Below are 121,896 nucleotides of genomic sequence, written 5' to 3'. Positions count from 1 at the left end.
GGCCTTTGAAACGCGCAGGATCGGGGAAGTGAAGTCTGGCAGCGTGGCGCCCAGCTCGGGCTCCAGTGGGCAGGGCTGCCCCGCGGGCGCGGGCCCCGCGGCGCCCAGCAGCCGCGGGGTCCGCCGGCCGGCAGGGGGCGCGCGCGCCCCGGACCCCGTGCCTCCCGCCCCGCCGCGCGCTCGCTTGCCGCCCGGCAGCACATGTGTTTCTGTTTTGTGTTGTAGCATTTGTTCTGGAAGCCCGTATTTACATTTTAAGTGTATCTGGTGAGTGGGCTGGAGCCCTAGTCTGGGCCGGGGAAAAAAAAAAAAAAGCCCTCCGGTTCGTCTTTTAGTTGCTCCTCTTCCTTTTTCTCTCGGGATTCTCATCACTTCAACCAGGTAGGGGCTGAAAATCAAAATCGACATTGATCAGTTTGCGGGATCTGGGAAAGTTTTTTTTTTTTTCTTCTCTTTTTTTTAAAAGGAGAAAAGGTGAAAAAAAAAAAAACCCTAAGGAAGGGGGGGTTGGGGAACTGAATGAATAAAAAGGGGGAGGAAGGCGGATCCACGTGGTTTAATCGGAGACAGACAGAGATCCCATTGTTCAAAATCAATAAAAAAAAAAAAAAAAAAAAGCAGACAGGACGAAAGCGCAGGGACGCTGGGGGAAAGTAGCCGCGGAGCGGAGCACTTTGTAGCTGGGATCGGAGGGATCGGGCCGGCCGCACGTTCGGGGAGGAACCTGGAGAGTTGGGCACCATTAAAGTTTTTATTTTTCGTGCCTGTGCGAGCAGGTGTTTGGGGCTGGGGGCCGGCTTTATTCGCCCCCCCTCGTCGGGGGCAGCCCACCCAGAGGGATTCGGCTAATTAGAACCTGAGGTCGGAACCCCTAGGCGGGGGCGGAATTGGGGGCTCGGGCAGGGGGGCCAGAGAATTACATTTAATTGGGCGGGCTGGGGAGGGGGGGCCCGGAGACAAAAGCAGCAGGTGGGGCGGCGGGGTAGGGGGGGCTTTCAGTACCGGAGGTGCCAAAGGAAGATTTTAGAAGTGTCCCGAAGCCTTCTCTAATTAGAACCTAGGGGATCAGCGGCTCCTTTTTCTTTCCCTTTACTTTTTTGGGGAACCAGGCTGCAATTGTGATGCGATGTAGACAAACCTAACTTGAGGATGGGCCAGGGTCTGCATTTCTTTCCTTTCCCTAAATGGATTGCAGTCGGGGACCTGGGCTCCCTTGTGGGATTCCCCGGAGGAGGCGCGCCAGGGCCCGGGAGGGGCGCGATTTCCTCCCGGCTCACCCCCTCTCCGCCCACCCCGCGGCCGCCACTTTGGGGAGGGCAGGGGAGGAAGTGGAGGCCGGTGGCTCGGCTGCGCTCCCCTCCCCCCGCGCAGTTTATAACCCGTCCATTGTGCGCCGCTGCCCCGTGTCTCCTCCAGCGCGACCATGCCCAGGAAGAAGGCGGCGGCGGCGGCCTGGGAGGAGCCGAGCTCGGGCAACGGCACGGCCCGCGCCGGGCCCAGGAAGCGCGGCGGCCTGGCCGGCAGGAAGCGCGAGCGGCCCGAGCGCTGCAGCAGCAGTAGCGGCGGCGGCAGCAGCGGCGACGAGGACGGCCTTGAGCTCGACGGGGCCCCCGGCGGGGGCAAGCGCGCGGCGCGGCCGGCGGCGACCAAGGCAGGCGGTGCGGCGGTGGTCATCACCGAGCCCGAGCACACCAAGGAGCGCGTCGTGAGTGCAGGGCCGGGGGGAGAGGGCCGCGGCACGCCACTGCGCGCATCCTGGCCGGGGGCGGCGGGGCCAGCGAAGGCCTCGGGCTGAATCATCGCCGCCACCGCCACACAACAAAAGGGCGCGGGTCGGAGGCGGGCGCGGGCGGCAGCATATCCGACCCTGTGCCGCCCGGCCTCGCGGCCGTTGGGGCGCGCGAGCCCCGGGTCCCCTGGCGGGGGAGGGGCGGCCGGAGTCCTCGCCCGCCCGCGCGAGGGGGTCATGGCCCCGCCCCCGGCGCCGCTCGAGCCGCCAGCCTCCGCCTCCCCTCCCCCTCCCGCCCCGGGATGGGAGACTTCTGCAAGTTGTTTCGGGCCGGAACAGGGGATGCGCACACGGGGCGCAACGCTCCGTGCCCTCGGCCGTCCCCGGCCTCCTGCGACCGCTGGTCGGGCCGGACGCCGCGGGGTAGGGGTCCCCAGCGCGCTGCGGGGAGCGGCGGTTTGTGCCGGGTCTTTGAGGTTCCCGCCGCCTCGGCTCCGGCGCTCCGGGGGGGCGGAGCCTGGTGGCCGCCGCGCATGCCTCTTACTGCCCTGCGCTGTCTCGCGCCGCCGGGGAGGCGGGGGCGGCCGGCGCCGGGGCGGGGTGCGAGGGCGCATGCTCTGGAGAGCCCTCCCCCCTGGAAGTCGGGACACCTCTCCCTCCGGCTCTGAGAGGTGTTTCGGCTTTGTTCACTGCTTGGGGGGTCCGAAGGCGCGGGTGCTGGGTGAGGGCTCTATGTAGGTCCCCCCAAACCTCCGGGCAAGAAGCATCTCCCGTGGTCTCTGGGCTTGAATTTGCCCATTAGAGTTGGAGAGTTGGACCTTCAAATCTTAAACTGAAATCATGACTATCTCAACTTACGTACCTGCAAAACCCTGCAGAGCCAGAGATCTTATTAACCTGGGTCTGTGGTACTCAAAGCCAACAAGTTTAGTGTAGGACGAGGGTTTAGGAGAGGGTCAAAGCTTTCACCAGGTTCTTAGATAACCCCAAAAGAGTAGGAAGAACTTACGCCTAAGGTCTAGAGTCTGATATCTTGGAGAGGTCCTTTGCTCTCTTAAAACAATGTGTAAGGGTTTACAGCACCGGAGTGCCAGAGGTGTGCTGGCAATGTTTAAATGGTTAAGAATAATGCATTTCTACATCCACTTTATAGATGAAGAAACTGGGGCACAGAGTTTAAGGGCCTAGCCCCAGATCACATGGGGCTGGGTTTCCACATGGGCCCAGGTGTTTTACACCCCTGCAGTTGTTTCTGTGAAAATGCTTGATATAACTGCCCTCCCAGAGAAACGTTCAACATGTTAGATGATGGCGGAGTGAGGGGGGGAGCCCATGTCACTGAAATATCTAGGGACAGGGACTAGGCCAGTGCCAGGGAAATGGCCACAGTCTTGAGAAACTGGAGCTCAGGAGGAACTAGTTTCCTCTGACCACTCTAATCCTCTGTGAGGCTCCAGACATTTGCTCTCCTGTTACCGTGTGTTAGAGAACAGAAAAGAAAGGGCAAGTGGGCTCTGCGGCTGCTGTGTTCTCTCTCCAGTGAGTTGACAATTGACCCGTTAAAGCAATGAGTTTTGTTGTCAGGAAGTAAGAGATTCTTCCCCAGTGCTGGGCTTCACCCAAGAAGGTAGTCACGGAGAGTGTGTGCAAAGGGACCCCAGGCTCCCCACCAGCATGCTCACAGCCGCTTGTCTGATGGGATTGGCATGGTTCTTAGTGTTAGTGAGAGGCACAGGCGTCCTTTGCAGTTTACGGTTGTTTTACGTCTCACATGTCTTTCAAATTCCTGAGACATACATGCACGTGTATATATTCACATCTACATCCCCTCTCCACCACCTTGAAAAACAGAGGGCTTGGGACAGCAGTTTCCTTTGCACTGGCCAGCATACCATCCTAGGCTCAGGAGACTGAGGGTTCAACAAGTGAGGTTCTTTTGTGCCTCATGGAAAGTGCACGCCCCAAGTTGTAAGTTTTTATTAGCATCCATTGACAGGTCCAGGGTTGAGACCTGGCAGGGGCTGCCTCAGACCTGTGGGAAGGCAATGGGGCAGCACGTTACGGGAGCCAGCCTCCTGCCCGGTGTCCCTGGCCCCAGGTTCCTGGACTCGAAACACCAGGTCTTTGCCTGTTAGGCAGTCCTGGGGATCCTGTCTGCTGCCACAGGCCAGCAGCAGTCCCTAGCTTGTTTCAGAAAGAGTCTGTTAATGAGAATTTTGCAAGCCTCTCCACTGTTCAGGGCTGCTTGAAGGTTTGTGAGAGCAGCTGCCAGGAGTTTGTCTGAAACCATGTTGCCTTTAGTTACCTCAAAGCTGCAGACCTTGGGCTTGTGAAAGAGGAAGACCCAGATACATGTATGGTTGAGGGCAGAGCTGCCTCAAGTAAAAGGTGTTTACACATCTTATTTCATATCATTTTTATAAAACATACTTAGGATTTCAGTCTTGGAAAATGCTCTCTTCGAGGACCTTGGGTTTATATCTAGTTATGTCAGATGAGCATGTTATGATGGTCTAGGCTTGATGCAGCCTGAGTTCCCCATGAACTTCATAACCCTGTAGGTAAAGCCAGCAGCTGGGCACACTCCTAGAAAATAGGTGAGTGTCACAGGCTGTCCACGTCTTTGTAGTTTTTCCAGTGTTGTGTTACTGAGGTTTTATAGACCCTGAGACAAATCTGTCCCATCTGAAAGGACCAAATAAATACAACTGGAAACCGAGCTTGAAGTCTGTTTGCGTTGAAAGCCCATTAGGGAATTTGTTGTTGCTGGCATTTCTCTGAACAGTTCCCTCCACCGAGAGCAGCAGTCTTCTAAATGGATGTATGTTAAAGGTTGACTTTCGGCCTCATAAACGTGCTCCTTCACTTGGGCAATAATTCAGAACTCTCTTTGGACCAGTAACCCCATTTTGTTGATTGAAGAAGCTCAGTGCATTTTTCTGCTGTGGCTGTTCATCTCATCATAGCTTAGAGGAGCTGGTTGGGGGGGGGGAGCCGGGGGGGGGGGGGCAAGGTGAAGTGAAATTCATTCATTCTGTTAGAGAGACTGTTTGTCCAGTGTCTCTGGCCTTTAGACACACGCAGTATCACAGACACCCAAGTTCATTAAAAAAACACACAAAAAAACCCCAGCAATCTCTTGGTCCATCAGTGAAGGCTGGATTCCACCTGGGAGGGTCTCAGCCCTGACAGCCATTACTGGAGGGGCACCCGGCGTCTCTCCCACTTGGACGAAGAGGGCGTGGGCTGTGATTTAAGCGTTGTTAGGAGTTCCACTTATTTTGATTTTTTTATTTCATAGAAGATAGAGGGAAGAATTAAATTAAAGAGAAATAAAGGTAAGTGGCTTACAGCAAACAATTGTATAGATAACAGCACTGAAATAGTCAACCACCTCCATCTGAGGTGTGAGGAACTAAGCTCCATGACATTAAAATCCTGATAAGATAACAAACACTTAACACCCTTCATAGGAATCAGGCCACTGTCAAGGCAGTAGACACAGTTTAGCAAGGTGTTCTACAAACACCTGGTGTCAGAAACGTTGGATTTTTGTATAAATGCTTAGCAGGCTTGGTGGGCCAGTGTCCATAAGCCCTTGACCACCGTAGATGCTGGCATCTCCAGGTCACAGAGGAGACCCCTGCTTCTGCCCAGGGCTCTGGCATTCTTACGGAGATGCAGGTCCTGCAGTGGCCCACCATGCGGTGAACTTGCTGTAGTGACTACATCTCAGTGTTGAGGGGTTAACAGTGCAGCACATGGCACCTTGGAGTCCTTTGCCTGCCCGGAGGGGGACTGCTGGGCCTGAGCTGGCGTCATTTCAGAGCCCTTTTCCCACCATTCTGTGGCCTGGCAGCTCATCCCACGGTGCCTTATTTCCTTCCCCTGTCTGCTGCCCACTCCATGTGGACCTGAGGAATAGTGGAGAGCAAGTCAGTGACATGGCAGAGACCCAGGGCTGCTCGTTCCACGGGGATGTTGACAGAGCCCACTGGCTGCCATTCATTCGTCTCCTGCAGTAGACCTTTACAATGTTCTGGCCAGGCCCGCCAGTTAAAGAAGGGGAGATAACCAGGGGAAACTAGGCTCCCAATCAAGTAATCCGAGTCTGGGTGCTGCAGGGATGGCCTACCCTTCGATTAAGGTCGTTCTCTAAATAATTTAAACGCAACCAAGTCATTCTCCATTCCTGGCTGTTCATTTCCCCTCCGCACACTGAGGTATCCTGTAGACAGACCAGCTTCCTCCAGCCACATAAACATGGCCAAGCTGGTGAGTATGATAGGACCTGTACTATGGGGTGTCTGTTTGGGTCACGCAGAGATCCCTAAGAGATGGAATCATTCATCGTGAAGATGTGTTCATCTTACAAGTGACACGCTGTGTTGCCAAGCATCCCTGCCAGGCCAGTCACCATGTAGAGGTTAGAATGACTGGATCTGGAGCAGTTTGGCCTTTTTTTCTTTAAGCTTTCCAAGAACAATCCTGTAAACAGAAGGAAACCTCTTCTACTGTCCTGGGAGGAAGATGTACAGGATGAGAACAGAGGGAGGTCACTGCTTCCCTTGCACAGTGGAACTGAGTGGATAGTTCAGAAGTGAATCTTTGACCATCTGTTTTAAAAACTGTGTTTGGGCATTTCAGAAATAAAGTGCTGAGATATTTAATGAGTGCCACCCAGAATTGGATAGTGGCCTGAAAAGTGGGATATATTCTATTCTCACTGATAGCCTCAGAGCGTGTAGCCCTAATGACAGTCTATGTTGTGAGGATGGGAACCACAGCCTCCCTCCACGCAGCCCGGCCCCAGGTGGTCCCTTGTTCCAGTTAGCACTGATTTCCGACTCATGGGCCAACAGTGAGGATGAGCCCATCCAAGGCCACTGGCATCAGATCTGCCCAGCCCACCCATGCTGTCCGGTATCTTCATCCAGTGGAGAAGTTGAGCACGGTGCTGAGACGTCTTCTCCACGGAGAGGCTCCTGGCACGGTGGGCAGCACGCGGAGGAACAATGGGAAAGTACTGGCGTAATTACTGTGCAGAGATGACGGGCTTCTAAGGCTGAAGGTCGTGTGGAGTACCACGCATGTGGGGAGCTGTAGCCGTGACCGTAGGACATCCGCTTTTAATCCTCCCCAGTGAGACAGCAAGCCTCTTGAAAATACCTGTAGAGGGCAGTTTGCAGAGGACGGGGTAGGAATGTCATTTGGCTTTTTAAAAAAATTTTTTCTAAGTGTTTTGCAAAAGATACCTTAAAGAGAAATCAAAGGATAAAAATGAGCCCCGAGTGAGCAGCGGGGCAGGGTTGGGATTAGCAGACTAAAGTGGGCCCACAAGGTGGTGAGTACCTCGGGCCTCGTCCTCTGGTCAATAGTGAATTATTTTTGTTTTCTGTTGTCGTTGAACAGACTTAGAAAGCTACAAGCAGTGTTGCAAACTAATTATTTTTCCTTCTCTCTCTCTGTAGAAACTTGAAGGGTCTAAGTGCAAAGGGCAGCTTTTGATTTTTGGGGCAACCAACTGGGACTTGATTGGTCGAAAAGAAGTGCCTAAACAACAAGGTATGAGAAACAGTTTCTGAAAATATCAGAAGTTACTCTTTATTGAGGGCTTCCTATGTACTAGGTGTCCAGTGTAATTCTGGTGACCATCCGCCAGGTAGGTATTCTTTTCATGTACAAAAATGTTCAGAGAAGCCAAGTAACTTGCTTAAGGCCACACAGCCACTCTAGTAATGGAGCTGGATTTGAACTCGGGTCTTGTGCAATTCTCTCACTTCACAATTCTTTTAAAAAACTAATTCCATTAAAATTAAACAGAAATAGTAGCTTCCAGTAAATATTGACACCTTTCCCCATCTTCCTTCTCATGTCACTTACTTTCATTTAAATGAAGAGGCTGGTCCTGTGGGATGTCAAAGTGCCCTAGACATTTGTCACATGTCAGATGTCAAACTTTTAGACATTTCAGAAGAGTCCACATTTTTAGGCTGCCAAATTGTTGCAGGAGCTGGTTTGACAGAGCAAGTAACAGTCTGGAGTGGGGGAGCAGAGAAGTCATAAGAAGTAACTTTAGTCCCCAAATGCTTTTAGAAAATTGGTATCTTTCCTCCAGAGAGTACTGGCCCATCCCAGAACAGGGAGGCTGGCACCGCGCCATATTTTATGGCTTCTTGATTTCATTTGGAAGGATTCCCAAAGTACTTTCCAACATTGCCCAGTGAGCAAATATTTGCGCCTTGACACTCCCTGGGGCCTCGACGGCTGCTGGAAAGCATCTTATTCCATGAAAAGCACAGGAATTGCAGCAGCGCTCGCTCGGGGTGCAGCTGAGTTAGAAGTGGGCCCGACCCATTTCCTTCCGCTGTGTCAAGTGCCCAGACTTAGGGTTTGAGTCCTGCTGGCAGCTGGTGTCACCAGGAAAACCCCTCCTGGTGCGCGATGGTAAGTCTGCCAGCCCGGGGTACATGTGGCATCTTTTCTCAAAGGTGTTCTTCACATGAGTGGCCCACTCAGTTACACTTGGGCCCCAAGAGGGAAGTAAATTCCAGTGGGAAGCAGCCGCAAAGCCTGGGTTACCTCCTGCAGGTGTAGGATGAGGCTCAGAAGGTAGGAAAGCTGCCTTGTGAGTTAAATATGGCTCCCACGCTCTAGTTGAAGGAATTTTGCCCTCATTGGGCTCATTTTAAGAGTACTGTTTTGTCTTACTCATGCCCACCTTTGCTTCCCTGATTTTTCTTCCTCTGAACTTTTATATAATTAAAAAAAAATTTTTTTAAAGTATTTTTAAGTGTCTTTCAGCCCTCTGTGACATTAAGGGACAGGAGGCAGGATTTGTTTTCCCAGTGGTGCCAAACGTGATGGGAAGGACGATTTCCCCTCCCATCCGAGCCTTTCCCAGTTTCTGGTCATCCTTGGAGTGTGCCTTCCCTCAGCGAGGCTGGGAGCAGCCTTGGCTGCACGTCGCCATGGAGCTTGTAAAATTGGCAGCACGAAGCCTTGCTCGTTTACACGATAGCACAGATCCATGGGACCAGGCCACAGGAATTCATGACCACCCGCCTGGCCGAGGGGCCAGGGACTGCGGCCGGCCATTTAATTTGACTGGGATCACTTTGCCAGGGTTCCTCAGGAGGTCATGAGAAAGCCTGCCTCCCCGGGCTGATGACATCTTGAGAGTTGGTAATCGTGGTGCCGCTAGAGGCAAGATACTTTGGCACATCAGCATCTACCCACCTGTGAGATGTGTCTACTTAGCCAGGCTGGGTCAACGGGGGGACCGTTACCTCTGCGGTGTCCATGTTCCTCACACATGGCACATGGCAATCATGCTGGCATTCGTTTTGCCTTCATGATATACAAGTTTCTTTTAAAGAAGTTTAATATAACCTAGGAGGGCTGTCATTTTTGGTTTGCCCTTTCCCCAGGAAGTTGTTGGTTTCTCTGTCCACCTTCTGGTAGCAGACGAGTGTCTTCAGCTGGAGAAGCTCAGGGCTGTCACGGTGTGACATTGTGACTTACAGTCCCTAGTTCAGGCTGTCCTCCTTTGCTCCACCAACCCCTGGTCACTAAATGAGAGAACACAGTTGGCACCCTCTGCTGGTGGGGTGCAGGTGGGTGGGGATTGACACGGAACAATTTTACAGATACTTTTCCATGGACCCAGGAAATTGATGCAGAAATCAGCCTTTCAGTCAGTTGCCATCTCTTGATCAACCTGACACAGTTGACTTGGCAGTGGCTAGCATTTCATAATAGTTACCAGAGGCCTGGAAATGTGCTCATGTTTCTGTCCTCGAGCCACAAATTGAAAATACTAAACAAAAAACTGGCCACGCCCCATCCACTAATAGGATGAAGTGGGGATTTTGAAGCAGGCAGCTATTTATTCCCTCCCATGCTCCTGTTAACATTACTGAATGCTTGCTGTGCGCCACACATGGTGAGGCCGTGGATGGCCAGTGCAGAGTGGGAAGGCACATGAGTTCAGTAGGGTAAGTGCAGTGGCAGGATTCACGGGGCACTGGGGGACGGGGAGCGACGAGTTAAGAGGGATATGGCAGGAAGGGCTTCCCAGAGGAGTGGGTGTGTCACCTAAGGTTTTGAAGAACAAGCAGGGGGCAGGGACGGGCATTCTGTGGGAGTGAATACATGGGCCAAGGCAAGGGGTCATGACCTGGCCAACACAACGGGACCCCTGAGAAAAGAGCAGACTAAATGGCTGCAGGTTGATTTTGGGGGCAGCGGTGTCAGCTGGGCCCTCCTGCCAAGGGCCTGATAGCCTTGCAGGGAGGGAGGTTCTGTGGAGGAGGGGGCACTCTGCACCAAAAGCCTTCTGACTGCAGGACAGCTGATGGATGGGAAGGTGAGGGTGAGGGAGATGCTGGATTCACTGCCAGCTTCCCAGGTTGGCCCCCCGCTGCAACAGGGCTGCAGGAGGGATAGCACCCAGCCTTTCGCCCCTTGCAGGTGGGCATGCTCAGTAGCAGTTGCATGTGGGTCTGAGGTCCATGTGGGTTGGGGCCAGAGGAGGTGGGACATGAGTGTCTACATGGCCACTGACTAGGTCCGCACCAGCTGGAGGTAGTTTGTTGGAGGGGAACCATAGGAGAGTGGACCCTTTGTGGCTAGTGACTTTTTGGGGTGCTCTTCACCCACCTGTCACTGTGGCTGTTTGATTTGCGTTGTTCTCTTTGCAGCTGCCTACCGCAATCTTGGTCAGAATTTGTGGGGGCCCCACAGATATGGGTGCCTGTCGGGGGTCCGGGTGCGGACAGTGGTTTCGGGCTCATGCGCTGCCCACAGCCTCCTCATCACCACGGAAGGGAAGCTGTGGAGCTGGGGTAAGTACCGAGCTCAGGCTGCGTTCTGGGGTGATTCATGGAGCCGGTCCCCCACGGGCCCGACTTTCTCCTTCTGTGCCTTCCGTCTAAGGCAGTGCTCCCTTATTTGCAGCCCACGTTTCCTCTTTCTGATTCCCAAGTAGTCTCATCTCTACCCTACAAATGCATCACCTTCCTCCACTTTTCTGCCTTTTTTTTTGGTTTTTTTTTTGGTAGCCCCCTGATTCTTTGAATGTTCTCTTTAAGCAACTTTTTCCTGAACATCCTGATTGAATCTGGATCTTTCTGATATCGAGGTGCCTAGAACTGACACCATTTTAGGCCTGCTGTCCCCCCAATAGACATGCCCCCCCCCCCCCGTCCCTGTTTTTGTTTTGCAGCAGTGTGCTGTGAGCCCTTTCTCTGCTCTTCCCCTTTTAAATGCCTCTGGTTTTTCTAAGGGCCACATTGTGACATCAGCCCCTGTGTCTCTGCAGTCCTGTTCCTGTTCCTATTCCTGGGAATCACACAGGTCTGCAGGTTTTGTAGCTCATTGCCTGTTTCGTCCGTTTCTTATATTTCCCCAGATAGTTTACTTTTTCTGAGTTGGCTTTCCCTGCTGCTGGATTGCCTCACCTGGGTACCTGGGAGGTAGATCCCGTCCTTGCCGTTAGCTCCCTTCCGTTTCAGTGGCCCCGGCAGAGGCTTCCATGCACTGCTGTCCATTTCCTCCTCCAGGTCAGTAATCCAGGTACTGACAGAGGCTCAATGTATCTCCACGCCCTTCTGGGAACTCCTGGACTTTTTCTCCAGCAGGGTGTGTTGGCATTTGTCCCGCCCTTTGTTTCTGGTCCTTTGGTTAGCTTTTCTCCACACGACTGCATTTTTATTTCGGTCTGTTTGAACCGTTTTTTTGCAATTGCATGAGCTGCTGTACCAAAGTCCAAATACATTAACATCTGTTGTCTTCCCTGCACTCTGCTAATTTTGTAATTCAGTTGGAAAAAAGCTAACAAGTGTGTCTGGCCCAAATTTATACCGTGGAGTCTCTAGATGACATGCTGACATTGCCTTGATTTTCATTTTCTCCCAGTTGGCATAGGGGTGTGTCCCTCCCCCACAGCACCCCTCTCGCTTACTGTTCCAGCACTGAAGCCAGCAGTCTGTCAGAGTGTCGAACTTTAAATATCTTATTTTTGATCTCTTTACTGAATTTCACTTACGTGGTGCTTCTAAAAATGGCGCCTGTGCTGACCCTGTGGGCAGGGGATGATTCTGAAGGCTCTGGGACAAAGCTGTGTCCCCATGAGCAGACAGCGCTGCAGGGGTCACATGCCAGTGGGGATGTCACCGGTCCACTGTTGGTCACTAAAAGGTGAGGGGCCTTGTCCAGTGTCCGGAAGCATTAGTGCTGCAGCACTCAACGAAGATGTGTACCTGCCAGCCACTTAGGTGCCGAAAAACCACACCCAGCACTTGTTCTGTGTTTAAAGTGCCTTTCATAGTGAACTTGGGTGGCTGGTGTCTGCCTCTCCAGAGGCCTGAAGTCAAAGTACATGTCCGGGCATGGTTTTCCTCCGGTAATCAGAGGCCGTTCAGTCCCCAAGCCCTCTCCAGGATGACGGTGCTCGTCTTGGTGGCCCTGCTCTTCATGGTGCCATGACCTAAAGATCAGAAGTTCATTGTTGGGGAAGGGTGCGGCCCCTCCTCCCCCATTGCCCCCCCTTTTGCCCTGTAAAACCTCCCCAAATCTCCCAAAATGTTCCATAGCAAGTGGGTTTTTCTCCTAGCCAGAGGGACCTGCGAGTCGCCCCCTGAGTTGTTTCATTTTGGAACTGTTGTAGCCAGTGTTGAAAACTAAGGGAAGTTTGGGGGCATCAGGCTCCTTCCGGCCCACCCAACGCCATGTCTGCTTTGGAGCTGAAGGGCTTTGCCAAAGTGCCTGTGCATTATGCAGGGGACTTGGCAGCCAGGGTCGCCTCCTTGTGCCTCCCTGCCACCTGACCTCACAGCCAGCGCCGCTCCAGAGGCAGAGTTTGAGTTCAGAGCGTGTCTGACCTTTGTCCATCATTGGGATTCACGTGGCCAGGGGTCCTGGGAAAGGTCGTCTGTAGGAGGTGGGATTGGCACTGTTCGGTGAGCTTCGTTTATAGGGCAGATAAAAGGAAGAAAAATGATAGGCAGAAACCAAATGGTCCACAGTAGGTGCCCAGAGCACTGAGGTGATTAATAATTAAGTACTTGTGAGGCAGGTGATGAGCTGGTTCTTGTCTTTAAATACGTCTCGTGGTGCAGAGAATGAGGGAATCGTCTGGCAGCTACCATGAGAAGGGAAAACTGGGTTTCCGTGAGCTCTTCTGCTCATGTGTGATGTCCAGGCCAAACTGAGCATTTCTCCCATTCCCCTTGGTTGTGCAGAGCTGTGGCAAGTACTCACAGTGGGTCCCAGCTGCTGCCCCAGGGAAGAGGGTTGGAGAAGTTGACATAGGTGGCCACCGGTGGGGATGGCCTGGTCATCTTAACCCTGGTCACCTGATCCTATCAGGCAGGCCTCGGAAGGCTGGCCCTGAGAAGCTGGAGCTGTCACGTTGGGAGGGCACCTTCTAGGAGACCCAGATTTGTCTCTGTTTGCGAGGGTTCCTGCTTGCCCTGCAAGCTGCTCTCGCCGCTGTCTCCCTTTCCCTCTTCATCTGGCTCTTGATCTGCAGGTCGAAATGAGAAGGGGCAGCTGGGACATGGCGACACCAAGAGAGTTGAAGCCCCCAGACTCATTGAGGGTCTCAGCCATGAAGTGATTGTGTCAGCAGCTTGTGGGCGGAACCACACCTTGGCCCTGACAGGTAAGGAATGGCAGATTTCTTCTTAATGTGGCAAGAGGCTAGTTGGTTCACTTTGGGTAGTGGGGTAGAGTGGCCCGTGTGACTCTTGGTTACAATCAGAAAGATGCCCCAGAGAGCAAGGGTGGGTGCTTCTGGAAGGCTGTGAGATGAGAGCCTCACCCTCAGGCGGGGGAGGCCACAAGTGGGTGGAGGCCAGAACCATGCGTTGGGCGTTTCTGCTGTGAAGTGGTTTTGCTCTGAGCCATCCACCCCACCACCTTTTGGAATACCATCTCACTTGCATTCTTCCTGGCAAAAGGAGCTGTTTATATTATTTTGGAGCCTTTGATTCCAAATCTGGTTCAGAACCCTCAGCGTTATTTTCCCTTTTGTGGTATCATTCTTTCCTTCCAGAAACGGGCTCTGTGTTTGCATTTGGAGAGAACAAGATGGGGCAGCTGGGCCTCGGCAACCAGACAGACGCGGTCCCGAGCCCGGCACAGGTACCACGCCCCCTCCTCGGCCTTGACGGCCTTCTGTTTCTCTTCTGTGTTTGATTTTTCTGGCTTGAGATTGTCTGTTTCTCTTGATCCCTTGTAAAAAATAGGGTCTAGATGCTTTGAGTGGAATTCACAAGCTATAGTCTTTAAAACAGGTTTAGTAAATGTTCGCAGTTGAAAAATATCCTGAAAACAGTTTTTCTTTCTGAATTAAATAATGTTACAGAGGCCTTGCTTTAAGCCCGTTCTATCCCAAAGAAAGTGAGAAATGTTATATGTATGTGATTTGTCTTTATCTGCCAATACTGTGAGATTTGACCCTGTATGAAGTTGCCTGCCAGGTGTTCGGAACACAGTTAGGTGGTCTCTTAGTCCTAAGAAGTTACGATTAAGTTTAAGGGGTGAGATTTATACCCCCCAAAAATGAACTACTAATATAAGGCAGCAGAATGCTAATAATTGTCTGATGAATGCTTCAGTGATGGAGGGACTCAGATTTCTTGGTGTTAAAGAGAGACAGTGGCCAAGTAGATCTGCGGTTGAAAGATTTTTGAAGTGTTCCCATGTTGTCAGCCATTTGCTCTACAGCAGAAAGTAAGGTTTTAGAGAAGCGAGGACCAGTGGACAGGGCCGGACTCTCCATCCCACCTCCAGTTCCATCGCTCACTTTGCGCAGTGCTGTTGCTTTGTACCCTCCACTTGTCTGGGGCTTTCCCAATGGCGTACTATGCAATAAATAGCAAATTTTCTAAGTACCATATTTTGCTGTGTATAATGCGTACCCACATTTTTGGCCCAAACTTTCGGGGGGAAAATCTTTCATTTTAATGTTTTAATTCAAATTTTTATTTGTTTATATTTAGGGACTTGTTTTTTGTATTATAAAAGAATTTTAGCATTTTCTAACATACTATGGTACAAGAAATTTCATGTAACAAATAATTACACAACATAAGAACAGATACAAGGTACAAGAAATTTTTTGTACCGGTAACAAATTTACGATATTTACGCATCAGAGAAGGCCAAGAACTCTTCGTCGTTGCAAGTTCGTCGTAAGTTCAACAAAACCGATTATCATATTCCAGAGTATTATTTTGCATATGGATATCGTTATTGATTTCTAGAGTTACACTTTTAACTCATAAGTACATATAAATAAAAGAATTAGAAACATTTATATAGATACAGAATTAGTACTACCCATGTGTAATGCACATCCTTATTTTTCCCTCACAAAAATTTAGACAAAAATAGTGTGCATTATATACATGGCCAAATACGGTACTTAGATTTGTTTCCAGATCCCATGTTGAGTTACTCAGGGCTTTTGCTGTCTTCTAACTTCCTCATTTTGAACCATTTTATTTCTTGTTTATACTTTCAGTTAACACCATTGGTCAAGTATCTCTACAGAGGTAAAGGAGAAAGTACAGCAGTTCATTTTACTGGGTGGCAATAACACTTGTAAAGGCTTTTCTTTTAAAAGTTGGGGCTGAACTAGTGACTAAAGTGAGATTTGAGAGTTAAGTAATCAGTTTCTGTTTTCTTTAACCCTCATGCCCACACTGGTCTGTTTAATTCAGCGTTCATTGGGCACCAGGACATGTGAGGCACACGGTGTTGGGCGTTTTGAGTTATAAAGACCTGGGACACAATTTACCTTTGAACCTGACTCTTGGGAAGGTGGGGGTCACCGGGGTGTTTGTTTACATATATTCTAAGCTTTTGCCTGTAGAATTGTTGAGTCCATAAAATTTCTTTTGTACCCTAGTAATTGTTTCAACACCAACCTACAGCGAGGTAGAGAGTTTTTAATCTTTTAAAAAAAATGTCTGAAAGTCTGTATTTTCTTTTCAGATAATGTACAACGGCCAGCCAATTACCAAAATGGCCTGTGGGGCTGAATTCAGTATGATAATGGACTGCAAAGGAAACCTCTATTCCTTTGGGTGCCCTGAATATGGCCAGCTGGGTATGGAAGTATATTTTTTAAAAGCTCTGTAGTCTAACTGTATATTTAGAACCAGAAGTCAGTGTGGGGCTGTACACGTGTTAGAAATGTAGGTAATCGATCTCAGATAATAGCCTTGGTCCATTAAGTGTGGATCTCACTTTTGGTGGACCAGCGTGTCACGCATCACTCACAGGGTCGTGGAGTGTTACAATGACTTGCCGTAAAGGGTTCCAGTCTGACAAAAGATTCTTTTTCTTCTGATTTGGGAGTTCGTTTATATGTAAAGGGATTCAAAGTGGGGAAAAAAATCAAATCACCTTCATGCCATTTCATATTTAAAGATTTGCCTTTATTGAAAGTGATGAAATTACACAAGATGAAGGTTGTTCTGTAAACCCTGACCTGGTGGTTATTTCCAGTACATACCTGAGGAACTCCATGTTTTTTAAAAAAAACAACAACAAACAAAACCATGTAAAAGTGACTCGGATCTCTTTCTGTTTTCATTCCTAAACAGAATTAACTTATATCTCATTGAGTCGTAGAAAAGAAAAACTCAGAAAGCAGTTCTCAGCAAATGGAAAATGTTTCTCGATCATGATTTTTACAAGGTCTCCATTTTCTTTTCCCATCTGACACCAGTGTTTTTTTCCCTTCCTGGCGTCTTCCCACCACCCTAGTCCCTTCTGAGTGGGAGGTGAGGCGTGGGCGCCCTCTGCTGGCTCCTTGCTGCATGCCACTCCGGATCCGTGTCAGCCCCCGGATCTGGGTTGCTGGGGCTCCACGTCATTAAAAGCAGGCAGATGGAATACTGTATAAATAGAACGAGGAGCATCTCGCCGGCCTTAGTTAGACTTTAGGGAACAGTGACTTTGTGAAACTAAATATACCTCATGTCAGAAGTGAATAAGGAAGAAGAGCTCCTTACGCACATTCAGTGCTGGTTGCCAGGGAGTTGCCAGAGACTGTTGGAGAAACTGTTTCCATAGTCACAGGCTCTCATGCTGTCCCCAGCCCCTGTGCAAAACATGGAAAGTACAAAACACGGGAAGTGCGTTTCTGGTCTCCTTCCGGAAACGTGTGTGGCTCCCCTGCTATCTGTGGCTCCAGATCTGCAAACAAGCAGCGTCATAGCAAGTTGATTTTTCTTCAGGGAAAATCAAATGGTCTTGGTGATAATGATGGCTAACCCTTAATGAGCAGTTACTGAGCACCAGTCACCATTAAGCACTTTATGCAGAATCTCATCTGCTTCGTTTATACTCATTGAAAGGTATTGAGAAATTGGCTTGGTTTATACCTATAGAATCAGTTAGTCTTCACTTGCCAGCTTACTTGCAAGCCTCGTTTCAATCTCATTTCATATTTAAAGATTTGCCTTTATTTGCATTGTCCAAACCTAAGGAGACCCCCTTCAGAATTGGAACATAAGTGTGGCCTCGGACAAGGGTATCACCAGCACACACACCCGGACCCGCTCTCACAGTGCATTTACTGGGTCAGGCAAAGCGAAGGGAGAGTGTGCCACTGAACTCTTAGGTTACCAACCATAATAATACATTTAGGTTACTGGTAATGCATAAAGATGCAAGTCTGGGGTTGTGTGTTGAACTTTTCCATCCATTCTTGGCCCCTCTAGGGGTTTCTTGAGGCCCCCAAGTGGGGCACAGACCATTTCTTTTGACCAGTAGTTTCCAGCTTTTCTTGTCTGCAGCCCACAGTAAAAAGTACATTCTACATTGTAACCCAGTCTGAACGTCGAAATACAAAGAATTCTCACAAAATAGTGTCCTTATTATAAACAGTTGTCCTGTGGTGTAAAAATACTGGTTTCAACCCACAAAATAGATTTCATGACCCACTAATTGGATTGTGCCTCAGATTGGAGAAGGCGGCCTTGGTTGACAAAGGTGTCCTGCTGAGGTCCCTCTGGCCAGGTTGGGGCAGGCGCTCAGCCTGTCGCCGCAGCGAATGGTGCTGTGCCGCGGCGGCTGCTGACCGCTGGCCCTGTGGTCCCTGCAGGGCACAACTCGGACGGGAAGTTCATCGCCCGGGCACAGCGGATAGAGTACGACTGCGAGCTGGTGCCTCGGCGAGTGGCCATCTTCATCGAGAAGACGAAAGACGGGCAGATTTTGCCAGTTCCGAACGTGGTTGTACGAGACGTGGCTTGTGGCGCTAACCACACAGTAAGGCTTGAGTGTTTGCCTTTTTCTCGCTTCCTCAGGGTCCCCTCCATGGAGAGGGTGTGAGTGGTCCAGTGTCCCGGCACTTGGCTTTGGCCCAGAAACCACCCCAGGTGCCCTTGACATCCCGCCCTCCCCCTTCCTCCCGGGGCTTCACACCATTCGTGTGGCCACACTGCAGATATTCTTATGTTAATGTCTTCCTTCGTGACTTCTACAGATGCAGCTAAACGCACGGACATTGTGGGTTGGGATCATACAGTAAGCATTTTCCGGCTTTTGGCTTTTCTTGACATCACGGGGGTCCTCTAGGTGGATAGACAGTATCCCATATTAGAAACATTGAATAGTTTTTTAATCCTTAAGGTGGTTTCCTTAAAGGTCACTTTAGGTAAAGGGCAGTAAACCTGGTATGTAAGTATCTCTCTTAGTTGCCTCCTCACTGTTCTTTTGCTGAGAATGCCTGAGTCAAACATGGTTCTCTTCTCTGTTGAAAGAGCGCAGTCCTGGGAGTCAGACCAGGCTGGTTTCCTGGTGGCAGCCGAATGGCTGACCTCGGGGCACGGCTCCTCCCTTGTCTGGTGTACAGTGACTCAGACAGGGAGATTTCAGCCGCTTCAAGTCGAAAAACTGATTTGCTTTTGTACAGTCTAGCCGGGGGAGGTGAAGGCAGGTCTTGCTTAGGTCTCTTCCTTCCAGTTGTTTTAATAGGTTATACTTTCACATGATTCAAACATGAAACATCAAAGATACTGTGAAGACAAGGAGATAGGTTTTAAATTGTTGAAATGTCGGTATGTTCACTGCACCAGGGACCAGAGGACGGTCACCTGTGTGTTCGTGGGTGGGGACTCTAAAGGAAAACAAGGCAGGCAGACGCATAGCCTGCTCTGCAGACATAACTTCTGATGAGGGCAGGGAAAGACTTGGGACTTAAAATAATAATTGGGAACAGAAAGTAGTGTCTCGGGCAGAGAAAACGGCATGCGTTGTTGCTGTACCTGCTCCTGTCACCTCGCCCTGTTGGAGGCAGGGACAGATTGTCTACAGTGTTTGCCACTAGCCCCTTTGCCTTGAGCCACTGCACCAGGTCCCCTCCTGTTGCCAGGCCTGTCCCCACCCTGTGTTTTCTCCCGCAGCTGGTCCTGGACTCCCAGAAGCGCGTCTTCTCCTGGGGCTTCGGTGGCTACGGCCGGCTGGGCCACGCTGAGCAGAAGGACGAAATGGTCCCCCGCCTGGTGAAGCTGTTTGACTTCCCCGGGCGCGGGGCGTCCCAGATCTACGCTGGCTACACCTGCTCCTTTGCCGTCAGTGAAGTGGGTTAGTGACTTCCCTGTCTGGGTCTTCGGAGGAGGGTGTCCAGAGCCATTTGTGGTTTTCCCTTCCTGGCAGAGGAGTGTTCTGACAGGTGCCACGTAACCATCGTCCTGTTCCAAGATGGGGAGCCTTCATTTCATTGGCTTCTTCCCAGTGTTCTTTTAACAGAACATTCTTTCGTTGTCACGGAGCTGAGTGTCTTGCTTGGTGGTTGCGGTCCTCTTGCCTTTTCGTTGATACTACTGACGATGAAAGTTCAGCTCTTCATATAGCGGCTCACAGAGGGATCTTGTTTGTCTTTCTCCAGGTGGTCTGTTTTTCTGGGGGGCCACCAACACGTCCCGTGAATCTACCATGTACCCAAAGGCCGTGCAGGACCTCTGTGGCTGGAGAATCCGGAGCCTGGCTTGTGGGTATGTGGCAGTGTGTCCCAGGGAGCCGGGAGGTCTGTCCCCTTCCTGGGGTGTGGGACACACCTGGGGAGGTACCTTTTTGCTGGAGGGTTCTGCTGTCCCTATCAGGGCATCGGACGCACTGAATCCCAGAGTCCAGGGGGGTAGAGATTGTTTGTCAAGGGGATTGGCAGGTCCTAGAATAGATGAGTCACTCCACTGCCTTCAGAGAAAGAAAGTCATTTTGAAGGGTTTTTTTCTTCAAAGTTTGTTGTGCTTAATGCTCATGTTAGAGGTTCAAAATTATAGTTAGTTGGAAATATAGTGGGATTTTAGTTACTCTGACACACAGGGAAGAAAAATTCTTGTGTTTTTTTTTTTTTTTTTTTTTTTTTTTTATTAGTTTCAGGTGTACAAAACAATGTAATAGACATTTATCATTTATGTCCCTCGCACAGTGATAACTCCCCTCCCCCCGGAAAAATTCTTTTTTAAGTCAGTGATTTTTCAGTTTATTTTGAGGAGACCTGTTGAGCTGTCTAGCTCCTCTGGGTGAGGAATTTAATTATGCTAAATCAATGGCCAGGTTTTGGGGAGGGGTAGTAGTTTTAATCTGCCGAAGTCTTTAGCCCTGCCCAGGTCATTGTCAAGTTCCACCCTCTTTAGAATAAATTCCGATTTCATTCTGATTCAGTCTCCTTTTCCCAGTGTGTTTTTTCACCCAAAAATGACCCTCCGCCCAAGAGCCCTAGAACCCCGAGCAGTGGTGAGGCAGGAAGGTCGGGTCCCTGTGGCTCCTGGTGCTACTGTCTGAAGCTCTTCAGCTCGGGCCTGTTGGCCCTGTACTGTGTTATTAGGAAGACAGAGCATCGTGGAGTTTTAATGGAACTTGCTGATTGTAAAGCTAGTAAGTCGTACACCACGTCCTTGAGCAGGTAGCCCACAGGAAGCACCGTGGTGGCTGGGCTCGGGCTGCTGGACATGGTGGTGACCGCCTCTGCCTGTTTTCAGGAAAAGCAGCATCATTGTGGCTGCGGATGAGAGCACGATCAGCTGGGGCCCGTCACCGACCTTTGGGGAACTGGTAAGCTGGTGCCTGTGACAAGAGGCGGAACCCAGTCTGTGCTACTGAAACTGATTCCTAAAAATGCGTAGAATGTAGAAAATGCCTTTTCCCCCCTTAATGCGTTAAGGTCAGTAATAGTCCCTAAATGTTGGGTACATCCGCTTTCACAGATGATTCTGCGCCCATCAAATACAGTTGACCCTTGAACAATACAGGCTTGAACTTGTGGGTCCACTTAACACACAGGTTTACAACTGACTGCAGATCAGCTGACCCGCACAGTTCAAACCTTTATTCAGGGGTTAACCCCACAGTTGGGAATCATACGAGTCAGCCCTGTATGCAGAGGGCTGACTAGTTCTACACAGATTTTCAGCTGCGGGGTGGATCGCTGCCCCTGCATTGTTCAAGCATCAGCCCTATTTGTGAAAGATGTTTCTGTCCACAGTGTTATATGGAAATCGGGAAGTTTCAGATCCCATTTCCCCTTGCGTTTTGTAAACTGGTTGTGGAACAAGGGTGATAGGAAAGGGGATGGTTGCTCTTCTTCCCTCCAGGAGGGTTTAAATCAGCAGGAACAGCGTGTCGATTTCAGCCCTGTGGTGGTGGTTTCAGCGAGTGGTGGTGGTGAGCCTGCATCCAACCTGTTTTTCCCCGGGTCCTCAACCTTTTTAGCTCCGTAAGCAGCCTTCGCTGCCCCACAGAGCAGTGTGCCATCAGGCGAGCCTCATAGATCATTTGGGGATATTCTTCCCTTATTTTCCTAAATAAAGTTAAATCTGTGTTCCCAGCTTTTTATGTCAGTTGTTGAGGGATTAGAACTGATGGCTCTCGAGATTTCACACGTACGCCTCTGATTCTCAGGTTCTGGGGCTGGGTGAGTCCTCAGCTTTTTATTTTCTCACGAAGAGCAGCTGGGCCGTGGCGCCCGTCCTGAGATCTGCTTGTTCTGGTTGTGATTTGATCCTCAGCTTGGCTCTTGGGGTTCCTACTGGGAATGCAGTCCGTCTCCCTCCCCTCTTGCCTCCTGTCGTGGGCAGGAGCTGTTGGGGTGCTGGAGGGGAGGGAAGGAAGGGCTTGATCCCTTGAGCCGTCTCCAGGACTGCTGGGCTGAATGTGCCTTTTCCTGGGTGCTCTGCACCCGCCTTCAGTCTCGCCTTCAGTCTCGCAGCTTCCAAGGGGGCTCCACATGCAGCAACTTGAGGGTGGCCCCTTCAGAGGCAGGCCCCATGTGGAACCTTGAAAGACCTGAGAACCTGGTCCAGTTTCAATGGACTGTTCCTAGAGAAGGATGGATTTTTTTAGGGCCTTTCAGAAATAGACTGAATATCAACATTAACACTTAGAGGGGGATGAGGGGGACTTTTGGGGCAGCCTCTCGGGGGTAGGAAGATGGCCTGGCCCTTGGAGGAACAGCTCACTGTAGGCGAAGGTGTGAGGTGTGGGACCTGGTGGCAGATGGACCTGGGGAGGGAGTTGCTTCCTCACCCACCCTGTAGGCCCCTCCGTTTGAACTGAGGGATTGGCTGGCCTTGAAATCACCCATCCCCACGCCTTTGCACGTGACTGCCCCCTAAGCAGTGCTTGACCAGTCCCTTTTGTCTCTGGTAGGGTAACTCTAGTGTCATTAATAATGATGGTGGTTATTCGGTCTCCAGACCGCAAGGTAGGCAGCTAGATAACTGGTGTCCTTTGTGACCTTGTAGCCCTGAAAGGCTGCAGTTGGCATTTCTTCTGGGCTCATGATGGTGTCGTCTTACCAGTGCCCGTCCCCAGAAGGTACCTGTTATCACATAAGTCCCCACACGTTATAATTGAGCATCTTGGTCTTTCTCAAGTTACAAACTGGCCACTTGTGGGCGGCAGTTCCGTGGGTAAATATTGCTGACTCCGCCTTGCCCTCGTGTCTGAGCAGTGGGGCTCGGTCATGGAGGGGCCGGCAGCCTCAGCTGTGGCTCTAGTAAGCGGGTTGCCTTTGTTTCCTGTTGTGGACTGTGCCACATTGAGCCCAGTTCTAGGAGCGTCCCCTCTGCTTGCTTCTCCAGGGCTATGGGGACCACAAGCCCAAATCTTCCACTGCAGCCCAGGAGGTGAAGACGCTGGATGGCATTTTCACAGAGCAGGTGAGCGAGGACCGGTGCCAGGGAGTGGCAGAAGGCGCGGGTAGCAGAAAGTGTGCCGAGTCACACCTCACTTGGCCTGTTTCTGGTCTTAGCGTGCCGCCTGTGCTGGAGCTTTCTGATGGGTAACGGCCATACTGGCCAGCCTCCGGGACTGTTCTCACCCTGAGTGACACTGGCCTCAGTCCAGCCTCACAGCAGACTTTCTCCAGAGCGAGTGCATCTCACATCCACCTTATACCTGCTCTCAACTCTCCATACTCTGTGGGGGAAGGGGCATTGGGGTCGAGGCCCTTCTCTGCTGTTACATCCACTAGGTTGCCAGCCCTTGTCTGCCAAGGCACAGATGGGGCATGTGTCCTCATACAAGATGGGATCATGGTCCAGAGAGGCGGATGGAGCGGGGAGCATGACCCACGTGTCCCCGCCAGTCCCTGCTAACGGTGTGGAAGCCCTGCTCAGTGGGCCTTCTTCCATCTCCAGCCTGGAAGGCTCTGGTTGGCAGGGTGTTGGTGACGGGTCACATTGAGGCTAGTGGTCTCTAGTAAAGGGTTTTTATGTGCTTTCCAGGAGTCCTCCATTTTTCTCCATGTGGACCCAGTTTGCCAGCTCAGCTGATTGGTGTCCTGTTTTGTGCCTTGGGCTTGTCTGTCTCACACTCAGTGACACACGCGCCTGTGCAACCTTGCACACCAACGCTGATTTGTTCCCCCAGGTTGCCATGGGCTACTCGCACTCCTTGGTGATAGCGAGAGATGAAAGTGAGACCGAGAAAGAGAAGATCAAGAAACTGCCAGAGTATAACCCCCGCACCCTCTGATGGTCCCGGAGTCTCCAACTCCACACCTCGCGGCAGCTGTCATTTCCATGTGCACTGGGACGGGAAGTCAAAACGAGAAATTTAAGCAAAGTTGACCGAAGGTGCATTTTTGTTAGACTCCCTGAGGTTCCGTTTTATAAGTGATTCAACGTCAACTACCTTTTCTGTATGCTTTCCAAAGTGTTTTTCTCTCTCAATGTTTAATTAAAATATTTGCTCATAGTTGACTTAACCATTCCTATAAAGAGGCAGAAACTTTGAGCAATCTAGGTTTTTTTAAGTTGTTTTTTTCTTTTATCCCCTCCCCCCCAAATATACTTCTCGAAACTCCCCTGTCCAGCTGTAATTAGCATTGTGATCCGAGTGAGTGCTACCTGGGAGAGGAGTCACTATTTACTCAGAAAAACAATGTCCCCTATGGGAACCGGCAGCAGCTAGGTAAAGAGGCTCCCTGGTAGTTGATCTCCATCCAAAATCATGCCCGCGTGCTGTGGGACATCTGGGTCATTCCTTCCCGCTTTCCCTGTAGACCAGCCGAGGCCGGCCTTTGTTCTGTTCTCCCCTTGGCTGCTTGTAAGCCCTACTGCCTTTTGGCTGTGACATTAATAGAATCTGCCGTTTCCCCCCTGGTGGGGGCGCTGGGGTCTGTGTTTAGCCATTTATATCTATTTTAGCTGTAAAAGAAGTCCAAGTGAAAATCAGGTGATCGTGGAACCAGTGGGGGCTTGGGGGGTGGGCAGTCGTGGGGACAATGTATCTGGTTCAAGAACTGGCTTTAAGGCTCCTGAGGAGCTGGGGTCAGCTCACCAGCCAGCACTCGCCATTAGAGATTGATCAGCCAGCAGTAAACAATGCATTCTGGTGTCCTTGCGCAGAAGGACCAGTCCTTATGTACCAGCCTTCCTCGCTTTTGTGCTTCTGTCCTTATCCCCCCGCCACCCGAGCTGGATCCTGCTGGAACGGCCCGGTCTGTTTCTGAGGCGCGGGTTTCAGTTCTGCTAACCCAGCTCTCTAGTCACGTTTGCCTGGCCGTGGTACCAAATAGTTGGGATTATGAAGCAGTCCCCCTTCCCCACGTGTCAGCGCAGATGCTGTGACTGCCACCCGACTCCCCGCCAAGTGCCCCCTGCCCGAGCTCGGCCCCAGCGTTGCGCTGCTCTGCATGAGTTACGAGGTGCCTTTCCCGGAACCCTCCTCTCACTTGGACCCAAGAGAGGCGACAGCTCTGGCTGGGGCTCTTGGTTTCGAGAGGGTCTGGACTGGTTTGGGTGCTTTAAAATAGATTTTTTAGTTCAGTGGTGCTTATGGGGGAGATGGGGATAGAACGTCAGTGTGAGACTTGGGTGGATGGGAAAGTTAAATATTGGTCTTTTTATTTTTTTGCTTTGCTATTGTTACCACTTGTCATTGTCTTGATGTTAAAATGCCAAAAATGATCTAGTTGTTGCTTTTTTCCCCTACTTATCCCCCGTTCCTCCTCACAGTGGCTTCTGCCTTTGCAGGGCATGTAACAGTCTGTCCTGGCCAGTCCCAAGGCCTTGTGTGAGGAGACCGGCCTGCATCCTTGTAAGGTTCAGTCTGATTTCATGCTCATCTTTGCTGTCCTGTGTTCAGTCAGTAGTCCAGCAGAGAAGCCTCTGCCACTTCAGAGCTTCTGCTATACTAACCTAATTTGTCCAAATCACCCCAAACCACCATTTCTCACTCAGGCTTCCATTACGTGGAGCCCATCGGTTTCCCTGCACAAGTCTCTTTCCTGGAATGGGGTTAGGCACACGTGCCCCTTGGACCCCTGAACAGCAGTCAGACCAGGGTGGAGGGAGCAGTAGCCCGGGTCCTGGCCTTTGCAGGAGCTGCCCGTGGCTAAGCAGGGCTTCGCTCTGCCACTGGACTAATCTGACACCCACCGCCAGCCTCTTCTAGCCCCCTTGCCAGGGACTGGAGCAGGAAAGGGATGTACCTTCTAAGTGAAGACTGCCCTCTTGCCTCCCACAATCACTCCTTTTGGCTTAGAGATAAAAGGAACTTTCTAATGGGGAAAATCCTTTCGAACAGGACTTGGGGGTGGTGGTCCTACACTCCAAGAGAAAGGGACAGAGTGACCCGAGCTGAGTGTGCGCTTTGCGTTGACTCCTGGGGCATCTGCCATGTCTTCCAGCTCAGGAAGGAGAATTTGGAAGAAGAGGCTTAGAGTGAAGGGGAATCCAAGAAGAGGTTGTGATTTGGTCGAAGGTGCCTGGTTTAGTGCTGTAATTGTCTTATTTTTTTTATATATATATTTCTTGGAGTAAACATTTTAAATAAACGACATCATTGTTTACTCTGTTTTGGCTTTGGCGCTTTTTTTGCAGAATGGACGTAAGAATACGTTTTTCTCAACTCCCTGCACTTATGGCTCCCGCCTGCTGCCCTAGCCTGGGCTCCCACGGAGGGGCTGTGGCGGGGATGAGTGAGCCCTGGGGAGGGGGTCCTTTCAGCTTCTAGGCTTAAACCACATTGGGGTTGGAGGGTGAATGGAGCTCCCAACTCTGCCCTTGAAATGTGTTGTGACCCTTGTGGGGAGGGAGGGTCCATGCGTCACTCGCCCAACTCAGAAGTGGAGATTTTTGTAGACATCGCACTGGGGCTTTGAGGATGAGCTCAGGCATGGAAAACCCCAGACCAGTGGTAACGCTTTGTCTTCCCCAAAACATCTATTGTCATTCCCCACCTTCCCCTATCAACTCTTCCCGAAAGGGAGTCCTATTGTCACCAGAACTTGGTCACAAAAGTGCCCCTCAGCCAGCACTGGCCTATTATGGGCAGTGCGGCGAGCTGCCCACCAGGTGGCACCAAGAGGCCAGTTGTGTGTTCCAGAGAGGCCCCAGGTATTGTCTGCCCAGGTTGACAGGCTGCTCCTCTAGGCCAACTTGGTTGAGCTCTACTGCACAGGCCACCAGCCACCAACATTTCAACACTGGTCACTGTTTGTGGAGTCTCAGATACTGGCTGCTTTATGCCATCAGACCCGCCCTTCCCAGGAGGCATGTGCCTCATTGTAAGCACCTTGACTGCTTGGAACTTCCCATCAGCAGGAGGAAGGGCAGGGTGGGAGCAGCTTCTGGAAATCACTTGCTCTCATACCATCCTTGTACCATTAACACGGCTGGGCAGACAGATGGAAATATGTAGCTCTGGGTCCTGAGTGGGCATTTACTCTCTTGGACACCATGTTTGACGTGACCACCTGGGCCTGCCCCTGCTGTGCCTTGTTCCTCAGAGGCTACACCTGCAGGCCCCAAGGAGACCAGAGCCTCTACCTGCCAAAGCCAGCTGCTCACGCACCATCCCACCCCTCCTTGGCCAGGCCTGCAGTTCCAGCAGGCCCAAGGGGAGCCTTCTCCCTTTCCCCAGCCTGGACTTGGTCACCTTCAGCTCAAGCTCCAGACCCCATTTGTCGCCGATGGCCTTAATGAGAGGATTCGAATAATCCAAGTTCATCCACTTCCCACTACAGACAAGATGGTAAGGACGAGGGAGAGACAGCAACTCAACATTAGCCTACGCCCGACCCCCCACAAGTGAGAGCCTGGTGGCAGGTGTCCCAGCAGCTCTGCTCTCCATTCTTCGTTGTCACCCCTTTCCCCAAACAAGGTGGCCACTGCAAAAATGCATTCAGAACCACTAGACTTTTAATGATTAGTTAGTAACCACTTCTCAGCTGAAGATAATTTCTACTTTTTTCCAAGGGTTTCAAGCTGGTAGCCTTGGCTACCCCCCTGGATACTGAGGGATGGAGGAACAGTAAGGAAGGGATGTAGTGTCTTGATTCTCCAGCCCCCCAAACAGGGCAAGGAATCGAAACACTGTTGCACGGTGACAACGGGCCATTCATGCTGGGGCAAGGCTGGCAGTGCTAAGCTTGGGTCTAAGGTACCATCCTCCACCATTTGAAGGGGAAGGGCACCCGGCGGATGTTGGCACAGGCACAGAAGTCTCCAACTTCAGTCAAGTAGCAGTCAAAGTCATTAATGAAGGTGCATTTGAAGCCCAGGGGCTCCAGCAACTGGCAGATCTTTTCTTCCAGACAGCAGGTACCCTTGATCTGGGGCCCAAAAGGCTTGGGGATTCCCAGGTTCTTGCCCATCACAATCACCTGCAGCTGTCAGAGAGATGGGATGGGCAAGGCCTGGACCGGCTGGAGCCAAGAAGAAAGCCCCTGTCCCTCTAGGTAAGGGAAAACCCAGCTGTCTGGTTGGACAAGACCAGAATAGCAAGCACACATACCAGCCCCCTTCTCCAGCCCTGTGCTCATGCAGACATCACTAGTCAACCTCGTCAAATCCAACTCCTGCTTAAGCCTCCAGTGAACCCCATGCGATTTGCAATAGCAAAACCAAAGTCCTGCCTGGCCAAGGGCTGGCTTTGCCGCTTCCTTCTACTGCATTTCTCTTTCTAGCCTTTAGTCTTATTTGTGCCATAGTCTTGTTTCTCTCTCTACAGGAATGCTCTCCCATTCCTAGCTTTGTCAGTTGGCCTGTCCGTTTTTCTGAACGCTAGCATCTTTTCCTCAAAGGAGTTTCTCCCACTTACTCCCAGGGCCTCGTACAGTCTCCCGTTTCATGCCAGAGGGCCCCACTGGTCTTGTAAGGTTAAAAGATACCGGCGTGTAGTGGACTGACACAGGGTCTGTGTCCGTGGGGCTCAGAAAAGAGGTCTGCAAGTAGTAGCTAAGGAATCGAGCTCAAACCAGAATTCGTTGTAAGCCTACATGGTAAGTCACAGTTGTGAGAAAGGTCAGGTGAGGCCAGAGTTGAAATAGGCTTGGCATAGCAGGGGTCTCTTACACAACCTGCCTCCCCCCCGTTTCTCACCTGTTCTGCATAGGAATAGTGTTGCTATGAGTGAGAACATACATGTTCCTGATGCTGCTGTCCTGGACACGGAATACGGGGACAGGAAGACCCCGTGTCAGCCATCAGATGGCTTGGCCCTCTCAACTCTGGTGGTAGCACAGCCTCCCCGTCAAAGGTGGGCCATGCAGTGACTACCCCCAAGGTTAGGGAGTAGCCCAGGGCCCAGCTTGTGGACACTGCTTGGCAAGTCCCCCAACCTGAGCCCTGCTCCCTGCAGAGGGTCCTCCCTCCGCCTCACTTCCTCTCAGGCACCATTGCCTGCTGTACCCCCACTTCTAGTCCAGCACCACATATGTCAAGGGATAAGCGAGAGTTGACTGAACAGCCTCTCGCTCCCGCACCCAGGGGACACCCAGGCCACCGCGGTGCCCCTCACCAGGTTGGGGAAGTACGGCCTCGCGTAGAGTTTCTCGGTCTGCTGGCTGGAGGGGACATTCGTCAGCTGCTCCAAGCAGAAGAGCTGTGGGACATCAATGATGTCCTTCTCTACCAGGCCCAGCTCCGTCTTCAGGATGTCACGGTTCAGGTTAATGCATTTCTACAGGGTGGGCAGCAGAGAACGGAGTCCATTGGGCATGGAGAGGAATGGCCTGAAGCAGCCCCCATCTTTCCATCGCTCACCGCGTGCCGGAGCCCTGTGTGCATGCCCGCCCTCTGATCAAGTGGACGCAGTTCCCTTTTTCTGAGAGGAAGTGGGGGCTTAGAGCAAAGGCATGTTCTTGAGGCGCCGAGACCTCACAGCTAGTGAGCGCTGGGGCAGCTAAGAGTTCTAACTCGACTGTCGCATGTGGCTCCTTTAGCTGCCAATCCTTGCCCGAGTCAGGGACCTGGGCAACGTCTGAATAAGCCCTCAGACCGAGGCACTCTGCTTCCTTCCTTAGGAAGGGATAGAAGCAGTGGTCCCCACTCAGGACGCTTCCCTTCTCATACCAGCTAATGCCCAGCACACAAGCATTTCCCTGCTCTGACACAGGGCTCACCACCACCACACCCAGGATGCCACTGGGACTGTTTTGACCCCATACCTGGTCCAGTCCCACCCTGTGGTACCAGGAGGCCTTCCCTGTTTTCACCAAGGTCAGGACACCGGTGCACTGTGGCACTGAACACACCTTGTCCACAAGCCATGCGGACCCAGTGGGCAAGGCAGCTTTGAGCTGACCGTGTGACCCTGGGCGAGTCACTGCCCTTTTCCAGGCCTTGGCTTCCCCGCTAAAAGTTAGGTAATCTCTTCCAGAAACTCTTGTGCTTCTCACAGCCTGTGGTCCCCATTTTCAGAGATCTGAGGTGCTGGGCGGTTCTGAACACCAAGCTGATGGGTCTGAGCATTGAGAAGACCCTGGTCTGTCTCTAAGTCTCTGGTACTCAGAGCTTCTTAGGGGGCGGGGTCCCTCTGCCAGGAGATGCTGAGCTACAGCACTGTTTTCTGGTCAGACGCAAGTCACCTTGAGCAGCGCAGTGAGTAAAGCATGAACGTGAGAGTCCCACGGGTTCAAACCCAATTCCCCAACTCATGGGTTTAGGCTTGTGACTTACTCTGAGCCGCACTATCATGGGTTTTCCATCACAGGGTTACGTCAAGGATTAGAGTAAGGCATCTCGCATGATGCTGGGGCCATACTAGTTGTTCAGTTAGGAACTCGTTTCGATTGTCAGTGCCTCCCTCCACGTTCTGGAGAAGATCCCCCACATCTTTGGCAGCCCCCCTACCTCCACATAGGCGTTCTGCTTTCTCATGTTTTCATCGGCCAGAAGTTGATTGATGGTATTGGCCTCCCTCCCTGCAGGAAGGAGAGGACAGGCAGGCCTGTAGGCTAGGGAGCAGGCAACATTGGCCAGGGCCGGGCAGACTCGAGCCCTGGGCACAGCCAACGGGGTGTGTTTTTGGCCCAGTGACTATGGTGGGTGGCCTGGCTCATCTCCAGGGACCCAGCTAGGTCACATGTCATATTGGGATGTCACAGGGTCCATGAAAGTCCAGGCAGGACTTTTACTGCCACCGGCCATTGCCTACGGTAGGAGGGGGAGCCCCTGCTTTCAGGGAGGCAGCCTTGAACAGGTTAACAGGTGACTTCAGCCCCACTCATCTTTCACCTGGGCTCTTCCATGCACTCTGATGTGTACAACCCGTCTACCTCCTACCTGTAATTGTGACCAGGTCATTTAACTTTGTTCCTCAGTTGCCTCATCTTTAGAACGGGCATGCCCAAGTCCGCTGAGGTAACCAAGTTTAGCATGTGGTACGTGACCATGTGGTTCCTGCTCGGTAAGTGTCGCTTTCCGTAAGTTCTTCTAGGGCTGCGAGATTTCCAGGCCCCACCCCAAAGCTTGATTTAGGAGGTCTAAAGTGGGGCCGAAATTCTGCATTTCTAACAAGCTCCCAGGTGGTGCCAAAGCTGCTGGCCCCCAGACCACACTGAGTAGCCAAGGTCTAGAGAACTTGCCAACACCCGCTCCCTTCCTGGGTCCCCACACGTTTAGAACAGAACTGCTGTGGCACGAACTACACAAACTCTGCTGGTCCGCTTATGTTTTCCTTAAGGGTGACCAGACGACCCCCGAAGTCCCAATGCCCAGGTACTTAACCTACCATTCCCTGAGTGCTTCCAGACACTAGTGTTAGCATCTGCGTTTCCCCCCACATGGAGTCATGTAGGTGCTGAGTCCCTCTCACGTACATTCTAGCAGCTTCTCAGCCATCCCAGAACTTCTGGCTGACCTACCTGTGCTGTTGTAACACCACCAGAATAGCCCTAAACTAGAACAAGGTGTTCTAATACAGTACATGGCATGCTTTTATGCTTTCCTCAGATGCTTTCCACCAGGAAGAACAAAGTAAAAATGACTTTCTAGAAAGGATATCTGGGGAAAAAGGGATGGGTCTCCGCCCTGGGGGGTGGAGTGGGGAGAGGTGGTGTGTGTGTGTGTGTCGGGGGGGGGGGGTCCCTTACCGTTAGAAAGGAGCTGATCCTCTCTCACTTCTTCAAACAGAGGCATGTCCCCATAGCCTTCCTTCTGTTTCTCCTGGAAGAGTTTGTAGCAGGCGCTGGGGCTGGCCAGGAGCAGCCGGAAGCCCTGAGAGACAGAACTCGGCTCAGACACTCACTTCCTCTCCAGGAGCTTCCAAGGGTCTCCAAAAGAAGGTAGGAGACTCCCTGTCCAGTTCCCAACACAGACCTTTTTGCCTTCACTCTTGTCGTGCGTCGGAATGAAGCACATGAACTCGTCCGCGTGGCCGGTCATCAGCCAGTCTGAGAAGAGTTCCACTGGGGCCTGCACTTGCTGGGCGTAGAGGAAGTCCCGGAGAGCCTTACTCATGGCCCGGCCCTCCTTGCTGAAGGGAAGATGAGAGGAACGGCCTCTGAGCCAGCATGGCTCGGGCTGGCCGCCAACTACTGAGTGTCATGCTACTTTAGGTAACCGGCTGCTCTAACTGCTGGGCTCAAGCGGCTGGTCCACGGGGGAGGGGGTGGTTATTAAGAATCCCTTACTCTGGCCCAACTCAGGACTGAGCCAAGTGATTCCAGAGACAGGCTGAACCCTGGGACCCAGGTATTTCCTCCCCTTAGATCGATGGCCACCACGAAGTCCAGCCACACGTCTTGTGGAAGGGACGTCCTGCTGGGTCACTAGGCTAGCCACATTTAGCATGCGGTCATTGAAAAGCTGGAATCACCACTCAAAGCATGAATCGTTTGTCTGCTTCTTCTCCCTTTCGTCTTCTCCACGAATCAAAGACTCAAACAACCTTACTTGAGAGTTGAAGGAATGGTCCAGATCAGGTGACCTGCTGAGTCACATGGCAGTTGGGGAGCCAGGTGAACTACTAGGGTCCCTTCCTTTAGTTTTAAGGCATCTGGTCACCCTTGGCCTCTTGCCTCACCTGGGATAAAAGCTGCTGCCAATGAGGATCCTGCCTAGAGGATATTCTTTCCCTTCGACCTTGACAGGTGGGGACACCATCAGGTTCCCAATGGAATCCATGCTGGCCACCCGATGGTCCTTGGTGCATTGGGTCACGTAGCCAACCCCTGGGCTCTGGAAAGAGACCCAGCCGCGGTGGGGGTGTTAGGAGGGATGGGGTTTAAACCCCAGTGTTACCCCTAATCCACGTTCCCAGGTAGGCTCCCCCACCCCCTTCCCCGAGAGGCCACCCGGGCCTTCTCTCTTGGCACCCCATCACTTCTGGGCAGGCACCAGGCCTGAAAGGTTGGAAGGAGTTCAGATCAGCCAAACCGAGCCCCACACCAGTGAGTATTTCATGGGGAAATCTTCGAGCTTGAGGACCCGAGGGGTGTCGAGGACCAAAGAAATAGTCTTGTGGGGAGCCTGGGTGTAGCAGAAGGCCATCTCATCCTGGAGGAGACAGGAAAACAAGTTGTGAAGTCCCGCTCCATCAGCTGCTTTCCTGTCTGTGTCCAGCTTGCCAGCCACAATGCTCCCTCTACCTGGGCCACCTCCAGAGAGGAGGCAGACAGAACCCCCTCCTTCCTACCAATTCAGCTCAGGCGTAACCCCTTCTTGGGGGCTTGTCCTGACCCATTATCCTGTTTGTCGAGTTAAAAAGGTACATCACCTAGATTCTTCCTTACCTCGTCTCTTGTACCCAATTCACATACAAACCTTGGTGGCTTTATCTCTAAAACACATTCTGAGGAGACTCATCGCTAGTGACATTTGGAGAAAGCCACCGTGATTGCTTCCCCATGCCCTCCAGCCAATTTCTCCTTTATTCTGGCCCCTTCCTAAAACCTGTTCTACTCTTTCTCAGCTAGAGGGCTCCTTTTAAACCTAAATCAGAACATTCACACCAGATTCGGACCATCCAATGTCACCCCTTCTTGCTCTGGGTTTGGCTCTATTCCTTACCCTGGTTTAAGAGGTCCCTACTGTCTGATCCAGCCCTGACCTACCTCTGACCTCTTCACTGGGATCTAGCCGTACCCGCCCTCTGTTCCTCAAATCCTCCAAGAGCACCCCACATTATGATCATCAGTGTTTCCTCTGCCCACAGGGCTCCTAGTTCTAATCTGCCCCCAACCCCAATCTTTGCACAGCCAGCTCCTTGTTTCCTGACTTTGAAGATTTTCCTGACCGTCCAAACCGCCTAGTTTGGTCTAGAAATTCACTACATCTTCTTGTTCCCTGGCTTTCCTGGCACTTCAAGTTCTGTCCATCAGGTGTAGGGCAATATCGGTACCATTCTCTTATTTCTAGTACTTAGAATGGTGCCCAGCATGTAGTAATCACCCAGTTATTTGTGGAGAATAGAGCACTGGACAGCAAGGCCAGGGTCAGGGTGGACGCTGGAGCAGAGCCTGGGCTCTGACAGCCAACAACTGAAGGTGCCAGACCCTTCAGATGCTTAGGGGTCAAGGTCAAGTGTTCTGTGGTCTTGAACACGTGCTTTCTGGAATGGGAGGAAGTTGGACTCTAAGCTCTATTCCTTAGTGGCTATGACTTAGGTAAGTCGGGTCATCTGTGCCTCCACCGAAGTCCTAAAAACCAAGATTCCTCTAGTTAGGCTTAGATTTGCTGAGAAGGTTGAATGGAAGCCTATGCAGATCATTGTTTGGACTATGTGGGCTCTCCCCTGCCCCTCCCCCACAGGTGGGATGTTACCTGGAGCCACCTGCCCAGGCGGCTGGGGTCCTCGTAGACAGACGCCACCTGGCTGTTACTCTTCTCACTGAGTTCCATCACTGTGCTCACGAAACCTTGAACCTGCAGCTCTCTGCCACGGAAGGTAAGTCAGCTCTGGGAAGGCCTTTGAGACTCTCCCATTGGTCATGACCTCACTGTCCCAGTGGAGGGGGCACCTCCTTCTGGTCAGGAGAGAGTATGCCCCCACCCACGAGGTGAGCAGAGTGGCTGTGCCCCCCAGCCCACAGAGCACAAGCTGACAGCTCAGAGCTGGTCTTGCCCAGCATCACTTGGTTTAGCTCATGGCAGCGTCAGGTCAAGAACTGTTAGTATCAGTCCCCACTCTGGTGGCCTAGCACCCTGCTCTGTCCTTACTCTGCAGTCACATTCCACATGCACCTTCTACCTCCTGACCCAGGCAGTTTGGGAGCCATGCCAGGCTCTCCTACCTCAGTCTACCCAGAGGGCTGACTCTGCTCTCCCCAAGGGGGCTATATTTTTCCCCTGAGAAGCCAAGAAGCTGGGTGTCCCCTTGAGATGGTCAATAAGGTTGTCATCTGTACAGGTGGCAGGGGTTGGGTCTTGAACCCTAAGATCTTAGCGTCATCATGCACAGAACCCTGGGATCTTAACACCATCACACAGTATACAATGTACCTGCGCTCGTTGGAGGTCAACAGTGAGGTTAGATGCTGTTTAAAAAGATCACCCATTTTATAAAAAGATTCTCATGAGTTGAATGTCAGCAGGGTCATACTATTGGGAGGTATCCACATCAGGATTCTAATCCTGCTCTAGACTTGCATTGATATTCTATGTTACTATTTCAAAGAACCAATTTCTCAGGTCTGCACAGACAAGGCTATAGGAAGCTGATCAGCCTGACAAGGTCTAGAACAGTCTGAGGATGTGTGCTGGGGGAAGGGTATGTAGTCTCAGTGTCATGGGTCATCGGTGGCTATGCTGGGTCAAGCCTGAACACCACACCTATAGGAGGCTCCTAGAGGACCAGGGTTTCAGCAGATGGTGCCTGTGAGTGAACAAATGTCTTCAGATACAAAAGACAAGGTAGAAAGATCCGGTGTCTGGGTATCTCTTACCAGCAAAATCCCTCAAGCTCTTCCCTTTACCGTCTCATTCTGAAACTTGGCATTCCTCTGAAGACCCTAGTCCCCAGCAGCCCTCCCAGGGAAGAGCGATTTTTCTTCTATACCTCAATGGGCCCGGAGGAGGGATGGAGGTCCTCCCTGCCACGTGTTGCTGCTTTCAGGCCACCATGGCCTCTTTCGATCCATAACTTGACAGATCTTAGTTGCTCCCCTGCCTCAGCCTCCTATCCCAGTGGTCACGCCACCTCTGAGATCTTGATCTAACATTTGGTTCCATCACCTCCATCTCCTGCTTGCCCCACCTGAGCCAGCAGTTTGACCTCACTGGGACCTCTGGCTCTTAACGGCTTGCATTCCCATCACCCTGTTTCTTCACCTGTGAGTCTATCATGTATCATAATTATACCCTTGTCCATCATTTACCTGGGTTTATTTGCCTGGCAAACCCCCAACCCTAGTTAGACCCAGTTCTGCCTTTATTCCCTAGAATTCAAGTTCCTGGAAATAGTTGGAGAACAGCCCATGGTGACTGGTCTAAGTAGCATCCTAAGCGGGTCCTTAACACTGAACCGCCATCCTGACATTCCCCTAGTCCATTCTCTCCGCTGTCACTCCTGGTGAGCTGTCCTTGTACCTATTAAGGCCAACTGGACTTGTATACCCATCCACCCGGCTTGGAGCCCCAGCTGCCTTTTCCGTATCATTTTTCCTTCTCTGCTGGATCATTCAGTAGCATTATTCTTTACTTCCTACCTTAAAAAACAAAAAACAAAAAAACAAAAACACCCTTCCCTCAGCTCCATATCCCCTTATAGCTTCTTTCCTTCAGACCATTTCTTTGGAGTTTTGCAAAGTACTCCCTTTCCATTCTTCCTTCAGTGCAGCCCCATTTGTGCTTTCACACCCACCATTCAGGGATTTTCTGCAGTGACTTTCGTCTTGCCAAGCCCAGGGGCATCTTTTTCTCAGAGTTTCCACACAGTTGGCTCCTTCCCTGGCATCACCCTCTCAACCTTGGGGTCTCCACGCTCCTGGGTTTCATCTGAACTTCCTTTCTTCTCAGATTCCTTTGCTAGATTCTGGTCTAGAGTCAAATGCTAGGTAACTCCTTCCTGCTCAGGCATCTTCCCCGTGCGTCCTCACTCCTCCGATGAGATCGGCTAGGCCTGTGGCTTTGAACACCCTCCATGTGCCAGGGGCACCCAGACTTGTCTCAAGCTTCCAAACTTTCCCTTCAGCTCCAGACACTTAGAAACCCAACCAGTGCCTCCAGCTTTAAGTCACTAGAACCTAAGTACTGATTCTATCTTACCTCAGGCAGTGGCACCACCATTCACCCCATTGCAGACGCCAAACCTAGGGGTCACTCTGGTTTCTTTGCACCCCATGCATCAGCTAATTTGGGGGGAGGGGAGATCTACCTTGCAAGCAATCCTGCGTCTACCCGCTGTGCTTCCCCCTGGCCTGAGCCACTGCCATGTCTGGCCCACCCTTGTAATAGCTGAACTGGCCTCCTTCCTCTTGTTTGTACCCCTGATTTTCCATATGGCTGGATTGTGCCAGGGCCCTTTCTGCCCTTCTCAGGTACACAGCCACCCAGCTAGACACTGTTTCCCGTCTCCCTTCAGCTGCACGTGGCTCCATGCCTCTTCAGGCTGTTGTCACATGAGCAGAGCTGTTCAGGAAACTTCCAGATGCCAGCAGTGACAAACGGGCAGCTCTGCCCGGACACTGTCTCTTCCCCTTTCCCATGGGCTGGGGCTCAGAAGGGCCTGTGCCCAACCTTCATCACAGAGATAACATTGCCACCAGGGAAAAGCATCATGAGACCAAGGAACCAGGGCCCCTAAGTGACAGTGGGAGGACAGGCATTTAGGTGGGAGGAAGGTAACTTTAAACCACTGTATTTGGGGCCTGTTACAGCCCCAGCAGCTATGCCCTGGCACACAGAGCCCATGAGGCCCTGCTGGCGTCGCCCCGTCCTCGTCGTCTCCTCTCCATCCTCCCTCCCCTCCTCCTCTCCCCTGCGTTCTTCTGCCTCCTTGCTGCCCCCAGAACACACGCTTGTCCTGGCCTCTCCTTTTTATACAACTTTATGCACTTGATACCTGAAGTCATGCTGTTTGCTTGTTGGTCTCCCACAAGACCAGGGGAGGGACCTCGCATTTACTGCTCCATCCCTCGCATTGTTAGGTGTTCAAACTCACACGGATGACTGTCCTGGGGACCAGGCAGCTCAGGTGGAAGGATTTCACTTTCCTGGTGAGACGTCTACTCCTCTTCACCTGGCCGCCCGCAGACAGGTGGAAGGGGATACTAGGTACGGCAGCCTGAAGGATTCTTACCTGCACAGGTAGATCTCTAGAGGCATCTGGGTGCTAGGGGTAAAGATGCAAGGAGCCACCCGAAATACTACTGTGTCCTTGTGTACCAGGGTCTCTGGAATTGACTGCAATGGAAAACATGGTCCCATCCATGACCGGGTCCCACACTGACCGTCTCCTCTGCCCCCCAAGGCCTCCAGATGCTTAGTCCAGCCCGCCTCCAGATGTGCTCACCTGTCCTCAGCAGCCCTTTCTCCTGAAAGTGGCACGAAACTCTGGCTCTACCCACCAAGTCTTGTCCTCCCCTCTCCTCCTCCCAGTACAGAGAGATGTCCCTTCCCAAGGGCAGCGTCTCCTCACGGACTTACCGGGTCTTGAGACTCTTCTACCAGGGAGACAGAGTAGGAAATCAGGCCAAAGAAGTCGGCGGACGGGAACTCTAAAGCTTCAACGTAGAAGGTCTCCTTCAAATGGCTTTCGAGGGGAGCAAAGGTGTAGGTGTGCCGGCCAGGCCCCAGCACCAACTCAAAGGTGCTGGAGCCGTCTTCTAGGAGGGAGAGAAGGGACAGACGGGCTGTCACCACCCCCGAGGGCCCAGGGTACTAGCTGCTTCCTCATATCAGAAGCCAGGCGGGAGCTCCAGGAGGGCGGGAGCCCAGCTGGCTGTTCAGCCCCTACATTTCTAGTGTTTAGGGACCGGAAATGTCCCTAAACATCCTTCAGACGCCTATCACATGCCAGGAGTTGGGACTCCTGCCTTCAGGGCCCTCAGTCTAGGGCCAAGACTCACAGGAGGCCACTCCATGTGTTTACACGAGATGGTGAGCTTGGCAGCCTTAGCTGAAAAGTCCCACACTGGCTGCCTAAGCACCGGGAAGCGTCAGTGAGAACTGCGTACTGGGTGGACCAGGCTTCCAGTGAGGGTTTCTGAAGGGGAGAGAAGTTCCTATCTAGATACGTGGAGCCGTTCCTTCTAGCCTCGTAGATCATGAAATACCACACCCAGGAGAGCAGAAGGAAGCTGACCATCCTAGCTGTCTCTGGTTAATTCAATCCCATATCAGCCCATTCTCCATGTCCAGAGATCACCCCGACCCAGGGCCACCAAGCTTCCCCGCCCGGACCACTTCTCCCTACCTGGCCTTCCTGCCACAGTCCCGTTCTCCTGATGACTGCTCCTCCTCACCGCCTCTGGGTGGATTCCGACGTTAGGAAACCCCAAGTCTAGGTTTACCTTGGCCCCCGAGATCCTGAAGGATCTGGGCACCTTGTCCCCCTCAGACCTCCTACGTAGCAGGTGCTGACTGCCTTAGTCTCCAGTTCCAACATGCCAGCTCATGGCTGCTGTGGCCACGGCCACCCCCAGGGCATAGGCACAGTTCTGGTTCATTGGCCTCTTGCTCTGGTTTGCAGCACAGCAGTGGCCTAAGTGGGGCTATGGCCCTCCAGAAGGATTCTAGCTACTGGCAGTTCTGCAGAAAAACCTCCTTACAGGTACCGGAGGTGCTGGCTGTGGGCTTAGCCTCAGTCCTCTTGCTTCTGCAGGCCACGTATGGGCTGGGCCAGCTGGGAATGCTCCTGGGGCCTCCTGCTTCTAGTCTGCGTGGAGGCTTCTCTGCTGGCCCTGAGCCTGGCCTTGAGAAAGTCAGACTAAACAAGGTGGCATCTTCCACCAGGACGCCCACAGCTCCCAGTGCAGAGGCACAGCCCGTTCGACACACTGCAGAGGGTCCAGCTGGCCTGCTTGGTGCACTGTGGGTTCCCAACTATACAGACTGGCCTGGGGCTGGCCACCACTTGGCCCCGCCCAGAGCTGCTGCAGGCTCAGCACCTCGAACTGTGCCAGGGCCCTGGGCTCCCCATGGCTGCTTCACCTCAAGCTGATTCACCACGGAGTGGTAGGGGTGAGAAGGTTCCAAGTTTGCCTGCTACAAGCCCCTTACCAGCCATCTTAGTTCTTCTGCGGTTGACCCCCTGGAGGGCCCTCTCTGTCTAGTGGCTTGTTATTAAGCATAGCTAACGTTTCATCATGGACTTACTATGCCAGGAACTGGAGGAGGCTCACAGACTCGTTTGCCTCCTCACCCTATGAGACACGTGCTGTGATATCATCCCCGTTATATAGATAAGGAGACAGAAAAAGTAGTGAGAAGCCTTAGCACGACATGGTCACCTTTAGCCAGAAGGCCCTTCCTGCCCTCGGCCTCACAGGGCTGGCCTTACTCCCCCTGAACTTTCCCCACCCCCAGCCCTAGCTTGGTCCTTGGCTGTTTGTCCATCTGTCCATCTGAGAGCCAAAGCCTCGGGACACAGACAAAACACTGATTTGAGCTGCACTCCCCTTTTCTACCTTCTAGGTACCACCCTGCCTAGAGGCGGGGCAGGAGCCCTGTTCTTCATTTGGCATATCTAGACCACTTCTTCATTCCTCAAGAACCCTAGTCCCCTTTGAAGGAAATCCCACAGACAATGCCACCGCCCCCTTCCTCGCTGCACCTGACTACCCTCCTACCCTCCTCTGCAGATTATTCTAGCACTGGCCTGTCTCCACCATTACTGTTCTTTACACCACAGACCAGGCTGTCCATGCAGTCTTCCCTATTCTTTGACCCTGTTTCAATGGACTGGAGTTCTACACCATCTGAGAAGCCAATTTCAATGCTCATGGCCCAGACATCACCTTTGAAACAGACGTGACATCTTCTTCCCATCGTTTTAGCTCATCAATACTCCTGTCTCAGTGATTCTTCGACCCCAGCCCCAAATCTCTCTAGTGCCAATCCCCCACCCCCACCAGCCCCCTCCCCTTTTCATCTTCCTCACATTCCAAGGTCCAGCACTACACCCACCCCCTGGCACACCTGTCAGCTCCTACACCTAGACCCAACTTTGGTCAAACCAAGTACGACTTTCTTGCACCTGAGCAGCTGGAGAAACCACCTTATTGAGGACCATATTTAAGATATGACCAAACTGCAGAGCCAGCACTCAGTACCATCCAGAAGCACTTATTTCATTCGTGTCCTGTAACTCCCGCGTCCTGTACCCTCTTCTGAGTATGATGTCCTCATTCCTACAATTTCCTCCTAGATCTTTCCCCACCTCCACTGGGTTAGTCCCATCTGCAGCCAGATGTGCTGTGTTCTACTATCTTCAGACATTGCTCCTCATAGACGCCCCCCAGATATTACCTTCCCCCCCGTTTCCCTTTATGGAAAGTCCCTTCCAGGGTCTATATTCATGTGGCTGCCTGCCTGAGTCTGATAAGAACAGTGGGGATAAAAGCCAAACTCACTAATGACTGTTATTTTGAAAACCAAGATTTTACCAGCAACCTGATTAGCCCATCGACAGCGTCTGCCACGGTTGATCACTGCCTTTGTGAAGGCTTTTCCTTTGTTTCTAGAATGTTATGCTCTGGCTTTCTATTTCTCTGGAGGCATCTTCTCAACCTCCTTTGCTATATCTTGTAGATTAGTGGTTCTCAAACTTTGAGCTCATTCAGATTCACTTGGAGGGCTTGTTAAAACACGGTGGGCTATGTATCCTTGACCTAAATTCTTGAGTAATTTTTTTAAGTTAAAAAAAGACAAAAAAAATAACAGGTGGGTAGCTGAATATACACGTGATGAAGGTGGGCACGTTTAGTAGGCGATGTGACTCGCCGACGTCCTGAGCAGGCTCCAAGGACTGCCCTGCCCAGCTCAGCCTGGCCAGCACAAGTCCAAGTTGTCTGTACTTGGAGGGCCTCACAGGGTCACAGCAGCCCTCGTGGCTTGAACCAGGCCTGGCTGCATAGGTGTCTAAGCCTCACTCCTAACCCACAAGCAGAAGGACCACACACAACCTGGGCTGCCCTTTCTGGCTAGTCCCAGGTCACTTCCAAGTCCAGCTGTGACCTATGGTCTGCAGAAGACACAGAGTGGAAGATTGAGCTAAGGCCCTCTGCCCATAACTGAGAAAGTAGCTGAGGCAGAGGTGGTCTGTTATAAACAACAGGGTTTGCCAGTTGCCCAGCTGAAGCTAAACATGTTTTCCAAAACAGGGTAGCGTACTAGAGAATGCCTCCAGAAGCAAAGAGTTAAATCTCAACTTAAGGAATTTAGAGGCACTGAATACTAACCCTGTTTAGGGAAGTCGAAAGACTTGTTCAAGGGTATGTTGCTGGAGTCAAACAGGTTCACTTTCTAAACCAACAGCCTTTAAAGCTTTTCTAGAACAGGGACATGCCACCTGCCTGCCAGGTTGATGAGGGCTGAAGGTAGCAGTGTGTGGTGTGGTTCCTGGGATGGATGTGCTAGCATGGCTGCCACTGGCTACTTGCTCTGAATTCTGGAAACTTAATATAGTAGGGTCATGGTTAAGAAACGAAGATGGATTCATCTGGCAGGAGTAATTGGGAGAAGACGTTATCTAATCTGTTTAAGGCAATAGCTATCATTTTAGGTCTTCTACATTTCTCTTCTTCCAGATATGAAAAATCGTGAAGGAGAGGCACTCTCACTGGCTCCAATGGGGAAACTGGCCTGGAGGTGCAATGACTCACGTGGCTAGACAGTCCTTGGTGACAATGACAGCCAGACAATCCTCAGGATACACATCTGGCCACAATAGACCCTGACCTGCACCTCTAGATCCCCAGCAGGCTTCTGAGGGGGACACTGTTGGGTGGGGGGGTGGCCACAGCTCACCCTGCAGATCTCACCTGGAGGTGAGCAAGTAGACAAAGCTGCAGTTGGTGCAAGAACACTCACCTTGAGGCCGGTAGACTCTTGTCTTCTCCGACTCTTCCTCGGAAGTGTAGAGAACCAGCTGGTGGTTCTTTAAAATGCAGCTGGGTCCTTGAACATTCAGTATCATCTGAGATAGACTCTTGATTTCTGAGCAAGAGACAAGGCAAAGGTTCAGGGCGTCCGGAGGCCAGAGCTCCAGGGATTGGGAGCTTATATATTGAAGCTCTGCCTCCCTCTCTGGCCCAGGCCTGCATCACATCTTGCTCCCTACATGGCTATAGGCAACTTGCAATTCTCAGGGCCCACTTTATTTTGAGTGAGGATGGCATTTACCCCTTTCGGTAGTAAGTAGATGGTCCCGACAAACACCTAGAACAGGGCCTGGGGTGGTCAGTTCAGCAAGGGTTCCCCTCCATCCTTGGTGTGAATCAGGACACCTGTTCTACTGCAAAGACTAGAACCTAGCTCCCAACCACCAGTCAGGACAAAATCCAAGGTTGCTTTTGCCTGAGACAGTCAGGGTTCCTGCTCTAGGCTACGAGAGGGTTTTTAGGAAGAGTCTCCATACCCCATTGTGTCTTCATTTAGTCTTCTCAACAACTTTGTGAGGCTGACTGTGATATGCCTATTTTACAGATGGCAAAACCAAGGCCAGGGAAGTTAACATGCTCAAGTTCACAGCCAGGAAGTAATATTTTGTTATCTGACATTAGATCCCATCCTCTTCTCGTGGGATCATGTGGCCTCTTTCTTCCCACTTATAAGCTTCAAGCCGTTGACAAGGGACTTGATCGGCCCAGACTGGGGATATCGGCCTAGAATCTGTGTTTGCTGAGGGGTAGAGAAGTGAAGCCCCAGGGTAGGGCCAAGCCCAGGAGGAAAGGTAGCGACAGTGGCCAGTTCTTTCTTACCCTCTGAAAAGAACACCTTTGAGGTCTTTCTGTCTATGAGCTGGCCCATGTCAGTGGGGCTGCAGTTCACAAGCAGGATGGCACCCCAACCTTTGGGGCCCCAGACCCAGTTTTTCTGCAAAGACAGGAACATTGGTTTAGGAAGATGTCAGGTAAATCCTGCTTTGCAGAAGCCTACCCCCCTCGGGGGAAGAGTCAAGTCTTTTATCCAGGGTGACAGGGACCTCTAGATCAGTCCTACGTCAGAATTTGTCACCTCAAGCGCCTTATAGGAACAGGAAGGTAACATTGGGTAAGTGGGCCAAGAGGAAGTGGGAAGAAAATCTAGAGATGGGTTGCCCGTTTTCTACCATGTGTCGGTGTCAGGGGAAGTAGGGACTGAGGCCAAATAGAAGAGACATGTCCCATCTGAAAGGGGCCTGTAGCCCTGTTCCAGTGGGCTATACGGCTAGGATAGGAACCTATTGTCGCCAGACATTCTCGTTTTTTGAAAAAGCTAAGAATCTGGCTCAGGGGCCCCAGGCCTGCACCCCTCCCCTGGCAGCCTCACCTTAGCCTGTTTGTCACTTGCCATCTCGACTTGCCCACTGCGGTAGATATCCACATCCAGGGAGACGGCTGCAACAGGAAGGAAAGTTCTCAGCCCCCTGGACCTGCTGGATGGAGCCTTGGAGCTGCAGCCCTTCTCCCAGGGCTGCCCAAGGCTTGCAGCAGGGCCACCCAGCCTTTCAGCCATGCTGCTGACGTAGCAGAAGACAGTTCCTCAGAGGCAGATGACTATCTCTTGTGAGCAAGACCAGAGAGGCCCAAGTGTCTCCCCAAACTCCTTAGGAACTCAAAACAAATCCACTGTGATCATGATGCCATTTTGTGACTGTTGGCGTCCACCCAGCTGATTCCTACCTGGAAAGACCCACTTCCCTAGCCTTCTGGAAAGCTCTTGGCACTCTAAGACATAGAAGGGCTCGATATGTGGCAATCACAAGCCCCTTTAGACCTCAAGGATCCAGGCTCTGCCCAAGTGTCACCATAGAGGCTCATCTCACTGTCTTAGGCTCCACCTTCTACCCCTCCCCTCACCACACAACTGACCACTGTATGGCTGTTTGTTCCGACTCTTGTCATCTGACATGCTATTTCTCAACTGGAATGTCAGCGCCATGGGAACGGACCTTGGTTGTTGCTGTATACTTAGCACCTGGCACGATGCGCAGGACGAGATAGATGCCTGCTACAAACCAGGTACTGTTCTAGGTCCTAGGGATACAGCAGCGAGTAAGACAAGCCCTGTCTTCTTCAAATGTAAACGTGCGTGTGTGTGCACACACACACGCACACGGAGGGCAAGGGAGGAAGAAATAAGTAAAACACACATGTCCGATGGTCAAACTGACATGGAAAACCAGGAAGTGAAAGGGGGTTGTTTCAGTGTTAGATGCTCAGAGAAGTTTCCTCAGCTGAAATGGGAACAGAGAGCTGAAGGAGGCCAGAAGTGAACTGTGTTAATATCTGGGATAAAAGCAGATAGAATACCTAGGAAGTACAAGGTGGCAAGTTCAAGGATCAAAGACGCCAGTGTGCATAGAGCACAACGAGCAAGGGGAAGAGAGAGGCCACAGGTTAGAGGTGGTGTGGGCTGGCTCAGGGCAGCTTTCTGAGTGACAGTGACACTGGCTTTAATCCAAGGACATGGAAGCAGTGGGAGGCTTTGATCTGAGGAGACATAATCTGCTATCCGTTTACAGAGCTGCTCTGAGGGCCGAATCAAGACTGGATCTTTAAAGGGGCAAGGATGGAGCAGGGAACCCCACTGGGGAACAGGACACAGGCAAGAGATGACAGTGGCTTGGACCAGGCAGAGATTGGAAGTGGTGAGTAGCTGGGTTCCAACTAAACTTAAGGTAGCACTGTCCAGGTTCACAGAACGACACAGGCTGAAAGAAGAGTTAAGGGTGACGCCAGGGTTTTTGGCCTGACCAGCTAGAAGGATAAACTATTTACTATGATGAGGAAAATAATTAAAAATAGGTGTTTGGGGTAGAGAGAATCAGCTCAACTTGGGATATATTGATATGTTGGTTAGACACTCAAGAAGTTATGGTGGTCTTGTGCACCTGAAACTAATAAAATTATATTTAAAAACACACAAAACAAAACAAAAAAACAAACAGAAAAAAGAAGTTATGGTGGGTCAGCAGATATCTAAGCCAAGTTTACGGGAGGTTCCAGGCTAGAGTGTTTGGGGAGTTTTCAGCCTATAGAGCCACAGCACTGGCTGCCTGAGCCCTGAAACACTTCACTTACAGGCTGAGCGGCGACGAAGGATCCAGCAAAGGGATCTGGGAAGGAACGGCCAGCTACGTAGGTAGGCGGGAACCAAGTGCAGGGTCCCTGAGGTGTTTCAAGTGAAACGCATCGAGAAAGGATAACCAGTTGTATTAAACACTGACACAGGTCAAGGGAGAGGAAGACAGGGTTGGCTGTTGGACTTAGGGAATTAGAAGTTGTTAGGGTCCTCGATAAGGGTTCTCAATAATGCAGTGCTGATTTGGGGCATCTGATCTGAGTAGGCTCGAGATTCAAGGGAAAGGGAGAAACTGAGATGCAGCGGCATCTCCAAAAGGGGGAGAGAGGTGGGGAGAGAGTTTGAAGATAACATAGCATCAGGTTTAAGGGAGAAAGGTACAGCTTATTGCTTAATAGGTGTGACAGTGAGTATAGCCTGTTCTGGAAAGATCCAGAAGAGAAGGGGGAGGGGGAGCAGCTTCCTAGATCGTAACAATTACTAAAGGAATGTCCATGAATGAGTGAGAGGGGACAGGATCTAGTGTGGTAGAATTAACTTTGGCACCAGACACGGGTAGAGGATGGGAGCATGTAGAGTTTCCAACTGTCTGTTCTCAGGAGAACTAGGTCAGCAGTGAGGGTGGGAGAGAGATGGCCGAGCTTTGAGGAGGGAGTGGGTATATTGAGAGAATCCATCAAGGAAGGACCCATGGAAGGCATCTCCTTACAGGGCGAGCCCTTCTCCTTCCTCTGGCTTCAGCTAAGCCCACCCCTCCTCTCTAAGGGTGGGAATAGTACTCACCAACGCCAGTAAGGTAGAGCTCAGCTGTGGCCACGGGGACCTCTTCATCAGGCTGATAGTATGAGACCAAAACCTGCGGAGACAGCACCCAGCACCCATGGGGACGTTGGAGGACGGGGGCAGGAGCAGGACCTGGGCCTTGACCTTGGTCTCACATTACAGCTTCTGAGCTCCCGATGTCTTGCTGTGAGCGCGGTACAAGGCCACTGTGCTGTAACTGGGACTAGCTGAGAACAACCATTTAACATGCCATTCATCCAGAAAGGGGTGGCACAGGATCACGATCCAGGCTGTCTGGCTCGAGAGGTCAAGCTTTAAACTATGTTCTATACCCTCCCCACTACACCTGCCCTCCTGGGATTCTACCTGTCACCCGTGCGGTGGGCAGTGGGGAAGCAGAGCCACCAGTAGGTTAAACTGCTTATCCAAAGAAAGTGGGACACACGTGGGGCGGGAAATGGACTTGGAACTCCGTCTTTCCTATGTCCGGGGCCAGCCTCTGCTTCCAGAGGGTTCTTTATGCTTTAGACAGACTTGCTCTTCAGTCATTGGCCTTAACCACAAGGCCTTCCTCACGAACCAGACAACCAACCATTAGCTGAGGTCATGCTTACATGCATGTGACCACTTGTTCCTAAATGGAAGCTTCTGTCCTCCGAGGTCAAGTATTTCACTCCGCAGTGACTGGGCTGGAGGCTGAGCCCGGGGCAGATGCTTCTCAGGTTGTCTGAGCTCAGCTGGGACACATCGCAGCCTCAATTCTCACCCGGCAGATGCGCAGTTCTCATGTAAGTGTACTACCTGCCCCTTAGGGAGCTGCCTGCCCTTGGTGCGCCATGGAGAATAAATGTGTACTACCCGTCTGCTACCCCAGGTGAACCGTCTGCAAACTCCCGCAGACCACTTTGGCAGGTTTTGCCAACAGGTTGCCTAGTCCTGAATGTGCTTCCTTTGTAACTGTCGAGTTACAGTGGAGTCACCTGGAGAGCTGTGAACTACAGGTGCCAGAACCCCACGCTAGGATGATTTAATCGGTAGGGACTGGCTCAGGGATTGAGTGTTAAAGAGCATCTAGTGGTTCTAGTTTCTCTGCACGAGTAATGTTTTCAACACAGAACCACCACCAATGCCTAACCCACGATGAGCCTGACGGCCTGTCCTACAGGTCAAAGTCAACCCCCACCTGCCACACATGCCCCATTAGGGAGACAGCTTACCCAAGAGAAAGGGTAGAGACTTGGGCTGAATTCGTGGATCTGCCCCTACTCTGCTTACACTATTTGGTTTAGACAGGTCACTCTGTGCCTCAGTTTCCTCGTGTGCAAAATGGGGTAAAGCCAACCTCTTGAAATGCGACAAGGTACCTAGCAGAGAGCATGCATTTAATGCACAGTAGCTCTTAAGTTTCATTAGGATCTCCACATCCAGAAGACCAGCCTTAGCCAAAAAGCCCATTTGAGCTCTGCTGCCGAAACCTTTTAAGCCTGCCTTTTAAAGCAGCTACTGTGGAAGCTAACCCAGCGCTGTGGTCAGAAGCACACACAGAGGAGATAGACATGCTTGAACTTGAATTCTGGTTCTGATTACTGGCTTGGGCAGGGCACTGCCTCTCAGGGCCTCAGTTTCCACATCTGTAAAATGGGGTCACGGAGTGCCTGCCCACCTCACAGGCTTGTTACAAGCATTAAAAAGATCAAATGTTCAAAAACACCTAGCACCGAATTTGTCATAGACTCAGGGCCCAAGGAACGCCAGCTGTCAGGAGGGAGACCATGGGAGTTGGGTTAGCACCGCCCACTCCAGGCCTACCTTTTCCTCGTCAATGACTGTGCTGGGGGATGTCATCTTTACCAGCACATCCATGGGATCAGACAGGGACCACCGGTTTGCGGCAGCCTCCTCGGTGTTTATTACTGGGCCTGTGTTGTGGATATTGACCAAGACCCCTGGAGAGCCACTGATGGTGAAGGACTTGCACTTCTGTGGGGCACACCTGGTTTTCCCAAAGAAGAGACAGACGTTAGGGCACCAGAGTCTCATCTTCTCAGCCTCGGGTGCAGGTGGCACGGTGGGAGATGGCTCCCCATTCTCTCCTGAGGGTGCTGAGGCATCCTAACTTATGGTCAGGGTGGTTTTGGGTCCCAATGCAACTTCAGCCTTACTCTTAATATCTCCCACTCCAAGAACCCCCATGTCCTCCCTTCCACAAGCTCCAACCCAGTTGCTACTGTCCCACCAACACTCTAGAAGTTACTAAAGCTACATTTATAAACTCCCAATGAGAAAGGAGCCACAAGCGATCCCTGTAGGGGAAGAAACATGGCTGGGACTCGGGTCGTCTGTGCTGTGGCCCCAGGGAAGAGCTGGCCTCTTGTAAGTGCATCACCCCCCCGCACCACTGAAGTTCCAACTGACAAGAGTCTCGCTCGAGAGCCAGCCAGCCAGCCTCCCCCACTTCCCATTTCACAGGTAAGGGGACAGAGAGAGGGCAGGGCACTTGCTTCGAAGGCCCCACAGCCTGAGGGGCAGAGGCAGAATCTAGATCAGAATCCTACAGAGTCAGTACTGGGAGGCCATTAGAGACCCAAACTAGGCTCCTTGAGCTAAGGCGGAGCGAAGAGGTAACATGCAGAGAAAGGAGGTAACCCCAGACCCCCACATAATCCAGGGGCAGCCCCAAGAACGGAGCCAGGCGCCAGCCTCCCTGCTCAGACCCATCCCGCAGGCAGCCCAGGCAGAGCCCTCAGCTCCTCACCCACTGAGATCCAAGCAGACTTCTGTGCCCACAACACAATGGGCATGCTCAGGGTTGTCCAGGGACAGATGGATAAGGCTCTGGAAGGACATGGCACGGCCCTCTAAGCTGACCACCCTCACCCAATACAACAGCCTCAAATGAGCCCGGGCCCCACCCTGCCGTCCCCTCTTATGGGCTCAGGGCCTGTCCAGCCCACCCCCTTGTTAAGGAGGCCTCGGCAGCTGTCCAGGTGTGACTGATTTTCCCTCTTGAGGCTGCAGAGGACCAGGTGGGGTCAGAGCCTCTTCATTACTCATTTATCAGGCAGCCCTGTGTCGGCAGCCGAGGCCCACCTGAGGCTGGCTGCATAGGTCTCTGCCCTGCAGCTGGGAGCGAGAGCAGCTCTATAATTGGTCAACCCCGGCACTGTGCTAGAGAACTGACTCAGCTGGAAGCTGTCAGGAGCACGTATGTGCAGGGGGTGTGGGGTGGTGGGCAGGGTGGCGGCTAGTGGCCGCAGCGCCAGGCTCTGAGGCCTTACTTCTAAAGGGTATATTTCCTGGAAATTGATGGGGCGAATCCTGCAAAGTGCTGAACCAGGGGTTCTCAACACTCTGGTGGTTGCAAAAATGATTGGGGGACTTGTTAAAGTTGCAGATCCTGGGCCTGGCAGGTCTGGAGTGTGATCCACGAACATGGGACCATCCCCAGGTGATTAGGAAGAGCTCCTCGGCTACCTGTGTGTCACCAGCTCCCAGTGGGGGCTCGCCAAGTGTTGAGGGGGAAGAAATGAATGGAGGAGCCCGTGCTGAGCTGAGCTCACCAGCTTCTCCTCATCTCTGAGAAAAGAGCCCTGTCGGTGAGGTTTTGGGGCCACCTCTTACAAGCTCCCTCTCATTCAAGGAGCCCTTTTGGTCCACAAGAAATACTGTACATCTTTTGTCCCACCAAATCCATGGTGCGGGGAGCAGCTGATTCTCTCCAGAGAAACGCGTTTTCACCAGGTTTATGGGTCCCTTTCTCCTTAGTGTGAGGGCAGAGGTTTTGCATGTCCATCTTTCCCGCACTCATAGCTCTCCACGCACGACCCACGTGAAAACAGTATCTCCAGGTGTTTCCTGAGCATCTCGGGCTCTGAGGGGCCGAGATCTGGCCTCCATTGTAAAGATCTTGAGTCATCACGTTTAATTTTCTACAGAGGAATTTTAGTCCCTCTGTCAGGACCATAAAAGAAAACATACAAAAAGGACATGGAGGAGACTAATACCTTTGTTCCACAAAACCCCATGGCTCCTACTATGCGCCACACCCCGATAGATAGCCTGTGGCACAGCCGCAAATAGGGGCAAGAGCTGCTTTATGGGGCTTTCAAGCTGGTGGACTGGAAAGTACAAATGGGGGACAAGGAACATTCACTGATGTCTGGGGGTACTGAGACACGGTCAAATCCTTATGTCCCCCTTGGGCTCTTGCATCACTCCTCTGCTGCTTTTTTCTCAAAGGACAACATAAACGACGATACCATTCTTAGGCACTCTCAGGGACATTGGCCTTCGACATATCCTGGTAGCACCTTCACATTTATAATATTCAATTCAACCATGATGATGAGTGAATGAATGAATGAATGAATGAATGATAGCTTGACCTCATGTACAAAGTGATTATAAAACTTTATTGCAGCTGCTCATAGCACAGCTGAGTCTGCAATGCCAGGACCATCTTGGGATCTTTAGCAGGGACACAGAGGAAGGAAGCAAGCCACTGCTGGGAGGGTGGCCACCCCCTGGGGAGCCAAAATATCCCCAAGAACTTTTGCTTTGCCACACTGCAGGGGACCAGAGCCTCTGGCCAGGAGCTTCCCAAGGGAGAGGATGCTGGGGAAGGGGGGAGGGTGTTGGGCTCAGGGCACCATGTGCCACCACTTGAAGGAGAAGGGCTCCCGGCGCACGTTGGTGCCACAGTGTACCTCCCCATGCTGAAGGTGGTATGAAGTGAAGTCGTCGATGAAGGTGCAGTGGAGGCCCAGCGGCTCCAGCAGGGACCGCACCTTCTCCTCCAGGCAGCAGCGGCCATTGATGATGGGCCCGAAGGGCTTGGGGATGCCCAGGTGCTTCCCCAGCACCAGCATGTTCACCTGCAACGAGGTCAGATCCCAGGTGAGGGGTGGCAGCATGCAGCCTGCATCACTACCCAAGTGCCCCCTTCTTCTGACCTTTGGAAATAACAGCCCCACTTCACAGATGAGGAAACTGAGGCCCACACAGGTAAAGTGGGCTCCGTAAGGCCACCAAGCTCATCTAGGACTTACACCCAAGTCTGTCAGACTCCAGGTCCATCCCCACCAGCCACCTCCTTGCAAACTCTATTACTTAATTGAGCTCAACTCAAATGCAACACTCCCTGTGTGAATCCTCAAACTCTAGCAATTAGTCACTCCTGTATGTTCCCATAGCTCCCAGTACAGTGCCTGACACATCGTAGACTCTTAATAAATATCTGCTGAATGGATGAATAAGTGACGACCACTTCTGTAGTATTTTCCATATATTATGACTTATGCAAATGACTGTTTCCTCCATTATTTTGGGAGATGGCCTGGTGAGATGCAAGGACCAGGATTTTGGCTCCAGGCCAATGTGGGTTTGAATCCCAGCTCTGCTCTTCAATAGCTGTGTGAACTTAGGCAAGCCACTTCACCCCTCTGAGCCTCTTCAGCACAATGAGCCCAACTCATTTCCATTGCTATGACAATTAGATAAGAACACATATGTCAGGAGTCATTGAAGGGCCATGTCGTCTGTCACCACACAGACACAGCCCACGCTGAGTGCCCTGCACTCTTGATTTCTCTGCCTGTTCCATGCCCACATCTCCACCCCCACCTCCCACGGTGGGCTCCCGGGAGAGTCATGCCTGTGTGCAGGCTCTGTCCAGGGGCTTTGAACAGTGAAGACAGTGTTAGCCCTGAGTGAAGGTGATGGCTGCATTTGAGACGCTTCATCTCCCTGCCATGGGCATCAGCTTTCTCTCCTGAGCTGGGAAACCTCGCTGGGTTAAATGGGAAAGCAACAAATGTTTGGGGCCAAGAATTTTATTCAGGGGGCGAGTGGACACTGCCCCCTCCTGCCTTGTTTTGGCTAAGAAATGCTTTATTCTAAAGAAAATTTTTTCCAGAACTTCAGTGTGTAAAACATAAAAATCCGATCCACTGAATTTGAGGCACTGCCTGGGAACCCCAGGGCCCCAGGGAACACAATTTGAAGACCACCGAGCTCTTCGCTGAACTATAACCCCCAGCTCCAGCAGGAGGGGGTGGCCGAGAGGCCACAGTAAAACTGGGTGAAGTTTCTGCCTAGCCCTTGGGTATTCTTTGAAGAGACAGAGGACCAGGGCAGAGGAATGATATTAATAACAACGCAAGCAACAACTTAAAATGGTGCTTGGGGTCACAGTTAAACGTTCTCGACAAAGTGGGGTCCCCCTCAAGTCCACCATTCATACAGGTGAATCTCACTCAGCCCCCCAGGGCCAGCCTCACCTCCTCAGAGAGGCCTTCCTGGACCATCCAATCTGAAAAGGTGCCCCACCTTTATTCCCTTCACGGTGCTTAACTCAATCGGAGAGCGCCTTGTGCGGTGCTTGTTCCCCCCACTCCACTACTACCTCATCCCCTACTGGGAAGCCTACAGCAGGCAGTGCAGCCTATGGGTTAGAGCATGCGCTTTGCAGATGATCCCCTGGCTCTGAAGCCCACCTCTTGCCAGCTGTGTGTTCTTGTGACAGAGACTTCCCCTCTCTGTCCCTCCTCTGTCAATTGGGGGTGGTGATCATCTCTGACTCCCAGGCTGCCTGTGAGATGCCCACAGCGGTTCTGTAAGCCCGGTGGGGCTGTGCAAACCCCAAGTGGATGAGGAGGAGACAACCAAGCTTTCTGGACCTGCACCCAGAGCCCAGCTGGCCTCTCTGATTCAGGCCACTGGCAAAGGTGGGCCAACCTCCAAAGGCCACTTCCTCACCATGTTTGGGAAAAAGGCTTCAGCCTTGAGAGTCCCTGGGAAGTCCCAATGGAGCCTGAAGAGCTGGGGGATATCCACGATGTCCCTCTCTGTCAGGCCCAGCTCCCGCTTCAGCAGCTCCCGGTTCCAGTCGATGCAGCTCTGGGGGACGGGCAAGGGAAGGGCTTGACCAGGCAGCCAACACAGGCGGGGTGGGGACTGCCAGGGGGAGGAGCCGGGGCAGGGTCAGGAAGGAGTGATGGACACCTCCTTTTCTTCCCACCTCCTCCCATTCTGTCCCTCTTTCCAGTCACTCTGTATCACTCCAGTGTGTGGCCTCTCTCCTGCCTCTGCCCCCGTTTCTGCGCGTTTCGCCTCTTTCCCTGACTCCAGCTTTCCCGTGGATCACCGTGTGTGTATTTCCGTAGTGGTGACTGAGCTCTCCACCCTTCTCACATCACACACATTTACCCAAATCCCAGGGCTGTTCACCACGGAGCCGGCAGAGCCCCAGGAGGCCTCTGCCTTGTGCCTCTAACCTCAGGGAAGGGGGTGGGGGGTGGAGGGTGGGTGTGTCAGCTCCTCCAGGGCTGGTACCTCCACATATGAGTTATGTTCTCGCAATTTCTTGTTTGACAGAATGTCCTTTATTTTCAGCTGTTTTTTGTCTGTCATGAAGAAAAAGAAAAAAAATGCAGATGAATTCAGAGGTCTGTTTCCCTCTTCCCAGAAGGTACAGTGGGGACTCCGTTTTCCCATCTATAAAATGGGGGCAGCAATGATTCCTAACCCACAAGTTTGTTACGAACATCTGAGAGGCCAATGTCTCAAATATAATATTTTATCAGGGGAAGTTCTCATTAAAAGTGTTGCTCTCACTCCTTTAAAGTCTCTTATCTCCAAAGGAATCTCATTTTATTGGGGTAAACAGAGGCCAGACGACTGCCCAGTGCCACACGATATACTGCAGATATTAGGTGAAAACTCTCAGCCATGGAGACTTCTCAACCTCTGATCCTGGCCGCTGTCTGAGCACTTTACTGAAAAAAAATAATGTTTCATTCTGTGCTCCAGCTAGACTGAACTTTTTTCCAGGTCCTTAAACACACCTTGCTTCTTCCTGCCTCTGAGCCTTTGCATTCACTGTTCCCTCTGGAATATCTCTTTTCCTCTCCTCACATTGCCCACTTGCCTGGCCAACTCCTGTTCGTCTCTCATGCTCCTGTTTGGTCTTTGCCTTCCTTGATCTCCTCCCAAACTCCCCCACCTCCATTTCAAACCCTCCCACCCCCCAGATTCCCTGTGTTGTAGTTGTGTTCTTGACTCACTTCCCCTGGACTGTGAGGCTTGAGGGCAGGGAGCTATTCGGCCCAATTCATGCAGCATCCCCAGAACCACAGTAAGTGCTCAAAAGATATCTGTTGCCTGAATGATTCCATGTGGCAATAGAAGACCACATGAAGGCAGAGAGGAAGGTGACCAGATGGAAGAACAAGGCATGGTCAACTTACTCTTGACCCCTTTGAAAAGCAGAGCCTCCCCGTGGCCCTCTTTCAGCTTCTCCTGGAACAGTTTGTAGCAGGACCTGGGGCTGGCCAGCAGCAGCCGGAAGCCCTGGAGGCAGAAACACGGGAGTCAGAGGACAGCTTTGCCCATGGGGCTCCCAAGGAGGAGGGCTCTCGGGGAGTATGGGCTTGGACCCAGGCTGGCATGCCCCCTCCCTCCATGCGCCCCCCTCCTGGTGGGGAGGGAAAAATAGTGTCGGGCGTGTATGCCCCGTCAGTCCTCCCAGGCAGAGGGCAGAGCTGTGCTTAGGAACACAAGAAAGAGGCGTGTGGCTTCCTCCAGGCAGCTCCCCAGACTGTACCTTCTTATGCACCGGAACGAAGCTCAGGAACTCATCCACGTGGCCCACAGACAGCCAGTCGGAGTAGAGTTTCACAGGGGCCTGCACCTGCTGTGCGGTGAGGAAGTCCTGCAAGGCCTGGTGCATCTCTTGGCTCTTAGCGCTGCCCACACAGGATGAAAGGAGTGTTATGGGAGGGGGTGGGGGGGTCAACAAAGAGGTCTCTGTGGCACTGGAGTCTTGGCAAAGTGGTTAGGGATCTCCTTTAGAAAGGGAATCAGGAGCCTGGGTTGCTTTATTATATCCCATAACATTTGAGGAACTTAAGAATTGTCATCCCAGTTCTATTGGGGAAACTGAGCCATGGAATCAGTAAGGTAAGTAGGACAAGAGCTTAGCCTCAGATTTTGGATGCTGTTAATATTCTGTTTCTTGATCTGAGAGCTGGTTACTCAGATGTCCTCAATTTATGAAATGTATTTACATACATAAAAGTGTACACATTATATGTATAACATAAGATTAAAAATAAATTTATTAAACAAATTTAAAAAAAAAAAGAGCTTAGCCTCAGAAAGCACTGCCTGTTGACTCAGCCTAGACGCTGGTGTTGTGAGTAAAGACGGGGTTTGGAGTTGGTCCTACCTGAGGCTGTGCTCTCTTGTTAGCTGATGTTTCTTCACCTTTCTGAGTTTCAGTTTCCTCCAAGGTCCTTTGCGATCTAGCCTTTGCTCTTCCTCTTGCTCAATCTGCTTAAGTCACTCTGGCCTTCTTGAACCCAACTAAGCTCATTCCTGCCTCAGGGCCTTTGCACATGCTCTTTCATCTGCCAGGAACCCTCTACCCCAGGTCTCCACACAGCCATGGCCTTTTTGTCATCAGGCGTCAGCTCACAAGCCCCCTCCCCAGGGAGGCTTTCCCTGGTCACCCCGTCTAACATAGTTCCCCCTCCTCCTCTGCCTCTCTCGTTTGTTTTCCTCACTATTTGAAATAATCTTATTTGTTCACTTTTCTAGGATGTGTCTCCCCCATGAGGATAGCGGCAGGGACTTAACTTTCGTGTTCATGGCTGCATTCCTTCCCTCCTGCTCCCATAGTGCCTGCTACATAGTGAGTGCTCAGCAAATATTCACTGACCCAAAGAGTGTAAGTGGCACAGCTGGAAGTTGATCTTGGGTCTGTTGGGATCCGAAGCCCGTATTCCTTGCCCTGTACTTTGATTCCTCTCACATGCCCTGAAGTTTGTTGAGGCCTCGTAGGTTGGGAGCAAGTAGGGAAGGCTTCCGCTCTGCCCTCTGCTTTTCCATAGCTTCGGGGTCCAGTACATCTCTCTCTCTGCCCCTCCCATCCTCACCTGGGGAAACAGCTGTTCCCAATGAGAATCCTGCCCAGCGGGTATTTCTTCTTCCCGACTGTGACTGGGGGGCTCACTTCCAGGTTTCCAAAGGAGTCAAGGCTGGTAATGTTCCCTTTTTGGGGCCCTCGAGTCACGTAGCCAAAATCTGGACCCTGAGATGGGAGAAGCACATGTCAACAGTTGGAGAACTTAGGCTCTGAGTGAAGAGAGGGTGGGGTCCAAGTTTAAAGATTAATTTGGCCACAGGGAGGAATTCGGCAACCGTCAGCAGCTGGTACATAGCAGGTACCGTTATTATTTGCAGAATGTTGAAGGCATGCTGAACCAGGTGGCAAGAAAAGGCACTAGCATTTGTTGAGTCCCTAATGCATGCTAGCTGCTTTATAAACCTTAATTTGGGCAATACTAACAAATCCACAAATAACACTTGTATATTCATTTTGCAGAGAAATCACTAAGCTCAGTGTGGTATATGGCTTCATCAGGTCCCACAGCAAGTTTGTGGAAGGACTAAGATTTGAATGATCTCTACAGCGACCTTTCTTGGTCCACACCCTGACCTGGGGCTGGAATGAGCTTTGCCCAATGGTTGTGGCTGTGACTGTGACATCTCCCCATGAATCTTGGTGAGAAGACCGGGTAGGTGAGACATTTCTCTCAGCCTCTGGATGAGTTCCCTACTGATGCTGTACCAATTCTAGTGGCTTAAAACAACCACATTTATTTTCTCACAGTTTTGGAGGTCAGGAGTCTGAAATCAACTTCCCTGGGCTAAAATCAAGGTGTGGCCGGGCTGGTTCCTTCTGGAGGCTCTGAGGGGGAGAATCCATTTCCTGGCCTTTTTCAGCTTCTTGTGGCCACCTGGGCTGGTGGCTTCTTCCTCCATCTTCAAAGTGCTTCACTCCAGCCTCTGTTTCCATCATCACGTCTTCTCCTACCCTGACCCTCGTTCCTCCCTCTTATAAGGAGCGTTATGATTACACAGGACCCACCCAGATAATCCAAAACAATCTCCCCATCTCAAGAGCCCTAATTTAATCACATCTGCAAAGTCCCTTCAGCATCAGCTTCTGGGATTAGGATGTGGGCAGATTTGAGGGGCCATCATTCAGTCTACTGCAGCAGCTCTTGCTTTCTACAAATCAATGGTCTATACCCCGGGGCTTCATGGGGGCCATGGACCCCCTGAAAGCGGATTCCAAATTGTGAGCTTCGGTGCGTTTTTTCTGAGAAGGTAAGTCTCAAGGTGGTCTGTGACTCCGCTAATTTAAAAACCATCATTTCCAAGTCCTGTCCTCCCTTTCTAAGGCCCCTCCCAACCTGACTTCCACTCTCACCGTGCCATTGAGGTTGCTCTCATCTTCCTGATGACACACTAAACCCAATGGACAACATCCAGGCCTCCTCTTCCCCTCCCGCCCCCATTCTTCCCACAGTCCTTCCCATGTCATGGGATGGTGCCTGCCTCTCACAAAGGTCACAGCCTGATGTCACCTTTGCCCTCTCTCTCTGTCTCTCGCAGCGGTCAGGAAATCCTGTTGGCTCTGCCCTCAAAATAGACCCGGAATCTGGCACTGCTCACCCCTCCCCCACTCTGCATCTGGGGTTACTGTACCAGCCTCCTCTCCACACTCCCTGCTCCTGCCCTTGGCCCCTGCTGTCCGTTGTCAACACGCAGCCAGAGGTTCCCTTTGACAACATCAATCAGATCGTAACCTCCCTTGGCTCAAGCCCCTGCGATGATCGCCCACTGTCTCAGATGCTAGACCCATGGCCAACAAGCCCACACCATCTGCCCCTCACCACACCCCCTCCCCACCACCTCTGACTGCCTCTCCTGCTTGCTCGCTCTGCTCCACTCTTTCTGGCCTCCTTGCTGTTCCCTGAAGACCGTTCCTGCCTAGAGTGTCAGCTCCGTGAGGTGGGGTGGGGGTCTTGGTGTTGCTCACTGATGCATTCCAAGTGCCTACAACAGGGCCAGGCACAGAGTATGTGCTCAGAGTGTTTGATGAATGAACGACAGATTCATCCAAATCTCTGCCCTGCCTGTTGCCACCAGAGGGATCAGTTCCCTAGGCTGCAGGCTTGGGTTTCTGCAGGCAAATGAAGGGGTGTCCATTGTCTGCAGAAGTGCCCCCCCTCCCCAAGAGTGGGGCATGCAGGATGCTCCCAGGGGCTCCTTGCTACAGCTTCCGGCACAGACTTAGGTGTTGCCGTTTTGGTTCTCCTCCACTCTTTCTGGTTTGTCAAACATTAAAGTCCCAGAGTGGAGCAAATCCCTCCTTAACACCTGCTAACCTCCCATTTAACAACCGAGACCAAAACCGTGGCTCAGGGGTTTTGCTGTCATTTGTTTCAAGCTGATATTCTTTAGTTTTCATTCTGTATAACTTCACGGTTGCCTCCTATTTACGGTAAGTGGTACTGGCTTTCCATTTACAGCTGTGGTATTCAATTCACTGAGATTGTCTTACAGGAAGGACACCCAGTGTGTGTCACTCTGCGTGCTCAGTGCCCGCTATACAGGGATGGGCACCACGACCTTGGGCCCCACCTTCCTGGTACTTACAGTCTGCAGAGAGGCAGACCATGAAAAGTAAATGACAAGTCGGTGATTTATAACACAACACTTGGGAAGAAACCAACAGGGAGCTGTAGTTGAGAAGGTCATGGCCTGGGGTGGGTGTCCTTCAGTGTCCTTCAGTGCCAAGGCCTCACGGAGGAGGGCACTGAAGCTCGGAGCTCAAGGCTGAGAAGCAGCCAGACATGTGAACTGGGAAGAGCATTGCAGGCAGAGGGAATGGCATATGCAAAGGCCATTTGAGGTGAGTGCACGTTGGGCACATTTAAAGAACAGGGAGGAGGCCGGTGGGGCTGGAGCCAGATAAGGGACAGGGAAAGTGGCCCACAATGAGGTTGGAGAAGCACGGGGTGGTGTTGCCTGGTGATGAGTTTCACTTTTATTCCAACTCCTTTCCTGACTGATTTGAGTTGGAATGCCACAGACGTGTTCGGCTAAGAGGCCATAGTAGCCTGACTCCATCCAAGGCTATCTGTGGGAAAGGTGAGGGCACCTGTGCTGAGGTGTCTATGTGTCTGTCCATCTGTCTGGCAGGACTGCGGAGGTTTGGCTTGTGACATCAGAAAATCTAGCCTTTGGTCACACTTAGAATATCAAAGTAGGAGAGGAGGCCCCTGAACAGAGTAGGACGGAAAGCAGGAAAAGGGCCTAAGTCTCAGCACACCTGCCTAATTCATCCCATTGCTCCGAAACCAGCTTAACCTCATTTTGTGGCAGACAGGTACTGTGAACTCACCACAATCTCTGCACCGGCCCCACTCAGCCCAGGAGAGTGAGCGAGATTCCAACAAGTTAAACTCAGGTTTCCTCACAAAGCCTCCCGTGTGGGCAGGGCCGCCTCCCGTATGGGCAGGGCCGCCTCCCCTCCCTTGAGGTGCAGGGTGCTCCTTGGAAAGACATTCATCACAGCAAGTGTGGGGGCAAAGCCCCAGAAAGTAGTTTACAGGCTCTCGGCCTCACGTGGAGGGGTGCTGGCTCGGGTAGTAGATGGCCATCAGCTGTGGCTAATTGGCCGTCAGCTGTAGCCATTGAGCCATTGGCCACTAATATAACTGCTGCGGCTACGGAGGAGAGTGGAGGAGAGTCGTCGGTCGGTTGCAGAGAAAACGGACAGCAGGTCACACGTCCAGTGAACCCAGCCTCCAGTGAGACCGTAGTGGTATGACTCCCCTACCTATGGCTCCGTGGGTGTTCCTTTTTGGCCTCACCATGTCCTGCGTTCTTATGTGGGGAGCGGGACCAGAGACCCTGCAGGCCTCCCTGCACGACAGCAACCCTTGCACCCCACACTCTTTCATCCATTTTTCCTGGGCACCTGGAGTCGAGGGGCTGCCAGGGCTCAGAGTGCAGGCCTGGGTTCTTCCTGGGAAAGCATGGAGCCCGACTGGCCTGGTTTGAATTCCAACTTCTCCCTTCTCTTTTTGTGTGACCTTCAGAAAGCTACTTCACCTCTCTGAACCTCCGTTTCTTTATCTATAAAATGGGCCGAGTGATAGCAGCTACATCAAAGGTTGTCAGACAAATTAAATGAATCAGTGCATGTAAAGGATTTAGCCCTGTGACTGACAGAATGCGTGCTCGGTAAATGTAACTATTTATGCTGAGTTTGCAGGAATGTGCCAGGCTAGTCAAGCATGACTTAACAATAAGTCACCCCCACCCATCCCCCAAACACGTAGAGCCTTTGGCTGATAAAGTCACATCTAGGAAATGACCACTCTGATCCTGAACTTCCCCCCGCCCCCATATCCCAGACAGAGCCCTCCCTGAAGGCCAAACCCCACCCAAAGGCCAGAGGCTGCAGCTGAACATTGGGGAAGGTTCCGGGGACCCAGCCCCACCCTAACCTTGCAGGAAGAACAAGGATTCTTGTTCAGAATTCTTGTTCAGTGGAACAAGAATGCCCAAGCCTGACCTACATCTTTGGAGGGTTATCTAGGGGACCAGGTGAGCACGGCTGGAAAGGGTTTTGGAAAATGAAGAGCCAGATCTCATCACGGTTACAACAAAAATAACACGGCCCACATGCGTGAGCGCTGCTTGAGGAGGAATTGTACCTGAAGGAGCTGGGACGCTCAGCTGAGGGGAGGGGAGGGTGTGGGGAGACAGGCAGTGAGGAAGGAGGCCTCAAAGCAAGGGGGTTGCAGCCGCTGGTGCCCTCACCAGCACCTACCAGCAGGTGTTTGATGGGGAAGTCCTTCAGTCCTCTGTTCCTGGGAGAGTCAAAGACAACTGGCAGCGTCTTGTGTGGGGCTTGGATGTAGCCAATCTCTATTTCATCCTGGGCAGACAGAATGGAAGGAAGGCTGGTACACATGCTACCTGGGTCTTAGTATCCTGCACAGAGATGGGGGCTGTGGAACCATCCACACTCTCTCCCCTTGTGGCAAAGGGCACATTTGTATGGGATGCTGGACCCCAGAGGAGGGGCTCTCAGAAAGCAGAGCTTATTGTCTTGTGTTTGCACAAACGTGTTCTGAAATCCTACAGGGCCCTTCACTCCCACTCCTGGTGAGGCCCGGGGCCAGGTGCTGGGAACCCATGGTGAGCGAGCTTCCGGGTTTGTCCTCCAAGTGAGAGATCCATGGAGCTGTGCACTTACCACCCCATGTTAGGAGGTGATGGGAGGACGGGAGGAACACAGAGGAGGGGGCCCATGTGGCTGGGACGTCAGACAAGACTTGTGAAGGGAGCAGTGCTGAGCCAAGGCCTGGAGGGCAGGAGTAGAAGTGACCTGCCCTAAAGGGGAGCAGGTTAGACCCCAGCCTAGCTTGTGGGGCAGCGTGGAGTAGGGTGGGGGTAGGCTCAGAAATGAATCTGGTGCCAATCCTGCCTGTATTCCAGCCGGCAGTGGTGATATTGGACATAAATCACCATATGAAATTGCCATTCTTGTAGGTTAAAATGGTGGCATATCAGCCATTTCATATCGTTCAACCTGATTTAACACAGAGGGAGTGACTAGAAAGAGAGAGAGGGTGTTATTTGGGGGCTTAGAAGAAAGAGGGACGGATTCCTGCTGGAGGGATTGGGGAAATTTCCAGAGGGAGAGCTTTAGAGCTGGGATCGGACAGGTGTGATTTGGAAGTGGGGGGTGAGAATGGGGAGAGCTGTCAGAGAGAAGGAACAGCATGGTCTGGGGTATGGAGGCAGAAGCAGGGTAAGTGGCATGAAAGGGCAGAGTCCCGAGGCAAAGCAAGGGTGTAGCAAGGAAGTTTGGCTCGACCCACAAACTGTCCACTGGCACTGCCCAGTGGCAGGCACTGAGCTGAATGAGACCAGGCTCTGGCCTCACGGAGTTCGTGGCACAATTGGGGAGCCTGGCAGGGAACCAGATGGTGATACAGTGTGGCCGGCGCTGTGGCAGGCGGGCACCGGCAGAGGGAGCTGAGCAGGTTGGGAGGGCCCTGGAGGCAGGCTGAGGCGGAGGAGACGGGAGTCATGGAAAGTGCTGTGGCCTGGTCCAGTGGCAGAGCACAGAGGCTGGCTTGGAGGAAGGGCCACTGAAGGGACCAGCTGAGCTCCAGCTCCCTGACCTTGGAATCACTTCCAGAGGTTGTCTGAGAGTTTTTAAAGCAGGTAGGTGGCTTTCACCCCGGTGACCATGGTGGACATGCAGGAGCCCGCTGTGACTGTCAGTTGAGTCACTTGCCTGAGTCCCCTCATGCAAGGACCCTCAGCGGCTCTTAACTCCCTGCCCGTCCAAAGAAGAGTGGCCAGTACGGCCCTAGGCGGAGCCCGCTGGAGCTGGGTCCCCAGCTGCCCTTGAGCTCAGGGACATTCCTCTGTGCGCTCCAGCCCACCCACCCACAGGAACACAGACCTGCATCCACTGGTCCTCTTTGTTCTCCTCCAGGGGGCAGACAGTCAGCTTGCACTTGGCTTTCTTGGTCAGAGCAGTCAATGACGTCACAAAGTCCTCATTTTCAGATACCCTGGAAAGAGCAGAAAAGAAGCTCCTTACTGTTCTGAAGTCAGTGGCCAGGGGCCTTGACCTGGCTCTGAGGGGGCAAGCTGGGTCCCTCAGGGTGGGGCAGGAGCTGAGGTCTGGCCGGAGTCAGGGAGGCGCACAGTGTGTGTGCAGGAGATACTTGTGGCCTGAATGGAGATGCCTGGCTCATCCTGTCTCTCTGTTCTTAGCAAGCATTATCTCCTTGGACCCTCATGACCATCCATGAGAAGAACTAGCGGGTAGTCCCTTCCACCGAGGAGAAGACAGAGTGGGGCAGTCCATGCTTAGTTGTGCCATTTAGGGACAGCACTGGGATTAGAACCCAGGCCTCTCTGGCTTCCAGCCTGTGTCCTGACCACCAGGTTACATGCTCACCCCTTCTGCCCCAGAAGCAATCAGAAGAGGAGAGAGGAGGGACCCCCTGAGGCCCCTGCATATTTAACAGTGGCTCTTAGACTGCAGGCTGGATGCCAAGGCTCTTCAGAGCAGCTTGCCAAAAATGCAGGTAAGCCCATCCCCAGAGACAAGACCCTGCAGTTCAGAGGTTGGCCAGGAAGTTGTATTTTAAATGAGTTTCTAGGGGTTTCTGGTGCAGAGGGTCCAAGGGCCACACTCTGAGAAACTCTGGAAGCCTGGCTCATGGACTGAGGGATTTCATCTTGCAGGTCTAGCAAATTCTATAGGCCCCAAAGCAGGAGGAGTTAAAGCAGACATCAACTCTCATCAGGGCAGGACAGCCATAACAAAAACGGCAACAGTAATTTCCCGGCCTTTTAATGGTTCCAAAACAAGCCACAAGCCCTCAGTCAGTCATAGTAGAGATTGCAACTTTCCCCCCATTCACACAGCAAGTGCATGATGGGCCTATGGCCAGAACGCTGGGCTCCTGGGTCCTGGTCTCCTCCTCCTGGGTTCCTCCTGGGCCCCTTCTCCTGGTGTGTCTGTGCGCTGCCCCCCACCCCCACCCCCCCAGCGCTCCTCACCTGCACACATACACCTCCTTTGCAGGCTGAGTGTTGGGGGTCATGATCCAGGGGGCTACACGAAAAACCACACTGTCTTGGAACACCAGGGCCTTGGGGAGTTCCTGCAGGGAGAGGGGCAGGGGAGAGGCTGTTACAGCAGCCAGGGCCCAACACCTACCTCGCCTCCCCTGCTGGGCTCTGCACCCACTCCTCCCCTCGCTGCCTGGAAGCCCAAGGTCCCCTTCTGCTGCCATCTTTGCCTACCGGCTTGGATGCGTCCAGCAGGGAGATGGTGAGGGAAATGAGGCCTGGGAAGGTGGCATCCGGGAAAGCAAGGCCCTCCACGTAAAAGTCTGTGCTATGCTGGCCGCCTGGGAGCTCCAGGAGGTAAGAAGGTAGCTGGGGTCCCAGGATCATCTTGTATTCAGAGGACTTCTTTTTCCCTAGGAGACAGCAGGGAAGGCTCAGGTCTGCGCCTCGGCCTCTGAAGACCGTTCTTCTCCCAGGTGCTGAGATGCCTTCCCAGGGCCACCACATGTCATCCCCCTGAGGGCCCCTTACTGTTACATCTGGGTGGAGCCTCCCCTTAGGAAAAAAACGGACTAAAGCCTCAACTGGGACATTGCACTTCCGCCCACTGAGGGTCCAGGAATGAAGTAACCAGGGTGCCTGAGCCACTCCCCACTTTATAGGAAGTCCAATGTACATTAGGGTTCATTTATCCTGGTTCATCGTTCGTTCATTCATTTGTTCATTTATTTCTGAGCACTTGTTCTCAGCTGATCCCTGGGGAGACCAGGGAGACAGTCCCGTCCTGGTTTCCAGGGAGCGCACAGGCTTCTGGATGAGTAGGGAGGAGCAAAGACAGTCAAAATCACAGATGGTAATAAGTGTTGTGATGGAGGGAAGCCCAGGGGGCCAGGGAAGGCTTCCTGGAAGAGGGGATGTCTCAGCAGAGCAAGGAGTGGATTTATTGTAAGTCAGAACAAGTTGTAAGTCAGAACAAGTTGTGCTTCTGCACAAAACCATCAGGGGGCCCCCCATCTCCTTCAAGCTAGAAGCCAGAGGCACTTCATGCCTCCCTCACCTGGCTCCTGCCCCTCTGCCCTTTCTTCTCCACCCTCACCACCACCTTAACCCTTGCACACTGCACTCTAGATGCACTGCCCTCGCTGCGTTCTTCCAGCTCACAGGGCCTGTGCACTTGCAGTTCCCTCTGCCGGGAATGCCCTTCCCCTGGGAGTCTGTGCGACTGTTCCCACACCTCCCTCTGCTCAAATGGTACCTTATGGGGACACCTTCCCGGACCACCCTCTCTGCACACCCCCTGACTCCACGCCTCAGCCTGTTGCATTCTTCGTCCCCTTCCCTGTTGCATTCTTCGATGTAGCATTTAACGCCATCTGATACATTAAGTGCTTTACTTAGTTATTTTACATGTCATCTCTCCCAACCCACTGAGACAAAAGCGGCATGAGGGTAGGGACTTTGTTATGGTCTTTGCTCTCTGCCCTGTGCCTGGAACTGAGCCTGGCACTGTGACACGTGCTCGTGAGCTGCTGAAAGCTGCTGATGGCTTTGATTAGCAGAATGTTGGAGAACAAATGATAACATAACATAGGCAGTCAGCTTGGATTCAAAAGTCTCCTGAAACAAGAGTTTTGTGTGTGTGTGTGTGTGTGTGTGAGAGAGAGAGAGAGAGAAAGAAAGAGAGAGAGACAAAAAATGATCACAGTCTTTGGGAGGAAAGTTATTTCCTTCTCAGGGCTCACCAGCTCCAGACATCATCTTGTTAGTTGGTTTGCATTTTGTTTGTGTGCCCTTTCCAGGAGGTAGTGGGCAGAGATGTTGTCCGTCTTGCTCACTGCCCTATCCTCAGTTCCTGAAACCTGGCACATAGTAGGTGCTCAGGAATTATTCTCCAAAGGGGGTGTGAAGAGTCTGTGCCCATACGGGGGCAGGAAGGGAACACTGAAATGACAGCCAAGGACAACTCACGCCAGGCTTGAAACACTCTGACTTTGTCCATCTCAGACTTGGCCACGTGGAGTACCAGCTCATGCTTGGTGAAGAAATCCGTGGGGGTCTTCGTGCTCAGGGTCACCAGGGACATGTCCTGCAGTTCTGGAACGGGAAGGTATGGCCTGAGACACAGGCCCCTGTCCCCTCTACCAGGCCACCCTTTACCATGTCGCCTGGTTTTATTTTCTTTATGCTCTTTGCAGTATTTAAAAGATGTTTTTCATTTTGGAATTAAAGCTAATCAAGTTTATGACCTTCTCCCACTAGGATGAGCTTAGGATATAAGCTCAGCAGAGCGGGGACCTCATTTATCTTGTTCATTGCTCTGTCCCCAGCGCCTAGGACCTAGAAAACCTAAAACAATGAGTAGCACATAGCAGGTGCTTGGTAACTATTTGTGGAATGAATGAGTGGAAAGGTTTCTCCCCTGGGCCTAAGCGGGAAGTGAAGTTTGTGAACCAACTACAGTAACGGCTGACAAAGGTGTGGGAAGAGCCAAGCTGGACAATAGTCACAGGGTTATAATCATCATGGGGGTTAAAAGCACTGGAGTTGGCGGGGTCTGAACCCTGGATATGGGTGGGCTCGGGGGAGTTATTTCAGGTCTTGGTGCCCCTGTTTCCTCATCAGTAAACAGGGCTAAGAGTAGTGCCCATGCAGAGGGAAGAGTGAGGTCATCAGTATAAAGTGTTTATTACATGCCTGGCAGCCTGGGAGTGCTCACAAAGGGTACTGGCCATGTGATTATTACTATGTGCCTGGCACTGTGTAGAGGCTGTCCCCTGGCATCAGGCTAGGCCAACAGCATGCAACGTCAAAATACATCTGTATCTATGCTATTCTAGCAACTCCCCAAGAAGGCCACAGCCGCTGTGCCGGCTGGCCAGACTCACCCACTTAGTGCCCTCATCCAGGGCAGGTGGCAATGTCTTCCACCTTGGCCACACCTCAGAGGTATGCCAGCAGAGATCCTGCCCCCAGCACCATCCTTGGGACCTTAAATCAGCCCTGGTGTTGGGATGCCCGGGTTCAAATCCTGAGCCTGTGACTTGCTAGCTGTGTGACCTCGAGCAAATTGCTTAACTTCCCCATGCCTCAATTTCCCCATCTGTCAAGTGGGGTTGAGGACAGTACATACTTCTGAGCCTTGTGTTGAAGGATCGAATGAACCAGTAATTCTGAAGTGGTCAGAGCAGGGCCCAGCATATGGCAGGGGCTCGAGGTTGCTCTGACATGAGTTTGGGGCAGTACTCAGGTTTCCATTTTGAATTATTTCGGGCCGCAGGTTTGACCCAAGAGCAGAAGTTTGGGTTGGGCAGAGGGCCAGGACATGGAATGGGGCCTGGAGGAGGCACTGGGACGCAGTGTTGGTCCCAGTTCTTTTTTGGCTGCTGTGTGGCCTTGGGCGGGTCACTCGCCCTCTCAGGACCCTTGTCTATTCCTTCTACACAATGGCTACACTAACAAGAACATGCTTCCAATAACCCTGATTTCTGAGGGCAGTTACAAGGCTCAGGACCAAGAGCTTTATAAAAAGACAAGCTCTCTTCCCATTAGCTCTTGGGGGTCTTTACCTTCTCTGTTAAACACTTTGTCATCCAGGCAGTCCATAGTGGTAGATTTGCGATTGTCTTTGTCACAGTTCACCAGCAGGATGGCGCCTTGCCCACGAGGGCCCCAGGTCCAGGTCCTCTGTGGACATCCAGTGGAGATGAGGCTCACTTAGGAACCTGGACGTGTCCCCCCAACTCCTGGGAAAGCGTGGCCACCTGTCCCTAGCCTCGTGCCCTTTATACATCTTGCTCCCACATCAAGTAATTCTTTGGTTCCGAGAGTGGATTTTTGCCTGCCCCAAAAGTCGTAAGCAAATTCACCGAAAATGCAATTTATCCACTTAAAAAAAGGAGCATTTTAACAGCTTTAAAACACTGTTGGACTGGCAAACCAAACAGATAGGTATTTGTGCCAAGATTCTAATCTAAAGAGTTACTCGTATGTGAACTCTTAATTACTCCCTCACTAAAGTATAGGTGCTATTCTTAGCAGCCAGTTACTGTTTGTCCCAAGATTAAAGCAAATTATGCAGCCCCTCCCGATGGGGCTGCAATAGTGATGACGTCTTCTCTTTGTAAGAGAGCATTCGCCCTCTGGGAATGACTGTTTGGGGTGGGACATATGACAGATTCCACTCTCAGAGTTGTAATTCTTTCTCCCGACTTTGGATTGACCCAACAAAGGGACCATAATCTTTTGACAGGTCATCTCCTCCTAAAGTGCACACAGCATAAAATTGTGCAGGCATATTTGGGGGGGTCTCTGGGAATCCCTGAGGTTTATCCATGGACCCCAGTTAAAACTACTTATCACCTACACCCCTCATCACCTACCTTTCTATAACATGCATTCCTTGCCCCCACCTGGCTCCTTCCTCACTCTGCCCCCTGCCATTTCTTCCTTTCTCTCTTACCGTGTTTTCCTGAAAATAAGACCTAACCAGAAAATAAGCCCTTGCCTGATTTTTCAGGATGACATCCTCTGAACATAAGCCCTAATGTGTCTTTTGGAGCAAAAATTAATATAAGACCTGGTCTTATTTTAGGGGAAACACGGTATTCACCCACATGAGCAGATTCATGGGAATGTCTCCCACCACTCGCAGGGGATTTTTGTGCCAGAGTCGAGACCCGCCTGCAAACTTTCTCTCTGTTCTGTATTAACTGGGTGACTGCATTTTCCAACAGGGCACCACATTCTCTGAAATCACAACCAGTGAAAATCTAGTTTTGTAAAAGTGGGAAATACATAAACCAAAATGGTAACGGTGATTTTAATTTCCTTCTTTTTCTACTTCTTCCTAAATTGTGTCTTACAGTTAAAGACATGGTACGTGAGACAGACTGCCATTCATCCCATCACCACTAGGGGATGCCAGAGGAGAATCCAGAGGAGTCACAGGGAGAACGTTGGGTGTCAGTCAAGGTTGAACAGTACCTGGTCCTTCCTGGCTTTGCTTGGCTTCTCTTTGCCATTGCGGGTGATGTCCGCGCTCAAGGAGATTTCTGAAATCCCACCAAGTAAGAGGAGAGAACAGGTAAGGGTACAGGGTGGGGGCACTCAGCCTGACCCCAATGGACAATCCTTTCCTCAGGATACTCTCTGCACCAAGGCTTCTCTCCCTCCCCTTCAGAGGAGACACAGGTTCAAAGACACCGCTGCGTCCCCCAAGAAGAAGTCTGAAATTCCAACAGTAGAGCTGGAATTTATTCTTATTCTCCTTTTGGGGGTGGGGTGCACCACAGCTGTGATGCCAACCAGACCCTACATGTTTAGCCACCCTCACGGGTTTCAAAAAGAATTCCCAGTCACCCCAAATGGGATGTTTGGTGTGAAATTCCTGTGAGAATACCTTGACAGGCTCTCAAAGACCTCTGGTCCCAACTCCAGTCCCCAGTGACCTTGGGGTGGAGGACAATGGTTATTCCAGCCCCACCTGGCTCTTCATTATGTGTGCTGTGACTGCACGGGGGACAAATCATAGCCCCAAACATACCCCACTCTGTCCAAATGGCATGGCTGAGAAAGCATGTTTGTAAACCCTTCCACCCTCATCGGAACATATGACTACACTGTCATTCTGATGACATAGATCTGTGTGCCCACCGTGTAATACAGTGACCCTGTGAGCTGACAGCAAGACTGACCCGGATGACTTTTTCAACATATCCACATCCGGGTATTTGTGTTGGACCAGAGAGCATAGCACTTAGTGACCAAGACTTCCTGGCTCCTTTACTAACCAGCTGTGTGACTTTGGGCAAGTCTGTTTACCTTTGGTGTCTCAGTCTCCTTATCTGTAAAATGGGATAATGATTATGTCAATTTCACTGGATTGTTGTGAGGTTTAACTGTGATATCTAAGCACAGTGCCTGGCATACAGTTACTGCTATATTATTATTATTCATTTATTTATTATTAAAATGTGTATTAATGGAATAAATGTGTATTAATGAATACAATCCATTAATGAAATGAAACATGAAGGTTTTGCATGCTGTTCATATATTTAATGCACATTTCAATAATAATAAGATCATGATATTGTTCCAGATGAGGTCACGTTAAAAATGTACTTTATTGAAAAAAGAATAGTAAATAAATGTGAGTCTAGGTAGATCATTGATATGGCAAAAATGGTGAAGAAGGGATGTAAATAATGGAATTTGGAAAACACTAATCTACTATTATATAAGACAGTGTCATCATCTACTTTTTCTTATAAATAGTTGATGTGTCAAAAAGGTCTAGAGACTCATATATTGAAAATCCGTGTACCACTTCCTAAGCTGAGAAACAAAATATTGGCATGGAATTGAAGCCCCCAGCAAACACCCTCTCTCCCCAGTTGTATTTCTTTGTGGTTCACCGACTAGGGAGGGAAAATTTATGAACAACCAGATATGTGACTGGCTAGAAATTGTCCTTTTTCTCTGTTCAGTCTAAAGTAAACTCCAGAGTGTGGTTTCTCCTGGAGAGATGTCTTGCAGGGTTGTGTGTATGGGGCGGGGGAGAGGGAGGGCGCTCCAGGACCCCGGTTATCACTTACCCACCCCAGTGATGTAGAGTAGGGCTTGTACTGGATTGGTCTTGGGTCCGTAGTATGAAATCCGAACCTATAGGAGGGCAGAAAACCACTAACGATTTATTTTAATCATTCAACAAACTGTTATGTGCCAGCTCAGGGCAGGATGCTTCAGAGGCAAAGATGGGCAAGAAGTGGTCTCAGCGTCTAACTGCCTGGCTGTGGCCTTCAAAGCCCTCACCACCATCTGTAATTGTTTACCTGTATAGTATCGGATGCCCTCATCCCTCATCCATAGGTTGTAAGCTCCATCAGGGCAGCAACCTCGCCTGCTTTGTTCATTTCTGTATCTCGAGTGTCTGGCAGTGCTTGGCATATAGTAGGTGATTATTAAACATTTGCTGAATAAATGAATTTAATCAAAACCCTGGCCTCCATAAAACTTTGGCATCCCTATATTGTCTGTAAGGATGCTATGGCTGGGACAAGCCATTGTGAGCTTTTGCAGAAAGGAAGCTCTGTCAGGGCTGGGGCTGTGGGTCAATGTAGAACAGACTGAATAGCTGAGCTGCTGAGACCTGTTGGCCCCCACACACACATCCCACACCACTGCTGCCACACTTACCTTCTGGTCGCCTGTGCTAGAGCTGGCAGCTGTCATCCTCAGGCTCACCTCCAGCCCAGGGTCCAGGGGCCACTTGGAGGAACCTGTGGGATTCTTCTTGACTGGAGGGCTGTGGGCAACATCCACAACCACCCCTGGGGAGGCATTGATGTCAAAGGACGTGCAGCCCTGTGGGGCAGAGCTGTGGAAGACACAGATGGGGAGCACAGAGAGACACAGTGTGGCACGGCCTGGCCCACCACTGCTCCCCGAGCATTACTCCTTTTCCCAAAAAGTGTCAAAACCAGAGCAATCAGTCTGACCCTGACCATGGCAGTAAATACTGTGAGGTGGTCTGGAGGTCGTGAGAAACAGAAAGCCTCACGATTTTAATATAATATAAGACTGGGTCTTATGTAATATAATATACTATAACACCGGGTATAATATAATATAATATAATATAATATAATATAATATAATATAATATAATATAATATAATATAATATATAATATAAAAGACTAGGTCTTATACAATATAATATAAGACCGGGTCTTATATTAATTTTTGCTCCAAAAGACGCATTAGACCTGATGGTCCAGCTAGGTCTTATTTTCGGGGAAACACGGTAGAAAATACCCTAAACTTGTATGCACCTAATAACATAGCCTCAATATATATAAAGTAAACTTTAATAGAAAATATGGGGAGAAGTTGACAAATCAACCATCATGGTTAAAGATTTCAACTCTTCTTTCTCAATGAAGCAGACAAAAAAATTTACAACACAATTAAGCTTGAATTACTGGATATAGATAGAATTATGTGTCCCGCAACTAGTGAATATACATTTTTCCAAGCAAAGTGCACATGGATCACTAAAAAAAAATTTAACCATGTAATTGGTCATAAAACAAGTTTCAACAAATGTTAAAGGATAGGTAACATATAGTACATAGTACAGGTGGCGTACTCTTTGTTCACAATCTAAGGAGTTCTTAATCCAATCCAGCCCCAAAGACCCATCTCAAAGGGACCCCCACCAACCAATCCTTTCCCCATCACTCCAATCAAGAGGGATTTCTTTCTCCAAATGAGGTTTCCTCTGTGTGTAGGCAGAATAATGGCCCCTCAGAGATGAGTACACACTAATCCCCCAAACCTGTCATACGTGTATATTACCTTACATGGAAAAAGGGACTTGCAAATATGAGTAAGTTAAGGAACTTGAGATGGGAGATTATCCTGGATTATCTGGGTGGGTCCAATGTAACCACAGGGTCCTTTCAAGAGGGAGGCAGAAGGGTCAGAATCAGAGAAAATGATGATGGAAGCAGAGGCCAGAATGATGCAACTGCTGGAATGGGCCACAAGCCAAGCAATGCAGGCGACCTCTAGAAACTGCAAAAGGCAAGGAATGGATTCTCTCCTAGAACCTCCAGAAAGAAACACAGCCCTGCTTTCACCTTCATTTCAGCTCCGTGAATTTTAGCCCAGTAAGACCCATTTTTGAACTTTTGATCTCCAGAACTGTAAGATAACACCTTTGTGTTATTCTTTTTTTCAGTTTTATTGAGATTTAGCATTTGTGTTATTTTAAGCAACTAAGTCTGTGGTAATGTCTCACAGCAGCAATAGGAAACTGATACTCCTTCCCTTCCTGTACTTCTTTCACAGAGCTTCTTTCATTCTACCTTAGCTAAAACCCTGCTCTCTCAAGAGATGGGATGGCTGGGTTCCAGAAAGGTGGCAGGTCATCAAAAAACACTGGAACTAAAATCAATTTCCTCATAAGAAATAAGAAAAAGCAAGTGACAGGATTTCATAGATTAAAAAAAAAAGCCATGGCAATTTTTGCCTTATCATTTGGATATGAATAGCTAAAGGTGAAAATACTATAAAAAGGCTTTTTCACATCTCAAACAGAGAAAGTCCCTGGGAATCAAGCCAAAACATTAGCTCATAACCAGTAGGCGTATTTTTCTCTTCTTTCTCTGTTCAGGAATTTGGCATTTGGAATGTTGTCGCCTCAGTGACATTTTAGGCTTGGCACCTTCTCCTGTCCAGACGGTGGTGCCCAGGTTGTCTTGATTTTCACTAAGGTGAAGCCAGCTGCATGTGCCTCCATTTTCACAATCGTCCTACAGGTGGGGTGTTGTAATTCCTATTTTACAGATGAGGAAACTGAGGCTCAGAGGGGCACAAGTCCAAGTCACAGGACTGATGATGGCAGGTCCTGGTCCATGTGGAACCCAGCCTGATGTCGTTTCCAACACATCATGACTACTCCTTTCTCTGTATCCACCTCGCCTTGCTGTGCTAAGGGTTTACAACGTGTAAACATTTATAAATATCACATTGTGCCCATCTGAGGACTGCAACCAGGGGTTCTCTAAGTCTGGTGCTCAGAACAGCAGCAAAATCTCCCGGGAATTTGTCAGAAATGCAGATTCTTGGGCCCACCCAGTCCTGCTGAATTGGAAATTCTAGGAGCAGGGCCCAGTAGACTGGGTTTTCACACATCCTCTAACAATTCTGATGCAAACTCAAGTGTGAGAACCGCTATTGTAAAAGATGCTAAGACAGGTTTGTTGAATGACCCCGAATTTGACTGGAATCTGAGGGAATTGTAAAATGATGCACAGGGCAGAACAAATGTTACACCCATGGTAGTGCACTGTTATTGCTATTTTCTTATGAGGAAAAGCCACAGAAGTCGGTGCCAGAGTGAATAGACTTGCTCGACTGGAGGAGAGGACCGCCCAGGTTTCTCATGTGAGGCGCTAAGACGCAATGAGGCTGGAAGGCAGATGGACACCTAGGCTCGCTCTGCCCTGAGTGGCTTCCTGCCCGGGGCAGGGAGAAGAATGCAGACAGGTGGGTCTGCCACCTGCCAGGGCTTTACAGCCACGGTCTCCAGGCTTCACAGCCACCTTTCTGCCAGATGGGAAAACTGAGGTGCAGAGAGGTGAGGCCCAGCTGGGAAGTGGCACCACTGGGATTTGACTCTAGGGACTTTCATACATATATGGGCCTTTCCACTGCGTGGTGGCGGCACCCATGTGTGTTATTACAAGACAATCTGGAGCTGACTCTCCTTGTAACTGCCGATGGCCTCTGTAGAGGCAGCACTGAGATCTTGGCCCGAGACGAGTGACATTATTCCTCCAACTTCTGCATCCAACATTTCCTTACCAATGACTAGCAGTTGGGCGACGCTTAGTGTCTGCCACACTCTCATGTTCAGTGGCACATGCCGTCCTTACAGGAAATGGGGACCACTCTGCCGGACACTTGGCCTGCATTTTATAATTTCATCCTTACCAAAACCCAGCAGGGTGGGTGTTAATTTTCCCATTTTACAGATGGGTAAACTGTGGAGACACTAACAGATTTCTCCATGCTCCCCCCGTCACACTGAGTGGTCTCCTGTTCAGAAGGAGACCCTAGAAGAAAGAGGAGAAGCCCATGGCTGGCAGCTTCAGAATACCCACCGTCTTCTGTGGTTGGCAACTTCTAGACACTCCCACACCATTCTAGGCCTTTTCTAAGCCCTATGGAAGCTGCATGATCTCCACCAACCAGGCAGCAGTGACTAGCGAGGCCATCCCCTCAGCATTTGGAGGTAGGGTGTGCTGTGGAGACAGGTGGACTTAGGATCAGATGGTCCTGAGTTCAAATCTCCTGGATTTGCCACCTTTGATTTGTGTGACCTTGGGTAGGTGGTTTCACCTCTCGAAGCCTCAGTTTACTCATCTCTAAAATGGGCATGATGATAATGTTGACCTTGCAGAGTTCCTGTGAGGATTAGAAATCGTGACAGAAGGTCCTGGCACATAGTAGCTGGGGTCACGATACCACCCTGACCACAGCCACAAGCATCACAGAAGGCTCTGGATAGGTTTCCATGTTCATCTCAGGTCAGTGGAATTTTGTTTGAATATAACCAATGTACTTCCCACTATAGGAAAAGTACTTTACAAACACAGAATGAAAACTACAAGCAGAGCTTGTAAGAGCAGATCTGGAATAGGAGTCCGCACCCTTGTGGTCTGTTCCTGCCACTATGACCTTGTCTTTCTAACCCTGGGGGCTCTGAGACCAGTGACAGAGGGCACAGCCTGAGCAAGGGTGTGGAGGCATGATGTGCTGGGAGGGGGTTGAGGAGGCCATGCTGCTGAGCAGGGCGTACCAATCCCAGATTGTGTTCTAGAAGGAGAATTCAGGCCACAGCGAGGGTGGTGGCTGTTCAGGAGATGGGCCAAAGGCACTGGCTGGGGACTGCTATGAAAGGCAGGTTAGAGGTGACAGGACAGGCTGGTCCAGGGACGGAGGAGGATTTCGGAACCAGGCTGCAGGGGTTTGAATCCTGGCTCCCTCACCTACTAGCTGTGTGGTTTCGGGTGCGTTACTCAATTGTCTCAGAGCCTCAGCTTCTCCTTCTGTAAAATGGGAATAACAGTAAAGGCTGTTGAAAGAGTTATGTGTAGGAAGTGTGATGTAAATGTCAGCCATTATTATGTGAGATCTTAGGGGGTTGAATGGCAGGGCTCAATGTCTCACTGAGGGAGAGGCCCTCAGATGACATTAGGTCCGCTCTCTCTTTCCTTTACTCCTCACCCTCTCAGTGTCCTGCCTCCCCTCTATGTCCTGGGAAGACACCCAGACATTTACTGCTGTTCTCCCGCTGCCTGGTTCAGGCAACGAGTGACACTTTTAAGGAGATGTCCCAGACTTTCCTGTGGGTGCTATTCTTGGACCACAGATGCCCAGCCTGGGATGGAGGAAGCCAGGGGCTGCCAGCACTGTTACTAACAAACAACAATGATGCCAACCATGGGCACCTGTTGAGAGCATTCCTGGCCCATCTCGTTTCACACAGGGCTTGGCTCATAGCAGGTATTCAATTGGTATTTGTTGAATGAATGAATGAATGAATGAATGAATGAATGAATGAATGAATGAATGAATGAACAAGTACCAGGGATATGCCCAGCACTGTGCTAAGTACTTAACAAACATTTACATGGTTTTTCTCATTTCTTTAACCTCCCTATGAAGTGAGTATTAATCCCATTTCACAGATGACGAAACTGAAGGTCAGTTACCCAAAGCTGCCCAGATAGCTAAGAGCAGGCCAGGTTTCCACCTCAGCCTTTCCGGTGTCAGAGCCTGTCTCATTACACCCACACCGTTATGCCCCCACAGAGGGAGGCTTACCTGAGACGTGTGGGGTCACAAACTGCATCATGAACCAGGTATATGGGTTGTGAAGCCCAGGGTCTAGCCTTGCTTCCAAGGCACACTTGCTGTGAAATCTTAGGCAAGCCACCGACCCTCTCTGAGCTTCCATTGCCTCAATAATGGAAGGAGATGGTTCTGTTTGCCCTGTAATAATTTATTTGCGATGAGGCCCTGGAGAATCCCCACTGGTACATGGCAAAGAATCTATTGTCCTGAGTCCTGGAATGTCTTGGGGCTGCTCAGGTCTTATGTCTCCAGCTGGTAGCCGCCATAGAGGCTGGAGCCTGAAGCCTGAGCCACCACACGTCTTGTGCCATCAGAACTTGTTCACCCAGCATGACTGGACCTGCCCCCTTCCCCTGAGACGTCCCCACTCACCGGTAGACATCCAGTTGAGTACTGGTGCCCAGCACACACACGGCGTAGGTGGGCTGCTCTGGGGCCACATGGATCACTGTCCCCTGAGCCATCGTCCGGCCAGCTCGTCCCTGCAGCTGCAGGAAGTCCCTGGGCTAGTTCCTTTATCCTGCCTGTTGAAGGCCATGAGTCAGCAGCTGTGGTTTGCAGCCCAGCAGCTTAGCCCCTCCCCACTCAGGTCTCAGGTGTGAACTCTCAGAGCTGCCCCTCGACGACTTCATCGCTGTCAAGGCCAGAATCAGTGACACGCTGGCTCTGTCAGTTTCCCAGGAAGGGCAGAGGGCTCAGGAAGCCTGGGTGTGGAGGGTGCAGGTCTGGGTTGTCATGCCCATAACCCCATCCCTGCCTGGGGTCACGAACACCTAAATCCAGCCAACCTTGCATAACTATGCCAAACAGGCTGTCAGAGAGGAGAAGGCCAGAATCGCAGGGTGGTTGGAAGATTTTAGGCAAGAGGTCACATGCCGGGCTACACATGCAAAGACTAACCTGCCTTGGGACAATTCTCGCCAGGCTGAGTCACCCACATGACAACTCACCCTTCTTGGGTGTTTTCTATGTGCTGGGCACCTTTCTCTGCACTTCACGTGGGATAACTCATTAAGACAAGCCTGCGAAGTAGGTGCTATTATTATTCCCTCATTTCATTCTTACAGCAGCTCTCTGACATCAGTACCATTACTATTCCCATTTTACAGAAGAAGAGACTGAGGTTCAGAGAGGATACACAGCTACACAGCGGTAGAGCCAGAATTTGAACCAAAGGCATCCTGCTTCAGACTACGAGATGTATTAGCTGCCTGTCCATGTGACACAAGCTTTTCTGACTTTATCACATCTACATCTTACTACAATACAACGTATAAAGGGGTTTATTATTACTACCCATTTTATAAGAGGGAAAATAGAGGCTCAGAGAAGAAAGGCAACTTGCCGAAGGTGCCCCAGCTTGTGTGTGGCAGAGCAGGGAGCCAGTGTTCCCTGCACACTCCAGGATGCCTGCGTCTTGCTGGGGCCTCTGGGTGTCAGACTAGACATTGCAGTGGGCCACGCCTGCCCACAGGACACTCACTCGACCACAGAGCTATGCTTGCACCTGGGCCATTGGTGCCAGGCTCTCCCTGCTAGTGGGTTGATGGTTCCAGCAGGGAATACCCAGAAGCGGTGTGCATGGGGATCTGGAATGAGCAGAGCACGTTTGGGGGCTGGAGATGTGTGTGTGCTTTTGTTTGCTCTGGCTTTGAAACAAAGCATTGGCCTCATTCATTAAGAGCCAGGCTGTGGGATTCGGCAGGCCTGAGTTCTAATCCTGCTTCATGCAGCAGCCCCGTGAGGACTCATGAGGTAGATCCCATCATGAGGCCCACATTATAGATGAGGCCACTGAGGCTCAGAGAAGCTAAATGGTACCCCCAAGGCCTGATAACCCATAAAGTGGGGATCCAGGATCCAAACCACTTCTTCTAGGCTCAAAGCCCATTTTCTGTGCCAGTAGATGACATGGCCAGACCTGGTACTCTGATGCATCCACATGACTATTTGCACACAGTAGGTCTTAACAAACCCAATTTCCCTGGCTAGTCATATGATTAGGACTAGTTTGAGCTTCTAAAGGAGGCTGGAGGAGGAAGCTGTCGATTGTCAGAGTTAGGAGGGCTCTCAAGAACACCAAATTCAGTCCTCACTCTGTGGTTGGGAAACTGAGGCACAGAGTGGGATTGTGGCATGCCCCCTGTCACACAGCATGTCAGCGGGAAGGTTAGGCTCTACCCCAAGTGCTAGTTCTCCTGGGCTGCTTTTTTTCTTTTCCTTTCTCCCCCTTTTTTCTTCAGCATTTTGGGGGTTAAATTTGTTGTGAATAAGCCCCAAAAAGAATAAGCCAAAGCAATTTCGTTAATTCAACAAATGTTTACTGAGCACCTCCTGTTTACCAGGCACTGTTCTGGGCACCGAGGATACAAAGTGAGCAAAACAGACAAAAATCCTGCCTTCATGGAGCTTTTTTTCCCAATAGAGATGGATGTTACCCTCCTCTACTGTTTCATTTTTCCAGAGGTATAACTTGACCCCAGATAAACCATCACTCCTTCCAGCACAAAGACCCCCCCCAGCCTACCCATAACTTCAAATAGAAATTAGGGGTGTGTCTAGATCGTCCAGAGTGGCTGAAACTGGAAAATCTCCCCTCCTCCTAAGGTGTTTGGCCAAGCGCTGGTGCCTGTAGCGGGTGGGGGCAGTGGAGGGTCCTTTCTTCCTCTCTCTGCTCCAACAGCCGTGCCCCGCCCCCAGCACCTCTCTCTGCTCTCCTCCACAGCACGCTTCCAGGTTCTGGAAGGACGCGTGGGCACACAGGGCAATATCACGACTTGAACATGTACCAGGTCCCACGCTGCACCAATTTCTTGCGCCCCCGTTTGTCAACCCCACAACAGCTTGATGAAGTGAGGACACCTGTTCTCACTGACAGATGAGCATTACGTCACGGGCAGAGACAGTAGGTGAAATACAGGTCAGTCTGCCTCGGAAGCTGGCAACCTTCCACTATGCCATCTTTAAGAAAAGGAAAGGGACCCAGCCAGATGAAGTTCAATGCCCTTGCACTCCTTTCCTGGAGCTGGCTCCTATCCTATCTTTGACCTCAGGCGCCCACATTCCTTCTTCAGCATGCAGGATTTCTCCCTGGGCCAGGACCATGACAATGGCAGCACCACAAAAGCAGGGACTTCCCTTTGTTCATTGCTATACCCCTAGTGCGTTGACTAGTGTCTGGAGCAGAGTAGGTGCGCAAGAAATGCTGTATTTTATTGAATTGAAAACACCATTTAAGATCTATCCCTTGCTCCAGCACTGTTTGTTGAAAGGATGATCCTTGCTCCATGAATTGCTCTTGTAACTTTGTCAAAAACTCTGTTGGTGGCACTTGTGTGGGGCTATTTCTAGGCTCTCTATTCTGCTCCATGGATCTGTCTGTCTACCGACCAACAGAGTACAATCTTGATGACGGTAGCCAGCTTTTGAAATTGGGTAGACTGGTTGCTCCCCCTTTGTTTTTCTTTTTCAAAAGTGTTTTTAGCTATTATAGTTCCTTGGCCTTTTCATAGAAAAATTCAGAATAATCTTGCTTGTATCGACAGAAATCTTGCTGGGATTCTGATAGTAACTGCATTAAACCTAAATATCAGTTTGGGGGAGGATTGACATCTTTTTTACGTTGAGTTTTCCAATCTGTGAACATAATATGTCTCTCCACTTACTTAGATCTTCTTTCACAGCCTTTTGTAGCTTTCAGCATTTAAGTCTTAACACACGTTTTGTGAGATTTATACCTAAATATTTCATGTTGGGGAGTGATTTTAAATGGCATTCTATTTTTAATTTTAGCATCCATGCCATTTAGAGGGGGTGATGGTTTATCCAGGTTCAAGTTATACCTTTCAGTAATTTCTTCATTTGCTTTGAATCTGGAACCCTCCATGGGGCAGGGGCTAACTTCTTTCAACTAGTTGCTTTCCTGCCTGGTTGAATTCTGAATTCTTTTTTTTTTAATTAAAGTTTATTGGGGTGACAATTGTTAGTAATGTTACATCGATTTCAGGTGTACAATTCCATATTACATCATCTATAAATCACATTGTGTGTTCACCACCCAGAGTCAGTTCTCCTTCCATCACCATATATTTGATCCCCTTTACCTTCATCTCCCACCCCCACCCCCTTACCCTCTGGTAACCACTAAACTGTTGTCTGTGTCTATGAGTTTTTGTTTCTCATTTGTTTGTCTTGTTCTTTTGTTGTTTTTGGTTCACATACCACATACCAGTGAAATCATATGGTTCTCTGCTTTTTCTGTCTGACTTATTTCGCTTAACATTATAATCTCAAGATCCATCCATGTTGTCACAAATGGTCCTATGTCATCTTTTCTTACCGAAAAGTATTCCATTGTGTATATATACCACAACTTCTTTATCCAGTCATCTATCGAAGGACATTTTGGTTGTTTCCATGTCTCGGCCACCATAAATAAAGCTGCAATGAACATTGGAACACACGTGTCTTTACGTATAAATGTTTTCAGATTTTTTGGGTAGATATCCAAGACAGGGATTGCTGGGTCATATGGTAATTCTTGAATTCTGAATTCTTTCATTCTCTTTCTTTTGGCTTATGATTATTTATACTTCGTCCAGTTGGACAATGAAAGCTCAGGCACTTGTCTGACACCACCAGGGATTTCAGCGGGGAGTTGGACCCAGGAGCTGTCTCTGGCCTTGGTGCAGAGCCCAGCCTCGCCTTCTCTCCTGACTCTGTCAGCATCTTCACATCTTCCGAAGGTTTCTTAGTTTGGATCCCTCCAGGAGACTCTGAGGCAAAGATGTGAGGGGATGTAGTTTATTTGGGAGGTGCAGGATTCACTGGAGGGAGTGGGAAAGTGAGTCAGGGAAGGGAAGAAGCCAGGGAGGGTGTTACCACGGTTACCAGCTGGTTACCACGGTTACCACTGGTGGGTGACTGGAGATTAACCCACTGGGGAGCACTGAAGAGTGGTGTGGAGCCCGCCTCCCCGAGCTAGCCCAGCCCAGGAGCTGGGGAGCTGGGGCATTTATACACCCACTCCCATCGTCATTGGTGGGGGGCTGCTCCTGGGGGCATTAGTTCCCTGGCACTTTGGTCAGTGGGCTCTGGTGGCCTCAGGCAGAGTGCAGGTGCTAGCACTCGGTCAGGGGCTCCATGAACTAAAGAGGGAGGGAATGGAGGGGACCCTGACTACAGGAGGGGAGGGCTGTCCCTACCTCTTCAAGGAACATAGAGCAGCTGGGGACACATTTCCCCTGAAAAATGCACATGGAACATTTCCTTAGTTTGATGGGTTCATGGACCCTGGAGCCCACCTGGGGACACTGGTTTAATACCTCTTGGTCCAGTGATTCTTCCTTCCTCTTTCCTCCGCACCCACCCACCCACCCACCTCCAACAGGAGATAGTCAAGTCTTTATGGACACAGCTGCCTTCCACCCACACGCGCTCAGGGACTCTTCCGGAGAGAGGAGGCTTGCTGATGGCATCGTGGTGGTCACCAGTGTGTGGGTGCCCTGCTCTTCCCCCAGCAGCTGGCCCCCTGGCAGCCCACCCCCAGTGCCCACCCTGAGGTTGGCAAATCCTCTGCTATCTGCCCACTAGAGGCCAGGATCTCTTCTTGTTCTGGCCAGTGTGTGAGCTCTGGTGCTGAGCTCGAGCCATTCGCGTGTGCGTTCTGTTGTTGCCTTTCTATCTGCGTGTGTACAAATTGCAAAACATATCATGTGTGTGGAGGAGTGTGTAAACATAAGATTGTTTTTTATTTTATTTATTTATTTTTTATATTAGTTTCAGGTTTACAAAGCAACGTAATGACTAGACATTTGACTAGTCCCTCACCAAGTAATAACCTCCCCAAGTCTACTATCCCTCTGACATCATATAAAGCTGTTATAATACCGTTGACTATATTCCTTATGCTGTACTTTACATCCCATGACTACATATATATATATACATATATGTATATGTGTGTATACACACACACACACACGTACACACACACACACACACATGAACCGGGAGTGCCAAAAAAAATGTACACAAGTGGACACTTCGGTCAACGTTGCTCAAGCAGTAGTTCACCTGAACTTTTCGCCAACAATTCATGGCTCTTGCATCACGACAATGCACCAGCTCACATGGCACTGACGGTGAGGGAGTTTTTAGCCAGTAAACAAATAACGGCATTGGAACACCCTCCCTACTCACCTGATCTGGCTCCCAATAACTTCTTTCTTTACCAGAAGATAAAAGAAATATTGAAAGGAAGACATTTTGATGACATTCAGGACATCAAGGGTAATACAATGACAGCTCTGATGGCCATTCCAGAAAAAGAGTTCCAAAATTGCTTTGAAGGGTGGACTAGGCACTGGCGTCGGTGCATAGCTTCCCAAGGAGAGTACTTCGAAGGTGTCCTTAGTGATATTCAGCAATAAGGTGTGTAGCACTTTTTCTAGGATGAGTTCATGAACTTAATTGTCTGACCTCGTAACTGGCCTCAAATCTTTTGAGGAATGTGTCAGGGGAATGAAAAAATAGTAAATATGAAGACTGAGATGTCCAGTACCCTCTTGGGTAGTTACTCATATAAAAACTCATTTCTGAATGATGCCTTGCCCAGCCCTGCTCGGGTCCCTGCTTGCCGGAGCCCTGGGAACTGCCTGGGGCGGCTATAATTTCTGTGATTGAGGTGTTTCAGATTAAGATAATTAACACTGAGATGCAGTTTCTCAGGATTCCGAGACTCATTCAAAGACCCAAGAGGGTTCAAAGACGAAACTATGGCACTAACTTTAATGTTTGCCTTAACGTCTTCAAAGACAGCCTCGCTGCCGAGAGCGCCTTAGCTGGTTTCTTAGGTGGTTTCTTTTCCCCCCACTGGCTCCTGACAGACACATCTGTGGAGCACCCACAGTAACCATGCTCGCCCTGGGTTTTCCCAGCGTGCATTTCTTTCCAGGAAATCCATCTCACAGCCTTGCCACCAACATCACAAGAAAATGCTGGGAATCAGGAGGCCACACATGGGGAAATAGGGAGCCCAGACTCTCTCCTACCCTGGGCCTGGTGAAAATGGGCCCACAGCTTGTTTCAGCTTCAAGCTGTAGCGAAGTGGCACCCGCCGGCACATTATGGTGGACAAACGGAAGACACCACAGCCCTCCTCCCAGTGGGCGGAAAGTACTCATACCGGCTGTGCTATTCTAAGGCTTTGTGGTAGCCAGCCTTCTTAAGAAGTCCATAAGAAAATTTAACTTTTTCCTGTCATCAGGAAAAAGCGGGTTAGAGACTCCTTATGTGGCAGTGCAGAAAGTCGAGGCTTCAGAGCCTAGCACATCTGTCTTGCAGCTTCCCTGGGCAAGTTACTTCAAGTTACATCCACCACCGTCACATAACTGCAGTTTACCGAGGACCAGGCACTATGCCAAGCATCCACCCAGACAATCTCTTACACAGCTCCCAACACCACCCTGAGATAGGTACTATTAGTTGTTCCCATTTTACATGAGGAAAGTCAAGTACAGAGAGGTTAAGTAATCTGCCCAGGGTCACACAGATGGCAAGTGGCAAAGCCAGGAAGCAGACCCTAGCAGCGTGGCCCCAGAGCCCATGCCCTGAATTATGCCACAGCCATCACCACTGATTACCTGGGTATATAGTATGTGCTCAGCAAATATCTAATGCATTAAATCAAAGTGTGCTTGAGGGTTGATTCCTGGTTCCTTTCCCCAACTGCAGAACTCTTACTCATGAGCAACGGGCAGATGCAGGTTGGCAAATGAACCACAACCTACTTCTGTATTGGCATACCAGTTGCTTCATTGCCATAAACAGGGCAGCAAGAAAGACAGAAAGAGACACCTGCCCACATACCTTCATCAGCCACCAAGCCCTTAAGGAGGCCCTCGTCTGCGTCCACTGAAGAAACTCTTGACTCACTCATCTCTCCAGGAAACTCTACTTACCGTGGCTTTCGGTCAGCGGTGAGACCTAGAGCCGCAGCCTGAGTGGGCCTGGGAGTGGGGCGAGCAGCAGACAGAAGGGAACGTGCAGGGGTTGGGCCTGGCGCTGTGTGACCACAGCTATGAGAAGACGGCTGACTCTGAATCCCTGAGGGTGGGACAACATGAAATGCATAGAAATGCAACTTGAGCTGAAAACTAAAGGCTGGGACCTGGGACACCTTCTTGGTGAAAGATCTTTTTCCTGGCCTCCTCTCTTTCTCCTCTGGGTGTGAGGTGGCTAGTGGTCAGCCAAGAATGCCTTCTCTGTCATCTTTAATGTGGACTTGACTCTGGGAGGTGGCTGCCCAACAGAGGACCTCATTTCCTAGAGTCCTTTGCACCCATATGTGACCACTGAGTTCTCACGTTTGGATTGTAAGCAGAAGTAAGATGCGTCCCTTCTGGCCTGAAGCGGTTCAGAAGCAGGTGTGCTTTCTCTACCCTTTCTCTCCTCTTTTCTGCTGGCTCAAGGTCAATGCCCAGGATGACCTTGGAAACCACCTATGGAAGACGGCAGAGCCTCCATCAGCCTGGGTCCCTGAGTGACTCTGTGGAGCAGAGCTCGCCCACTCTGCTCCAACACACACGTACTTACCATTCAGACCTGAGCCACCTTAGACTGGTGTCATGAGCCAGAAAGAAATACGTGCTGTGTCTGAGTTGTTATAAATTTATAGTCTATTAGTTATACATTTATAGTCTATTTGTCAGAACAGCTGATCTCCTTGAATGAATACTTCCTCCCAAACTGGTCCTTTCCCTTTTTTTTCTCCCAAGCATCACCATTCTCCAAGTTAACAAAGCTATAAATCTTCTAGATATGTTTTCTAGAGAGATTCGTGAATGTGTACACCAGAAACAGCTCTAAGAATGGTGATAGCAGCATTGTCTGTTATAGCGAAAAAAGGAAAGAACCCAAGACCCGCTGACAGAAAAATGCATAAATAAATTCCATTCATAAAATGGAACACTACATAGCAGTGAAAAAAGGAGTGAATTATGGGGACATGCAACATGAATGAATCTCATCGACACAGTGCTGAATTTAAAAAAGCCAAAAAAAGTCACAGAATAACCCAATGAATATGGTTCTATGAATATAAATTCTGAAAATAGACAATATTAAACAGTAGGTAGTTTAGAGATACTGACATATGTGGTGAAATTATAAAGAGGAGCAAAGTAATGATAAACACAAAATTTAGATAAGTGAGACCTCCTGAGTGTGGGAGAAGGTGGAAAGGGTCACCCAGAGGACTGTAGAGAGGTTTGGACTGTTCACTTTTTTAAAGAAAATGATGCTTTTCACAATTAATTTCACAATTGTCGTTCAAATAATTAAAAAACATTATAAAACTTTTTTGTACCCATGATCCACTACATAATAAATCAGTAAGTAAAAATATCTGGAAATCTGGCAGCCACCATTGCCCCTGCATCTCTCCAGTCTCATATTCTGTCCATCAGCAAGCTTCTGAGGTATTTCTGGTTTCCACACAAATGGTGAATTGAATGCAGTCGCTTCTCTCTGACTGAAGGAGTGAGCAGCCTTCTGACTCCATCTTTGCTTCCATCCCATTCTTCACCCCAAAACCCCATGCTAAGCTGTTCCCTTCCTAGAGAATTCTTCAGAAAAACATAGACCAAATCATGTCACACCCTGATGAGGGGCGTCCCACATCATCAGACTGACAGCCAAGCTCATCACCGTGGCCTCCCAGACCTGAGATGGGACATGCCTTCTGTTCTACCATCACCGCATGTCACTCCCCCTGGCTCCCTACACTGGGTTCTAGAACACATCAAGCCAGTGCCCACTTAGCTGCCCTCTCTATTCTGGCTTCTTCCCATCTTTCCAACCTAGTTTGACTGGTTACCCCTCAGAAGGCATCTCTAACCTCTTGTCTAAGGTTGGCTCAGCCACATGCCCTCTTTGTTTCCTTCATGATCCGAGTGTTGCTGGTGATACAGTGACTTATTGTCTGCTTCAGACAGTGGACTGCAAACCCCACGGAGGAGGACCTTCCATTCCAGTCTCTTGTGATAAGGGCTATTGTGGGGACAGAGCCAAGAAAGCAGTTTCCAGGCTCTCGGCCTCACGTGGAAAGGTGCTGGCTCAGGTAGTAGATGGTCATCAGCTGTAATCAGATGGTCATCCGCTGTGGCTGGGTGGCCATCAGCTGTTACCAGTTAGCCATTGGCCACTGATAACTGCCGTGGCTGAGCTAGCAAGCGCGGATTGCAGTCAGCAAGGGATTGGTTGGTGGGCAGAGAAGCAGACGGCAGATTGCGGATCATGTCGATCCTACTTCCTGTGTCTCGCCCAGCCGCCAGCGAGACTGGGGTGCAGGAAGACTCCCCATTGGGGTATTGGCGGATGTTTGCTTTTGTGTCTCAACCAGCCACCATCAAGAATATAGTGGTATGACTCCCCTGTCTGTGGCTCCGTTTTTGGCCTCGCCATATCCTGCGTTCTTATGTGGGGAGCGGGACCAGAGACCCTGCATGACAGCTGTTTTCCCTTTATAGTCACCAAAACCTCAACTTGTACTTTAACTTCCAAGTGTGGCCAGTCTTGAGCCCAAAGCACAGCTCATTTTTATCTAAAAAAAAATAGCTTTTATATGATACACACCATAAGTAATTATAACAAATAAATCACACATGTGGCCAAACCACACCTTCATTTTAGTGGGTTTTTTTTTCCCCATTATTTTTCTGCCCGGCTCCTTCCTGCTCCCTGACATACCCATGTTAACAATCTAGTGTGTATTAGTCCATATTTTTCTCAACGGTTGTATAGTCATAAATCAACACACACACACACACACACACACACACACACACACACACACAGGTAGGAGGATTTGAGGTCATATTGACATCATATTGCACACACTATTTTGTGTCGTACTTTTCTCACTCAAGTCCATTGGGAAATATCCCATTCATTCATGTTAAATGGCAGTGTAATAGTTCAAGGTGTGGAATATCAGAATATGTTCAAAGACACCCTCTTGATAATGTTTACTTTGTGTCTAAATGTTTTGCTATGATGAACCAGAAATCGTTGGGATTTTGAACCCAGGTGGGCATCAGAACCCCGTGGTAGGTTCCAACACACAGATACCTACCAGTCAGCCCGGGGTTCCGGTCTCAGGAGACCTGGCTGGAGAGGTGGGGGCACTCGGGAATCTGGATTTTAATGATTCTTCCAGGAAATCTTGGGTGTGCTCTGTTGAAGAACCAGTGGCCTGGCAGGAAAATTTGAACGTAGCGTGAACAGTCTGGTTATTGGAGGAGCCACCACAGCCTGAGTGGCTACCACAAAAGGGAGAACATAGCCCTCTGAAATTGCTGATTCTAGGTGGAGAGGAAGGGTACCTGGGAGGGGGAGGGTGGAAATACTTACGAGGACAATATGACATAGATCGCTGATGCTCTACCCTGGCTGCATGTCAGAATCACCAGGGAGCTATATCCAGACAGATTCTCCAAGGGTAGGGTCCTCACCCCGCTACTTTTTAAAAGCATTGTAGGTGGTTCTAAAGTGCAGATGAATTGAGAACCACTGGAGTGGCTGGCGGAGAACCCAGGCTATGAAGGTCACCTGTCTGATCTCCAACTTGTCTCCCTACTTAACAGCTCTGTGACCCAGGCAGGTTTCTTCGTTTCTCTGTGCCTCGGTTTCCTCGTCTATGAAGTGAGGATAATAAGAGTAATTACCCGTTAGCCTGTTGTGAAGAGCAAATGACATGATGTGTATTGTATCAAGTGTCTAGCACGTGCCTGGCCCATGCCTGGCATATGGCTCACACATGCCATCATTACACCGCAGGAGATGTGGGATGACATTGACTTTGTAGGAAATGACAGTTTTCACTGACTGTGCGGTTGTCCAGAATGCCTTTCCTGCCATCTTCCCCTGGAGTCCCAGCTGCCCCAGCCTGACACTCCCTCCCTCTAAGGCTGACAGCCAAGGTGCAAGAGACCACGGAGTTGGCCAACCTCCTGCCAAAGCCCTGCAGTTACTTATTCCTACTTCTGAATAAAGCATGAATCAGGTGGGCCCTGAGCTGTAAATCTCCTTGCTTCCTGTCTGGACCTGAGCCTCCTCCTGGGTCTGTCTCATGCAGCTGAGACCAGCAAGACATGATCTGAGCATTACCAGGATAGTCTTCCACTCCCTTCTCCCAGATCTGACCTCTGGTTCTCAAAGTGTCTTTGTTCTTTATTAGAATGTAGGAATTAGGCGTTTATCTGGGAGGAGGATCTGGGAGATGTTACAGTACAAGTCATCATTTATTGAGCACTTACTATGTCAGGCACTGTGCTACTAAGCACCCCACTTAAACACCATGCAAGTTCTGTGAGGCAGGCACAAGTAGTTAATTATGCCCATTTCGCAGAGGAGAAAACTGAGACTCAGAGAGGTTAAGGGCACAGCTGAGAAGTAGCAGTTCAGCATTGGCTCGTCCCACTCCGAGGCACATGGCCTTTCCATTGTGCCATGTCACTTTGCCCAGGGACTGTGGTGTGTGCACAGAGTCCCTGTACGTGCTCTCCTCTATCCTGCCCACCCTCAGGCTTTCTTCTCATCCTGCTCAGCTACAAGCACTCTCCTACCACTGGGCCTTTGCACAGCAGTTCCCAATGCCTGGAATTTTCTTCCCCTGCTTGTCCAGCGCTCAGTATCATCCTACAGTCTCAGCCCAAATGTCACCTCTCTGAGAGGGGACATCCTGTTAAAGCAGGTCCCGCCCCCTTTGTTCCCTGCCCCTTACTTTCTCCACTTCATGGCACTTTCATAATTTTTGGTTATTTATGTTCTTTATTGGCTATCTCCCTAGATTTAAACTCCTGAGGTTAGAGATTTTGCTTGGCAAACCATATACACATATTGAATATATATATACTTTTTTTTTCAATACATGATTTTTATTGCATCTTTAAAGTAATCACAAATAAGTCTGAGGAATCACCCGACATCTTGGTGTTTCCATAACTGGACAACTCAAATCTTATTCATCAGCCTGCTCAACTGTTCCTTTTTCAGGAACATAGATACCATCCAAACATTTTCTGATATCCCTGTTTTTAACTGTTGTGGCTTGTTGAAACAAAGCAGCTGAATTTGATACAAGTTCGAGATAATTTCCTTCAAGAATTATCTCATCTTTCTGGTACTGAGATACTGAACAAGCACCACCTGACTTCATCTGAACCCTGCGGATGTATTTTTTAACCAAGAAATGTCGGATTTCAACAAGAGAACCATTCTCCTGAATAACGATGTGGATGGGGAAGTGAGCACGCACAGATCTCATCTTGTCACCAAAGCCCGAGGTATCTGTGCCTGACAACAGATAGTGCAAACAGCTGCCACTTCCTTTCTATTTCCCCACCATTTGTCAACCAGGAGTCTCTTGTTTTTCTTTCCAAAGAGACTGAGCTCTACCTGTATATGATTGCAGTCCCTCCGCAGGGTGCATCAGGGACCCTTCCCAATAACTGTGGTCCCTTCAGAGTGACATCCACATTTTCTGGAAGGTCAACAATCTGATTGCTGAGAATGGTCTTCATTCTCGTGGTAGATGCAGCAAAGAGCACTCATTGGATATTTTTGAATGAATGAATGAGGAATAAAAAGGTGATACTGAACAATCTTTTGCTGGGGTAGAACTGGCCTAGTCCAGCAGCCTTCAAACTCTCTTAAAACCCCCACCCTGACCTTCTCAGAGTCAATGCTGACCTCTGTGTTGGAAGAACCATAGGGTGGGGGGGGGAGAGGGAGTTTCGCCACAAGAACCCAGGCCTCATCCTGGTCTCTCTGGGAGGGTTCCAGGCCCAGGAACCAGGCCCTGGAGGGGACCAGGCAGTGCAGGCTGGGCAGCTGTCTGGAAAGCCAGTGGCCCGTGGAGGTGACCTTTATCCTCAGGCTTGATGAAGCAACCCCCAGCGCCTTTAGGAGCCACCAGCCTGCACCCATGCTGTCCTAGCTGTCATGCCAGCATCGCTGAGGGTCCGTGACTGAGCGCCAGTCCTGAGGGAGGGCCCATCGTTGGCATCTTTCTCCTGCTGACTCCATGACACTCGTAAAGCAACTGAGCTGGATTTCAGAGGGGGCATGGGTGGTCCAGGTCACGATGGCCAGAAAGCCCCAGAGGGGCCTAGCTGGCTGTGGTAGGCAGAATAATGGTTCTCCAAAGATGTCTGTGTCCTAACCCCCAGCACCTGTGACCTTACATGGTTGCAGATGGAATTAAAGCTGTGAATCAGCTGACACAGAGATGATAGATTATCCTAGTTTGTCCAAGTGGGCCCAATGTAAACACAGGCTCCTTATAAGTGAAAGGGGAGGCAGAGAGTCAGAGAAATAGTTGAAGATGCTACACTGCTGGCTTTGAAGATGGAGAGGTGACAAGCCAAGGAATGCAGGCAGCCTCTAGAAGCTGGAAAAGGCAAGAGAACAGATTCAACCCTGGAGCCTCCAGAAGGAAAACAGCCCTTCTCACACCTTGACTGTAGCCCAGTAAGACCCATTTCAGACTTCTGATCTCCAGAACTGTAAGATAATAAATTCATGCTGTTTTAAGCCACTGAGTTTGTGGTAGTTTGTTACAACAGCAGTAAGAAACTAATACACTGGCTATACACTTCACTGTGTGGACATGCGAACGCCATTTTCAGTGGCTCAAACAAGGATTTCATTTGCTTCCTCTCTGCATTAGGTTAAGTTCCTGGAGCTGCCTGGTTGTCTCATCCACACCCCCCTAGAGCACAAAAGGCAAACTGGAAAAGCAAGAAGTTTCCAGGATTTTCGGCTAGGTCCACCCAGAGCCCCGTGGCTAGTCTGAGGACATCTGGGGGTGAGAAAAGCTTGCTTGGAAGATCACCCTGCTTCTCCTAAGTATAAACATGTGACGTCTACAGCGTCCCTTTCCCCATCCCAAACTCTTTCAAAAATTGGATTTTCTCAGCATTCTCGTTTGTTTCAGCTTCCCCTGGAGGTGGCCTTATTCTAATACAATCTGGTCATGTAAGGGGCATTGGGAGTCTGTTCCAGAGAATCTAAGCAAACTGTGTCGAGAAGGGGAGCTTGGGAGAAGTTTGTAGCATCTTCTCTAACCACCCGAAAGCAACCCAGTCCTGGGGCCAGCCTGAGTGTGTTTGTTTTGTACCTTGGAGAGAATGGGGGAACTGGAAGGGTGATAAGCAGGGGCAGTGATTTCCTGGGACTCTGTCGCAAGCCCACCTGGCCTTTTATGGGGCCACGGGCAGGAAGGAGGATGCTGATAAGGGCACACAGCAGGTCACCCCATGCTCCACACACATCAGCTTCCCCCCATTGCCACACTCACAATGCAACCTTCCGGCCACAGCCCATACCCTCACCCTGCCACGCTCCCTTGGTCCTAGCAGCCTTGCATTTGACCCTTGGGCTTGCGTTTATGTGATCATATCATCGCAACTGTCCATGCCAGGCCTAAGTCATCCTGTGGCTAAGATGGAGCAACCTCACAGTCTTACCAAAACATGGGCTTGTCAGCCCTAGATTCTTCGGGGGCCAGGCAAGCAAATGCTTCAGCTGCAAGAAGCTCATTTTCTTGTTATTGTATTCTAGGCCCAAAGAAGGAACAAAATTAGACTCAAACCATTTGTGTTTCTGTAGATTTATTAGTCAGTGATGGACACACAGCGGGACCCATACAGAACACGTATGTAGCTGACACATGCCTGGAGAAAACCATCCACCCACCTCTTCCACTCCCCCTGCACTCAGAGTGGTTCATTCCCAGAGCTGTCTTGTTGTGAGCTGTCTCGGTGGGTCTGGCCCCTGGAGCCACCCCCCACTTCCGGAGCCATAGCAAGACATAAGAACACTGACCAACAAAAGCCTAGGACTAAGCCTGCCGGGGGTCTCCCCTTCTGCAGAGAGAGGCCCCAGGGCTAACTAAGCACCCTGAGTATTATGAAGGCTGTTTCCACCCTTGCGTCCAGCCCTCCCAGTCTCCAGGAATTCCCCAGATACTTTCATCTCCAAGAAATGCCGGAGGTTTGCGGACAAAGCCAGATTTCTGAGTCACATGATGGGGAATTTCTAAGGCTAAGGGACAACTACCATTTCTCAAACATGCACCTAGAAGCATCTACTATGTTGAAAACTCATGCTGGGTACTGGGCAGGGTATAGAATTCAAGATCTGGTCAGGAGCTTGGCAGCTGGAATGATGGTCCCATCTCGAGCTAAGTGGACCCCCTCAGCCCCAGCTCCTTCCCTATGGGCAGAATCTCTCCTGTGGGTAAGGATCTGACTTTGGGGCTGTTCCCCTGCAGAGTGAGAGGCAACTAAACCAAGGCAGACCATGAGTCCTTCTTCCATTAGGACAGACAGGCCAAAGGGGCAGATGAGATGCATGGATGTTTCTAGACCTCCATGAATTTGGCGCCAAATGGAGGATGTGGGGGTGGGGATGTTTGGAGGAGTCCCCAGGGGTCATGTTGATCTACATGAGAGCCCATAAGAAATGAGGTCCTCCTTCTTGGAAGGCCAAGAGGAATCAAACCTGAGAACCAAATGGGTTGCAGGTGAGTCACGAATACTTCTAGGAAAAAGGCTTCTGAGAGGGACAGGTCATCCTCGGCATTCCATCTGGAAACTAGGGGTCTCTTGACACTTATTATTTGGGGACCTGTCTCAGTCTCCATCACCCGGGCTAATGTCCCACCCCAGGGGGAGAGGATGGTGGGTGGGACAGGCTCAGGGCACCATGTGCCACCACTTGAAGGAGAAGGGCTCCCGGCGCACGTTGGTGCCACAGTGTACCTCCCCGTGCAGCATGTGGTATGGAGTGAAGTCGTCGATGAAGGTGCAGTGGAGGCCCAGCGGCTCCAGCAGGGACCGCACCTTCTCCTCCAGGCAGCAGCGGCCGTTGATGATGGGCCCAAAGGGCTTGGGGATGCCCAGGTGCTTCCCCAGCACCAGCATGTTCACCTGCAACGAGGGAGGATCCCAGGTGAGGGGCAGCACTTCATCATCCGCTCCAACCCCAACACCTTCACTACACCTGGTGGGACCTGGGTTTGTCTTTTGGGCAGCCTTGAAAATAGCAACTCGCCCTTTCATGCAGTGGGGAAGGAAGTTGGGCTGGTAAGAACTCTAGCCAGCAATGCGTTTCCATAGGAGCATGTGCAGAGCTCACAATGGCAACTTATTTCTCTGGTGACTGCCCTCTTTATTGGTGGATTGTGGTGGCTGCCATGTTTGTGTTACAGAATCCCAACCTCCTCAGCTGTAGCTGATTGGGCCAGGGTAGACATCTGACCCAAGCTGGACCAATCAGAGGCTCTCTCTTGGGTATTTGACGCTGACATGGTGGGAGAGGCATCAATCTCTGTCTGTGTCTGTATCTATAATGTGTGGCCATATTCATATTCATCTCCAGGGACAGAGAAGCAAAAGAAGCCAAGATGGAGGACGGAGGAGGAGGGAAGAAGGAGGGAATGAATAATGTAGAAAGATACAGGACAAGAAATGGTTTCAGGTCCTCCTAGAGCCCCCACTGCAGCCATCCCTGCCCTCAGCTTCATGGTATCCTTATATTAAATCTCCATCTCTGGCTGAAGTTGGCTGGGGTGGCCCCTGGTTTCCTGCAAACACAAGAATCTGAACCCATGCACAAGCTTCTGGGAACACACACATAATTGCAAGGCTGTCTTAAACATGCAGGAAGGAAGGAGAGTAATCAGAGGCTTTGCAGGTGGAGAAATCAAAGAGGGCAAAAAGCCAAAGAGGAAGGAAAAAAGGGGGGCAGGGATGAAGCAATGGTGGTGTGGACGGGTTCCCTGCAAGGCTCTAATGATGGGTGACTTGAGTTCCTCTACAGGATGGAGGTGGGGAGGCGATAGATGTAGGGAGGGGATGCAGGGTGGGAGGGGGACATGTGGGGAGGGAGCTGGGTGATCTCCAGCAGAGCTATCAGAATGCAGCATTAGTGTCACCTGGGTGCTGGTTAGACTGGTAGCAGTATCTTAGGCCCTCCCCAGACCTGCTGAATCAGAACACCTGGGGTGGGTTCCTAGTGGTCCAGGTGTTAGACATGCATGTTCAAGTTTTAGAAGCACCAGATGAAAAATCCTAAGGGCTCAATCAAAGGCCATTTCTTCAATGAAGCCTTCTTGGATCTCCAGACCTGCCTCTTAGGCTGCAAGTGCTTTATCCCACCTTGAAACTGCTACACCACTTTATTGTACAATATAGATCATCGAGAGAGGACCTCAGAGAGGGGAAGAGTTTCCCCCTCTCCAGATTAGATTGAGAGCAGGGAGCAGCCTTTATCATCTCTGTATCTCCTACAGGGAATCCTAATATATGGCGGGTGGATGAATAGCTATAGGCCGGAAGCAGAATGGGCATCTGAGCCCCCAGTTGATGCTGCGTGCCTTACACACATGACCTCATGTAACCATCCGTTCACCCCATAAATATCAAGTGGGTGCCTGGGAGGAGGGAAGGGCTCTTCCCTGATGGCCAATGGGCAACGAGTTCCTGTGCGTCCATAGTGACCATGATAATCAACCAATGAGAAGCCCGTCTGCTGGGCATCATGAGACCCCTGATTTTCTCTGCCACCCCCACCAGCCACCACAATCCTAAATATGGCAGTGACCAAATATCTTGCCCCTCTGGGGAGAGCAGGCTTGAAGCCTAATTTGATGAAACCTTAAGTCACGATGGTGGCCTCACCAAGTCAGGGAAGAAGGCCACCGCCTTTTTCCTCTCGGTCTTGAAGAGCTGGGGGATATCCACGATGTCCCTCTCTGTCAGGCCCAGCTCCCGCTTCAGCAGCTCCCGGTTCCAGTCGATGCAGCTCTGGGAGGTGGGGAGTGGAGGCAGAGCGGGGGAACCCTGGTCAATGTGTGCTGGAGGCCCCAAGAGATCATGTCTGGTTAAGGACAGGTGGGCTGCCCAGGGGACCACGGGTCCACTCTGCACACAAACCTTGTCATTGTGTCCCTCCATCAGAATATACCTGTGCTGTGTCCCACCCTTCACAGTCCTGTCCTACTGGCTGGTGCAAAATGAGAGTGTTCCAGAGTGTTCCATCCTTGACCCTCTTCCTTTCTCTAGACGCTTCACTACTTAGAGGATCTCTTTTAGTCTCATATTTTAAACACCATCTCGACAGTGACAACTCCCCAGTTTCCAGCTCCTAGCCTGCCTGCCTTCTCCTTCACTCCGGGTCTACTCTCCGTTTCCTCCAGCTCTCTTCCTCTTTCCTGGTACAGGCATTTTCCCTGATAAAATCCTTGCATGTTTAACCCCATCTTGGCATTTGCTGCTTGTAGGATCCGGGATATTGTTTGCCTTTCCAGACACACCATGCACCTTCTCTGTTCTGTGCTCTGGGAGGCTGATTTCTGGTTAAACTTTTCTAGTTATCCAGCTTGAGGGACCATATGTTTTCTGCGGGGACCTACTGTCACCTCCCACACCCTCAGTCACGATATAATGATATAGTCTCAACACAGCAACAGAGAGATGCTTTCAGAGCCTAAGTCAGATCAGGTCCCTTCTCGGCTCCAATCCCCCAGTGGCCTCCAGTCTCACAGCCAATGTCCTAGCAACGTCCTACAAGGCCTCGTGTAACCCCATCGGCCTCCTGGCTCCGCCTCATACACTCCAAGCCCCATTGTTCTACCTCAGGGCCATCGTCTGTACTTTTCTCTCTGCCTGGAATGCTTGCCCTCCCCACATGCACATGGCTTACCCCGTCTTTTCTCTTGGGTCAAAGGAGAGGGTTAGACAGCCTCTGTCTGGGCCTGTTCCAGCCTGAACGTCCGTGAACTGTAAGCCTCAGGTTTCTCTCCCCATCCCTGTCCCCAGTCATGCCCACCTTCTACTCACAGCCCACGGTCCTTGTACCTGCACAAACTTATTGTAGCTGATGAGGTTTTCATTGGAGAGGACCTGGTTGATGGAGATGGTGTCCTGCACATTACCTGGGAGGGGGAGAGAGAGACATGAAAGAAGGGCCAGGAACACCAGTACTGAGGGCCACCTGCTCTGGGAAACAGCCAGGCGGAGGCCAAGTTCATAGCTACTGGTCTTGCTGAGTCAGCAGTTCCCTGGCCTTTCTGGGCACTGGTAGGTACCACCCAACAGAGCTCAGCTTGGCCACTGTGCAAATCTGGGTGTGTGAGGAGTGGGAGGGGGCCACAGCGCTATGAACTTGAGACTTTTATTTGAATTCACTGGAAGTGGTAATGCCTTTTATTAGAAATTTACCAACCCCCTCTCTCAGGGCATTGGGTGATGCTTCCTCTTCTTTCGTCTATTGGTGGTGGGGCTGGGTCATCCACCACCCATTAAAGCCGGCTCTGGTGGACAGCAATGGACCTTCTCCGTCCTCTAAGTGGTGAAGCATGGAGCTCCCCAGAGGCTCGGCTTTCCTGCCTGCTTGTTGGGGTGCCCAAGGAGACGAGGCTGGACAGGGAAGGGGAGGTTAGAGCCAACATCCCACAATCCTCACAGCTGCCGTTTATTCAGCTCTTACCACACGCAGGCCCCGAGGATTCTACATCAGTACGCCATTTAACCCTCACTGCAACCCCACAAGGCTGGGTTGCATTGTTATCCCCACTTTACAGATGAAGAAACTGAGGCTGAAAGAGGTAAAAGACATGCCCAAGGTCTTACAGCTAGGAAATGGGAGTGGGAGGCTTATGATCAAATCCAAGCCCAGTGCTCAAAAGGGCCTCAGGCTTTGACCAAAGGAAGGGAGATAGCTCTCCCGGACCCACTGCCATCTGCAAGATGGGCATCCCCTGCACATCGGGGAGCAGTGGGGTTGGAGGAGGCTGTGTTTCTTACACTCTGCAGCTGGGGTCCCATAGTGAATGGAGAGGGGGTGACCGTAGTGAATAGAGAGAAAGAGGGCATGGAAAGTTATACGTGGGAGTTTCTAAGTTCTGCAGAAGCTTTCCTCTCGGAATAAGTTTGGCCCAGGGTATTATTTACCTCCCACGAGGCCAAGAAAATCTACCATCCTGACAGCCAAAGGGTCTCTACCCTGAGACCCCCAGGGTCCCTGTCAGAGAGGAAGGACCCTTTAGGAGTCACAGTCTTGGTGGGACAGGGAATTTGACAGCCATCCCAGCAAGCTTAGCACCGACTCCAGCCCCAACCAGCAACCTCCCGAGCAGGAAAAAAGTGCCATTAAAGGTACTAAAATCTAAAGCTTTTTCTTTCTTCCACAGCCTTTCTCTTGCCCTGTCATGGTACTATTTGATGTCGAGCTCCTTTGGGCATGGGGACACCACGGGGTGAGTATAGACCCTAGCAGCGCCGGGAGCCCCAGCTGGGACTTGGCCCATCCCAGCCAGAGAGCGGGGGGCCACACATGGACATCTCCCCTTCACACAGGGCCACCACCCCAGCGATGGTGAATAGGCGACCTCCGAGGGTAATACAGACTCTGCACCAGGATAGACTAGGTACTCGCTGGGATCGGAGATGGGCAAGAGGCTCAACCCTACCAAATTGCCCACAATGTACCCCATGGCACTGCCTCTGTCCAAGACAGAGCAGACTGAGGCCAGGCCCCTCCCTGAGATGTTGAGGGGCATGTGCGCCCAACCCTCCACATACACAGGCTCCCACTGGGGGCAGAGGGCTGCAGCAGTCACTGGGCATGGGCCGGCAGGGGAAGCTTGGGGCTGAGGTTCCAGGGAAAGGGGGAGTGGGCGGAGGGAACTCAACCCTAGGAGGTGACAGGAGGTGAGACTGTTCATGGGACCTTTCATGAGCCCAGGCTCCAAACCCCCAAGAGCTGCTCCATTGATCAATCAGATTTTACTCACAACGCACAAATTATTTAGAATTTCAATACGGTGACTGTGGAGGATTAAACCCCAAGCGAGGGGCCCTTCTGAGCAAAGGGCCCTGTGCGACTGCGCTGGTCACATCCCATGAAGCTGGGAGTGTATCCGTTCTGTCCGTGCCCACCCCAGTCCCATCATCCACCACGGGGTTCCCTGCCAGTTTTGCCCCAGCCACAGGCAATGGTGGCTGCTGGAGCAAGGTGCACAGTGGCAGGAGTGGAGGTTCCTGAATTTTGAGGGGACAGCCCAGCTTTAAAATTTGCCATCCCTCTCTCAAACCACGATGTGTCTTGCTTTAGGTGAGGGAGGTTGGAAAGCTGTGATAAGGGACACAGCACTGGTACCCACCAACAACCCCTTCAAACAGGAGGGCCCTGCCGTAGCCCGACTTCCGCTTTTCCTGGAAGAGCTTGAAGCAGGTGCCAGGGCTGGCCAGGAGCATCCGGAAGCCCTGTGTGGAGAGAGCAGACTCAGCTGAGCTCCCTGGCCTCAGCAGGGCTCCTTGGACCTCACCCCCTGACTCAGACACCGGGGACAGTCATGTCACCCAAGTCCTCACCTTCCCATCGAGGGCAGGAACAAAGCTTAGAAACTCATCCACGTGGCCCACAGCCAACCAGTCCACAAAGAGCTCCACGGGTGGCTGCACCCTCTGTGCATGAAGGAAGTCCCGTACCACCTGGGTGACCCTGCGGCCACTCGACCTGGGGCCCAAGGGGATAAAAACAGTTGCTTAACTAAAAAAAAGAAAAAAACCTATGCAGAAATAGAATGACAAAAGTTTAAGATTTCTGCAATATCTACCAAAAAACAAACAAACAAACAAAACCAAAAAAACACCCCAAAACATGCATTGCTTGTGTAAGCAGGAAAGACAATAAATATATACATATTATAAAATTCCACTCAAGGTGAGTTCTCAATGAGGCAGACGCAGGACAGGTCAATCACAGCAGGTCAGTGACCCACCCAGGTCTTACCATCCAGGCAAATCCTCAGAACTACACTCAGACCCCATCCTCACATTCTCAGAGACTGATTTCATCCCTATACTCTGTCCCCCATATTCGGTCGTTCCTCTTTGAGTTTATCTCCCATTTTTCCAGCTGCAGCCTCACCTTCCTGTACATCACTGAAGAGAGAGGTGGACAAGATCACCCCCGAGGGGCCTCACAGCCCCAGCATTTTATGGTCGTGAACTTAAACCCCATTCTTCTTTGCCTTCTGAAGAAGGAGCTAATGGCATAGCTCAAACTTTCTCTTTCTGTGGGGTGATGTGTTTGAGGGCGTTCTGTCCCTCCAAAGCTTCTTGATTCATCAGTTATTTGATCCCAAGTCTGTTCTAACGGCTTTGCTGAATTTGGTTGGCTCTATGTCTTGGTCTATTCCACAGCGAAAAACCATTACCATATAATTTCTTTTCTTTTCCATTGGCACTCAGGTGTCACATGTTGAATAAGACATAATCTATTACTGTGTGTGTGTGTGTGTGTGTGTGTGTGTGCGCCATCTCACTTTTCCTATCCTATACCTCCTTTCTCCTGCTCTCAGGAAAAGACCTGATATGAGTCATTTGCACCATAGTATGAATAAGCTTTGACTTAAATGCAATTTCTCCCAGGACTGTTGAGACTGAAAGCTTTTTCTCCTGTAACGATTAATTGAAAGCAGCATCTATTGATTTCCTGAATCAGAAGACCTACGGTAAGTCAAGTCACAAGTTTGTATTCTGTGTGAACTTTCCAGGTCATTCACCCTCTCTGGGCCCACTTGTAAAATGAAAGAGTTGGGCTGAATGATCTGTTAGGACCCAGCTGGCTCTAGCCTTCTCAGATTCCCTGAAGTAAGTGTGGACAGTGCCCGCTGAACAGCCTACTACCCCCACTCCCACCCCATCTGCGATTACAATCTCATCACTCCTTCCTTCTGGTTCTCTTTGACGAGTGGAATGGCCACTCACCACCCCCAGCCACCATCACCACCCCCACCCTCAGACTCCACCCCAGGAAGCTCTCCCTACTCCCCTCTCACCCAGGCAGGTTGCCCCCAATGAGGATTCTCCCCAGAGGGTACTCTTTCCCGTTGGCCACCACCGGGGGGCTGACCTCCAGGTTCCCGAAGGAGTCCAAGCCACTCACAGAGCTGTCTTGTGGTTCCCGAGTCACATAGCCGAAATCTGGACCCTGGTAGGGGAAACTGAGTCAGGGTGGCGGGGCAGGGGAGGGGATACTCACCAGGAAGAGCCTGAACCAACTTGCTGGGTTCCGAGCTCCTTAAAGATGGGGCGGGAGTGGCTTCCCATTCTTCAGATGGGAATACTGAGTCAAAGACAGGAATCTGACCTATTCAACATTTCATGCATACACAGTGGCCACAGTTGGGAAACATACACAGGCCTTCTGGCCCTGCTGCCATATTAGAACATGTTATTCCTCGTGGTCACAGGGAGATAGCAGAGAGGGCTCTGGTTGCTCCCACTCCTCATTAGGCCATGGAGCCTGAGGCCATGGCCACCCCCTTACTCTCTGTACCTCCTTTCTGCCAAGTCCAGCCCAAGGGCAGGTAGCTGGCTGCTTTAGAGTGGCCTGTCCCTGGGGACCAAGAGGCTGGTGATGACCCTCCAAGCCTCAGTCTTTCAACTCTGGAAAAGGGGAGAACTCCCCAGAGTCACCTCTTAGAAGGAACTTAAGGGATGAGAGTCCCTACCACCGGTGTGATCCCATGGGACGTTGGTGAGGCCTTCTACTCTCTGTGACAGCAAGAGATGTCCTATCGGTCTCACCAATAATAATACTAACTAACTGTGTTGGATGCTCTCTCAATGTAGGCATAGAGAAGTCTCACAAACACCTGAGGCCAGAGCTGTAGTATCATTTTTACTGATGAGGATACTGGGGCTCAGAGAGGGGAAGTGACTCATGCAAGGTCACACAGCATGTGAGTGACAGAGCTGGGTTGCCCTGACTCCAAAGCCTGTGTTCTTGCTGTACCGCCCCACCTCCCCCATCCAGGGCGACCAGATTTAGTAAATAAAAATACAGGATGTGCAGTTAAATTTGAATTTCAGCAAAACAACACATAGTTTTCAGTATAAGCATGTCCTATGCAATGTTTGGGACATACTTATGCCAAAAAGACACTCATTGTTTATCTGAAATTTAACTTGAAGTACCTGGCTCTGAAGAAAAGGTTTCCCAGTGCTGTCCTCCATACCCCTCACCCCGGTGTGGCCCTCAGGGTAATGTCTCTCGGCCCTCAAGGCTGGGCCGTGGCCTGGACCACTCACCAGTATCCTTTTGAAAGGGAAGTCCTGCAGTTCCCCGTTCCTTGGGGAGTCAAAGACCACCGGGAAGGTCTTGTGTGGCGCCTGAACGTAGCCCAGCTCCATCTCGTCCTGCGAACGAGACAGACGCCCAGCTGTGGACAGTCTACAGCTTCCCCACTTGTCTGGCACTGAGCTCTTTGGGGAAGATGTTACGAGAGTTCTCTGCCTCAGGGAACTTTGCCCTTGGGGGTGAAGCGGGCAGAGGTGGTGATGGCTGCTGGATGGAGGAGGGGCTCGAGGCTCAGAGACGGGGTGCACTTGCCTAGTGTCACACAGAAAGATAGGTCAGGAATGAGCGGGAACATGGATGTGACCTTGGGCGTGTCCCCATGCTACGTCAGGGCAGAGTGGACACAGAGGGAGAGTCAGGGTGGCCTGATTTGAACAGGCAGGCTGCTGGGCATCAGCCACTCCTCTGGCCTCCACATGCGGTCAGGAGGGGTTGATGGCTAGACAGGGCTGAAGGGACCTTAGGAGGTACAGATCTATCTCCTTCTCAGACCCATAAACATGCCCTGACCCCACTGGTCCTGGAGGCAAAGATGGCTCAGCGCTGACAAACTACCTGTCCAGTGAGAAGCTCACTATTATGTGCCAGGCCCTGCCCTAAGCCCTTTATAAATATTGATATGGGCTTATTATTATTAATGGCTCATGTCACACCCATGCACAAGCGCTATTATTACCCCATGTTACAGATGAGGAAAGTGAGGAGCAGAGAGGTCTAATTTTGTGGGGGGATTTTTGTCCACAGGCACGTATCTAATCAGCAGCCCAGCCCATCGCACTCCACAATCCTACCCTGAACCGCCTAATTGGACGAACCTCCAGCCACGAAAGCTCCTTAGCTCGGCATTCAAGGACTCCCACTTCAATTCTTGCCCTTCACAGAGCCTTGGCTCTGACCAAAGAGAGCACATGACATTCTTTCTCATGCCTCCCACCCCTGGGCCTTTGCACATGCTGTTCCCTGCCAGATCCACCATCTACTGAGTCCCAGCGCGGCCCTTACCAGCTCTTTGGCCCTGGGGATTTGTCCCCCTGAGAGTTCCTCAGGTGGGTAATGACAGAGAGTTGTCAAGAAGATGGAATGACACTATGGTCACCACCCATGGCCTGCAGTAAACACTTGCTAAATGGCAGGAATTCCCATTCATTTACCAAATCTGGTCCAGTTCAGATGCCCTTCTTCCTGGAGGTCTTCACTGATCCCCCAGACAGAGGTGATGCCACCCTCCTCCAAACCCATCTGGCACTTTGGTGGCACCCCTGCTCCATCTTACATTGTAGGAGTGGGGATTTTTATCACAGCAATTCACCATATCAGGGCTCAGCCTCAGCACCACTGACATTGAGACCAGATAATTCTTGGTTGTGGGGACGGTCTTGTACACTGTAGGACATTTAGCAGCATCCCTGCCTTTACCGACTAGAAGCCAGTAGCACCGCCACTCAGCATAACAACCAAAAGTGTCTCCAGAGATTGCCAAATGTCCCTTGGGAGACAAAATTGCCTTCTGCTGAGAACTGCTGGGCCAGGCTTCTGAGGGCAAGGAGTGTGTGCCCACCCCGTGCCTAGCCCAGATCCTGAGGGTGAATGGGTGTAAAATCCAGTGCCAGGTGTGTGCCTGGGTCTTCAGAAAGTTCTGGAGAGAGTGGGTGAGCTCTAGGTCTAGAATTAGAAAGAACAGAGCCCTGGGGAGGACGATCGCAGTGCCCAGGTCCTCTTGGATGTGCCCAGCAGCCCCCCGCCCAGTTGGGATAGGCCAGCCTCTCCCTCCAGCACAGCGTCCTAGCTGGGTGCTGCCTGGTGGCCGTGGTACCTGGATCCAGCGGTCATTGCGGTTCTCAGCCTGTGGGCAGATGGTCAGCTTGCAGCCAGCCTTCCTGGCCAGCTCCGCCACTGCGTCCACAAAACACGTGTTGTTCCTCACACTGCAGAGTGGGAGAGTGGGAGAGTCCCTCACACTGGGAGAGTGGCTCAGGATGGAGCCAGGCCTGAGGCCAGAGGGGCCATCAGCATCAGAAGGACCCCCAGAGCCCCCAGACTCACCGGCACACGTACACCTCCAGGGGCGGCAGGGTGCTGGGCGTCATAATCCAGGGCGCCACACGAAACACCACCGTGTCAGTGAAGATCGGGGACTCGGAGAAATCCTGCAGGGGAGGGGCAGAGTGGACAGCACTGGCCTCGGAGTCCAGAGGCCTGGGCGAGCCAAGGACCTGGTGGCCCTCAGCAAACCACTCATGTCTTAGTTTCTAGAGAGGATCCAGGGGGGTGGTCGAGAAGTCTGGGGTCTTTCACACCAGCGGTGCCGGTCTCTCTCAGGAATGGAGCCCTTTGGTCGCCCTCTCTGCCTGGCCACCCCCTACCTCATTGGAGCCATCCAACAGGGTGACGTGGAAAAAGACAAGCCCTGTGAAGCCAGCGTCAGGGAAGGAGAGGCCCTCCACGAAGAAGCGCTCTTCGTCCCCGTGGGAGCGCGGCACCTCGTAGGACAGCTTGCCCTGGCCCAGCACATGTCTGTAAGCCTCGCACGAGTCCTCGGGACCTGGGATGGATGGAAGCAGCGGCTGTGACTCCCTGGTGGACCTGGGGAGGGTGAGCGATGCAGGAGAGCTATGCAGGCCAGAAAAATCCTGCCTCTCACCTCCCACTAGCAAAAGAGAGAAAGATACTTAATACCCAGTGTGGGCAAGGCTGGGGGTGGGCAGCTGGCAGGACAAGTTGGCAGCATCTAACAAAGTAATGTCTACCCTTAACAAGCAGTTCCACTTCTAGGTATCTTTCCTACAAAATACATATACAGGGGGTTCCCTGGTTGTTTACATATTCATTGAACAAATATTTACTGAGCACCTACTATGTATCTATGAGGCACAGCTCTGGACTCAGGATACAGCCATGAGCAAGGTCCCTGCCCTCAAGGGACCTTTGATGTTAAATCAAAACACTGTAAACAATCCTATCTTCAGGGGACCGGATAAGTTACAGAAGCTGCATGCTTTGGAATACTATGCAGCTGTGGGAAAGAACAAAACAACCAAATAAATACACAGAAAGAAATGTCGGATCTATAATTCAATGAAGGAAACAGGTTGGAAAGCAGAATATGCCCACACCACACACACACACACACACACACACACACACACACACACACACACACAGTTAGAGCATACAGAAAAAACGTCTGGAAGAATACATACCAAATAGTGAAGAGTGAATACGTTTTAAGAGACAGGTTTAGAGGCAGAGAGAGAGGATGCTCGTTTCTTACTTTACATACTTCTGTATTTGCTTTCTTCAAAAATGGGCATCTTATTACTTGTATACATTTGCATTTTTGAAAGGTATTTTATATTCTTGCTTGTATTTGTGATAATGGCATTGTGGCAATGTGAAGCAATCAATAGTCATTTTGTTCTGTTGTTTTGTGTTTTGGGGGATGCACACTGAATTTTTGTAGGGACAACATCCACGACGCCTGGGACTGGTGTAAAAATATTTCAGCAAGCAGGAAGGGACGGGTGAAGCAAGAGAGGTGAAGAGTGATCATTGTTGAATCTGGGTGGTTGGCCTCTGGGGATTTGTTACACTGTTTTCTCTACTTTTGTGTTTATTATCAAAAATTTGAAATTTTTGATAATAAACATTTCTAAATGTGCTTAAAATATATTTAAAAAATTCATTCATACAATAAAACAACGTCGGGCCAGCCAACCAGTTCCAGAGCTCACACATCTGACTGTGCTTACTCTGGCCCCCAAGGCCGCCCGAGTGGCCTGAGCAGGGCCTGCCCACCTGACCAAGGCAGGAAACGAGGCCCCCTGGCAGCGGCAAGGGGGGCATGAACTCACCGCAGGCGTGGAAGACCCGTGTCCTCTTGGCGTCATAGCTGGAGGTGTGGAGGACAAGTCTGTGGTCATCGAAGAGGGCAGCGGGGCCCTGGGTCCGCACCACCATAACGGACATGTCTTCCAGGTCTGTAGAGCCAGAAAGAGAACTTCTGGAAAGGGCCTGGGACACAGTAGGTGCTCAAATAATGTTAGCATTCTCTGCTCCACAGAGAGAGAAAGGTGGGCAGCTCATTTCCAGAGTCCCGCCCCGTGCATGACTGCCTGCTGGCACTCGGGGTGTTGGGAGGGGCAGCTGCCAGCCCAAGGCGGGTTTTGAGGAACATGAGGCATGCCCGGGAGTTGGAATTGTGACCCCGAGACCTGCCTTCAGAGCCACCCCTGTGGATCACAGTCCCGGCGGATACCTGAGCAATGAGCCTGGACTACCAGGGACACGGGCTCCCGGTCCCTCACCTTGCAGGGAGCGCACGTGCTGGTCATGGTTGTCCTGCTCATTGCAGTTCAGATCGTCCTTGTCACAGTTTACCAGCAGGATGGCTCCATATCCACTGGGCCCCCAGACCCACTGGCTCTGCCAATGACAAAGCAGAGCTGATGAGGGGGGCATGGGCCTCCCTCCTCGACAACCTCCTGGCCAGCGTCCTAACCCCGCCTCTGCCTCTCTTCACCCTACACTGAGAGGACAGGGCCACTCTCACTGGAGCACCTCCTGCTCAAGAAACCGCAATGGCTCCCCACTGCCCCCATCATCGAGTCCAAACTAACAGCTGCCTCTCATGGCTGTCTGTGATGAATCTCCAGCCAATGTCCTCTCTCTCAACGGGCAATCTCCTGATTCTAAATCCATCCATCCCTCCCTCCTGGCCTTGGCTCCTGCTGTTCCCTCCACCTGGAATACTCTCCCTCTTGCATCCCTTTAGAGCCCAGCTCAGGTGAACTCGCTTCCAGGAAGTCTCCTTTGCTCACGCCGTCCACCTCGACCTTCTCCTCTGAATTCCCACTGCACTAAGTGCCACCACAATGCAGCCCAAAGATCTTCAACAGTTTCATAGTTGGTAGAGTTCCTTTTCACCTAGCTCAGGGGGTTAGCACACTACAGCCCACAGGCCAAATCCAGCCCAATGCCTGTTTCTGTAAATAAAGCTCCAAACTCCACACCCCTTGCTGGCCCCAGGCCGAGATGCCCTACCTTGTCCACAAAGCTCCTGTTCTGCCTGCCCTCACAGTTTAGGTCGCAATCCAGAGTGACGTCTGCAAGGGGAAGGCAGAGGTTAAGTCACCACAGAGTTCCCAGGGGCCCAGAACAGGCCTGCAGCCTCCACCTTTGAGCCTCCATCTCTGGACCTGTCTGGGGCTGGGCAAGTGGAAGTCATTTCCAAGACGATACTGCTCAGAGGTGGGGGCATCTCAAGCCTTCCTTCCTGGGCTGGGGAAAGAGGCCTTGGGAAGGAAGCAGAGCAAAGGCCAGGTCAAACACTGCCCCTTCCAGGAAGCCTTCCCTGACCCCTCCCTCTTCTGCATCCCTACAGCCCTTCATGTCTGGGGCATACCCTGCCCTGAGCCCAAGGTGCCCTCTGCATTCTTGCTCTGTGTGAAGCTGCCACATCTCCTGGGGACTTTGGTGTCAAACAGATGTAGATGTGACTCTGGGCTCTGCTGCCTACTAGCTGTGTGACCTCTCTGTGCCTCAGCGTTCATCTCACACTCCCCAAACCCCAGCCCCCTTCCCACCTTCTCATGTGTCTCCCTAGAAACTGGGGGAGATTTTACAACAGCAATGAAACATTCAAGGAGGGGTAGAGGGGAGGAAGAATTTGAAATAATTTTTAAACATGCAAAAACATACCCAACCACCTCACAACAAGTGGATGTATCTCACAAATTTATATAATGTGGGCAAGAGAAGCCTAACCCAAAAGCATATGTACAATACGATCCTATCCACAGGAAATTCAAAGATTGGCAAAAATAGGCTATATAACTTGGGTATGCACATTGGGTGATAAAACCACAAAGAAAAGCAAGGAAATACTTATCACAAGATACTAGTTACCTCAGGAAGGAGGGAGTTATTATCAGAGAGGTGTATCGTTGGGGGTACTTTGGGGTGCTGGTCATATTCCATTCCTGACCTGGGTAATGGTCGCCTAAGTGTTTACTTTGTAATTTCATTAATGTGTGTGTATGAGGTCTGACAGTTAAGTTCACGAACTTTCCACCGTGCACTTACATTGGCAGCACTGTACAAACAGCTCAGTAAGGTTTCATAACCTTGGTATATCGGTGTCTCACAGCTGTGTTTGTGTTAACATGTGGCGGTGTCTTGCTGAGTGGCGTTCATTATTGTTGTGTGCTTTTGTGTGCCGTCGCGAGAATGTCTGAGCTTGAATTAGAGCAACAAACAAACATTAAATTTCTTGTTAAACTTGGCAAGAGTGGAGGTGAAATCAGGGACGTGTTAGTCCAAGTTTATGAGGCTAATACCATGAAGAAAACGGCAGTGTACAAATGGATTAAACGTTTTTCTGAGGGGAGAGAACGCGTCACTGATGAAGAGAGGTCAGGGCGGCCAGTAACAAGCAGAACTGGTGAAAACATTGCACAAATCCGTCGAATTGTATGTCAAAATCGTCGGCCAACTGAGAAGCATAGCAGACCGAGTAAATATTGATAGAGAAACAGTTAGGAAAATCTTAACTGAAAATCTTGGCATGAGAAAGGTGTGTGCAAAAATGGTCCCGAAGGAGCTCTTGCATCATGACAATGCACCAGTTCACACGGCACTGTCTATGAGGGAGTTTTTAGCCAGTAAATAAATAACTATTGGAACACCCTCCCTACTCACCTGATCTGGCCCCCAATGACTTCTTTATTTACCCGAAGATAAAGGAAATATTGAAAGGAAGACATTTTGATGACATTCAGGACATCAAGGGTAATACGACGACAGCTCTGATGGCCATTCCAGAAAAAGAGTTCCAAAATGGCTTTGAAGGGTGGACTAGGCACTGGGGTCGGTGCATAGCTTCCCAAGGGGAGTACTTTGAAGGTGACCATAGTGATATTCAGCAGTGAGGTATGTAGCACTTTTTCTAGGATGAGTTCACGAATTTAAATTGTCAAGACATCATATGTATAAAAGAAAGCTTTATGTACTTTTCTGTATGTTTTTTCTAATGAACAAGGGTGTGTGTGTGTGTGTGTGGGTGTGTGGGTGTGTGGGTGCGGGTGTGTGTGTGTTCAGGGAGGGAGAGGCAAAGAAATACCCCACCTCAGTCCTAATTAAAGGAAAGTGAATTAGAGCAACAATGAGATAATCAATCTCTCTGGCAAGAACAGAGAAGGCTGATAGTACACAGTGCTGGCAGGTATATAAAGTGGTACTGTGGTTTTGGAGAGCACTTGGCAATAGCTATCAAAATTTCCAATGTACATTTCCCATAATTCAGCAGTCTACTTCTAAAGATGCCGCCTGCAGATGGAGCATTTTCACCTTTCTTACTAATTGCTCTCCAAAGGCTTGTATCAAAGCAAACTCCCACCCATGGGGCAAGAGGCTCCCCAGGCCCACATTCTTGGCAACACTCAGTGAAGCATCTTTTCATTTGGGTTCTGATCATTGGGTCTTTCTTTTCCGTGAATTGCTTGTTCGTATTTTTGGGCTGTTTCTATTAATTTGGGTTGTTTTTCTTATTGATTGGAGTTTTCCATAATCTCTATGAGTCAGCCATAGCTATGGCACATTTCTTTTCCCAGTTGTTTTTTTCATCTTCTGTTGTATAGAAGTTTTAATTTTTTTTTTTTATTGGGGAATATTCGGGAACAGTGTGTTTTCCAGGACCCATCAGCTCCAAGTCAAGTCGTTGTTTTCAATCTAGTTGTGGAGGGCGCAGCTCACTGGCCCATGTGGGAATCGAACCAGCGATGTAGGTATTATGAGCACTGCACTCTAACCACTGAACCAACCGGCCGCCCCTAGAAGTTATACATTTTAATACAGCCTAACTTATTGATCTTTCCCCTTATGATCTGTGCTATTGTTTTGCCTTGTTAAAGAAAACCTTGACCTTGGGCTTACAGATATTCTCTTCTAAATACTTTTCACCTCAAGATTTTTAACCCATCTGAAATTTATTTTACTTTGAAATTTATTTTTGAGTATGGTATGAGATACAGCTCCCAGTTTATTGATTCTCACGTGATAACCACATGAGTGTGGGTCCATGTCCAGTTCTTGATTGGTTCTATAGGTCTGTATTTAATCTTGCACCAACTTCACACTACCTCAAGTACTATAGCTTGGGGAAAAAAGTCTTTAGTACCATGAGTTCCTCCACCGTGTTCTTGTTCAAAATTGTCTTGGCTATTCTTTTTCTTTTTCTTTTTTTTATTGGGGGAATATTGGGGAACAGTGTGTTTTTTCAGGGCCCATCAGCTCCAAGTCAATTCATTGTATTTCAGTCTAGATGTGGAAAGTGCAGCTCAGCTCCAAGTCCAGTCGCCGTTTTCCATCTTAGTCGCAGGGGGTGCAGCCCACCATCCCATGCAGGAATTGAACCGGCAACCTTGCTGTTAAGAGCTCACATGCTAACCCAGTGAGCCATCCGGCTGCCCTGTCTTGGCTATTCTTATCCTTTGCTCTTCCATATGAGTTTTAGGATCAGCTCTATGAAGTGCTATTTTAAAAAGCCATGTCAGATTTTGAGGGGAATGCCACTGAGTTTAGACTGTTTGATACTGTCCCAGAGCTATTGCATCTCTATTCTGTTATTTTGTTTGTTTCATTCTTTCGTTCTCTTCATGTTTCATTTTGGGTAACTGTTGCCCTATCTTCAAGTTCACGGATTCTTTCTTCATCTGTTTCAAGTCTACCTATGGACCCATCAAAAGCATTTTTCATCTGTCACCATGATTTATATTTCTAGCATTCCCATTTGAGTCCTTCTTGTAGTTTTCATCTCTCTGCTGAAATTCCCAATTGTTCATGCATGTTATCCACCTTTTCCTCAAGAGCCTTTAACATGTTAATCACCGGTACTTCACATTTCTTGTTTGATAGTTCTAACATCTGTGACATCTTGCCTGGAGCTATATATCAGTTGTGTGGAGAATTGGCAGAAAAATTTAAGTTGGAAAAAGCAAGGTCCAGTTCCATGTCTGTATATGCCTCCATTTGCTTACAAAAGGGGGGATAGAAAGGAATGCATGTGTCTGCTTGTATAAGCACAGCGTTCCTGTAAAAAGATGCTGGGCTGCAGAACTGGAAGTCTTGGGTTACAGGGAGGTAGGTTTACTTTTCAAAGTACAGTCGACCCTTGAACAGCTTGGGGTTAGGGGCACCAACCTCCCATGTATAACTGCAGTTGGCTCTCTGCATACTCAGATTCTCAACCGTGGACTTGACCCTTGAACAACACTGGTTTGAACTACGTGGGTCAATTGAATTGCATGGGTCAACTGAAAGAAAATCCACGTATAAGCGCAGTTCAAACCTATGCTGTTCAAGGGTCAACTGTACACTCTTTTGTACTCTTTGGATTTTTTTAATGTGCTTTTCTTACTTTAATTTTAAAAATAAAACTAGTTGATTTGTGTAAAAAGATCCTTGCTCAGGGTCATTCCCAACGACTCTCCATCGCCCTTGGCTGAGGCCCCTTGGCCACACCCTCAGCATGGCCTCCAACTTACCAACACAGGTGAGGTAGAGCACCGCGTAGGCCAGGGGCAGGGGCTTATGGCTGGAGTAATAGGAAATCTGAACCTGTAGAGAGATGGGCCCAGGGTCATGTTGGATGAAGCCAAGAGCCCCCACCCCAAAAGACAGGTCTTGGGCTATCTGGCAAGGACGGGAAGAGATCTCAGAAACCTCTGTGCACTGAAATTGAGTTTACCCACACTGCTCTTCCTTTAGTCTTCTCTGTGCCATTTGTTTTTCCAGGCCTCGGTTGGCTCATCTGTCAAATGGGAACTATTTGTGAGGGATTCTATGGCGACCTGAGTCCCAGTGTGGCTGACGACTTCTGTGTGGTTTTGGCGAGCCCCTGCTCCCCTTTGGGTCTCAGTCCCACCATTTGTAAAATGAGAAGTTCGGACTGGGCTGGGTTTAGGGATACTCTCCAAGCCAGCATCCTATTTGTGGGACTCAGACAGGCCGAGACTCGACCCCAGCACCTCTATTTCTGTGACTTTGGCCAAAGCCCTTCACCTTTCTCAGCCACCTCAGTTTCCTCATCTGCAAAATGGGGACCATACAGGTTCCTACCTTAGAGGACTGTAGTGCAGCTAAGAAACAAACATGTAAAAGACTGATCTCGTAGGAAGGGCCCAAGAAATCAGCTATTGTTATTGGTGGGCAGGTGGCATGGTGTAAGGATTCAGATTCTGGATGCACCATATGTAAATAGCCTGGGAAAAGTCACTATCCACTCCGGGCCTCAATTTCCTCAACTGTAAAGTCGGGATAATAGTAGTTCCTACACTGTAGGATTCATTATAGGCTGTAAGAATTAAAGAAGGAATGCATGTGACATGCTCGGCACGGTGGTCCACGGTGCCGGACCACAGCAAGCATGTAATAACTGTCAAAGTTGGGGCTGAAGATGGTGAGGATGATAAAACAATAACCGCCAAAGGTGGGGCTGAAGATAGTGAGGACAATAAGGCAATTGGAGGCCTGCCTTCAACCTACAGCCCTTTACTTGGACATTCCCTCCTGACGTGGGTCCCTCAACTGTCTGACTCTGATAATCTCATCTCAGCAGAGGGTTTAGAATCTTACAGAGGCGACTCACCGCTTGGTCCTGGGAGCCCCTAAATCCTGTAATTACTGACTCCCATGTGTCAAGCCTCAGCAATGAGGCTCGCTTCAGACATATAATTACCGGGATACTGGCCAAAGGTGAGGGAGGGGAAAGGAGCTACACTCTGACCCTCCTCAATCCTTGTGGTCCTCAGGGCCGAGGAGGTCAGGGTGGGAGATGTCTACACAGCCCCCGGCTCAGCAGGGCACCTCATAGGCTGCTGGTCCTCTTGCCCTGCCCTGGGGACTCTGTCCTGACGCTCACCAATTCTGTTACTCACTGGATCATGTGATTTCAGGTAAGCCATGTCCCTTCTTAGTCTTAGTTTCCTTGTCTGTAAAATGGGTTCATTGAGTCCTGCCCCACCTGTCTCCCAGAACCCAGTAGAGAGGCTCAATTCAGATACATGCATGAGTATAGAGGCGTGATGGAGGGACCCTGTCTCCAGCTTTCCTTCTGACTAGCCACATGGCCCCAGGACAGTCACTCTGAACCTTGGTATCCCCACTTGTGAAATGGGGTTCAGACCCTGCCTCTCAGGGCTGTTGTGAGGGCTGGATGAGGTCATGGCTTCCCAGTGCCTGGCAATGGTCAGTACTCTTAAAGGGCCAGCTTCCCAAAACATGACCCCTGTTATGGAGTGTAACCCCACCACTCTCACACACCAAGTCTGGTTCCCACCAGCCTTTTTAAGGCAGCATCACCTGTGCTAGGCTCAAGGGCCACCCCATTCCTCCCACTTTTTAAATGTCCCCTGTCCTGAAGCCAGAACATTGCTTCGAGCTGGGGCTTGTTAAACTCATTCTTGCTAGGTGAATGAGCAGAGAAAGGAGAGGAAGGGAAGTAACTCATCATGCCTCTGAGAAGGAAATGGGGACAGGAAGAGAGTGGATGAGGGAGGGCGAGGCAACTTGGGGAAATGTCACCGTGGAGAAAGGGGTCTCCTCAGGAAGCAGCATCCTTCCGCTGTCGCTTGTCCCTGTGTTCTCTCCTTCATTCAGAGTGGCAGAGATCACCTAATCAACCCTCAGCTTACAGATGGGGAAACTGAGGTCCAACACAGAAGAACTGGGGCAACTCCTTTCACAAGGAGTCTTAGAAAGCAAGAGTAAGAAAAAAAACTAACTCATGTTTCAACCGACACCAACACTAGGAGGAAAGTGCTGTGACTATCACCATTTTACAGATGGGGAAACTGAGGCCCAGGGGGTGATGCGTGTCCTATTTGCCAGAGGTCACACACTTTGTGTTTTTAAGTTGCAGAGCTGGCTGGCTCCAGAGCCAGGGTAGCACTCTGGGGAAAGAGAGGGCGCTGGGCCTTGGTGGAGCCAGATCACCGCCTCCCTACGCCGCCCCCAGACCAGGGGACGCACTCACATGGCTGTCATTGAGGTCATTGCTGGGAGAGTTCAGGACCACAATGATCTCCATCCCTGCATCACAGCGCCATCGCCTGGTGTCCGCACGCTCCCGGCCCCTCTCCATGCTGGGAGAGATGTAGATGTCCACCCCAGGGGTCCCGTAGACTTCAAACATCTCCGTTCCCTCTGGCACCGACCTGCGAAGAACAGATTGCCATGGGAAGTGCTAGACGGGGAAGCCCTTGTTCAGATGTTTGAGCTTTTTCTCAAACTCTTGCTTTCTCCTGGAAGCCTTCCCTGACCACCCCAGGCCTCTCAGATCCTCACAGGAAGCTCTTGGGAGTCAAGCTGGGAGCGCATTCTCACATTCCAAGGCTCTGTGTTCATTCACATTTCCCTTGTGAATTTCCCAGGCATTAACTGTAGGGTTAAGAAGTCTGTGATGTCATCTGGCCCTGGGACTGCATTTCTTCCACTCCAGCTAGTCTGGAAATCCTCTTTGAAATCAGTCTGTTCATCCTTTGATTGTTTGTGGGGTGCCCACTGTGTGGGCACTGCCAGGCTGAGGCAGATATACCCACTGCTTTCCCCAGAGCCTTCAATCCCACCAGGAGCTGAGGATACAGCACTGCCCAGGGCATCCAGATGGGGCTCAGGGCCATGGGGTCAGGCGTCAGTGGGATGCCACGTAGAGAGAGGTCAATGTGAGCCAGAGGGACCAGAAGGCTTCCTGGAGGATGCAGCACACACGTGCACCTGGGGGATAACAGGAGCCAACATTCCTTGAGCCCTGGTTATGTGCCAGCCCTGTTTGAGTTTCTTTATATGTATTACGTCATGTAATTCTCTCAACAACGCTAGGAGATAAGTACTCTTATTGTCCCCATTTTACAGATGGAGAAACTGAGGTTAAGTAACTTCAGGTCATGTAAGTGACAGGACTTGGATCCAAACCCAGGCCTTCTGGATCTTGAGTCCACATTCTTACCCAGCAACTCCCCAAGAGAAACAACAATAATCATAACCCTTGAGGCCCCCATGTCCTGCACACTTAGCACGGCAAGGCTGGCTACGCCTTTCCAAACATCAGCTCATCTAACTCACTGCAGCCCCAGCAGAAGGGGATTATTACTCCCATTTACACATGGTGAAACCGAGGCTAAGGATGGGCAAGAGACTTCCCCAGTGTTGCACAGCTGGTCACGTGACCCCAGGCCCTTTCCATTCCCCGCCCCCACCCGGAGGAGAGCAGACCTCCTTCAAAACACCCTCTTCGCTCTTCCACCAGCATGATTCTGATACTTCTCAAAGCAGCTTTTTTTAATAAAATGAAAAATAAACCAAATCCAAGCTCAGCTCCGTCAGGTGGGTCCCCCTCCACTGCACTGCCTAGTGTCCTCACACACCTGTTTCTCTTGCCAGATTCAGCAAATAAAAATACAGAACACCCAGTTGGACTTGAATTTCAGATAAACAACAAATTATTGTTTTAGTGTACATAGGTCCCATGCAACATTTAGGACATACACTAAAAAATGATTAATTGCTTATCTGGATTTTGATTTAACTTGACTCCTAGATTTTATCTGGCAACCCTCCTCCCACAGTCTGTAATTTCCAGGGCTGGTTGTGCCCTCTGTCCTGTCCCGCCCTGGGTGTGTGGGCCAGCCCCTCGGGGAACGTGGAGAACCTGGACAGAAAGGCATGGGACACAGAGACAGAGAGACCGAGACACGGAGAGACACAGAGAAATGGAGAGCCAGAAAGACGGAAACAGATTCAGGATTGCAGGGCCCCCAAAATACCTAGGGGTACTCTCCCCTCTGCTCCTTCCTCAGCCCCACTTCCCTAGGCACCTGGCCTCTAGTGCCCCAGGAAGCCTGTAACTTTCTGTAGAACTCCCCTCGGCCCCAAGCTGCCCTTGGACTCCAGACATACACAGCTAAAGCTGAGCACCCTTGATTGCCCTTCTGGTATGAAAGCACCACCCAATTCCAAGGCTTCAGACACTGGGTTTGGGGTATTTCAGCCCCACTTTCTGTACCTCCCTGGGCCAGGCCTGTATGAAGTGGTGGGGGGAAGCACCCCGGCCCAGGAGCGGCCCGCAGAAGCCAGGAGCTCCGTGGTGCCAAGACCAGTCAGGAGTCAGGTTCTAGGCCAGGCTGGGTCACACATCAGCCAGGTGACCTTGAATAAACCACCTAGCCTCCCTGGACTCAGTAACCGTGCCTATAAAGTGGGATAATGATCCCCACTTGGCCAACCTTACTGGCCATTGTGAGGCTCAAATGTGATAATTGATAGGAAAGGCTTGGCAAACGGCCCGCCCAGGATGGCGGAAGGAGTCATTAAAGTAAATTAAGGCACAGGAAGCTGGAGGCAGTTTGAGAGGGTGGGCTAGGGCATCCGGTGCAGGCTTCCCAGAGGAAGGAGGAAGGCAGGTGAACCAAGGACACAGAGCAGACCCATCTGAGGGGAAGGCGTCTTCACTGTGGAGCCTTGGGAGGTCAAGTTGAAACTCTGTAACATGCTCATTTGCATTTCACCCCTATGGAATGGGGGGCCCCGTGATGGTTCTTGATCAGGAGGGGCAAGACGCTGGAGCTGTGGCAAGGCGGCAAGCCTGTGGACTCTGGGGCTGGGGAGCCTAGGTTCAAATCCCAGTCCCACCACTCACTAGGTGAGTGACCTTGAGAGAGTGATGTGGCCTCCCTCTGCCTCAGTGTCAGTGTCTGTAAAGTGGGGCTAATGAGAAGATGAAAGGAGTAGGTGTGTGTAAACGCGCAGGATGAGAGAAAGTCAGAGGCACCTGAACCCATGCCCTCATTTCACTGCTGGGAAAACTGAGGCCCAGAAGAGAAGGGACTAGAAGGGAGGGCTCCAGGCGCCCAGTCCAGTGCTTACACCCTGTCACGGAAGCTGTGTGTTAGGAAGTGTGGCTGCTGAAAGGAGACCTGCATCATGGATTTCCCATTTCCTGGATGACGGCAGAAGTGGCCAGAGGCTCATCCTCCCAACAGGCCACCCCAAGCCATCAGCATGCTGCTCTGGACAGTGTCCCCCAGCCCACCCCTGGGAGGTACATGTGGCTTGGGGCCTTGGGTTCTCCCCAGCTGAGTCTGCCCACTCACAGGATAGTCCAAGATCCTGCCCAGCCTTGAGCCCTCCTGGCCAGCCTAGGAGGTGGTAAATGGAGGGTGACATGTAGCAGTGTGACCAACGATTCTGGTTTGCCAGGGACGGAGGTATTTTCCAGGGTGCAGACTTTCAGTGCTGAGACCTAGAAGGTCTCAAGCAAACCGAGACAGCTGGTCACCCTCACAGTGGCCAACCCCAGACCCACCTGGTGAAAACACAGACTCCAAACCGGAAGTGCTGCAGGCAGAACCTGGAACCTGCATTGAAAACCATTCGGACCCCCATTGAAGTCAGAACCACAGCTAAGGGCGGACCGACCGTCTCAGAAACACCAGAGCCTGGTGCCCCCAGGGCATGCGGGGGTGACTCTGTGAGCCGACCCTTTCCTGGGAACCAAGATAAGTCAGGTCTTCCCCTGTGTCTTGTGTCTCCCCATCAGTGGTGAGGAGGAGGATGGTGACAATGGTGATGAAGGTAGCTCCCATAGCCTTATTATCCCCACTTTACAGATGAGGAAACTGAGGTTCAGAGATGGCAGGTGGCTTGCCCAAAGTCACACGGCTAGTAAGTGACAGAGCCAGGACTTACAGCCAACTCTGTCCCCACTCCCTCGCAAACCCAAAGCCATCCTCTCCCTTCATGGACTCAGGGCCTCCACCTCTGGGAAAACAAAAGCAGGCCCCAGTGGCTGAAAACACACAGGTTGACAAGATGACCACCAAGCAGCCCCGGGGGCAGAGAAGACCAAGGCCCAGACAGCTCAGGCTCAGGGGAGCAGTACCTGCTGCTCCTCCCTGCTCAGCAAGGCTCCCAGATCCCGGACTCTGCCAGCCTCACCAACAGAACCAGGGGCAGGAAATCACTGCCCCTCCTTAATTCCACTTTCTTCCCAGCCCAGGAAAATGCAGCCCTGCAAACCCTTTATTTTAAAGCCCCAACAGTTAAGAGTTGGAGATGCATCTGTGGCCCAGGCCCCCCCGCTCTGACCAGCAGGTCAGAGCTCTCACATCAAAATCTGCTGGAAACAGAAGGGGAGCTGCTTTGTCAAATCAGGGAGGGGGCTCAAAAGCCTCTGCGAGCCTCTGTGAGCAGAGCTTGAAACCCACTGCTCTGTGCCAACTTCTTCAGGGTACATGTGGGGAAACTGAGGCCCAGATGACACAGCAAATGGTGACAGAGCTCGGACCAAACCTCAGGGTTGCTGGCCCCCGAGAATCCAAGCCTTTTGACCCCATTTTCCACCTCTGCTGAGCAAGGGGTGACATGAGCGGTTTTCCGGTCCATGAAGGACAGTGGTTCTCAACGCTGGCTGCACGCTTATCCCTGGACATGGCTCAGCACTCCAGTGTATTATCCTTCTTCCCTTTCCCCAACGGATCCCTGCTCAGGAAAACAAAGCCCCCTCACCAAGTCAGCGCCATCTCTAACTCAACGCAAGGCAGGAAAACAGGGTTTAATCCACTGCTGCAGATAGATGTCCAGCGGTCTTGCCTGTACTCATCCTTCAAGGCTCTGGTTAGTGCCCTTCCTCCAGGAAGCCTGCCCTGACTGCTCAGCCCATACTAATTTCTCTTTTCTCATCTCCTTCTTCTCCCAGTATGGTTCAGAGGTTGCACCCCAGTCATCTTGTGTATGGCAGGTTTGGGGACACTTGAGGCTGCCCACAAGGCCAGGACAAAGCCTTAAAATGATCACAGAGGTGATAATACTGGTGACATTTACCGTAATTGAACCTTCACCACATGACAGGTATTGTCTCCATGCTCTACAGGCACAATCTCATTCAATCCTCCCAATAGCCCTTTGAAGTAAAGGGCCAATTGTTTGGGCTGCATCCTAGCTCTGCCACTCCTCACTGGCTGTGTGACATGGGGTAAGTTAGTTAGCCTCTCTGTCCCTCAGTTTCCCCATCTATAAAATGGGGAGGATGATAGTACCACCTCAGAGAATTGTCAGGAAAATCAGTTAACCTAGGTCAAGGGCTTAGGGCCATGACTGGATGAAGCAGGTTCTAATCATTGCTGACATTATTATTATATTATCTCCATCCTACAGATGAAGAAACAGACTCAGAGAGGTTAAGTGACTTTCCCAGGGTCATACAGCTGCTAAGATTCGGAGCCAGGACTGAGGCCCATACCCGCTGCCCCTTCTCTTCTTGGCCCACAGTCCGAGCACCCAGGATCACTACTAAATCATGGCATCTCCAAGCCGGACGGGACCTTAGCGCTAACCCAAGCTTGCTCCCTTTGCAAGACAAGAGTCCCTTCCACAGCACCCCTGTGAGGAGGTCCAGCTTCCACTGGAATTCCCAATGACAGTGCTCCCAGAGGGCGGGGTCCATGCCTGTGTGTTCACCTTTGTGTCCCCATGCCTGGCATACTCTAGACCCAAATGTAATACCAAGGAGGTCTGGTCATCAGGACCCAAGAATCCTTAGTTTAAAGGTGCTGGAGGCTCCACGTCCCCCACTCTGTGGCTGCCTCACCCACAGCCTCTCTGTGAACCCCAGCATGGCCCACACACTCACAGTACCCCAACACACTGCTGCTTCTGCCTCTCGTGGCCCCAATCCATTCTCCATCTTCCCAGGAAACTCTGGAGGGGAGGAACCAGCCCCCCGGCTTCCTGGAGCAGGTCAAACTGGAGCACATCTGCCCTACGGGCAGGAGGCAGCCAGGGAAGATGAGTCACCCCCATGGGCACCCAGTGCTGGAGAAGGCGGTGGTGCCAGGCTGCACCAGTACCCCTCCTCCTTCAACACTACCCCTGGAACAGCCTCTCTGGCTGCCCTCGCCTTCAGAAGCCACCACGTCCCCTTCCCACTCCTCACTGCCCACCCACCCTCAACCAGGCTTTAGCTCCCAGTACCTAGCTGGGCTGGGCCTGCTCTAGACTTGGTTCCCTCCCATGACCAGCTCCTCACTCCCTCTCATCTAATACCCTGGGACCAACCCCATCTCTGCTTCCAGCTAAGTTCACTCCAATTTTTAAGTTTTAATCTAGGACACTGGTTCTCAACTGAGGGTGATTCCCACCTCGGACACATTGGGTAATGTCCAGAGACGTGGTTGTCACAAGTGGGAGGTGTGCTCCTGGCATCCAGTGAGAAGAAGCCAGGGACGCTACTCAACATCTCTCAGTGCACAGGGTGGCCCCACCCATGCCCACCCACCCTTCACCCCCCCAATAAATTACCATGTCCATAGTGTTGAGGTTGAGAAACCTGGTCTGAGGAGACTGGGAAACCTGTAAGATGGGAACATGACACAGCTCTGCCTTCTCCCCGCCCAGTCCCCAGCTCAGCCTCAGGAGCTGGGGCCCCTGAAGACTCCCCAAAAGGCTAAGCAGCCAGGTCCTTGGTGGTTCCCAGGGCCCCGTTCCCGAAACTCTACCCACTCTCCTTTTCTTCCTGGGAGAGAGAGGGAGAAGGTGGGGCCCCACCTGCAGTCACCAGCCTTAAGGACATGGGTATACAGTAGAGGCATAATGCATGGGCGCTGAATGGCTAAAGGAAACCAGATCGATCCTTCCTCCTCATGTGACAGACAGCTAAGATGACTCAGGACTACGAATGGGCTTAAATTCTGGCTTGGCCACTTAGTAGCCTGAGCAAACGGCTTGCCCTTTCTGTGCCTCAGTTTCCTCATCTGTCAAATGAGATGAAGCGAATAGTAAAGTTAGCTCATAGGATTGTCGTAAAAGTTAAATTCGAGAGTTCGAGTTCAAGGGTTATAGTCAAGAGCCCTGTCAGTCAGGCTCTTGGAACAGCACCTGCCACTGAGTAAATGCTCTAGAAGGATAAGTAATTTTTAAAAACATGGTTGATGCTCTGTTTTCAGGCTCATAGGCTGGAGGTGGCAGGCAGGGAGCAGAATGTCTCTTTCTGTTCCTGTGTGCTCAGCCAGACTCCTGGTTCAGCCTGCAGGATCCTCTGGACAGAGAAAGTGCCCAAGCCCTCGTAGCATCAGCACCCTCCAAGGCCCTGGCCAGAGCTCAGCCACCACAAGCCTTTCTACCCCCCCATTCAGTCTCCTACACTTTAAGTTCCCTGGCTGGGGTCTTCAAGAAACCCTTCTGTGAAAGCCAGGACCCAAGCCTTCTGTGATTGTCTGGTGTTCTAAGGTCAAGGCTCCAGAGAGAGCAGTCAAGCTCACATTGAGGAATGTGAATGAGGAAACCCTGTACAGCTCACAGGGAGAGCCCAGGGGTTCAGCACAAAGGTCCTGCAACCCCCCAGGCCTCTGGCTCTTACCCATAAATGTCCACGAGGGTCTCCACACCAGCCACACACACGGCGCTCGTGGGATGCTCCAGGGACACACGCACTATCCTCTGTAGCGACATGCTGGCCTTGAACTGGCCTTGGGCCACAAAACCCAATACTACCCCACAAGCCCCTTGGCAAGTAGTTTAAAAGACCCTGGCCCTGCCCCTATGGCCTGGGGTGCTAGCTCATTGGCTGCAGTCCTGGAAGCCCAACCCCTTCCCAGAGCCAGGAGCTCAGGATTGGCTGAAAGGAGCCTGATATTTGCATATGAACCTGTTGTTCCCACGCAGGAAATTGAGGTTGGAGCCCTCCTGACCAGCCTAGGAGGTGCTGAATGGAGGGTGAAATGTAGCAGTGTGACCAACGATTCTGGTTTGTCAGGGACGGAGGCATTTCCTGGGGTGCAGGGCTCTCAGTGCTGTACTGAAGGAGTTAATTTCTGGCTTTAAAGGGGAGCAAGTCACCACAGGTACCAGGCCAAGGCCCCAGGGCACACCAGGGCCTTGCAAGGGTGCAGAGATGTGGGGTATTGATCTAGGTCCCTTCCTCGCTTTCCACACTCATCCTCCTCACCCCCTTTTCCTGTATTTTCAGAAATGATATGCTTTAGTGGGGATATGCTTCTCTACCCTGATGGGGGAGCTGGTGAAATGCAGATTCCTGGACCCAGCCATCATCTGATGCAGCGGGTTAGGGGTGGGGTACAGCTGGCATCTGGATTTTTAACAGGCACCCAAAGCATTTTGATACTTCAAGAAACACCAGCTATTTTCTTAAGAGCAGGGACTTTCTAGACGCAGGACTGGATTTCAACCCTGCCTCAGCCACATCTGGGCTGGTTGACCCGGGGCAAGTCACTTTTAATTGCCCTGTGCCTCACTTTTCACATCTGATAAATGGTTGTTGTGCAGCTTAAATGAGACAACGTGG

General features: G+C 50.9%; 4 protein-coding genes and 1 pseudogene across 5 annotated transcripts; 1 reads left to right on the top strand and 4 right to left on the bottom strand.

Moving 5' to 3' along the window:
* The first annotated feature begins 203 nt into the window (after window positions 1-203).
* On the top strand, window positions 204-26,056 carry RCC2 (regulator of chromosome condensation 2). Of its 2 annotated transcripts, none has more exons than XM_088790233.1 (13): window positions 204-381; window positions 1,417-1,705; window positions 7,201-7,294; window positions 10,432-10,575; window positions 13,263-13,394; window positions 13,788-13,876; window positions 15,734-15,848; window positions 17,853-18,019; window positions 19,156-19,336; window positions 19,641-19,746; window positions 20,737-20,809; window positions 22,837-22,914; window positions 23,627-26,056. In XM_088790233.1, exons 2-13 carry the CDS (start codon window positions 1,424-1,426, stop codon window positions 23,729-23,731), a joined length of 1,566 nt encoding a protein of 521 aa, XP_088646359.1. In that variant the 5' UTR covers window positions 204-381; window positions 1,417-1,423; the 3' UTR covers window positions 23,732-26,056. The 2 variants fall into 2 exon arrangements, with proteins under 2 accessions (XP_088646359.1, XP_088646360.1); XM_088790234.1 differs by lacking the exon at window positions 204-381 and adding an exon at window positions 640-861 and having other exon boundaries at window positions 23,627-23,953.
* A 1,324-nt stretch (window positions 26,057-27,380) lies between these two features.
* Window positions 27,381-49,299, bottom strand: PADI6 (peptidyl arginine deiminase 6). Its single transcript, XM_088790232.1, has 16 exons — window positions 49,190-49,299; window positions 48,244-48,427; window positions 46,435-46,507; window positions 43,897-43,964; window positions 43,347-43,461; window positions 42,457-42,582; window positions 38,071-38,249; window positions 37,724-37,827; window positions 34,249-34,360; window positions 32,875-32,982; window positions 32,510-32,664; window positions 31,804-31,960; window positions 31,578-31,701; window positions 30,337-30,407; window positions 29,003-29,164; window positions 27,381-27,872 (listed from the first exon to the last, which is right to left on the bottom strand). Exons 1-16 carry the CDS (start codon window positions 49,279-49,281, stop codon window positions 27,639-27,641), a joined length of 2,064 nt encoding a protein of 687 aa, XP_088646358.1. The 5' UTR covers window positions 49,282-49,299; the 3' UTR covers window positions 27,381-27,638.
* A 1,526-nt stretch (window positions 49,300-50,825) lies between these two features.
* PADI4 (peptidyl arginine deiminase 4) lies at window positions 50,826-76,833 on the bottom strand. The gene is made up of 16 exons (XM_088790231.1): window positions 76,701-76,833; window positions 71,098-71,278; window positions 70,497-70,563; window positions 68,884-68,951; window positions 67,467-67,584; window positions 65,869-65,994; window positions 64,135-64,313; window positions 63,889-63,992; window positions 62,777-62,888; window positions 61,127-61,234; window positions 56,370-56,524; window positions 55,037-55,178; window positions 54,681-54,783; window positions 53,767-53,837; window positions 53,191-53,331; window positions 50,826-51,308 (listed from the first exon to the last, which is right to left on the bottom strand). Exons 1-16 carry the CDS (start codon window positions 76,790-76,792, stop codon window positions 51,075-51,077), a joined length of 2,001 nt encoding a protein of 666 aa, XP_088646357.1. The 5' UTR covers window positions 76,793-76,833; the 3' UTR covers window positions 50,826-51,074.
* Window positions 76,834-89,349: 12,516 nt separating this feature from the next.
* Window positions 89,350-89,911, bottom strand: LOC148755373 (large ribosomal subunit protein uL6 pseudogene; annotated as a pseudogene).
* A 2,095-nt stretch (window positions 89,912-92,006) lies between these two features.
* PADI3 (peptidyl arginine deiminase 3) lies at window positions 92,007-121,060 on the bottom strand. Its single transcript, XM_088790230.1, has 16 exons — window positions 120,952-121,060; window positions 113,575-113,755; window positions 111,086-111,158; window positions 106,587-106,648; window positions 105,851-105,968; window positions 105,398-105,523; window positions 103,910-104,088; window positions 103,590-103,693; window positions 103,360-103,471; window positions 101,498-101,605; window positions 100,243-100,394; window positions 98,771-98,915; window positions 98,560-98,662; window positions 96,254-96,330; window positions 95,075-95,200; window positions 92,007-93,322 (listed from the first exon to the last, which is right to left on the bottom strand). Exons 1-16 carry the CDS (start codon window positions 121,041-121,043, stop codon window positions 93,089-93,091), a joined length of 1,992 nt encoding a protein of 663 aa, XP_088646356.1. The 5' UTR covers window positions 121,044-121,060; the 3' UTR covers window positions 92,007-93,088.
* Between the last annotated feature and the right edge of the window lie 836 nt (window positions 121,061-121,896).

Source organism: Rhinolophus sinicus, chromosome 14 (assembly GCF_057876585.1).
Source record: "Rhinolophus sinicus isolate RSI-liver-muscle chromosome 14, RSI-T2T, whole genome shotgun sequence".
In the NCBI taxonomy this organism is placed as follows: domain Eukaryota; kingdom Metazoa; phylum Chordata; class Mammalia; order Chiroptera; family Rhinolophidae; genus Rhinolophus; species Rhinolophus sinicus.
Note: the sequence above shows the minus strand (reverse complement) of the source record. Positions and strands in the feature narration are given on the sequence as shown.

Coding starts and splice junctions, on each gene's coding strand:
- RCC2 (XM_088790233.1), top strand. CDS start 1,424: ATGCCCAGGAAGAAGGCGGCGGCGGCGGCCTGGGAGGAGCCGAGCTCG. Junction 20,810..22,836: donor CACCGACCTTTGGGGAACTG/GTAAGCTGGTGC, acceptor TTGCTTCTCCAG/GGCTATGGGGACCACAAGCC. Junction 22,915..23,626: donor ATGGCATTTTCACAGAGCAG/GTGAGCGAGGAC, acceptor TTGTTCCCCCAG/GTTGCCATGGGCTACTCGCA.
- PADI6 (XM_088790232.1), bottom strand. CDS start 49,281: ATGTCCTTCCAGAGCCTTATCCATCTGTCCCTGGACAACCCTGAGCAT. Junction 46,508..48,243: donor CAGTCATTGACGAGGAAAAG/GTAGGCCTGGAG, acceptor CTGTCTCCGCAG/GTTTTGGTCTCATACTATCA. Junction 29,165..30,336: donor AGCAGAACGCCTATGTGGAG/GTAGGGGGGCTG, acceptor CCCACCCTGTAG/AAATGCATTAACCTGAACCG.
- PADI4 (XM_088790231.1), bottom strand. CDS start 76,792: ATGGCTCAGGGGACAGTGATCCATGTGGCCCCAGAGCAGCCCACCTAC. Junction 65,995..67,466: donor CAAAGTGTTTAACAGAGAAG/GTAAAGACCCCC, acceptor TTCCCGTTCCAG/AACTGCAGGACATGTCCCTG. Junction 62,889..63,888: donor AAGGAGGTGTATGTGTGCAG/GTGAGGAGCGCT, acceptor TGCTCTTTCCAG/GGTATCTGAAAATGAGGACT.
- PADI3 (XM_088790230.1), bottom strand. CDS start 121,043: ATGTCGCTACAGAGGATAGTGCGTGTGTCCCTGGAGCATCCCACGAGC. Junction 106,649..111,085: donor GCTCTACCTCACCTGTGTTG/GTAAGTTGGAGG, acceptor TTCCCCTTGCAG/ACGTCACTCTGGATTGCGAC. Junction 101,606..103,359: donor GCAATGACCGCTGGATCCAG/GTACCACGGCCA, acceptor TCTCGTTCGCAG/GACGAGATGGAGCTGGGCTA.